Below are 142,089 nucleotides of genomic sequence, written 5' to 3' on the forward strand. Positions count from 1 at the left end.
ATGTGACCTTGACACTTAACGTGTTGTACTGAAACATCTTCGAGTAAACATTAAAATTAGTGCAATGGGGTCGCTTATCTGCAAATACTCCCACATGGAGGGTAACATCGGGCAAGCAGTGGAGTAATCGTAACATCATGAAGCACAAACGGTTTGACGTTTGTGAAGACATAATTGAAATTAAAGTTAATTTAATGAATGAACTAATTAAAATGGCAAATTATAAAAGTAACGCAAAACAAACAAGACTAGAAATTGGTTCAAGAAAGGAACAGATGGGCACCACTCTTTACACTCGATGCAGTCTTCTGTTGTCTGCTTCTTCTCACTTTCCTGGAGCACTTTCTTGTTTGCATTCCTTCTCCCTCCTTTCTCTAATAAACATTTTCTTAGAAGTTAACATCAAAATTTCAGAGTGTTGTTTTTTACTTATTTACTCATTTGTCTCGGAGGTTTTGTAGTAGAAGATATTTTACTTAAAAACAAACTGGTAAGTATTTTGTCGCTTCTCCCAGTGATGACAGGATTCTTTATTTCAAGATTGGTTGCTCACAAATGTTCTGACTTATTCCTGCTAAAAATAAATGGACGGACAGTTTTGCAGGAACGCTTTGCTAGGGTGCTAGAAGAGCTCCTGCCTGTTTTGTGTTTGTGCTACCTATAAGGTAAAATCATTGCAAGTTTCCTTATAAAGGAACTATTTCCGCAATCTTAGCCATTTACAGCTATGGTGATTGGAGTCACTCTTTGATAGACTTTGTTAAAGTGTTCCACCACAATGAACCGTGTAACGCAAATCACATTAGACACTATAAACTGTTTTAACGGATTGAACACTGTGAGATCGAGGGGTTGGAATTCGGTCTCTGTTTCATTGATAGGTCGGTCTTGTTTTTGTTTTCGAAGAGAAAAATGAGGAGGAAACAATGGTCTCTACTGCTGTAGGACAAAATACAATTGAAAAAAGATCGCCTTCTCTATAATTTTTCCGGCTTGTTTGTTTACTAAATCTAGCAAGTTGTCAAAAAATATGTTCACTTCTTGGTTCAAGGATGAAAATTTGCGTATCGCTGCAGATAATTGTACATACTTCCAATCATTCCCTTCCGTTTTGTTGTCTTTGTTGAAAAAGTTGCTGCAAATAATCGTTTTGTTTACGAACAAAACGGAGAGCTTCCTTGGAGGAACAGGAGTGATAGAGCCCAATTTTTAGCGATTTGGGATAAAGCTGTCATTCCACTTTTGCTAACTCAACTTAGTATTCAAATATGTATGTTAGTTTTCCAAACTCTAGTAGAAAAATGTTTTGTTCAGTTTTGGAGAATAAAATGACAATAATAAATGCATCCCTTTTTTCATTTTTTTCAATTTTTGTTTCTTCATTAAAGAAAGAAGAAAGGACATTGTGCCGTCATCCTAAATAGATAAAAATTGACTACATTGAAAAAATGTAGTAATGTTTCAAAGCATGCTACCTGAAATACAGTTTGCTCAGCTTTTCCTTTCATTTAATTAATTAATTTTTACAACGTTTTGATCTTTTTATTTTATTTTCTTCAAACTGTATTTGAATCGTTTAACTTATCATCAATAAGTAAGTACTTGACAATGATTAAAATAATTAGATAATAAATATCAAAAAATGTTGGTACTTTTAGATTATAGACGGCATTTTTCCTGAGAACCCTGACCCTGTAATCCCTGACCCTGTCGGAAAAAGATAAACTTTCCAGAGAAGTTGTCAAAAAAATTGCAAATTGTTATTAAATCAGTTTCAGTTATATCGGGTGTGTCAAAAAGGACGGACAGGCATTTTAGCAGCATCGCATAGCACAACATAGACCCCGATTTTATATCAAAAACTGTTCTGCAGCTTTCATTTAAAGAAAAAACTCTCAGAAAGTGAAAATGTAAATGGCAGCAACGCAATAGGTAACTAAAAATACCGTACGTAGTTGTCATGGTTATATTTTTTTTCTCTCAGTCCTTGGTCAAAATGCCTAATAACATTCACACTAGGATGTCTTCCGTTACGAAAACGCATGGCGTATGTATGTGCAGCTAAATGCCGCGTCATTTTCTACCGCACCAATAGCTAAATACATACATCATACATTATATGTATTACAATATTCATCTGCGGTAAAACTCATTTTGAAAATAATTTCAAAACTGTCACAATTTCATTGACATTTATTTTATAAAGGTGATTTGCTATGGTATGTTAGCAATGTTCCCGCGTTTGAAAACTACTCTCTCACACCAAATTTCACCATATTTAACACTGACGAAGAAACGGATTTCGAACGTATTCGTGAAAGGAATTTTTGGACATCTGTTGAGGGCACCTTTGAGAGTTGATACATACAATTAGGTTTCCACATCAATAACAGGATCATTTAGTTTTACAGAGGGTTTAGTTCTAACTTCCAAAAGCTCTTGCGCGTTAACGAAAGGCCAAAAGCAAAAAAAAAGTATTCTTCTACTAGAGATTGGAAAACCAACATAGGTATTTGAATACTAATTCGAGTTAGGAAAAGTGAAATATTTCCTAACAAGGACGGAAATAATATTTCAACACTAAAAGTTCAATTTTGATCGTTTCCTGAGATACCTACGTAACTTGAAAACTGCCAAAGATAACCTCAAAATTTACAACTGATTAATGTTTTTTTTAAGACTTTGCTTAAACTAACACGAAAAACATTGTTCCATTTTCGTGCGTTGAGTCACTTTTCAGGTATTCGGAATTCGGCCTGTTTTGCATATCAATATCAAACGATTCACTTGTATCAGACATTTTAATAGAATTTCGGTAAATTTACTCGAGGGAACAACTTAAACGCGTTCACAATTTTTCATAAACAAAATATTTTTTTGTTCGACACTATCAGAATTTGAGAATTTTCTCCTATGTGAACGGATTTTGATAAATGTCACAACTTGTCAAAACGAAACGTCAATCTAATTTTAAAGGTTTTTAGCAATTTGGAGCCTTTAAGGGGCTCGTCGAACAAAAAAACGTTGTATTCAACTCGTTCGTGTGTAAATTGGGCCTTTTTTGGCACTCGTGGGCCTTTAAAACGCTCGTTTCACTTGCGTTTTAAAATGGCCCAGGCGTGCCAAAAAAAGGCCCAATTTACACACAAACTCGTCAAATAAACTACTATTCTCTATCTCTATGATGGTAACGAAAGCAGAACAATTTTTATTCCGTTTTTTAATTTAGAAATAATTAATAGAATATTAAAAATATCGAAATTTTATTTATTTTCCAAACTCCAGTAGAAAAAATCGTGTGTGCAATACGTAGGAAATCCTTTTTTTTTTCGTACACGGCATGTTTTTGATCACGGCTATCGCCTCGATAAAAAATCCCATGCCTTATACGGAAAAAAATACATTTCCTAACTGACCCATTACACAAATAGCTGTTATTTTTGTATAAGAACGTGTAAGTGCCTGCTAAATATTTTTAATTAATATCATTTGGATTGTTTTTATAAAAACCAATTCACGTTTAGTAAATTAAAATTGTAATTTATGTATGTGTATTTGAGATTTTTATATGTATTTTACACGTATAATTTAAAGTTTAAGTGCTAAGTAATTATAATTATTACTATTATTATTATTACAAAACCAAATGTCAGAGACAAAATGTCGGAATATATTTTTGGTCTCTAAGTAAGTAATGAATGAATTAATTATTTATACTGTAATAAAAAAAGACCTAATTAATATAAAACACATTAAAAAACCATGATTCATTATTAAAATCATAAAATTAACATACAAAATGCTGTGCGCATCATCTATGGATAGAAATTAGAAAGTGTTTTACCAACAGCATATAAATTTCAGTGCCATCTAACATTAGCATAAATAACTAAAGAAGAAATTGACCATAAGGCCCATAATGGGCTCATACTTTAAATATTTTGTTTATAGTTACAAACTAGACAATAAAGGGGTGAATTTTAAACATTTTATTCATACAATTATTTTTGCTTTAAAGTATAGCATTTAGCTGCAGCATTAAAATAAAAGTTAAAACACAAACATTAAGCTTAACCTTAACCTTGCATACATGTTGCATAGGTACCTATTGGATTTTTTTATTCCACACTGTCAGAATTTGAGAATTTTCTTCTGTGTGAACGGATTTTGATAAATGTCACAACTTGTCAAAACAAAACGTCAAACTAATTTTAAGCGATTTGAAGCCTTTAAGGGGCTCGTCGAACAAAAAAACGTTGTATTCAACTCGTTCGTGTGTAAATTGTAGTTTTTTTGGTATGAGTGAGCCAGTTTAACGGCCCACGAGTGCCAAAAAAAGGCCAATTTACACACAAACTCGTTAAATAAACTACTATTACCTAACATTCGTCAATCTCATTTTAATGAATTACCTTCAATGTCAAAAACACAGTATTTTTCAAGGTATATTTAAAATAATAGCTATTTATATAATCCGTTAGGAAATGCCTCATTTTGTGTAATGAGTGGGATGTTTGTAGGATGAGCGAAGCGGCTTTCCGCAAAATCACACAAAATGGCATTTCCTAATGTGTTCCCATACAAGATTTTTTTCTAATTTCAAAAGGTTCTTTAAACTGACGAAGTTATTGATTTCACAATTTGTATTGAAAAACAAATATGTAGGTAATTCCGTTTATTTCGCTTGTCAGTTTCAAGTTTCGTTTACACAATCGTACCTATTATCTGCAGGATTAAAAAAAAAACGGGAACTGTCAGAAAAAGTTCTGTCAGGTTTTGTTTTATTAAATTTTTATAGTTTGAAACGGCCTTTTAGAATTTAGGTTAAAAAATTGCACTTATGTGTCAGAAATAGTACTGTCAAATAGACACAAACTGACAAATTAAATTTCCAATTCACATTAGGTCAAATTTCATTTCTCGTTTTTTTTGAAGCCAACTGTACTTACCTATACGAAAAATGTTTCATTTACCTAAAAAAAGACGCACGGTGATACTCTTTTTGGTGGAGCACTCCTCACTGCGTTCGTCGTGCCCCAACGTCATTATTTTATCTTGTGGTGCCACATAAAAAAATACCAAACAATTTTTTAGCACAGGTGGTTTCAAAGTTGCAGACAAAACTTATAAAACTTAAAAGTATTTTATTAACTTGTACAAGTTTGAACACAAGTATTTATACAATGCTATACATTTAGTTATCTCCAGGAATGTATTTCATTTGTTCATAGTGGCTTCAAGTGCGTTTCCATTTGATAGAAATTCTGTAAGATCCACAACACACCTAATGTTTGTCAATTCACTATACATACTTCTGTAATAATACTCCTGTATTGTCTTACATATACACACAGAATACAGGACTGGCAGAAAAATTATGAGGCTAGTAAAAAATAATATATTCTACAATAAGATAATGCTTTAAATAAAATAATAAAAATTATTCAAGTGAATTTAACATCAGCAGTTGCTTGAGTACTTTGGTTTGGGATGTCTCCCTGATTTCTCCTGCCAAAAACATTTCATCAACAACAGTATAGACTTTATAAAAATTAAAAACGAGATCTAATTCACAAACATTGTGGAAATATTCGTTGAGTACTTCAACAAAATTATGTATTGCTTCCAGATAACACAAGTTATTGTCATTCACGTCGACACATATACAAAAGTAGAGTCCCGCATATCGACGGTAGACAATTTTGAAGTTGCGAAACTGTAAAAAAAAATTAAACTTACAACTGACTTGGCAAGGGCACAGCTTAAATACCTCAACAAAGTTCGTATGCTTCGCGTCACGAACGGTGACCACCGCGTGGACTTCTTCAATGAGTTTTTGCTTTTCGTCGTCATCAAAGTTCATATACCATTTAGCTAGACGTGTTTTGCCAGCGCGATTTTGGATTAATATGAAGCGAATCTGCGGACAAACGTACGTTGTTAGGTTAGATCACATTTATTTACCAGAAAAATATGCTGCAACATTTTGGTGTATAAATTGCCACAAGATCTCACCATTTTTAAGGAAAATCTGAAAAATCCGGCAGGTTTTGTTATTTAATAGAACAAAACCTCCGCCTCCGGCCAAGTGTCAGATCAAATATTTTCTGTCAGCTGTCATCCGCAACGTTGGCAGTACTGATTAAGTGACAGTTGTGAGTTGTGACGTATGTTCTGTTTTTGTTGCCACATGACAGATGAAAATAACCTTTGGCATTTACACAAATTTTCCTAAAAATGTCTCGAAATAAAGGTAGAATTTAGGACGTTTTTTCCAATCATGACATTGACGGTTTTTGTAGGTGCAAGACATGGGAAGGCTAAATTAGCTGTGGGGGACAAAGGACGCCAAGTGCTAGAAAATATTGATGAAAACAATCGCGTCATTAGAATGTTTTTAGAATTTAGAAAGGAACTCGACGATAAACACGATCGTTATGAAAAAATTGTGAAAACAAGCAGAGACATTACCATAGAAAATAAGCGAATCATTTTTTTGCTCCATTCAACCAACACAGACATGCAAGGATTATCATTTTTTTAAGTTTTTTGTTGATTGCTGATGTGATTTTAGTGAAAGTAAGAAGGAAGGAGTGCTTGAGGAAGCTAATTCAAGATTAATACAAATATTCGAAAAGAATTTTAAGTCCATTGCCACAATATTGAAAGGATTTGATCCTTATCAGTATCAAAGAGCGTACACAAATGGCTTGCAAGAATTTATTGAAGCACTCATATTTTACCAATTTTTAACCACTGACACCATAAAAACTTGGGAATTTATCAATAAGTCATTCCAATATGAAGAGGATGGTGAACACTTTAGCCTCTTGTTTCCTCAAATTGATTTCATTTTGGGAATTGCTGATTTCACAGGAGAGTTAATGAGGCGCTGTATAAATAATTTGGGAGTTGGAAATATTAATGATTGTTTTAAAACTTGTAATTTTGTCAAACATATCTACACAGGCTTTCTTGGTAATTTTTTTATTTCCATTGTAAACAATAAAATAATGTTTGTTTTAAGGTATAATTAATCCAGGTAACAAAGAGTTTGGGCGCAAAATGTATGTCCTAAAACAGAGTCTTTCTAAAATGGAACTTGTCTGTTACAACATTCAAATAAGAGGTTCCGAGGTACCAAAACACATGTTGGCCAGTGTCATGGAGTCGAATGATGTCAATACTGAAGAAGATGAAGGATTTTACTGAATTTGTGAAGTTATAACTGCACCATACCAGTATTTTTGTGTAGTACAATTTTACGTTAATTTTTTTATAAATTTATCACAGCTCTTAAAACACAGCTAAAATTTAATTTTTAATAAATGACTTGGTATTTTCTAGAAATGTGTAATCCTTTACCTGAATGTCACATTTCATGTAGACTTGTTCCTTGTCTGGAAATTTGAAAGAAGTCAAGTCTGTGTACATGAAACATCTTAAACTGCTGCCTTGGGGATTGTCAATTTTATACCATTTATCAATCAATTTCCGTTTTCTAAAAGCAAACATTTACTACATTCTCGCATATCTGACCACTCTCACCGTTTGCTGTGTTCTTCCGTCAAATGCAGCTTATTGTTTGCCTTTTCAAAGTCTTGGTCATCGTAGGCCCAGCAGTCCGTCACCATAATGTCATACAGATTACTGGGATCCTTCAAGTAGATGAAGATGGTGATTGGCTCCCCAACTTCAAGAGTCGATCCTATGTACGAAGTCTGCAAACGTTCACGGATTATTCGGAGTAGCAATTTCTGCCGAGATTTACATTCGGAAAAACTCCCTTCTGGATGTCCATCCAAGTGACGACGGGCTCATCTGATGTCGGCAGCGCGAAATATTTCACATCCGTGTGCGGTTTTATTAACACCACTTCTTTTGTGCAGTTCTGACAAACCATGACCTTAAAGCACAGTTATCAACAAGAAATTTGAACCTCGTGAATCAGTGTTTTTTCCCGGATATGTGGTCGTTTAGTCAAAAAATTTCCGCGATCGGCTATCACTGACAAAGTGGTTAAAATAATCGTTCAAGTATCAGCGGGAAACGTTTCGTCTTATTTTCCTTAATTCCACTCGAAGCAAATAATTTTTAAAATGTTCGTAACATTTGAAAACTGATTATTTTCTTCTTTTGGGCGGCAAATTTTGTCATATGTGAGAGCGCGCAATAACGTAACGCGGTTCCAAAACGAAAGAAAAAAAAATCGTAATAAAATTAATAGGTAGGTACAATGATTTTTAGTAAAAAGAGACTCACCATTAAATTTGTGAGAATTATCGCCGCGTGAACGAATGACGATCGCACGGGGTCCATCCTCTCCGTGTCCAAAAACAAATGAAGATCGCACACGATGGTACATGCGGTGTTGGTCATGCGGCCTACTTTAATGAAATGGGAACTATGGGTTTTATTGTTTATAAATTAGATAGAAATTTCTATCCAATTAATTATGTGAGATCCTTGGATTAACCGAGAGATAAATAGTGTTATATAAAATGTGTTCGTTACCAACTATTATTGCACACCGTGTGTGTAAAAAGTCGCCAAATGTTTGTTTATTTCTATTTATAAAAAATATCAGTCTTTAGAATTAGAAGTCAAATTAATAACTAATAAGATGCTACAACTGCAACTGTTGGAAATGATTGTATTAATTTGCACACGGCATCGCTGTGCATAGATTTTGCTACAAGAAAATTTGTCATAAATTAATTTATGGCCCGTTGTAAATTTTGGAGTGAAAGGGAATTACAATGACAACCGTTTGTCGAGAGAAAACTTTTCCTTTGCTACATACTCAACTGTTCCGTTAGAATTTGTGTCGTACACAAATTGAAAAGCAAATATTGTAAAAAAGAATCACTGAATGTGTTCCACGCAACGTGAAAATTTTGCTCTTAAGAGACGTATTTTGCTAAATATTTGCATTTTTGTTTTACGTCAGCTGGTACTACCGCCTGATAATTTTTGTATCTCTTCTATTATCACTTTCCTGTATGAGTGCATGTTGTGAAGTTGTGATTCACCACCAGAGTGAATCTTGAGTCGTTTCAGAGTTAACGCTAAAATGTTGAAGCCGCTGATATTAATAAATGTTTGTGTGACTTTATCATCTGCTTCTTTTATAATAAATTATACGGCAACTCGAATGATTGCCCTGAACGAGACAGATTCGTATTTCGGGTATTCCGTTCTTCTTCAGAAAGGAAATCCTCCACAGTGAGTACGATCCCAGCGTAAACAATTAAGTGCTAAAGTTTTTAATCAGGGTAATCGTTGGTGCTCCGAGAACAAGACAAGGGAAGCAATTTGCAGGGTCCGTGTACAAGTGTAATTTATCCACCTTCAGCTGTGGGAAGTACAACGGCATTTTACGGGATAGAAGTAAGTACAAAACAAGTTACGAATTAAATTATTTATACCACGACAGGCGTCTACGCTCCAAACAAGAACGGAGATTTTTTGGGTTCAGTGCTGGACGGAGATAATAACACAGGTGGATGTTTTTTTGTATGAAAAAGTGAAACATCTCGTGATTTTAACAACAATTAAATATGTTTTTAGACTTGTGCTCCAAGATTTATTTCACAATTCCCTCCAGACAATTACTTTCTTAACGGAAGATGTTTCCGTGTCAGAGATTCTACTAATCTTTTTGAAAACGCTCAGCTAATATTGCCTCTTCGTTCAGAGTGTAAGTCGCTTTCAGACAATTTTGTTTCTACAAAACCTGCTGTCACTCCAAATTTTATTTAAAATGTTTTAGCGCAAATTGGCACTTACAAAATCAAATCTTATTATGACGCTGCTTTTGGAGAATCCGGATTTAACCTTCTTTATTCTAAAGTATATAAATAATGGAATAAAGTGATACAATCGGATTCAAAATATTTTTATTTTAGGGCCTAAATGAATTGTTGTCTGGCGCTCCTGGCAAGTCAAACTGGGGCGGTAACTAAATACGAAACGAAAATAATTATTTTTTGTACGAGTTTTTGTAGGAGCTCTCGTTAGAACAAATCTCGGTAATGTCAAGAGCAACGTGTTTCCTTCAAAACCAGATCTGTCGTACTACCACGAAAGTTATCTTGGTAAGATGTAATCTATTAGACATCTACTGGAAAAAGTGCAACTGTAAATAATTATTTTAGGATATGCCGTTGCATGGGGTAGATTTATCAGGCGTTCGAATGCTGTTTGGTATATATCTGGTGCACCTCGAGGTGACAATTTGAAAGGAAAAGTAATTTTTGGATCAAAAATGTTTCGCGTTTAATGCAACAGAATTTTTAGGTGATCTTCTTTGGTCAGGATGGTACCGTCAGACTAACGCTCAGCGGAGAACAATTTGGTTCCTATTTTGGATCATCGTTGCTAGTCATTCACAAGTCTGATGGAGGCGACGACGTTTTGGTAGGTGCTCCCATGTATTCCGGAACAACTTTTGACGAGGGATGCGTGTATTATTATAAAAACAAAAATGATGTAAGTTGACAGAACACTTAAAAACTCAACACCAGATTTGCTTCATTACTCTTTTTCCAGGGAACTTTAGCTCAACCAATCAAACTGTCAAACAAGAAATCTCTCTCGAGATTTGGCACTGTTATAGCAGATCTGGGTGACATTGATCTTGATTCCTTTCCAGGTGTGTACAAGCTTTTGAACGAAGCTGCAATAAAAACGTATCGAAGGAGAATACAGGGAGTTAATTTTTATCTTTTCCTGTAGACTGCACTATTTCTGCACCATACGAAGACGATGGAGTTGGAGCAGTTTACATTTATTTTGGCACAAAAGACGGATTCTCAAATGGTAATGTTCATCGGATTGCTCCCTCAAAATTCGCGACTGTTTATCCCAAAATTGTTGTCAGAGGGTTTGGATTGGGTGTATCCAAAGGTGTTGACATTTACAACAAAAAGCACAACGGTGCAGTTCGCCTTAAATGAAAATTACGCCAGTAATAACTTCAGATTGTTTCAGATATCGTCATTGGAGCGTATCAAAGTGCACAAATCTTTGTCATGAGGTCACATGAAATTACTGACCTCGACGCCGCTCTTGCTACGGACGTGAAAAGATTATACACTTCTACGTCAAACTTTTCGGTAAAATATTGCCTAAAATTTTCTTTTAGAAACGGGCGATTCCAAAAACAATCGTTCTTTACCAGTTTGTTGCTAGTAGATAGTAGAGTCTTAAACGAACAAAACAAAACACAAGTTGTTACAATCGAGCCGAACAAACTCATTTGCAAGATTCATGAAGTCAAGTTAAAAGTAAGTGTCCAGTTTAGTTTGAAAAAATTTAAATGCGGACTGGTATCACACATTTCTTACAACTACAAATTCTAGGCGAATCATTTAAATGTCGACCCTTTCATTATTCGGTATCAGTATTTTCCTGTTGATAGTGTGAATCGGACTGAAGAAAAAATTTTGGAGATTCCGGTGACTTACGAGTGCGGAACGGACAACATTTGTCACACGAATATGACTATCAAGGCAGTAATTGTAGGAAGGTACGAAGAAAAATGTGTGTCGTTGAGATTCACTACTTTGCACATTTTTAGAGAAGTTTTGGTGGTGGGTAGAGACCGTGAACTGAAAGTCGAGGTTACAATTCAAAATTCGGGAGAGGCGGCGTACCAGCTAAAACTTTACATTGACGTCGCACCGGAAATAAGCTTGATTAATCTGAGAGAATGCGATTTGGAAAACGGAAGTTACTTTTGTGCGCTCGGTCAGATATTCAATGGGACCGTGAAGAAGAGTTTTCTGTTGGATTTGGCTAATCTACGGCCTAATCGTACACGGTTACCAGTTAGCTTTAGAGTGGAAAGCATCGGACAGGATGTCAATCCTTCCGATGACAAACTCACCTTATACGTACCAGTTACCTTACAGAGTAATCTTCATGTGAGCAGGTAATTCATCAAAAACTCATTTATTTTATTATTTTCATTGTCTTCTCTTTGGTACCAAAATGCAGGTCTTCCATTTTTATAATAAAATTTGTCATAAAGTATATAGGACAAATGCATGTCAAAAAAAAAACGGTAGTTGGTGACGACGAATAGAAGTTAAATATAAATGTTTTTTCTAGTAAGTCTTTTTGTTTTTGAGATGAAAATTTGCTCGAAATTTCCAGTATCTTTTTTCTTTTTTCTCAATGACATCAACTCAGTAGCGTCCTGGAAATTTCGAGTAAATTTTCAATGCTTTATATCTCAAAAACAAAAAAACTTACTGCATTTTTTTTTAATAAACAATTGTCAGTGTCAAAATTAAGTAAAAAACCACTCTGTACCACCCTAAAATGTGCGCATATGGAGCAGCTGTATAACAATTTGACACCAAATCATAGTTAAGGTTATGTTCACTTCACTTCCCGTACCTTTCTTCCGCGAATTCATTTTCAAAACAAATCGAATGAGAAATCAGCAGAAATCTTTTTCGAATTTGAAATAAACTCTCGCTTTTCAGGGCGCAGGCTCAGTTACATTAAAAAAATGTTGACACTCAGTGTGACTAACCGTATTATCATAAAAATCACTGTTTGGCTCATACCAACATGACAACGTTTTGACAATTGTTTATTACGTATAATCTGTTTCAAAATCAAAAATCCACCACCTGTTATGTTGGCAGAAAAAAAGAAATCCCTAGAAAAAGTTTAATTTCTTTGGGTTGGCTCAACCTCCCGCCAAAATTTGACATTGAACTGTTGAGTTTATTTACGAAACACAAAATAATATTATTATGTACAAAAAGGTTTTAGCTACTATATCATACTTTTTGAGTGAAATAATAAAATGAGAATAAAAAAAAACACGATGAACTACGACCAAAACGACTGTCCAACAGTTTTCTCCCACTTTTTTCTGACACTTACAGGAACACTAAAAACAAAAGTCGGCGACGTTGTCGGATGTATTTTCGAGGTAGAATGCACTGTTGGTGGAGTTTTGATTTTGAAACAGATTATAGGTGTATTAAAAAATTTCAATTATAGGTACCGATTTTTTTTTGACATGCATTTCGAGGACACCTGTATAAATGAATTTAGATATACACATTTACATCCCGTGTCCAATTGTCTAGACAATTTTTATCGACAATTCTTAATTATTTTGAAGAAAATAGTGTGCTCGCAAATTTTCAAAAAGAAACTTTAATATGTACCTGATAAATAACTCACCCCATACAGGGTTATTATAAATGTTGCTGATATCGTGGTGTGCTGTAAAAATTTGACACCTTCCATACATAGTGTACCGATACTATTAAAGAAATTAAGTGATTAATTGGTTGCCTATGTATTGTAAATAATACAATGGATACTTAAAAATATTATCAGAAATTTTTACCGTCTCAACTAATTTAACTCGGCGTAATTTACATTTTGAAAAATGATATCTAATCAATGAAAACTATAATATTAAAAGGGAGAGCTGTCAAATGCCAAATTTACAAATCAATCTCGAAGAGGCGGCAAATCTGTACGTATACGTTTAAATCAATCAGTCATGTTAAAAGAAATTATAATGACGTGGAAAATTTATAAAGAAAAATAGGACATTATTGTTGTGTGAACTGTGACCTTTCAGATTTTCTAATAGTTGTAACACATTCTTTCATTTGTATCTCTTTGTTTCGTAGTCAGTCAGTGCCTGATAGCGTTTTGCTAAATAAATCTGAAACCACGACGACAATGACTCACTATTTCCTAGTTGGGAACCAAGGGCCCAGTCCGTACGACCTTAAGGTCACTATATTCGTCCCACAATTGGAGGGCAACGGAAGCAATATTTTAGAAATAGAAAGTCTAGAAGTAAACCATTTCACTACTGCGTTCACTTAAAGATTTTAACAATAATTCTCTAGGGCTCTGTGAATGGAATCGTCACACAATGCAGACATTCTAACAAGAATCCGAGAGGTATGGTGAAGTTATCGCAAAATAACGTCAATACAACTGCTTTGAGTTGTTCCGAATCTGAAGTAAATTGTACCGCTTTGGCATGTGACGGAGGGTACTTTTCAAAGTCCAGCGAAAACGCCATTTTTGTTTTGAAGTTGGTCATCCGTAACGAACCTTTGGGTTAGTTTTTTTTGGGCAAAAGTGAAAAATAACAGTTTTCGTTTAAATATTTTTCAGCCAGGTTTATGGAAAAGAAAAACCAGATACTTATCCAGTCGACTATTCTCTTGAAAAACGGCACCAAAGAGTAAATTACAAAATGGCGTCTGCTTGTTCCAAGTTTTATTGTTTTCTTTTTAGGTTTTTCACAACTGCATCCGCTTTGATTTACAGAATTCCAGACAACACGATTCCTTTATGGATTCTTTTAGTCTCTTTCGTTTCTGGAATTGTTTTAATGTCAATAGTAATCCTTGTACTGTACAAGGTGAGTACTTGTCCGCTGATATTTTTCTGACAATCTTATCCACTTTATATTTAATGCAGTGCAATTTCTTCAAACGCGCTTATAAGGAAAAACTGGAAAATGAACAGTCAGATGACGAAGCAGTTCCGAATCAGGTGAGTCTTACATAAAAAAGTTAATTTTTATCCACATGGTTGCAAGTTTTCCTCGAGCAAAATTGTCCAAAAAGTGCTGCTTTAACAAATTATATTCCGTATTAAAAGATGTAAAAAAACAAGGAAACGAACAAATTCATAAATGTTGTTGTCGGACAACTATAAACAGATTTTGCATTTTTAAGAAGATGATTGAAGGTTTACGTATAACTGAATATTTATTTGAAAATCTTGCCTGAAATAATCTTCCCGGCTGAAAAATATTTATGCAACCGTTTTAAATGATAAACGTATGAAACTTTTCAAAATTTCTCTTACTTGTCAGCTTTAATTGCGTCTGCGTCATTTACCCCGAATTTCAAACTGATTCTAATTGATGCATTTTCTTCTCGTTTCAAATGAGGTGACCTGTAGTAAAATATACATCGCCAAGAAGTCACAATTCTATTGCTATTTAAAATAATATATCGATTTCCAGGGACCAAGCTCGGACGAATCAACGAATCGTGACGGAATATTTGATTAAGTGTTAGTAAGCGTTTTTATTACCTAACAAAATAAAATTACAAAGCTTAAATATGTTGATGACTATGGGGTAGATTGGTAACGGGAGTTCCTAAACTACTTTTAACCCTCCTCAGCTTAATTTTGTCCCTAATTTGCAACAGTCTCGACGACCTCTCGGATTCCTTGCGGTGCACCGGGACCTGGTCCATGTTCTGCACTCGCTCCCTTTCCATCTGGACCACCGAGTACAAATCGTAAACGAAGGCAGAAGACTTGGGCACGGGGCTCGTCAGAGCAACACTGGGCGTCCTAAACATGGAAGTGGTGGCTTGATCGTCCGGCGTGTCCAAATAGAACTTGGGCATCGACTGTTGCCTTATTATCGGTATTTCCTTCGGCTGGTCGATCTTCAGGTAAAGACTCTTCGACAGTCTCCTCTCTTTCAAGGACTTCCTCCGGATTTCCACTTCCGGCTCGAGATTCTCCGGCTTCAAGGTTGCCAGTTTGGGCTTGTCGTCCTTAGCTACCGCACAATCCACCTCATCTGAAGGTCTGACCTATTCGAAAAACGAAAATCAAAACCACAACTGCTGCTCAGCACGGAACCATACCTCTTCTTCCGTTTTGGTCTCTTTGTCTTCTTCCGTGGTCATTTCGCAAATTGCAGGAACGCTTTTCGAGATGCTCTCGTGTTTCTCCTCTTCCGGTTGGTAGTTTTGCCAACGCAGCTTCCTGGTTGGCTGTTGTACTATCGGTTTCTCCTCCGGTAACGGATCTATAGTCACAATGGCCCGTCCAGCTATCACAGACACGCTATCGTAGAACGCCATGTTGTCGAAGAAGTTGTTGTTTTTTTCTTCTTTTTCGGGGACTTCGTACAGAGCTATGCTTTCGTCGTAGCAAAAGCGCTTTTCTATGAGGTGCCAGTAGCATGTTTCGAAGCAACTGCAACAACGGAAAAATGTGTTTCACTTGACCCGCATCGAAATCAAATTAAATAGAGCAGCCTCATAAACGCGAAGGTAAAAGCACAAGTGATGACCTCAAGCTACACCTAGCGGTGTGCGTGAATTATGTGGAGCAGAGAACACTGTTGTAGCATTGGACGAAAATTTATTAAAAAGGTTCTCGGTCCATCGAGGCTGCGGACAAGTTGCTGCTTATCTTCACCTTCTCATCGCAATTATTGAAATTATTATTGCGTCACGCGGGAAATACGTAATTGGAAAATTGTGGGGTAATTAGTAGTCATCAAGAAATTGTTAGATAAGCATGTGGTCGCTTAGTCCAGAAATGGCTGTCGAGAAGTTATAATTGTTATCTGGAGGAAGTATTGTTTGCGTTTGCAAGTCTAAAGGTATAATATTGAAGGCAACAGTTAATTACACAGAGGAAGTTGACTTGATGATGAATTTTTCCCAAGGTTACATCTAAAAAAATTCGCATGATAAAAGAATAATGACTACAAGCGTGTAATGATTTTTCAATTCAGTGAAGCTGACTAATGGTAGTGTAATACGTTTCAAATTAAATAAATAACATGTTGCTTTATTTCCCTGTTTCACGTCTTTAAATCCTCCTTTGAAAATTTTCGTTTCGGTTTCAAATGAGCATTATCTAGGTCGGTACTGTAAAAATTATATTAACACATCAATAAAATCGAACCGTTGGAAACTTAAAATAATTCTTGTGTCCATCTACAATTAACTATTCCTAATTGGACGGTCAATGTTTATTGTAATAACTGACTTCAAAGAAATTCTAAACGTTTGCCGTGCTATTATGGTAACGTAAATGATGATTCTTCAAGCATTGTTGTAGCTCGTGTGTCTAAGTGGCGCCTTCCCATACACGTATAAAAATAATCTTTGATGCAAACATACCTTGTATTTGGCAGCGTTTAAAATACTGATATTGAATTTCAAATGCTTCCGCTGAACAACTCGACCATTCATGTTTGAGGAACTGTTCTTGATGATTTGTAATGTATTAGATAAATGTTTTTTTGACCCACTTGCAAATTTTAACGTCAGTTTGTTAATTTCCATTTGGCGCTTATTTTAGCAAGCTTCCGTCTTAAAATAAGATTTATTCTTTTTCACTGGACTTACAGGCTTTACCTGTTTAAAAAAATTGTACTTGGTTGCGTAACGGCCAAGTTGTTATGAACCAAGAACTCGAGAATATGAAACAAGGACTTTAGTGTTTTTTCTTTATGTGACAAAGTATGCAAAGTCCAGGTGATATATTTTTTTTTAATTGTTGTGAGTTATGTTATTACGGAGTTTACCTTCAACTACTTTAACTGTGAACGAAATGAAATCTAACGTTTCTTCAAAATTTTTCCAGTTTTTCTCCTAATGAATGCTTCACTTACATGTCGCTAAAAAAACGTCGAAGCAATCGATCCATGAGTAACAATAATTTGTCAGTTCATTGTTAATAATAGTGGTAATTAAATTTGTATTTTAACATTTAGGTATTAGTTGTTAAGAAAAATAAAACTGCAGTTTATACACCGCACAAAATAAACAATGTTATTTTAAGACAGATTAACAAATGCGTCTGGTCGGATTTTAATAGGAAATGAATACGAGTATATAAAAAATAATAAATACAATAATTATTTGCTTACTGATTTTTGCATTGTAGTTTGTTTTACACATCCTATGACGTTGCAAAACGTTAAATAGTATATGAATTATGTTGGCAGAAAAAAGAAATCCCTAGAATAAGTTTCATTTTTTTGGGTTGACCCAACCTCCTGCCAAAATTTGACATTGAACTGTTGAGTTTATTTACGTAACACAAAAGAATTATTATGTACAAAAAGTGGTAGCTACCATATCATAACTTTTGAGTGATATAATAAAATGAGAAAAAAAAACACGATGAATTACGACCTAAATGACTGTGAATAGTTTTCTTTCATAACCCCACTTTTTTCTGACGCTTGCAAAAACACTAAAAACAAAAATTGGCAACGTTGTCGGTTGTATTTTCGAGGTAGAATGCAGTGCTGGTGGATTTTTGATTTTGAAACAGATTATAGTTTATTTAACGAGTTCATGTATGAATTGGCCTTTTTTTTTAGCATGAGTGGGCCAGTTTAAAGGCCCACGAGTGCCAAAAAAAGACCAATTTACACAAGAACGAGTAGAATATAACGTTTTTTGTTCGACGACCCCCTTAAAGGCTCTAAATCGCATAAAAAAAATTTAAATTAGCTTGACGTTTCGTTTTGACAAGTTGTCAAATTTATCAAAATCCGTTCACACAGGAGAAAATTCTCAAATTCTGACCGTGTCGAACAAAAAAATAAATTATTGTTATTAATTAGAAAAACCAGGCTTTTTATAAATTTTAAAAACTAATTCGGTGTTTTTTTTTTACAATTTTTAGTTTATTTATCAACAAATATATAAATTGAAATATTTACTAGCCTGATCGGTATGTGTTGCTATAAATGTTCACAAAACCTTATATAGTACAGCAGATGACTCGATAAAAGCTTAAAAAGACAACAATTAACACTAGAAACCACGCCAGCTATGTTCGACACCACATTCAGTTATTTAACGTTTTAGTTAAATAAAATGCATCTCAAACCAACAGAATGGGCCTCTAAGTAAGTAAGAAAAACATTTTTTGGCTAATTTACTTCAACTGTGCATCACTTCGTTGGTAGTTAATTGTCCCTATTAAAGTAAAATTTATTTTACTTTGTAGAATAAGAATACATAACTTCGAGTTCTTACCGATCAACGATGTGAGAATGCAAAATAAGGACTTCAATTTTCTTTATGTAACGAGGTGTCAGCCGTTCAAATGATATTTTCCATCAGATTTTTTTCGTTTCTAACAAGTTGTTAAGATCATGCAGTCCACCTTCAATTTAACTGAGAAAAATAATTATCAAAGAAAATTTTAACGAGTTTTTGGTAAAGATGTACAGTAGTTATTACAATTAAGAACAGTTTTAATTTAATTAAAAAATGTATTTTAATTCACTGAAATTTTATTTATTTTTTTCATACAAGGAATCATTCTTATTCAAATGTATTTTTTGAATTATTCTTTAGGATTTGAATAATAAGAGTAAAAATAAGGAAGTGAGCATCACAACTTCCTCGTGAGCATCCCATTTATAACCGAAAAATAAATAATAATTTCAAGTGTTATCGATAGGCAGCGCTGTCAATCGCCCCAAATTCAAATATACCGGGAGTTGATTTAATTTCTTGTCAAAGTTGGCGTTGAAGAGTTGATTGTGAACCCACCACGACTTACAGATCACGGATAAGCTGTTAAATCTAACCTCACTTTTTGTGTTATTTGTGTTTTTTAGTTTTTACTCTGCAGATTGACGAGTGGTGCGTTCACAATCGACTCTTCAATGCCAACTTTGAGGAAAAATTTAAATGAATGCCCCATATTTTGAATGTTAAGAGTGGTCAAAAACGTGGTTAATTAACGTATCCTGTACCTAAATATTCCGTTTGATTTTTTTTAATTTTCATTTTTATTTTAACGAGCATAGGTAAATACGCCGTAAATCTGGTAATGAAAAACCGTAATTTTCAGAAACCCCAGGGTACTGCTTGTTATTGCTTTTATTTTTATATTAAAATATTTGCTGTGGAAAAAATATTGTTCTGTAAATAACGACGTAATAATTGAAAATAATGATAGAAAATTGCAAATGAGTAATCCTCCCTAATGTGGATTACATAAAAGAAAACGAGACACAAGGGAAACATGGCAACAATAACGTTATTATTAATCCATTTAAAACTCATTTATAGCTAGACAAACACAAACATAAAGAAAATCCTTTTGAAAATAAGGTGATTATAAAATAATCCTGCGTAATACATATACGAGAGCAATAAACTTACATCGCACTTTTATATAAATTATACTTGATTTAAGGTATCACAAATCAAACATGTAATTCATCATTTGGACTAGAAGTAATCGAAAGTAGTTTTGTAGGTGTAGATTGTTAATAAATAATAATTAATCGCTTTAGGTGTTAAAGGAAAGTGGTTTGAATAGGAGGAAATACCGAATGGAAAGGAACGAAACCGTTCAATGTCAGCAAAAAAATTAACAAACAAATAAAATAAAATAATAAAATAATGGACGTAAACTGCAGCTAATGTAAGTGGTGTTCCCGACAGGACGAAACCCGAAGATGATGTAAGATGTAAAGAAAGAAAAACAAATAATGGACAATACTAATTAACAACGTCGACCTTTCATTACATGTCGCATGATGATGAGCCATTACCGTTTTACACACAACAAAATAAACGACACAGTTTTTAAACAAAACAATTTTTGTACAAATCCGTGATTAAAAATTCGTAGTAAATAATGTCAGTCTTTGGAAGTGACATGTTCGGTGAAAATATTTGACGAAAGTAGCTTATCTGATGTTTCTCAAGGCTGCAATAATGACTTATTTACAATTAACCGAATACGAACGACTCAAATAGTTTTCGACAACTGCATAAGACACAATAAGACACTTACTACTGGAGGCATTTGCACATTTCTGCTTAACCAGACACCACTTCAAGTCACCAAGACACCATAATTCCTATTATTTTCAACGATATCACTTCAAAATAATAAAGTAGGTGATTAACAGATATGACGATAATGTTGATAGAGCACCGTTATTGTCCATTTTACAACAGACGTGCTCCTATGAACACTATTCGCATTTCATTTGAAAATAATGTCCAGAAACGAGTCTACAACACACCATTACATCACCTTGAACGGAGAATTTTTAATTGTGGTCTTATCGGTTTTTTACTGGCAGTACGTACCGCAGTAGGAATTTAATTTGTTGCTATTAGCGGTAATTTTACAATAAATGCTAAATAGTTACGGTTTCGGTAAACAGAACTTTGTTGACGCGACCCATTATTTATAAACGTCTTAAACTGTCTTAAATTATCTTTAAAATCATTTATCATTACTTTATTATTATATGGTCCTACTTTAAGTAAATCGTGATATGACACTGATGAACATGTGAAAAGTGCGCACTTGACTTTTGAACGTCACCAAAATTTTCAAAACAGGAATTTATTGTGGCATTTTGTTTTTTACATATGATGCATGCTGGCAGAGTAAATGTATGCACAAAACTTTAAACTAATGTTTGCCTAGTTAAAATTAATACTAATAAAGATCTCGTGGCGTTCGGAACTGCAATGATTTATTTCTATTAATAAAACGGTCGTGTACAACATTGTTTTAACGTCGTCTATAAACTTCAGGCTAGAAATAATTAATTACAATCTATTTTATTTTATAGGCAAATCAGCTGTAAGGATTTACATTGGTGAAAACAGTTTATTCCCTCCTGATTTTTGATCCCACCAAATTTTATTTGAGATTAGACAAACACCGAAAAGTTCACGACGTGATTGGTTGACTTTGGACAGCAAACTTATTTATTATTTCATAATACCGGTAAAATTTATCATTCGATCAACTCTATTGTTATTATATTATTGAAAAATTTTTTAGAGTACCGGATGTAATAATGATGTTTTTTGTTAATTCATCACACAGTTTTTACCTTCTCATGTTTGTTCGAACCGGTTATACACTTAATATTGTTAGATTATTTACAAATGTCTTCACAAGAGTTCACGTTCTTAAACTAAAACAACAATCATTAATTCACTACTGCACACAAATCATCACCACAATTTTTTTTAGCACGTAATTTCCGTAAAACGGTGTAAAACAAATGATAAGACAATTGTTTTAGTAAATCTAAAGAATTAATTAGTAGATATCTCGGGTAACAGTCGATAATATCTGAAATATTTTATCTATGAACCTGAATTGGGGGCACATAGTAGCTCCTTAGATGACGTGATCAGCCCATTGAATTGTGTTATTGTAGTTTTTTATTGTTTTTCTTTTTTACAATTTTTCCCAGCTACAATGATTGAAACTAACTTTATTTAAATTTGTATTAAATTAGTTTTATGCCTTCAAATCCTTATGTACTGGGTGGAAATGTGAATGATTGTTATCAATATAAGCTTGGAAAGATATAAATGTCGTTATTAGTTTGACATATTTACTAGTTATTTCTGGACTAATTCTCACTGTCATTGTGTAATAAATTATTAAACGTGTTCCTACGGAAAAAACGAATCTAATTTTATGTTGTAACAAAAGCGAGCCGACATAGACAATTTACTAAATAACAAAGAGTTATCTGCCGACAAAAGTTATATCAGGTGTTCATTTAAGTTTTCGGTCAAAGTTGGCGTTGAAGAGTCGGTTGTGAACGCACCAAGGACTACGGATCGCGGATCAGCTATTTAAATCTTACCCCGGTTTGTGTTTTTACACGAGTGGTGTCTCCACAATCAACCCTTCAACGCCAACTTTGACCGGAAATTTAAATGAACATCAATATTTCAATGTCAAAGAGAAAGAGTAAAAGTGACAAACGGAAAATTAATGGTTTTAAGTTATTTGTAAATAAGGATGTTTATCGAGGCTACATTTAGCATATTTCGCAAAAAATTAATCTCAATATTAAAATAGAAACAAAAATCGCACTGCTCGAAAAATTTATGACAGAATCAAAGCGATTTCAAATTTGAAGCAGTTTCCAAAATCATAGAACAAGAGAAGATAACAGGAAATTACTAAAGAAAAATATTTCGATAATGATAGATGTCTACAAATGTTACTAAATAGTACTTCAGAAACAAATGTGATGTACCGGAGACTTTGACAAAAATATAAGTGATTATTTTAGTTTCAGGAGTAGTGATAAAAAATTCTTCAGATGTGTCATGCTTTTTTATGAAAATTTATATTGTATCTGATTTATTATTAAAATTGTTTAAGGTCTGCTACACAACATAAGTAATGTTTATTTTTAAAATAATCTGCGTTTCAAGCTTGCTTTGTTGTTGTTGATTATTGCGCTATTGAGTGTAAAGTGTACTGCAAAGGATAATACAGCAGAAAAAATACAGACAAATTGCAAAAAATATAAATATAAAATAATAAAAAATAAAATATAAATTTATCAGTGTTTTACACTGCACATATAAATCTTCTGATGATTTTAGTATATTTACGTCTTAATAACGCAAATTTTTCAACTAAACAAATTTAATTAAGATTATTTCTGTAATTTGTTTAATGTGGGAATTTTTGAGTAGTTGCGTAATGTTTTGTGATATAATATTTTTCATAAACTCAGATCTCACGCACGACTTTTATAAAACGCAGTTGTTTGTTTTTGACTTATTTTAATTTCAGCAAACGAAATTCTACGATGTCTCTACTAGTTTTAATGAGGTAAGAATAATACACCTACATTATTATTTCTTACTACAAAGTTTTGGAACGTCCCAGGATCAGGTCCTTCCCCTTAAAAATTGCGATTCACTGATGGACTTTTACTATGTTGTACTCATTTATCATAACAACTTTTGCACCTTAAAAGTAGTAATTTACAATTTAAATGTCTGTAATTTATCGTTATTAAAGTAAACATTTCCGGATTTCATAAATTTATTAATTGAAGGAAACTGTAAAAAAATTTGGTAACAAATAGTAATTTGACTGGGATTTCGGTGAGATTTTTGCCAGTTTACTTAAATTACCAATTTGTATACAGAGGATGTGGGAACACAGTAATCAAAATCAAATCAAATCAAAATGTTTTATACAGTTAAATTATTTTGGGTCACTTTTAGTTCTGCACTTTAATAGTTACGTCTTCTGAATGCCCAAAGATATTATCATAAAGATTTAAAACTTTCACTAAATAGCTATGTCAAATAATATTGCGGTCTGTCCTATATAACTTGAATAACTCAAAAGTATTTTATTGAAAACGTATTAGCAATGATTAATAATAGAGGACAATATAAATATAAAATATAAAAAAGAAACATTAATTTGAAAGGAATGTTAAATTCTTTGTGGTTCTCAAGGTGTGCAATAAAACAAAATTTTAAATAACAAAACACAATTTATCTCTAAAATGGGAAAGTTTCCTGTCGTAGTGTTTCAAAGAAATGTCGTGACATAACTTGGGGAAAAACCAAATTTAAATAAAACTTGAATATATTTATTTCAAAGTGAGGAGGCGGAATACGACAATAACCTCTCCCCGGCCTGATAACCCAGTTTCTCATTGGCTACCATCACCGATTTTCTGTAATTGCTGTACCCTCAAAAAAATTACATAACATAGCGTGTTCCGCACATTTCATAGAATTAACACTTCTCTTTTAATTGCGTCGAAATGTCACTGAAATTTCCTAATTATACCATTCGATGAATCACTGTGTTAACTATAACTGTCACAAAGTTTGTATCCATCGAAAGAAAATTCTCAAAATGTTGTAATGGTGTGTCATTTGAAAATAGGAAAACTCACTTTATCTTGTAAATCATACAGCTACACAATTAAAAACCACCGATTTTCCACAGTTAGGTACGCGATACCAATCCGTCAGATTTCCCAGGACATTTTTAAACGTGAACTGATCGCGCCAAAGTCCAACACCAACTGATTCAACCAACAAACCACTATAACTCATGCTCTGACTTAATTGCAATGTTCCTACATAATTCTGACATTGAACTTATTCCTTTCACTGGTTGAGGTTTGCCTTGTTTTGTTGTAATGGCAGTTTCACTACAAACTTGTGTTATTCACCTGGTCCGTGGTGGTATTAAAAATTTGAACGGTGCGCTCCGGGGCTTCCGTTTAGATTCGAAGCTCTTGATAAGTTAACGAGAGCGAAAACGGTGGCGTGCTTGCGAATTATATTTTCTTGTTAAATAAACAAGTTTTTTTAAAAAAAAGAACTTTATTTACAGACACAACGGCGGTACAACGACTAATAACAACTGATTACAACTGATTGTCAATCTTGCTCTTACAGACATATATATAGGTTTTTCTTGTTTTGAAACTAATTGAAAACAGTGTTAATGTGACAGGGTTAAATATCTATAATTTGATAAGAATATGAATGATGGGCTCACAAATCTAGTTATGATATTTGGAAATAGTGGATAACATTGTATTCTTACTATAATTCGGTTAAAGAACTCTAACTGTAATGAGTAAGTGACATTATAATTGCTTAAATAGCGGGGTCAGATATCTAACTGAAATTATATTTTTACTATTTATGAAATAATGCGGTTAAAGAACTTATTCTGGAATAAACAAGTACATTATATAAAATTGGTGAGGTCAGATATCTAACTCCTCCCTCCTTAAGTTCGAAAATAAAATTGGTTTATTTTCGATTTTTTCTTCTGGACTTGGGTTCTCCGGGGTTGAATTTGTGGTTTTCTTGTAGCAGCGATTTTTCAATTTCCAGAGTAGTAAACAGCACACGGCAAGGGTCAGGACAACAAGTATGCTGATGTAGACGGGGTGGCTTTGGTGATACTCTACAATTCGAGGGGTGTGGATTGATGAGGCTTCCTTTTTCAGTTGGGAAATGTCGTCTAAATCGATGTGACGTAGGTTCAGGTGTTCGATAGTAGGGTGGTTTTCAACTTCTTCTGTTCTAACTTCCGGGAGTATGAAGGGTTCACCTAGTATGGAGTTTTCCTCATTGATGTAGGTGGATTCCTTGTTTTTGATTTTACAGTGGTGAGGGATTTTGATAACACTGGGTTTTTCTATGATGAAGTAGCCGTTACTTTCACAAGATTTTTCAAGTTTGGATATAGTTGTTCCTGGGATGACTAAAACACAGTTATGACTCAGTCTTTTAGTGATCGTATGAGGTGTGTGGATTGGTGTTAGGGAACATTTCTTCTTCTTCACGTTCAGGATTAGTGATATGACGCAATCTTCTCCGTTGGGGTTTAGTTTGTCTGGACAGATGTAGAGGTCTTCTATGGCACCACATGGCTCGTCTTCATATTGATGGTTTAGCGAGCTGAGCATTAGGAATGGTTGTTCGGGTATTATGGTTAGGTTGTTTTGAGGAATTGGGTATAGGTGGTAATAGTCGAAGTTGTCGGAATTGAAGATAGGCATGATTATTGCGAAAATAATTTTATCTTTAATAAAGGAAGCTCTTAGATCAATCAATTGGTAGTATGAAAGGATGTTTTGGAAAAATGGTATTTTATCGATTTTATAGAGGTTGGTTAATGTATTTAAAATATGTTTTATGTCAGAGACGGAAATGATGGAATTGTGTACAGTATTTAATTTTGCAAATGTAACAGCATTTTCTAAGTTGTCCAATAGTGTTATTAAATTTTGTGAGTTTAAAATGATCTGATCTAGGGTATTCTGTGCTCTGAGAAAACTTGAAATATCATCAAAAGATTTAATGAGATTATGTTCGAAGTAATTCAGTCTGGATTCTATTAATTTTTGATTATTGTTGAGTGTGGTAATTGTATGATTGTAATGATCGATTAAGTGTTGAGTCAAAGAAATTTGCATTTGCATTTGTTCATTTATAGATTTTTGATTACGTGAAAGGGTATCGATTGCTTTTTCGAAATTGGTTGCGTCTTCCGAATCTAATGTACCAAAAAGAAATTTTGACGTTTTTCCTACGAAGTCTATTAGTCCTCTTTTAGTTCTAATATGTGGGGCGAGATTTTTTAATTTATTGTCCGCTTGTTTAATTAGAAAATGAGCGTGTGTCAGTAAGTTGTTTAATATATTTCGATAGGTGACTCTAGAACTAAACGTTGTGTAATTACTTAAAGTATTATTGATTATGTTATAATATGTAATCGTATTATCTAATAGTTTAACTAAGGGGGCTAATTCTACATAGTGGATGAAGGTGTGTTTAGATTCTATTATTTTTCCTTTTCCTAAGTGGAATGGGAGGATTTGCGAAGGGATCGGGGTTACTTGGATGTCTTCTGCTTGTACCACTAGGTACGCAAGCGAGATGATGAAAATGTGTTTAGCGATCATCCTGTAAAAGAGAACCAGTGCTAAATTTTCTTGGTTCTTTGACTGTTGCTTTATGATAGGTACCTTGACGAGTTTTTAATTTTTTATCATTATTAGCAAGAATTTTACTGGAAATGAATTTAGGTTTAGCTTTGTTTCTTTCTTTAGTGCTAATATAAGCTGAATGTCCGGGTATAAATGTTTTAGGTTCTTCTCTAGTTGCGTTTAGTTTATCGACTATTTGTTCCTTTTTTGTTTGTGTTTTCTCTTTTATGTCAGCGTATAATGTTTGAACTTTTTCCTTATGTTGTTGGATATAATTACTGATGATTTTGGTATCTGTCATTTCAAAAGGGTCGTCTGAGTTAATGTGTCCTTTAACTATTTCGAAAGGGGTGTAGTTTGTTACTGAGTGAATCGCGTTATTGTATCCGATGATGGCATAACTGATTAAGGTTTCGATACTATCGCGAGGTTTTTCTAATTTGAGACATCTGATTTCTTCGGCGAGTGTCGAATGGAATCTTTCTACGGGAGAATTACTGTTTGAGTTCTTTGGGGTTGTATAATGAAGTTCTATTTTGTGAAGTTTACAAAAGTCGCTTAGAACATTATTTTTAAATTCTCCACCGCAATCTGTGGTAATTTTTTGGGGTAGACCATGGTGTGAAATGAAGGTTAATAGACTATTTAATATGTTAATTGGATTCAGCGAAGTGATACAATATGCTTGTCCATATCTCGAAAATGAGTCGAGGATGGTCAAAAATGAATGATTGAGGATTTTAAATGTGTCCATGTGTATGTGTTCGAATGGCTTGCTAGATGTCGGTGTTAAATTGAATTTTATTACAGGTGGGTTTCTTTCATATTTAGCGGTTTGGCATATTTCACAATTATTAACGTACGCTGTTATATCTTTTATCATGTTTGGCCAATAGTAGTTTCTCTGAAGGGAATTGGTCATTTCGTTAATACCTTTGTGACATGTCTTGCTTTCATGATGATATTTTAATTTTTCTTTTTGATCTTCCAGGTTTACGAGGTCTTGTAAGATGATGTTACTCTTGATGAATTTAAAGGCTGTATTTTTGAAATACATTTGGACTGTTTTTATAAATCTTGGCTCAATTTCAGGATTTTTGAAGAATAAACAATGGGTTTGTTTGGGATCGAGGTTAGTTTTTAGTATGTTCACGGTGTTGGTTTCAAAATTTGTTAGAGGTATTGAAGCAATTATTTTGGTTTTATCAAAAGCTTTTGTGATTTTAATGTTTGGTTTTAGTGCGTCTTTATTACAGTGGATTATAATTTGGCTTTTAAAGTAATTTACAGGTTTATTTGTTATTGGGATTTCAAGAACGGGGTTTTCAATGGAGGTGTGTATTGTTTCGTTATCATCATAATCGGGTGGTTTAATTTGGATATCGGATATGATATTAATTTTTTGTTTGCTTTTTAATTTAGAGGTTAGTTCTTTTAGTGAGGGGCAATCGAGAGTGGGTTTCGGATCAGGATTAGTTAAATATTTGTCAATGGTTTCTGAAATGTCGCCTTCATTTCCGATTGTGGAAAATCTATCATCGTCCTTTTCTAATGCATGTATTTCTATTCGCGACAAGGCATCAGCGTTGGTATTTTGTTTTCCTTTTTTATAAACGATGTTATAATTAAATTCTTCTAATTTGAGTCTCCATCTCACGAGTCGTGAACTAGGTTCTTTCAAGTTGAAAAGCCACTGCAGGGGTTTATGATCAGTCACTATCGTAAACTTATTGCCAAATAGGTATGGTCTGAAATATTTGGTACTCCATACAATCGCTAAAAGTTCTTTTTCGATTGTACTGTAATTGCATTCAGCTGTGTTTAGGGTTCTGGATGCGTATGCAATTGGTAAATCTTTGCCAATTTCTCCTTGACTTAGAATTGCACCTATCGCGAACTGGGAAGCGTCTGTAGTCAGTATGAATGGTTTGGAAAAATCTGGATATTGCAATATTGGTTCATTGCTTAAAATGTTTTTACAATATTCGAAGGCGCGGCAAAATTCTGTTGTATGTAAAATTTTCTCACCTTTTTTCAGGCATTTTGTAAATGGTTTTGTAATTTTCGCAAAGTTTTTGATAAATCGTCTGTAATATCCGAGTAAGCCTAGAAAGGACTTTATGTCTTTTACGGTTTTTGGTATGGGAAATTTCTTGATGGCTTCTATCTTTTTTGGGTTAGGTTTTATTCCGTCAGGTGTTATGACATGTCCTAAAAATTCTACTTCTTTACGAAGAAATTCTGACTTATCAAGCTGGATTTTAAATCTGCATTTGCGAAGTTTTTCAAAAACTAATCGTAGATTCGATGTGTGCTCTTGAAGAGAGGTCGAGAAAATGATTATGTCGTCCATGTATACGAAACAGACTTTGCCTTGCAAATCTTTTAAAACATTGTCCATGACGCGTTGAAATGTGGCTGGGGCGTTTTTTAATCCAAAGGGCATTCTAACGTATTCGTAGTGTCCATTTTCGACATTAAAGGCAGTTTTGGGTATGGACTCAGGATCCATTTCAATTTGGTGAAATCCTGACGCAAGGTCGAGTGTTGTAAAATATTGGCATTTGCCTAGTTTATCTAGTATATCGTTGATGTTCGGTAGAGGGTAACGGTCGTCTATTGTCTTTTCATTAATTTTCCTATAATCAACAACGATACGCCATTTTGTCTTGCCGCTAGCATCCATTTTTTTTGGGACGATCCATATTGGGGAGCTCCATGGACTTTGTGAAGGTCTAATTATACCGTTTTCTAGCATTTGCTCTATTTGTTTTGCAACTTCTGCTTTATGGACGAATGGGTATCTATATGATTTTGTGTGGACTGGAATTTCGTCTGTCGTTTTGATTGTGTGTTTAACTTGATTAGTAAAAGTCAATGTTTTATCGTCGCTGTGGAATATATCTTTGAATTCGTGGCATAGGGACAAAATTGCTTTTTTTTCTTCGTCATTTAAATGATCTGTTCTTATGAGATTTTGTATGTCTGGGCTATGTTTGATGTTCTTTGATTTCGTTAAAAAGGAATCAAGGTGAAAAAAGTCGAAATGTTGTTGTTGTGATGTCGGAAAACTTATGACATTTATCGGTGATTCTAATGTTAAGGTAATTCTATTGTTTGTGTTGTTGTGTACTTCCGTATTGGCAAAACCGTTGTCGGCTGTTGTTAATGTTTCTGGTACGTATAAGGCTTTTATTTTTTGTTCGGGAATTATGACGTCTCCTTTTAGGCAATTCACCGGTAGTTTAATTTTCATTACTTCGTGTGCATCGACACTAAAGGTAAACGATTTTTCGTGCGTTTGTCGAAAGAAAAGGGGTATGATTAAAGAATCGCTGATTAGTCGGTTATGTGTTAAATCTATTGATAATTTTAATTTTAATAGGTCTCGGAGGCCAATAATACCGTCGAAAAAATCGTGAAAGTCGTAAAGGAGGAATTTAAAGTTGTCATCTGAACAAAATTCTGAAAATGCGGGGATGTCGGCTTTATATTTAAGTTCCTTTTCACCTGTTGCCGTTTTAATTTTGGAATTTTCGTGGTAAATTGAAGAAGGGAAATAAGTTTCTGCGACAGATGGTCTTATTATTGAAATGAAACAGCCTGTGTCTATTAGTAATTTTAATGGTGGGTTTTGAATTTTGATATACGGTAGTGAGTTGCAAGTGGACACGTTGTTAATTTCGCATGTTATGTTGTTTGGTAAAATGGGCTGGCGTTTGGAAAATTTTGCTCATCGTGTATTTGTTGTTCGTAATGATAAGGTGGTTCGGGAATTTGTTGATCTTCGGTATTAATGTTTTCTTCGTAAATTGTGTGTTCGGGGTAATTATTGAGATTTGAATTGTCCTGGTAGTCGTCTTGGAAATCGTCACCGTCAAATTCAAAAGGATGTGGACTCTGTTGGGCTTGGTCGTTTTCGATGTTATGGAGTTCTTCTGATACGAAATTTTTGGGTCCATTATTAGGTCGGAAATAATTGTTATTCGGATTATATGGGTATGAATGTTTAACCGTGGGATTTCGAGAGGTAGTGGACATCGGTTCAGGTTTACCGGTTGGTTGTTGGCCTGTAGGACGAAATACATTTTTTGGCTTACCGAAAACTTGATTATTAGTGAAAAATTTCTGTTGTGGGGGGTTGCGAGAAGGTGTTATGTTAATTGTTTGCCTAGGGAATTGCGGTTGAGTGAATTGTGCAGGTTGTCTATGAAATTGTCGTGAATTCAGGTATGATTCGTTGTTAGTTGCGTGAGGTGAAAATGATGTTGGGTACGATGTATGTATGTTCGATGGTATGGTCGTTTGTTTTTGATGTGTTTTTGTTGAAAATGAGGTGGGTGGTCGTTGATGGTGTAAAAATGATGCGAAATTTTGCGTATATCTGAAGTTTTCCTCTTCAGTCACGTACGCCATTGCTTGTTCTAGGGTGTCGGGATTTCGTAATCGGATAATATTTTGTAGTTGTGGCTGTAGTCCGCGAATAAATGTTTTGAGAGCTAATTTGTTGTATTGGTTGCTGTAAACTCTCTTTGTATTGATACACATTTCGGTTACACTGACGCTACCTAATTTCGACTCAAGTTTACTTCTAACGATTTGAATACGTTTTCCGAATTCTAAAGGTGGTTCGTTTTTAAACGGAAATAAGGTAAGTAAGTCTTGTTCCAGGCAATCCAAATTTCTTTGGTCACCAAAACTCAGGCGTAATGCATTTTTTAATAAATCCCAAGTATTTAAATCTGTTTTAGTGCCGATCAAGATTAGAGCTCGACCAGTCAGTTTACTAATTACTACTCTCAACAAATAAGCGTTAACGTCGTTTGCCAAAGTGCCAAAAGTTGTGAATAAGTAGTCGCATGAGTTAATGAAGACTTCTAATGTATTAACGTTTCCATCATATGTGGGAATCGTGTCTACGTATAATTTTAATAAGCTGAGGTTGGTTGAATTGTTTACAACTTGATTAGGATCAATATTTTGAGGTGTGGGAGTCATTTTGATTTGTTTTTTTTTTCTTGAATTTGTCGATTAATTGATCTAAGTTAATACTACGAAAATGTAGTTCGTGAAATTATTATTTTAATTATATTTTTCTTTTGAAGAAAATTAAAAATTCAAAATGTTCATTCAACTCCGATGCAGAGAGTTAAAGGAAGGAAAAGAAAAATTGGAGCTCAGACTCACCTAGTGCAGGGTTGCGTCTGTTTCTGGAGGTTGTCTCTCGATGGATTCTCCGGAAGTTGACTCCAACTTGTCGCCGATTAATCGTTGAACCTCGAAATCTTGGTACGATACAGGATTTGCGTTGTGGGTCTGCTGTAGGTTCTTCGAGATAACACTTAAGGAATTGAAATTCCAAATCGCGGAAACTTGCACGATGCAGGATTTTATTAGCGATCGCGTTATCCTACCGACTGCGCCAATTATATTTTCTTGTTAAATAAACAAGTTTTTTTAAAAAAAAGAACTTTATTTACAGACACAACGGCGGTACAACGACTAATAACAACTGATTACAACTGATTGTCAATCTTGCTCTTACAGACATATATATAGGTTTTTCTTGTTTTGAAACTAATTGAAAACAGTGTTAATGTGACAGGGTTAAATATCTATAATTTGATAAGAATATGAATGATGGGCTCACAAATCTAGTTATGATATTTGGAAATAGTGGATAACATTGTATTCTTACTATAATTCGGTTAAAGAACTCTAACTGTAATGAGTAAGTGACATTATAATTGCTTAAATAGCGGGGTCAGATATCTAACTGAAATTATATTTTTACTATTTATGAAATAATGCGGTTAAAGAACTTATTCTGGAATAAACAAGTACATTATATAAAATTGGTGAGGTCAGATATCTAACTTGCGGCGCACCATTAAATTGATGGATGAAAGAAGCGGCATAATTGACTTGTTTACCAAATAAATTCTGTGAATTTTATCGAATTATCCGAGGATAACCGGATAAACAACGTTAAAGTTTCAAGCTTTTGGAAGTGATATCATTCGAATTGTGTTCACGATAGATCATCGGCGAGGATGTGCTCCCTAATACTTTCCTGTAATGGAAACAAGTTACTTTACACACTTTGAGAGACGTTTATGGTGTCAGTATTAAATAAATATTTTTTCTTTCAATAATGAAAAACTAAGAGTGGTTTTTTCCTTCCTTAAAAAATTATTCGAAAATTTCCGCGACCATAATTAAATAAACATATAGAGTTTGGCAAAAATAAAATTGTTTGATGCTGATACAATACTAACATGGTTTCTTGGAAAAATATTTGTTCATATGAATTATTATTAACACATGTTATTAATTATACAGGGAGGCTCAATAAAATGTATCAACTCGGATTATTTGGAAAAGTACAGACTTATTTGAAAAACGCCGAAACATGTCAATTCTGTCACCCTCATTTTAGGAAACAAGAGTTGAATGACAGATAAATAATTTTCAAACATTTTCAAACTCTTTACCACTTACTACAATCCCCTAATTTTATTACGGTTTATGTGACATTAGTTAACATTGAAAATTCAAACATTTTACAGCACTCAGCAGAAGTAGCTCAGTTGAGCGGCCCCCAAGATCATCAGATCTGAATCCTTTAAATTATTTCTTAACCTTAAAAAGTTATGCCACATTTCATTGAATTGATCAAATTGCTAAATTTCGTTAAAGTACTGCGAAATGCTAAGAATGTTTATATTAAAATGTTATAAAGTTGTTTTCTATGTTTTTACAACTTAGATGTTTAATAGCCGAGCAATTAATTTTGGTGGTCAATGTCATTTTAAAATTTCGTTCTATTGTCACAAATTAAAATTTTTCCAGATTTGATTATGTCAACTAAATGTCAATGATTCATTGAATTCTTAATGATTTTTTAAAATTGTTGAAAATCATGCCCCCAATATCATATTTTAATAAAGTGACGTTCATTTCATGAAATAAGTCATTTTATCCCAATACATTTTGCTTTTTCTTTTATCACTAAAATTTGACAAAGACAACTTAGACAATGAATGTCATATAACATGTTATAGGTTATGCCCGTTTCACACTAGACCACTTTCCATTGGGTTAAAGAATGACATTGACGCCACTAAAGTTAAACATTTAAATTTAAACAATTGCTAGTTGTTAAGAAAATGAACTGTAGCTTATGTTTATTTTATTTACTAATTATTTCGGTCACATCTGTTAAATTTGCATTTTTAACCAATCATGAATTAAAATAATTGAAATTATATCGAGAAACGCTCTCTTCCTGCAATTAGTGCTCGCTCCCTGTTTTACATAATTTTATTTTTAAAATCGTAATAGTCAGGCTGATCAGGCAAGTTTCATCGATTATAAATGAACTTAATTTTGCGCCCCTTGCGTTTCGCGTTTTTTTATTTGATTAAGAAAATAATCTATTCAAATACTACGCGACCTTCTGATTCCTTTTCGTTTATCTAGCTTTGCTACAACAAGGAACAACACGCGAACTAACCGACATGAGGTAAAATCCTACCAACAATAAGAACTCGAGACCATTTACCATTTTCTGAATAAGAATATTGATTGACACAATATCCGATGTTTTGTTAAAAATAGTTAATTAATAAAACTAAAGTTTAATTTATATGAGAATCGCCCTCAAATGTCACATGATTTATGTTGACAAATCACAACTCCGAATTGTTTGAATAGCAACCAATCACAATTTAATTAAGCGGAAATTTTCCCTATGGAAAATTTCCGATATAATTGACCTAGGGAAAAAAAATTTCGGGCGATTCTCTTCCGAATATACCTCGGGACAGATATATATCGCCAGAAATTTTTTCTTGCAGTCCAACACTCGTGTTTGTCGCTCAAAATTTTCTTGCTACAAACACTCGTGTGTGAGGACTGCTCGAAAAAATTTCCGGCAATATATCTGTCCCTTGGTATATTATATATGATAATTAAAGTTTCATATTTTCTGCCCTATTAGGTTAATGTGTTACTATAAACTTTTACAAAAAGGTTTACTACTACTTTATGTAGTAGAGTGGGTTAGTCAATAAAAGCTAAAAAAAGATTGCAATTAACATCACAAAGCTCAATCTTGGGCACTGCTTTCTTTTTACATTTTAGCTAAAGAAAAATGTACCCACCAGTTTGTTAATTTCCATTTGGTTTTAAAATAAAATGTATGCTTTTTTGTAGCACATGCATGTGTCGCCATTTTTAAAATATTTTATTTGAACTTGGAGCAGTCGATTATAGTCGCCTACCAATTTTCATATTAATACGATTTTGGGAAATCAGAAAGTTTCTAACGAACGGGCTACGTGAATCACCCTGTATATGAAAATAAAAATATAGATATACAGAGTGATTCATATAATATCATACAAACTTTAACCGGTGGTAGATTCCAATCCCTAGACACTCTTACAAAAATGTCTAGGTTCTGAGGTTAAAATTGTTCAAGATAAAGCATGTTGAAGAGTGTAGAGTACTACCATTTTTTAAAAACTGCAGATAAATGAAAATATTTTACGTTAAAACAAACTGTCAGGCATTGTTGTCAAAATAAAGCGAACTTTATAATACCAATATTTTCTTTACAGCAACAATTGTTTGCTTCTATTATGACATTCATGACATTTGTTGTACATACGTAAAGTGGAATAATTTAGTGAAGAATGCCATTTACTAATAGGTATGTATGTATCTAGTGAAAAAACCGATATGGTAATTTTTGTCAATTTTTGATGTATGACTCAAAATTTTATTGTCAAGAGCCTTTTGAGACCGGAATCTGCCACTGGTTAAAATATTTATGAAACTATATGAATCACCCTGGATAATATTATTTATACAGGGTATTTCACGAGTGATAATGAGTCCGACGCAATTGAAAATGCAACCCATAATACATTTGCAAAGTTAACTTGGGTATTTGTTTTTTGATTTAAAAAACATAAAATATAGTTAGCTGTGCAGTTTCGTAAATTTTGACATAAACCTCATTCGCTTGGTTAAATAAAATTGTCAAAAAAACGAAGAGTTTTTGGGAGAATGTTTGTTGTCTACACTCTACGTAATGGCGTAACGGCAGAAGCATTTTTATTAAATTCACCATAAATCAGGATCATGTCTGTTTTCTCATCGTTTGAATACATTTTAACCGTATTTTAACTTTTTCGTTGTGACAAATAAAATTATTGGACGCAAAGCCATCCTGGATCCATAATTTCATTTTAAAACAATACGATATTTAAAATAGCCACGTTAACTTTGGAAATATATTGTGGGTTGCATTTTCAATTCCGCTGGGCTCATTCGTTCGTGAAATACCCTGTATAAATACATAAATAAATACATAAAGAATAAATTAAAATTACAAATTAAAAAATTGTAGGCTTCATTGCCTCGATAATGTATGTACATAAAATTTCAATACATACATAATCTGATTTGGAGGAGATAGAATGAAGATCAAGAAAGTCTAGTAGAAAACACAATTTCTTTTTGAGAAGATATTTTAAACGCAGCTTGTTTAAGCAATTGTGTTTTCAATATTTATGCAGATAAACATACATGGTTTCCAGGTTAAACGTCTTTTTTGCTAAATTCAGTATTATGCAGTAATTGCTGCTATACTGTCAAGTATTACTTTATTAAATAATTTTGAAATTAGCAGTATAGTCCATTATTGTATAAAATACGATTTTTTTATAAAAACGAATTTTGGGGCACTCAGTATAATTTAACGAACAAGATATTTTGTTTTGAAGTATAACATCCAGACTATACAATGCCCTTCACGCCGATGATATTTTATAATCTTTACCTGGACAATTTTTTGTGGTTAGTGATGGCCATGACTCTTGATTTTTTTTACTTAATAACAGGTTTCCTACTTACACAGATTAATTGTTGAGGAAGTGTAAAGCTTGGTAAAAAATTTCTTAACTTTGTGTTGCCAACACGGTTAAATTTATGTGAAAATATTCTGCTGCTGTTAATTGTAAATGTTAAATGTCTGTATCATATTCGAGCATAATCAAATAATTCTGTTGAATACAAGAAGACGTTAATTAGATTTACATACGGTGAAATTGATTTAACAGTTACCTATGTCTTGTTTTTGAAGAGACATTTTTTTAGATCAATAAAAATTCTTCTTTATGGACAGACTTCTTTATTTTTCCAATGACTGTAAAAAATATAAAACGGAGAGATACAATTTCGCCGTTTCCGCGAAAATTTCGTACCTACTGTAACATCTTGTTGGTGTTTTGATGAAGTGCTTTTAATTGATTGCATGATACTTGGGCAAAGAGTAACAAAAGATTTTATTAAGTGAACACTATACAAATGTTTTACGAGTTCGAAGAGTCGAAGTCACAATTTGCTTTTGAGGTGAATATCAAAATGTAATTTGCAGCATCACTAAAATCAGTCCTTTGGTTGTTGATTTCGAGTATTCTTGAAGTCTTGAGAAAATATGTGATTTTCTCTAATTTTTACAAACGCAGATTTTCTTTCTAGTTGGTGTACCTACTTTAACATTCCTTCAGATACATAATCTCACTTTGACCATCATTTTGTTGTAATTGTAACACTAAAAAAAAAACAGAAAAGCTCTCATTGGTAAGTTCTAAAATTATTTGTTTTTTTGCAAAGAAATTACTTTTCACAGCTAATACGTGAACGGAAACAAAGCAATCAGGCCACTTGACCACAAATTCATTTGAACACTCTTTACACAAACAGTATTCTAAGTCAGGATTATTAAAACTGAATTACAATTGATTTGTACGTTTCAAATGCTGGTGGACGTGAATTTTATTTTAACAAAATGGTTTTAACTCGAGAAGACAACATTCATGAAAGAATTCTATTTCCGAAATAAGAATGAAGACAATGGTGACTAGGGTTATTAATATCTATGATACACAACATTATTTGTTGAAGTTTCGGCAAAATCTCTCTTCGCCACCGCTGCTAGTGCCTACAACTGAAGTTTCGCCAACTGTTTTCAGAAGTTTTGTTTTCCATAGCCGCCCCATATCTCCGTTTTTTAATCAAGCTAAATTATAAAGTGCATTTTTATTAAATATTAATAACTACAATCACTTATACACTGTTAGTTACATTATCATTATTATTACTACGACTAATTTCAAATAAGTTCTACGCATAAATATACAAAGCCTATTATCTTATTTAATCACAGTGGAGATACCGAGAAGAGACATTGCAGAAAGTAATTTGAAGGATAAAATTGTTATAATATCATATGAGTGAGATAATTAGTTAATTGTTTAGGTTCAAACATTTTTAACAATACTTAGGGAAGATATCAGAGAAGAATTGTTATTGCAACGTGTCATATTGAAAACAATAGAAAAAAACTTTTTAAATAAAATAAATAAAAAATATAATCGTGTTAAAAGCCATTACAACATAGAGATATTTTCGAAAAACACTGATAAAAGAGCAAAGATAAGGTGTAGTGTAAAATTGTTAGTTTTGAAACAAAGTCTTATCAGTGAAAGAACATTGAAATGTTACAAACTAAACATAAACATTTTGATGACTTAATTTTGAGAATCCTGATCAAATTCGTTTTAGTGGCGAGATAAATTTTTATAAACAGAAATCACAACGGGGTCATTCATTCTCCACTTACAGAAGCACTCTAAAGAAAGAGATGAAATTTTTGACAGCGCTTTTGTTTCATCTTTCCATGTCCCAACTTGGTGTTATTTCAGTTGGTACTCTCCTGGACAGGCGAAGGTGGCGGCCTGAAGTTTTCACTTTTTACAATATCTTCATATTTTGGCGGCGGCTCACAATACGTTTCTAAAAGAACTCATCAGAAACCAAGCAAAAAACGCTCTAACCTTACCTGTGTAAGGAGGAGGCGCGCAAGGAAACACCCCTTGACTGTTGTTGTTCCCCCCATTTTCATTTTCAGATGTGAACGTCGGATTTATGTAGATTTCTGTGAGGGAGAGCTGCTGCGACGAAACACTGGTGACCCTTTCTGCACAAAATGGAGATTATTTGTTATCGGTCGTGACTGTCATATTTGCAACTCACCTGTAAGTTCTCTGTCGTTCTCGTACGTTTTTCGAATTTTTTGCAACAGTGCACAGAAAGAGATGACGAATATAACGATCAACGCGGCTAGAAGTACCAATTCGACTTCCATGCTGGGGGTTTTAATCGGTTTTTTTGTTTTTGTTGAGATAATTGTGTGAAAATACGTACCCCATTGCGTATTGTCTTTCTCTAAATGTTATCAAAATAATCATTGATTTATTTTCCAATTTAACAGATTAGATAAGAGGAGTTTATAGGACGCTGATTGGTTATTAGCAAACAGAAAAGGCTTCGTACATTTATGCTTATTACAAATCACATTTAATGTGAACACCATCTGAAAAAACAACAATTTCATGCCAATGTGTATATTTGATCTACAAATTTCCTCTGTGTTATCATAAGATAATCAACAGATGTAAAATATGAATTGTTTTCTATTCACTCACTTACCCCAAATTGTTACATCTTTAACTACTGTATTAAACAAGTTTTAGAAACAATTCCGAAAAAAGGCAAATCAGTGTTTCTTTAGCCCATACTTTGTTAGACTGAAGCAACTGTTCGTTAAACAATTAGACAGTTTCTCTTGAACGTTGTAAATTATTAGGATAAAACAACCATTGTTTTTTTCAAGTGTAACTTTGTTTGATTAATGATAATTTTTGTTTTGTTCGATTTTAATTCATTACCATAAGCTCCCATCGTAATCTGCTATTATACGTTACATTCTCTTTTAAATGTTATCTCTTAATTATTGTCTCAGGCTCAGGCTCATCCACTTATCAAACAAGTCTGAAACGTTACAGAGAAATATTTTTTTATTTCGTTTGACGTCATCAAATTCCTTTTTATTTTTGTTTTACTTTTCATCCTTACAGATCCAACTTTGTAAAACTCTTCTAAAGAAGGAAGACGCAGTATTGAATATGTCAACCACACCAGAGGTGTGAAGAAATAGTGCAAAGTGAGGGAGAAAACATTTCAGTCAAAAAAACGATGGAGAGTTGAAAGCCATTTTGTTGATGTATGTTCTTGTATCTAAACTCGCTTTCTAATACATAGAAGTCTGATGAACACACTTTTGAACTCCAGTGGAAGAGAGTTTGATTTCTATGTTAGACAAAAACTTCAATTCCAAACAACGTTTATCTTCATTTCTTCATTTTTTGTCCTTTGAAAAAATAGGTCGGGATTGTCAGATACTTTTGTAACTTGTGGTCATTATTAAGAAAAGTTGTTTGGGTATGGTCAATTTCTTTTTGAAGATAGGAAATTTGCAAATTGGCCACTCCACGATGAACTAGTGAACTACTGATCATTTGTGTTTAAAGATGATGCTTTGTATGGCATGAAGATAACGATCAGTGTAATGATTTTACAATACTGATGATTAAGAGTTTTTGCTAAACAAAGGATCTAAAATAGTGTGTATCACTTCAGACATGACATAGAAGGATAGTTTGTATTGGATTGTTGAAATTTCTTTTTGGAAGATGGGACTCGAATTTCTAAATTTGTTTCGTGTAGGTAATTCAATTTGGAAGACACCCATGATTCTGGGTTAGATTGTTGGGTAGAAACAGGTGAAGATGGAAGAAGTTTTGAAATATAAAATGTAGGTTAGGTTTTGTTGCGTGCATTCGTTCACGTAGAAAGGTGGACTGGTTTGCAAAAGAATTCTATGTGAAGAAGGTGTCGAGGTGTACTGTTTAATTTGTAATCATGACAGTAGGTTATGAAGGTAACGGTGGAGAGAAGAAAATTTCTAACATAGTTTGGAGAAATAAAATGTTTTACTGGAGGATCTGGTGGAATTGGTTTCAAAAATTTTAAAAGTATCAGATGAAGACGATATGATGAATATCTAGATATTCTTCAAGTACAGCTCTTTCAGATACCATTCATTTTTTTTTTCTTCTACAGGTACCTATCTAAATCTTTTTTTTAATCTCTTAATACATTTTTCCATATTTTTTAGTTTATTGTATAATAATCAAATAAAATTATTTGTAACAAAAATTAAAGTTAAATAAAAACCACTTGAATTTCTTTCGATAAATTTAATATATTTTTTCATTTACCTACATAAGATTCAGAGGACTGAAACAATTAAGTTTCAACCTTTAGAAAGAATTTTTTCATAATTTTTAGTGACTCATAATTATCTACTAATACATAGTAGACCAAAAATTTCTCGCTTAAATCATCATCTTAAATTTTTTAAAATTATTTTTCAGCTCCTTTAAATATGTTTTCTTCAAACGTCAGTAATATGACATTATACTGCTGGATTGATAATGCTAAAGTGTCACATCATTGCCATGGCATCTGAGGAGCTGACGAGCGGCAGATAAACTTATTATCTCCGCAAACGAGCGGCAGATAAAGTAAACTAGCTCAATCATTTGAAAATCATAACTCAAATTTTAACAAATTCATTTCTGAATCTGACATATTGAACGCTGAAGTGAATAAATAAGATTTAATCAAGAAACTTGTACATAATTGCAAAACATACTACAAAATGTATCCAAATTAAAGCGGGCTGACAGATGAACAATTATTGAAAAAATGTTCGGATTTTGTTCACAGCGTTAATTAGGTATAGTGTTTATTCTAGTCATACGGTGTGATCAAGAATGACTGAGTCTGTTGGTAACAATGAAATTTGTCAATTTTGAAATTTACCATCAAAGGTTCATTTTCGTATACTAAGGACAACGTAACATTTTATCTGCCCCGCCCATTTCATTTTCTTAGTTACCAATCAAATAGGTTGTTAAGACGATCTGATTTACACAGTAAAAATTTCTGACATTCAAATTGTCTTAATGACATTTTATTTTTTAGAACCTAAAACAATAATTGTGGACTTGACAGGAAAATTCTAACCTTAACTTTTTTACGTGGCAAATGTGATGAAAAAGTATACAGATTGAATCTGGCTTTGATTCTGATTGGTCAATTTTAGTGGGCGGAGCAGATAAAAAGTTATAACGGCAATACTATAACAGCATAAATTTAGCCGGCATAACCAAAAATGTTTTTAATGTCGTCTCAAGTTAAAAAATCCGGTCAGTTCCAATTACGAGACAAAAAACACCAGTACTTTTCAATTGTTTCATTGCCAACAGACTCAGTCATTGTTGATCACGCTGTAGTAACGCTTTCCAAAACGAGCTACATTAATCAGTCTACCCAATCTTCTACCTAAAAATAATTCCTGGTTTTTTAACATTTCATAAATAATTTGTTATGAACGTTTGAAAACAAAAAAGTACATATATGTTACCCGGAGCAAAAATGATTTTATGTACATTGGCTCACTCTCTGGACAGCCAAACTACCAGTCTCAGCAAATAAAACTTCATTTTTGCTCCTAATAACATAATATACTATTATTAGAGCGCAGTTACATAGGAAAATACGTACGAAAATAGGAATTTAAGTGTTTTTCTGAGATAAAATTAAGTTTTTTTTTTTAAAAGCAGACGTTACGTCGATTATCTTTAAGGAGCTAGTCCCCAACGTTTTATTTTGGGCCCCCTACACATACATTATCAAGGATATGCATTTTTATCTCAATATTTAACCTATAAAAAACTTTGATGTATAATAAAATAGTCACTTTGGCAATAAATATAAAATACATAAGAGATTATCCATTCAAGGTAAAATTTTTGATAAGGCATGTCTACTTCAAGATATGACACTTTAGATTATTTAGACTTTTTCATATGATTTTAGTAATAGAATACATTATCACTTTATTAAAATTAAATTTGTGAGGAAAATTAAATTTTGTATTATGTTTACTCTTGTTTATTTTCATTTGTTCAGTATAATACATAATGCACTTTAAAGATCATTTTCCATAAGTAGGTAATCCATAATTTAATCTTTTGTAACCTGATGGTTTTGGTCCAAGAATTGAAGTACAAAATACAAATTGTTACGGAATGGCAAATTTTACATGTGATTGAAACTTTATCATTACAATTTAATAACAATAATTTGTGTCAATCAAAAATCTTTGTTCAGATAATACGACATAAAAACAACATTGTTAGAACGCGGTCGTCTTACAGATTAAAATCAATATCGAAATAATTTTGCCAAACAGCTGATTAAAATTAACGATAATTAAAATTTAAATCTAAATTGCACTCAAGATTTTTGTACGTTCCATCGCACATTAACTGTCTTAATCTAATAGTAACAAAATAAGAACTAGATTCATTTTCAAGTCCTATATTAAAAAATCTGTTGAGATTTTACACTTAAATTAGTCCTCACGTGACATACCTACATACAAGGATCATTCACACTCACGACTTATTCAAGTTATCACAATTTTTCGATTGGAAATATACATTATATACAGATTGAGTCGAAATCTCATTACTTAGTTCGATGTACTAGTAGCGGTGGTACTAGTAGGAGTAATAGTTGTCTTTGGTACAACTGCAGGTACTACAGTATTGTTATTGATCGAGGTGGCAATGCTCATTGCTTCTTCGTACGTGGGGGGATCTGCAACAAATTCAGGTCAGACAACGCGAAACGAAGAGGAGGACGCAGACGTACCATCGTTATACTTGTTCAGTTCGTTCGTGATGGCGAAATTGTCCAAAGATACGTGTGCGTCGTGGGTCGGCCATTGTCCTTGTCCCTGGACTCGGCTGCTTATGTTATAAATATCTTCCTGTTGATTTGCTGCAACAAAAGTCAAAGTTGAGGGCATATGCCGAAAGCAGGTGAAAGGGCGAGCCGTGCGACTCACTCAGCACGCAGATGTTTTGCGACACCAAACGGTACGGTCTGTGGTACTTTCCGATTTTCCATTGCAACAACACGTACAAAAGGAACAACAGAACCATGAAAATCAGAAAGAGAACAGTGGGAAGCGATACATCGAACATTGGTGTTATGTTGTTTACGCTACACTGACGGTACTACTGGCGAACCCGTGATCTTCAAAGTTTATTTGTTTTTAATGGAGATAAATAAATATTTACGGAGGACGTATAATTATTTGACTAAATTGTCTGGTTTTTTTAAGTCACAAGGTCGGACACTTTCTATAAATATTCAAAATTTTAATCAACGCGACACGGTCTTCTTACCTCCTTCGGTTTTATCTTTGTTACAGAATTTTAGACATGCAGCCCAAACAAAACAGCTTACACACGCCGCACCGACGATTATGGCAGCAATCAGAGTTGTTGTCATTTTCGAAAGCGTTAATCAGAGAACGAACTCTGAATCGGATTAAATTGTTTCTTAGATTTTTCGATATTTTATCTGCGATACGCAAAATCACTAGGTACTCAACGAAGATGATAAATACCTACGTCAATGCGTTAAGGACAGATAAGTGTTTTTCACTCAGAAGTGTTTACCGAGTGGCCCAAAACTGCGCTCCCAAAATTTTAGCCCAACAAGAAAAAAATCGGAAAGGGGACAGTTCGAGGAACAAGACGATTCTGTTGTTGCGCCAAGACGTGGTCAAGTACTGATAGCGGCGCTATTATTAGCACTATTAATAGCAAATTTGAATCATGCCTTTGGAAACGTACGCAGACGGATGTAGACTATTGTGCGATTGGGAATTACAAGCGTTAACAACGTTTTCTCTACTTTTCACAAAACTCTTCGTTTATTACCCATTGTTAGCAGTTTGCGTCACGCACGTTTACATTCAATTCTTCTATTCTTATATTTATTAAGTTTTCATGAATACTTACGGAACATGATTTCGTTTCTTATTCTAGATCTTATTTGATTCTTCCGCCGTCTTTTCATACATCTGGATCGGCAGCATAATCGCGTAAAAAACATGCACAAAATACAGATGACTAATACTGAGAAAGCGTATAGGATATCTTCTATTGAAGACATGCTTTATCAAATGAATTACTGTTTCATTTGAACAGATTTATTTTCCTTATTAATCTTATCAGATCACGAGGGATATTTTTGGTGGTGTAATTATCTGTGATTCTACTTGAACAAAAATAGATCGTTGTTACTCCTTAAAAAATTACGTGCAAAAGAGTGGTGTACAATGGCCAGATTAAATAAAGAATGTATTGTTTCGTCAATAATTTCATATTGAAATTTGTGTCAAATTTGTGTTATCGCCATGAGTTTGAGTTTTCTAATTTGTTAAGTACTAGTTTACTAAACTCTTACTAGGTACAATAGAATAATGGCAACATACAGACTGATTCACATGCAGAGTGTTTCACGTAAGAGTACGAGCCTGACGAAGTCTAAACGCAACACAAAATACATTTCACAATGGGAACTAGATTCATTAAAAATTATAAATTGTGGTTTTGGACACCCCTAACTAACACAATCGCTGGAGAGCTTTGGCACAAATCTGTGAAAAAGGGGAAATTTTGAAAAATTCAAAGATGTCCAAAATACTTTTTGTCAAAATATGATTTTTTTCACCTAGTTACTCATGAAAATCGAATGTTGGGTTGCATTTGCAACGTCGTAGGCTCGTACTCTTACGTGAAACACGTATATAACTTTCCGACCCTTACGAAATTTAAATGCAGCCAGTAATACGTTATTAAGTGATAACTTGATACCTTTTTTACTATGAAATCTGGACACTCCTGGCATTATTGACAATCACTTGACAGTTCCTTTTTGTATAATTCTGAAATAATTTTTGTTAATTAAATTGTGCTTCAATGACGAAAGGATAGATATGATATTGATACATGATGAGTCAGTTTTTTAAATAAAACAAAAATATTGTCGACTTTTGTGAGGGATGTCCAAACCATACAAAACCTTAAAATAATTCATGTTTTTAGATCGAGTTATGAATGAAAAACGTATTGGTGGCTGCATTTAAATTTCGTTAGGGTCGGAAAGTTATGTGAATCAGTCTGTATAGCATAAAAATGATAAGTTTTCTGAAATATTTTTGAAAAATATTGTATTTGTAAATCTATTACTTTTTCATTTTATAAACATATACAGTGCGTTCATAAAGATACTTTGGTGTATAGATAATTAAAAGCCTCCCATAAATAAGGGAACTATGGACTCATCTTCTTGTTTGGGGACACCTGTATAAGGTACCAATTTTTTTCATTAATCGTTTAGCTAGTACGAAGATTTATCAGAAAGAGAAGAAAAAGTTGGCGTTGTCATTTTAAAAAAATATTGATTGTTGTGAAGAATATGCACTTTTTAAAAACAAAGTTGACCTCTTCGAGGATTTTTCTCAGAAATTAATACTTACAGTTTTATCGAATTTATTCCAAACTTTATTAACGCATTGTATAAAAATGTTAACCCTATAAGTATTATTATTATTACATATGTATAATTTTAATATTTTTTGTTTTTTTAACGTCGGTCAAAAAAAGTGCAAGTTTTTTCATTCGTTTGCGTTCATAAAATATGTGATTTTTGAATCGGTCAAGAAGCGTTAAAAAAAGTGCCATAGCGGTTCATTTTTGCACGCATTTTCCGTTAAAAAAAATGCCGTAGCGTGTCATTTTTTAACGCAATTATAACATTTTTCATTCATAATTAGTAGTTTTTTAACGAGTTCGTATGTAAATTGGGATTTTTTTGGCATGAGTGGGCCAATTAAAACGCGAGTAAAACGAGCGTTTTAAAGGTCCACGGGTTCACACAGGAGAAAATTTTCAAATTTTGAGAGTGTCAAAAAAATTGTTATCTAAACTTATGGACGCCAAAAAATTTTTGTATGCAACTCGTTAGTAAAGTATCTTTTTTTACTCGGCGGATTTGCACACTCGCTGCGCTCGGGCGGCAAATTTTCCTTTTCGTAAAAAAAGTATTACTTTACTCACTTGTTGCATAAATAACTATTTTTGTATTAGAAATAATTTTTAATAAAGCTAAACTAAGTAAGTATTTTCAGTTATACAGATGTGCCAAATATTTGAAAATAATTGCACTAGGTATAGCGTGTGTTCCATAATTTTGTTGACAAAAATGTTTTGATTCTCTTTCTAAAAATATCAAGTTTAAAAACCTTTATATCAATTATTAATAAATTGTTATTAAATAAAAAAGAATTAAACATTCGGAAAAATCAACAAGACGAATTTGTTAAATATGTACAATACAATTATTATTATTAAGTGGATTCTTTCTCAACCCAGATGTGGCGTTGATAATAATGTACCATACGTTTTGTACGAGGGTAGTTTATGATTTATTGTTCCTGGGGTCAAAGGTGAATAAATAAGCATTTATCTTATTGCGAAATTTGATTAGTATTTCATTTTGCGTTTCATAATCAATCCGTTAATAATTCAATAAAGTTTTATTACTAGATGAAATGGCGATTCGAGCTTAATAAAATATCCAGTAAAAAGCTTTGTCATCGCAAAAGGTCGATGACAATATAAATGGAGCATTAGGCTTACAAGAATTATTGATCTCGAGATTTTTTAATATGGCAAAGAATCTAGTGAACATGCTATGCTGGACACTTCAAGAATGTTGCGAATTTGATAGATCTCCACGATAGACGAGTGATAGTGAAATTGATAGCAGATACCTACTTGTGGCTTTCTATGTATAGGGAGAGTAGAAACATTTTGCCCAATGAATTTGGTTTAAAAAGGGTGGCTGGATTATAAGTTATAAAAAAGGCTTAATGAAATCTGCATTCGTTAATTGACTACTGAAGCAAATTTATCTGTCATTAATGCAACATCGGATGAGCTTCTTGAAAGATTTCTTAAAGTCGATGAAACTTGAGTTCATCACTTTGATGCATGAAAATTTCAATAGGTAGAACGACGAACAGATATAGTAATAAAACCGCCCCTAGTGCCTGCGTATTTTAAACAGAAGCTTCCAATTGGCTTATTCAAAACGTGCGCATATTTTTGAAAGCCTGATGTATATCCACAAAAATTACTTGACGGCATTTCATTAGTTTTAACCTCGCTTTAGCAGTTCGACCACATGTTCATGTTTGGAGATGTGCACGTCAATGAATGCAACATTTTTCTCAGTCTATCAACTATATCACATTCTTATCTTATAAGAATGACAAATGGCATTGTGAAACAGATTTCGGCGTATATCGTTCTGCGCAACTAACGCCACATCCCCTTTTTTATTACTTTATCTGTTCGTCATCTCGGGTATAGAGTAGCAAAATATTTTACTTTTGTGGTAGGTAGGTACTCATTTTATGAACGTGGTGACACGGGCAAGAATTATGTCTTCTAAGAGGGCCAATCAGTTACACCAAATGTATCTATGTTAATTAATAAAATTATTTCCTTCTATAGTTGACTCAACTTGCAAAAAAACACTTTGCCTTTGCAACAGCACTTTTATGGCGTTAGTCATTTGAAATTACTTGAATATTGAAAAAATGCTGTTGCAAATGACAAGTGGTTTTTTGCTTGAGTCAATAATATATCTTGGAACTTGGATCATAAATGATGTTACCAATCTCGCACATAAAAATGAGTTGGTCTGTTGCACAAGTTACACAAATGATAACAAATTTATAAAGAGATAATCCGATAGATTAGGTATATGTTTACTTATTTGTGGCAGATTAAAATCAGATAAAATGTTAAAAAAACACGTTCACCTCAGTCCAAAAATTTAAAAACTTAGGTTATTAAATAATACGAGTAAATCCCGTCTTGGCGCACTGAAATTTGCTGAATTTCTCAACGATGAAGAGACAAGAGTTGCAAAATTGAACTTACGATGTCTGCGGACTCTTGTCGTAACAGTCGTAACTGTGGCACTGGTCTCCGTTTCCGAGGATTTTCGTTGTGCATATGCTTTACAACAACTAACCATGAAGAACAAACAAAATACGGCAACTCCAATTATAATAATAGTAGTATCATCCATTTTTCACAAGACTAATTTTGAAACTGAAAGTTAAATTGAACATTTAGGAATCTTATCTATTAAGCCAGTTATCTTATTGATAATTTAACAAATTCGAAGTAAATATATTATTGCATCAAGACACAAGTAAGTCTTTTACGCACCTTTTAATTGTAGCCCTTCTAAGAAGCAGCATAAATTTCATCTGTTCACTCTTAACGACGATCAAAAATGTATACTTAAGTAATTTTAGCTGTTCACAGAGAAGCAAATTTTCTATTTGAATTGACGCACAAATCTTAACTGGAGCAGGATATCGATTTTTAGTGATAAGGTGTTACCGAATGACGTAGCCGAATGATAGCAAATAATATTTAATCAACCGTAGAAATTGTCAACAATTTAGCTAAATGCACTGTTAGCCGTGAACTCCACAAGTCAAGATCCAAGTTTCTTCTTCTTTGTTACTTTTTTAGCACTTGCTTAACAAACCAGTTAGAAAGTTTTCACTACGACCACACGATTGATGTGATCAACTGATCAATTATGTTGCCAGAACTGATATGACTAAGAGGAAAAGGAAACGGTTTGTTCGGATTGTCCAGTGTTGCACCATGGAAATTTGTAGGCCGTTGTAATATATACTTACAAGTGGTGTTGTTTGTATTTTTCGGCGATTTTGTACAAAGCTGTACAATTTTGTAAATCGCAAAAAAACAAATAAACCAACCGAGACAGGCACAGGCAGCCCCAATTCCAATAACCACTCCAAAATGAAGCATTGTATGTATTATTGTCTATAAAAAATAACAAAAAGTAACAGACAAGTTATAGAAACAAACACTTCAAAAACTAAAAAGCTCCCGTCAACGAGACGTCTTGTTGGAGTCGTTTTGCCCCGACTTTTTTCATATTTATCGATCTATCAGATAATACTAAAAATAAAATGTGTTCCCCAGTGTCAGATTCACACCAGTGGGTTATATAAAAAAATATAAATCTTGATATATTTTAATATATGCAACCAGGAAAACAACCTTAATCATCCTGTCTTTTGCGTAGATAAATATAGTATAATATATAGTATAGTATAGTATAGTATAATATATATATATATACATATACAGGATATTTCACGAGTGATAACTGATAATGAGTCCGGGGGAATTGAAAATGCAACCCACAACACATTTCCAAAGTTAACGCGACTATTTTAAATATCGTATTGTTTTAAAATGAAATGATGAATCCATGATGGCTTTGCTTCCAATAATTTTATTTGTCGCAACTCACATTTATGAATAAGTTAAAATACGACGGTTAAAATGTATTCGAACGATGAAAAACAGACATGATACTGATTTATGCCGAATATAATAAAAAAGGTTCTGTCGCTGTGCGGTTATGTGGACAATAAGCATTTTCTCAAAAACTCATCGTTTTTTTACAATTTCATTTAACCAGGCGAATGACGTTTATGTCAAAATTTACGAAACTGCACAGCTATGTTTTTTAAATCAAAAACAAATATCCAGGTTAACTTTGCAAATGTATTGTGAGTTGCATTTTCAATTCCGCCGGGCTCATTATCACTCGTAAAATATCCTGCATAAAATACAAATTGAAATATGTATAAGCTTTGGAAAGATTCAGTAACATCAGCAGTAAGCATATAGGTAGCAATGTAAACTTAACTATGTAGTTAACGAAAATGAAATGATTTTTAAAAGTAAGGTATAGTAAAATGTTGGCGAAATGATAACATAATCTGCGACAGAAAAAAAAACACAAATGTGAGAATGAATTTTTTGTGTTAGATCGAAAAGTGAATTGTATGTATTAAATTACATAAATGTAGATTTTTAAAAACTGTATTTTATTTTATCTCACCTCAGTGTGCACCATTTATCCGATAAACAAAATATGTATATAAAATATGACCTTGTAATTATTGAAAAGCAACCAAACCTTCTAAATAGTAAAAGCCTACTTGCAGATTAATAAATACACCCCTTTGGTAGTCTTCAATCAGTCAACAAGAAATGTGTAATGATTTTAATAGTGTAATATTTTAATTCATCAATAAAATTTTTCTCTAAAATTAAAACAACCGAAAGATGTCTTTCAAATTAAATAATTTTCAAGAAAAAAATCATTTTTTGATGGGGCAATTTATGAATACTTATAAATATTTCTTATTTGTATTATATCTCATAGATCGTTCCAGGTTTAGGTTTGCATAGAATGTTTGTCATAATTTTTCAAAAAAATATGTAGGTACAGTGGCGGCCATTAATTTGGAAACACCAAGATTTTTCTATTGTAAATTGTTTGTCACTTTGACTCTTTGACAATGTTATTGACATATCAATTTCGGCTGCGACAGTCTGTTGAATGCGCTCAACGATGACATGTTTCAATTCTAAATTTCCACCACATGTTGAATTATGTTGGCAAAATAAAAATATTTCTAAACTGGGGATTGTTATAACTAAAGTTGGCAATATAATTATTTTATAAACATGATTCGAAAACAACGTAATTTACTTGAGGCTAAAATGAAAAATGGTCTAGTAAAATGTTTCGAAGAGATAAAAAGGTTAGCACGATCTTTTCCTTTATTCTAAAATCTTGAGTAGTAAAAACGGACACGGAGAATGATAACCTCACAACATGACGCATTTTTCACCAAACAGTTTTGCCGGTTGTATTTCTAACGTAGAATGCAGTGTTGATGGAAATTAAATTTAGAATTGAGGCAGATTATAAGTATTTTATAGCTAGTGATGTAGTGATAAAACATGTGCCGACACTTTTGCACGTAGATAGTGACGCACCAACGTACAAAACAGAGAAGGACAAATCTATTTATGTCATCAATTTTGTTACCCTAAATCGCGAAAAACATTTTGGACTTTGAATTATCAAAGACCCTTCATCACTCAAGAAATTACACCATTAATCTCTCGGTCCCAGAAATTTTGATAAGAAGTGATTGTACAAATGATCAAACATTGCCAAACAAGTAAAGTCACAAGACAAACAATAAAATTTGAAGAAAAAAGTTTATTCAGTCAAATTTATACCTAATCGTTGATCGAGATATTACCTACTAGTGTGAGAACAAAAGTCCAGATCATTTATCAAATGATTATTCACCAAGGAGACATTACAATGATTTTTATAAGATCTTTTATTACACTTACCTACTCCAAAACATTGTAGATTAAAAATGTAATTATAGATTGGATGTTTATTTTAATCACTTATCAAAACGGATATGCAGCCTTAACTTAGCAAAGGACGTTGTCAGATAATCAATTTCTCCTAATTTACCTCAACAAATACTGTTGTCTAATAATATTTTCTTCGACAAGTGCATAAAGTAGTACATTTTTTGACGCGAGTGAATCCCATGGGTGAAAAAAGACAATGCAAATGCATGAGTTCCATACAATATTTTTTCTACAATTCTGCAATTAGAAAAACGATCAACATCAAAAACAAATTCAATATTTGATATTTCTAAAGCCAAGATGGAGACACAATTTTAATTGTTTTCAATGCACTCTGATGATTCCGCTATTTCGGTATTCGTATTTGAAAAATGCTTTTTCCTTTTTTCGCCTTTGCCATAAACAATTCTTTTACGCATTAAAAATTAATTATTATAGTACAGTTTTTAAATAATTTCAGATAAAGACAATTTAGAATAACACAAAGACTTAAGTCGAACCATTCAAGTAAGTAAGTAAGTTGGTGTTGAAATACGAATATTTTTGTGTTTACTGTGGTGAAATATTTTCTCACAAACACATATAATAGACTATAATAGCGAACTAGCTAGTAACAATACTAAGCTATTTAAGTCTTGTTCTACTAAGTCATGGAAAAATACAATTTACAATAAGAGAATGAATTAAATGGAAGGTGTAAGTTGTTTTTGAAATATTTTTGTGTTCTTTATTGTGGTAAAATGTTTTCTTACAAGTAAAATAGACTACAATAATGAATAATGAACTGGCTAGTAACAATACTCTTTAAGTCTCTTCTAACAAGTTGTAGAAAAAAAAAACAATTTAGAATAAAAGGAGTAATTAGGTCGAGACATTCAAGTGAAATGTAAGTTGCTTTTTAAATATTTTTGTGTTTGTTGTGGTCGTAAAATGTTTTCTGACAAATAAATAAATAGACTAGAATAGCGAAGTGGCTAGTAACAATACTAAGCTCTTTATTCTGTTAAGTCAGAAAAATTATTCGCTGTTTATGCTTATTATTACGTTCGTAAAAATAAAACCTTTATCTGTTTTATCTGCAGAATGATGTCTCGCGATTATTTGAATAATACACGTACTTAGGCAAAATTTTCGGGACTCACTCAAGACAATCCGTCCGCCTCTGTTAATGTAGCGCCTGTGTCTTGTCCTCTCCTCCGGCCTTGATCTGTTCGTATTTTGTGACTCTTTCTGCCGAAAACACGTCACTATAAGCACAGCTAACACAATCAAAACCAAAACCACAGCAATGATAGAAATGACGAACTCCGGTGCCATTTCTTTCACTTAACATCGCATGTGTTTCTACTAGTGTTGGTTTGCAAGGATTATAGACCGACTCATAAATTTTCTAAAATTGTAGGTATTATAGATAAGATAAAATATACCTATAAAGATTATAATTATGAGACATTTATGGCTATATTTATAAAGTTGGAGTCCAAAATACTTAAAAGCTTACGCACGAGGCCCTTCCACTAATCAATAAATCAATTTTTGACGTCAAATGATTGAACCGAAAAGGGTACAGTGATTTTGAAACACGTCAGTAGTTCTTTGTGCTTACTGGATCGGTTTTCTTCGGCCAGGATTGTCCCCTGGATTTGGCCGAGTTTCACTTTTTCGGTGTAACACCAAAATATGAAGGCAGACATAGCACAAAGCACGATACCCACACACAAAAGAGTAAACATATTCACCACACTGGCAATTCTTGGCGACTACTCCACGAGTCAGACAATAAGTTAAAAAAGATCGTGATAAGATAGGGAGCCAAAAAATTATTGTGAATAATAAACATCAACAAATTAAAGTTTATTGTACAGTTTTGAAAAATGAACGCGTAATTTCTAGTTAATTCCTTATGGCGTTTTGTGTTAAAACAATGGGATAAAGATTATGTATTTATCTTTTAATTTCATCGTGCTTAGTGTCTGTTATAAAATAACACAAAAGTTAACTGAGCAAAACTTCCAGAACTTAAAGATTAGAACTTTTTGAAAAATAATTTTATAATTTATGAAAATTGAAACCAACAATACGTCCAGTTTTTTGAAAAATCACTTGTTTTTCTTATCTGATATGATGTCAATCAATTTTTCTCACAGATGAGTTCTGTTTATCTTTACAAAATACAAAATCAAGAAAAAGTGATTTTTTTTCGGAATTTCACATCTACTGACGTTTACTGTTATCATATGATAATGTTGTCGCAAGCAGATACGTTACTTCTACTTTCACAAGAAAATGAAAAACCGCCAGAAACTGGAATTTTATTACTTATATTAGAAAAATAAAACTGAAAAGAGGCTAACCTATTAGGTACTCACCTGATTTAACAAATTTAAACTTGAACCAATATTAAATGTTGATAACTGACACAACTGATCAATTGATGCTACGTATTTAACGTGCAATTACGGCAAAAACAAATTTGATCATTTATGATAAGATAAAATATTGTTTAGATATCATTTTACGCAGGTAAATTAAATAAAAATGAAAGGTAGAAGAATTTATATAGAAACGATCTGAATCTTTTTTATCTTCAAGGTTGTTAAATACTTGCCTGCATGCCGCTCTTGTAGATTCATCTTGAACAGGTTCTTCTTAAACTGCAAATACTTCCTAATACCAAGTATCAAAACCACCAAAATAACAATAACAATAAGAAAACCAATTTGATCTTCGTGATCGACCATTTTTCTTGAAAAGGATCAAAATCATTTCAAATTTGCCTACACACTAAACTTGCAAGTAAGGAGCGAAATTGTTAATTACACTATATTTATTCAGGAGGCTTTATTGTAAATAACTGCGATGATAAGATAACATTTAACAATATCCAAGAACAACCTATGGTACGTACGTGGTTATTACGTCGGCAAGCATTGTCTTTGTTGACTATGCAATAAAAAATACTCTTGCACGAGTATTAAAATCTCTCCGACTCTGTGATGTGAGAAATTGGTAAGTACAATTAAATAAACAGGTGTTTTCAATAGTTTTTCAAAAACAAAAATACGGAAAAATTCCAGAAATGTCTGAAATAAATTATGGAAGTAGAGTGCGGCAACACATAATACACAGATACACTCACATAAATAATGTTCAATGTTAAATGCCACTTCAGCAGGATGATGCAAGGTATGACACATAAAACAAAATATCATTATCTATGTAAAGATATACACTGTGAAATACCGATAAAGTGTGTGATTTAGGTTTTTCATATCATAAATTTTAATGACAGAATTGATAGAATCTCCGACATACCTATTTGCTACAAAATTTTCAGTGTTGAGCCTACCTTCTAGATTGCATTTCATTCTTGTTAGAATAATTATTATCTTTAATTATTATAAGGGTATTTCACGAGTGATAATAAGCCCGGCGGAATTGAAAATGCAGCCCAGAATACATTTCCAAAGTTAACGTGGCTAATTTAAACATCGTAGTGTTTTAAAATGAAATTATGAACTATGAGGAAAAAAAATAGCAAAAGTGAAACTTATCTTTACTTTTTTAGTCATAAACATTTACCATAAATCATAGTTATAAAAGATTATCATAAATATTATGGGCAAATAAATTTCACTGTATACAAAGACCTACTAAACACTTTAGCACAATTGATTAACGGAAGTATTAATGAATTGATTGAATGAATTGTTCAATGAAAGTATTATATATTATACAGGGTGCGTCCTAAAAAACGCCGCAAGCCATATCTCCATTATTTATGGTTCGATTTAAATAAAACAAAAACTGAAATAAATCATCCTCAAAACACTATGGGCCGTATGATTGTATGATTTCCCATTCGTTAAGCCTTTCATTAGCTAAATAATTGATTAGACAAAGTGAGAGTATATGCCAAGCACTATGTTAGACAGAGACAAAACAATTTAACGACGTTCTTTAACTTTAATGAAAAGGAAATCATACGGCCCTATAAGTACAACATAGATTTATTTTTTTTAAGTAATTCAAGGTCAGATGATAGTCAACTTTGTTTTTTCAAATGACTTGGTATATTTTTTTATTCCAATTTTGAAAGAGATTATTTTTCTGAATCCAACGATATGCCACATGTTAGAAATGCATTTAACAGTAACCGCGAAAATAAATAAATAAAATAGCAATATTGGAAATTTTTTCTTCGGAAAAAATCTGGTATACTACGGAAAACAATCCTAAACGCAATAACAATTCTTTCTAAAGATTTAAAAAAAAATTATATGACGTAACGTGTAATAAATATTGCGTTTAAGATTGATTTCCATAGAATACCTGATTTTTTTGGAAGAACAAATTTCCAATCAAGCTATTTTATTTATTTATTTTCGCGGTTACTATTAAATGAATTCTAACATGTAGCATATCGTTGGATTCAGAAAAATAATCTCTTTCAAAATCAGAATAAAAAAATATACCAAGCCATTTGAAAAAACAAGGTTGACTATCATCTGAGCTTGAATTACTTTTTGAAAAAAATTAATCTATGGTGTGCTTATGGTGCTTTTAAAGTGATTTATTTCAGTTTTTGTGTTATTTAAATCGAGCCATAAATAACGGAGATAAGGCTTGCGGCGTATTTTAGGACGGACCTGTGTATCATTGGTCGAATTTGTGCAAATCAAAACATTAAAAAACACTTGTAAATGAGAATAAGTAAATATGCAATTATATCAAGCATGTGAATTGTTCCACAGCTTTATCAAGAAAAAGAATCACAATTTCTAAATACATACTTTAACATCGTTAATAACTCATAATTAGAGATACCTACATTTTAATTCAGGACTATGTATAGGAAGCCTTTATTTTGGAAGGGATGGTAAACTGAGAAACACATTTAAAAAGATGGATTTAATAAGTTGATTTCTTTTATTTCTGGACTTGTCTATTTTCTTTTAATCAAAAATATGTGACCTCACATTTTGAGAGGAACTTGCGAAGCAAACAATTTCCCAAATAGCAAATATATCTACACTAAATCAGACCTATTAAATGACATTGGGCCTTCGTTAAAATCGCATTAAAGAGAAAAACAAGAACTCTTTTGCAAAAATTTGGAACGCACTCCTCAAAATTGTTACCGCAATTCTCAAATTAAATGATAGAAACGTGGCAAAGGAATCCTTGACGATAAACTGAAGTTAAATGTTAGGTATTTAATTACGGACAGAGCGTTGAATTGCAACTGGAAACATTGCAGTTTTCAAAATAAAGCACACTTCACGTTTTTATAAAAAAAGGTATAAGTAATGCGATGGAAAATGGCTCTATCTATAAAAAAGTCCCAATTAAATCAAAAAATTTAGAAAGTTGACCTATACAGGTATTCCAAAATTCGTGGAACGCTCGCTATTAACCGATCTCCTTTAGTTTCGACGTTATAAGGGCTTAAATCTTACACTTTGGACCTCATTTTATTTTAATTATTGGAAAAGATGATTTACTTTTAATAGGCTAATGGAATATCAATTTTGAAGGATTTGTAATTGCAATTATGTACTGTATCATTTGCCACATTTGCAAGAATTGCTTTGCTGTTGATTTTACTTTAAAACACACATGGCAATATTGCATCTGAACTCACTCATAAATTATTTCAAATTAAAAGAATAAAAATCAAAATTGCTTATAACGTTCAACGTTCTGTGCGTTCAACGTCACTGTAATTATCAAAAACTTACTGTCAATATCCTCCAGTTCATTTCAAGATTTACCTAGATTTCTGTTAGCTTTTGCATTTTATGTTCTTTTGTGTGATTCGTATTTATTATTTCTAGTCGTGATTTTTTTAGAGTTGTGTGGTTCTGGGTTCTTTTGTTTCTTGTTTACATTAAATTGTTCTCAATAAGAGAAACTGGAAGTGTGGTTATACCTGGATAGAGGACGTCCAATTTATTAGTGAACAGGACTTTTGAAGCAATTTATTCTTGTTCTCTTTGTAACATCTCTGGAGTTGATAACATACAGTGTCGTTAGCTTTCTTGGTGTGACTTTAGACCCGAAATTGTACTGGGATGAACATGTCAATGAGGTTCTCAAAAATTATTTTCCTTATAAAAATATTAAAAGTTGGTCATCCGGTACTTATGACATATTATTCTTTGTTTCAAAATATTTTCAGTCACGTATTTTGTAACCTGGGGCCGCAGTGGTCATCTTAAATCTGCATTTAAGTTACAATGTCTGTACTTAGCTGATGTAAGACATTATTAACATTATTTTGTCAAGCAACGTATTCTCATGGTCCCTTCACTTTATATTTCTCGTTGCTTAACATATGTGTATAAAAACTAATAAGACTTTGTTTGTAAAATGTTTAATAAATTGCCCACTCGTATTGCACAACTAGGAACTCTTTCACAATTTTCACGCACCATTAAGGAGTTTTTATTAAAAGTTGCATTTTATTCTGTAGACTAATTGTTTCATTACAAATTTTGAGATATGTAATTTTCACTCTACATTGTATTAACGTGATGTTTTGCATTTTGTATTCCTTTTAACCTCTAATATAAAGACTTCTCCACCCCTAATGTTTACCAAAAAAACTTACACTTACTTTTTATTTACTTCTGTAGAAGAGTTCAGATTTGCAGACATCACCTTCGACAAAATTATGAACACTAACTTTTTGTTTAATTAATTTTGTAAAAAATTTTGACACTTCTGTATTGTAATTTTGCTATTGACATTTAGATAATAATTTTGCTTAATTATTTCCGCACATATAAAAAAGCAAACACCTACACATTGTTGAAATAAATCCAACATGTTGCCAAACTTTCAGAAAAAAGCCAATATCTTCGAGAATAAAGGCGTCACTTTTTTCCAGAGTTTTCTAATGCGTTTTTATCTTTACTTAACAACATATTGATGAGTCTTTCTTTGAATTTTGGGACACTATGTATAAGAAATTTTTACTAAAGTTTTGCATGATGGTAGATTCCATGTTGTATTTTTAGACACTGAGATAAAATGTGTTTTTCTTCTAAATAAACTTCACACTACATAAACAAAATAACACAACTTTTTATTCTAATTTTATTCTGCCGAAACTAAGGTCTACAATGATTTGATGACATTTTCACACCTCTTGGACAAAATATGTATGTCTAGTAAACTACTTCATAACAATTCCATTATATCCTAATCCGAATATCTAGCCACACAAGAATTTTTTTATTAACAGGGTATTATGAAAAACGTAAATACTCAGTCGCGATTTTATTGTCGCCCACTTCACCAATTTTTCCACTGTAAATGAAATTTTTCTTTAGTTTTATGCTGTTCGTGGTGCAAATTTTCCCCTAAGGAATGCCTGCGAAAATGCCTGTGACCTTTAAATCTTTACAAAATAGTTATCTCCCAAACAATATCTGTTTGTTCTTTTAACAATAAGATGCTTATCTTATCTATAAAGGATTGACGTAAAAGGAATCGAACAAAGTTGCATTTGACCCGCGGTGATATTTTTTAAAACTAATCTTACCTTCCTTCTGACCGTTTCGCTGGTAATAATATTTGCAAGAACACAGAATGTGTATGAAGAATAAAGCAATGCACAATCCAAAGAAAACAGCTTCGAACAACATCTTCCCAATTCACTGGAGTGTAATTTTCATGTGTTGTTACCTCGAAGTTGTTCTAACAATTAATAAACGTGCTATAAATGTTAAACGTTTTTTGCGAAAAGTAAGCAAACTCAAGCGATATCTGTTAATTGTGTTCTTTTTTTATTAAAAATATCACATCACATGTACCAGCGAATATCGTTAGGAACAACTAAATGGAGAGACGTATGCGAAGGTTTTACAGCTTATTCAATTTTAAATAATGTTTACCCTGTGATGCGAGCAACTGGTACTGTTTGCATAAATTATATTGTACCCCAGGAGGTTTTTTATTTCACTTCTATTACACTAGTTTAATTCATCATTGGTGAGGACGTGAGACGGTGATTGTAAAACAATAGAACGGACATGATAAAATTGACAAATAACCATAGAAAAATATTTTTGATAATAAAAGATATGTAATTTAATTACTGCTGGTATTAACAGATTACAATGTTATAATATTATCGGGCCATTTTGATAAAAAATCATAACAATAATACAAATCAGTGAGCTGTTTCATTCGAAATATGTTATAATTCTGAGCAGGATGGAGTACTGGGGATTTTGTGTAATTTTAATCGTTGTACTTAGTTTGATTGTGAAGCTTACACAAGTCTGTCGAGATGGTAAGAGTAATACGAATTATTATTTATAATCAGAATTAAGTTTTTGATTTAAATTTCAGTCGGTTCAAAAGACGAACACCCCGAAGTAACGGAACAAAATTTGACCAATATTTACCTAATCGAAGAAGACTTTTTTGTCGTTGGTAATTCACATTTATTGAGAGATCATCAGTCAACTAATTTACTTTTTATAGATAATGAAAATGCAATACACGTGTCGAATTCTGCACTTCCATCTTATTTGGAGGCTTGCATTTCAGCACCTCCACCGCCGTACGATCCTCCTCCTGCATATACTCAAGTTGAAATTAAGGAATCTCCACAACAGTAGAGTAGAAGTAGACTACAACCGACAAGAAAATGTTTTTCTTGGATTACTTTATTATTTCACTTCGTGCAACGAAGCGACAATTCCTCACTCTAAACAGAACAGTTTACAGTTTTATTGTAAACTTGATTGTCTGTAAACTTTTTAAATTGATTTGTTTGTATTACTTTGTGAGTATTACATTTAAGAAACAATATATATTTTTTTTAATACTTAAGAATTGGGTCCTTAAAAAATATAACGCTAAATATTTATTTGTATTCAAAGTGATTACCCAACTACGCTTATCCAAGCATGTTTTTTTAATTAATTAGATTAAAATCCACTTTGGAAAAACGAAAGTAGTGACAATGAGGACTAACCAGACTAACCAGATTACAGATAAGCCTAAAAAATAATAAGTACTTTTTTAATACACTAGGTATATGAGATAGACGAGACAGATTCTATCGACACGTCGCCTAGTATTATCATCTATTCCATTATTATAATATTAAAAAACGGTAACTAAGGAGTAAAGTGTTAAAAATTTAAGATAAGCTCATACTGATAAGCTAAATAGCACGAGGAGTCAAATTTAATATTGTTGAAAAACGTATTTTATTATGAATTCAGTGATGCCTAGATCGCCGCCATTTTGAACATCTTTTTAGCAAAAAATTATGTATTTCGCGTTTAAACTTTTTTTTTATTAAAATGTATTCTGTTTCAGTTGAATGTCTCATTTTTATAGTTATTAGGTATTAACTTTTATTTATTTTTTGGTCAAAGTACAGGCGACAGCTAAAGACAACATTTCCAATGCCAAGGTTTTTTAAAATTTTATTTGTCTCTTCAAAATAAATGATGTTAGAAAATTGAAAAAAATCTCAGATGATAGAATTTAAACGCTACAAACTGTGTGCCAAATTTCAACAAGCTCGGCTAAACCGTTCTGAAAATATTTAGCTGTATCCATAAGTACTATTGGGGACAAAATGCTTTGGTCGTCATTTTTCTGTCACTTCAAAACAAATTAATGTAAACCAACCATTAACGTCAAGTCAATAGTGATGACAATTTCAAATTATTGACTTTTCTTTTGTCAAAAATATGGCACCTTCCACCATTCAAAAATTTAGAATCATCTCCCTTGTTTCTGGGGGATTGTCCATGGGCCAAATTGCCTTGTGGAAACCTTTTCAATTTTTCCTCCTAGGAATATCTCCTTCAGTTGTCCATTTTTCGGTATTTAACATTTTGCAATGATGAGTTTGACAGTGACAGTGGTTGACTGTAGTAAAAAATAAGGTTAACCGTCCTATGGTTGCTTTACAACTTTATGTCAGTCAACTGACTTTGACGACCAAAGTAATTTGTCCCCAATAGTACATAGAATAAATTTAATTCAAAATAGAAATCCCCATTTTCCATTATAAAGAAACCTACCTGTAGATATTTTTACCAAAATGTACGTTTAACATTAATGTGTTTTATTTTGGTTATTACAAAACTAAATTTTGTCATCATTCTCATTACGTCTTGGTTGTCATAAATACGAGAAACGGAAACATGTATTTCAGTTTGACAAACTTTAAGCTGAGAAAATGTCATTTGTCGAGGATACTAAGTTGAGATTCAATCCACATTATGATTTTTTACTTTTAAAGCAGGTTCAACGCTGTGAAGTGTAAATGATTTGAGGATTACCACCACTGAATGTAACTAAATAAATAAATAAACAAATCTTTGGATAAATTTAATTAACAGTTAACGTTTTACCATCTACAGAATTGAAATGCTACAAGTACGAGTATATTTATTTTAACACCGTATGTTAAAGGCATCATGACAAAATTAACGTTGACGTTTTCCTTTAACGTAATACATAAAAAGTTTTGCTAAAACTATCTAATCGAAATATGAAAAAACTTGAGATTTTTATCCAGCCTACTATAGCTAATTCCTGTTTAAGAACCCTTCCCGGCACAGGTTTGAGAGATTTCACTCTCTCACCCGGTTTTAAAATTTATTTTAACTTTTATGTATCCTGTACATCATGTAATTGGTCTTTTGTCGTTCTTATCACATTTAACTTACTGTATATTGTTGCATTTACATTCATAGTTTTATCTTGTGAGTGCGTATTTATTTTTTTAACAGACGTAATTGATTTATCAATTCTTCGTTGTAGACTGAAGATGGCCGTAACATTGTTTATTTTGTTTTTACCTATTTGGAAATCCTTACAAGAAGTGCCGAAATAAATTTACAAATTATATGTTAATAATAACACTGAGTTATCTAATAGTAATAAATAAATGTTATTTTGTATTTTTGAGCACGAAGTTATATTAAAAAAACGTATAAATTAAATTTAGTCAACCAATTCTTAACTGTTCTGTTAATTCTTTCCATCCAAAATTTCCATAAACAAAAGTCATTACAGGGATGAATATAATATAAACTAAGCTCCGTAACACAATATTTAAATTCTTATCGTACTATATTCAACAGTTAACCAAATAGTCTTTCTCATAATGTAGACTATTGTCGCTATTTTTAAACCAAGAAGTTTATTTCAGCTTAAGTATAATCCGAAGTTTAATTTGTCGTAAGAAACAAATATAAATGTTAACAAAAGATTCTTTCAAGGTTAAAGTTTTTGTATAATGACGTCACAGTTTCTTTATTTAATTTAAAATAGGTACATGCAAATTATTAGTGCTTAAGAGCCGGTGGCAATTGTTTTCAAATTTTAAGTGCTCCATCAAGTTAATTAGCGAAGAAGAGCGTTTACCCCTCGTGTTGCACAACCCACCCATCAACCGTGAACCATGCTGAGTAACTCTACGTCCTTGAAATTCGTTTGTGTTCGGCTTTTGACAGGTGACTGTTGAGTTTACCAGAGGCTTGCGCAGCGAAGTGTAAACATTGTGTAGGAAAGTTTGATTTTAAATTAAATTTTTTTATGGTTCTTGTTTCCAGATCAATTGTTCTGTTTTCATGTGTGATACAAACTTGTTGTACATTTCGGAACTGAATATCTTACTGGAAAAAATGTAGTTTTGCTAATAGAACAAAAATACCTATTAGTGATTGTGTTAAAGCTTGTGTATGTTTTAAGGTTATTCAGGTACGTCAAGTTTTACATTTTATTCGAAATATTATGAAAATATTGATTACATCATTGTTTCGATTCTGAATTTAATACTGTTTAACACCTCGTTTGTTACTTTGTGTGTATGCATAAATTGCCATAATGAAAAATAACAATGCACCATAAAATACGTGTGTTTACTCTTGTTAAATTATTTTCTCTTTGCTTATTCTACAATACTTTGTAGGGCGATGCCCATAGCAGTTTCAGACTGTGGAAGAGCGATAGGGTAAAATTTGCCGAGAAATTAACAAAATTTAGCTAAACTTAAATAATCATATTCAAAACTTGGACAGGTGGTTCTTGGGACCAACCAGGTGTTTCATGAAAGAGTAGTTTCCACAGCACCACATCACGAAAAAGCCGACCAACTTTCTTTTTTCAGCTATTTTTAAAAAATATTTACTTTAAATATAAATTTCAATTATTAATTATGAACTTACGTTACAAGTACCTACATATGTACCGGGTGATCAAAAAGGACTGTTTAAGTTGGCAGTACAATTAAGAAAATTTTATATTTCGGTTATTTATAACACTGCAACCGGGTATGTTTTGTTGGTTTATTTGACAAATATCTGATGTAGGTATAGCATTAACAACGACAAGCCATCAACAACCGAAAGTTACTCCTGTTATACAATTTAAAATACAATTCAGTGTTACCAACTTAAACAGTCCTATTTGATCACCCCGTATAATGAAGTGCCATAACTACAACATTTACGTTTAGTAAACCATCACATTCATCACTTTATTTAGAGTATTGAATAACTTAAGTGGCTGTTATGTACGTACGATGTTTTCTGATATGCTTTGGAGAAAATTTAATTACTTGACCATGTTTCGCTAAGGAAAAACAGTAGGTATCTACATACCTACTTAAAGAGTTTACCAATACTATAAAAGTGTTGCGGTAAGGAAAAAGTTTGCGACATTTCAAATAAAGGATTACGCTGTGTGTACCTAATAGTTAGTAACAAATATAAATGACCATATTAAAAAATATTAGGTCAATAAAAAAAAGAATATCTTGATTAAGAATGAAATCTCATCAATTTTTGTTTATTAACAACGCTCTATTAAATCACCTTCAAACACTTTTTAATTAAATTCTTTTCGATGTTTTACTAACCACGCAATATACACATCTAAGTAATTATTTAACTTTGACAAACTACATAAATTTTATTGGGTACTGAAACTCACAAATTAGCTCAAGATTTATAGGATTAAGATTCTTAGATAACCAAAATCTTTTATCATTTGCTTTCCTTAGAATAATTGTATATTTCACTTCTCGCAATTATCTTTAACAAATCTTTGCACTGAAACTAAAGTAAATACTTATTCAGTAATGCTTTTTTATCAACCTTTAGAACTTTGAATAGTTATTTGTATCACTAGGCCAGAAACTGCACGTTTGCGAGCATGAGTACGGTTTGCAGTACGAGTCGATAGACGAGTACGAATGCTCGCAAAACAGTTTCTGGACATGTGATACATAAAATTTTTCATGCCGACTTCTGCGGATTTTTGTTAAATGGAAGTTAAAGCACTTGTTTTAATAATTGGTATTAGGGACTTTTTTTGTGTTGGCAACACTTACATTTAAACATTTAAATTTTAAAATCAACATCGCTCTTGTTCCCTGACATTTATTAAATTTAATTAATTTGTTTTGTTTTTGACATTTTCCTGAAACATTTGTTGTAATAAATACACCAGCCCATATTCAAGAAGTGGCTCGAAACGTAATTTTAATTAATTAATTTTAGTTAAATATTGCTTCTTTGTAGTTTGTACGTTGTTATAAATATGTAGAAAAACATTTTTAACGAGCCATCCACAAAACAAACATTGACGTTTGATAGAATTCTGATAACAAATGCCAACCGAAACCGATGACAACTCGAAATCCCTACTTTTAGCCGGACTAGGCCCGCAATGCATGTGTTTCTGGACGATTTCGAGATCTGTATTGTAATTTCAATTTGGTTGTAGGTCGTAAAATTTTATGGTACTTTAAGTTAAAGATCTTGCGGGGCTTATAAATCCTAGTTTACCACTAGCAGGTAATATTTTAAGCAGGGTTGTATTGTACATTTGGTATATTTGCATTGTACGGCAAACGGCACGCGCCGCATCCCAACCTTTTCAGACCCAACCATTGTGCCCGTTAATCGCTCATAATATCCAATAAAATTTTACGACCTACAACCAAATTGAAACTACAGTAATTTACCAAATTCCGGCCGGAGGCACGAAAATTATAGTGTTGTATCTGTTCCCGTTATTGATAAGTTAGATGTAAATACCTTCAAGAGCTCTAAATTTTCACAAAAATTAAATCTGTTGCCTTTATTGGTAATTTGGATGTACGAGTAAATAATTTACAGAGTTCCGCATTTCTTTCTGTCAAGTTTTTAATGGTCCTTTTAAAATACTAAATAAGACAAAATTAAAAGACAGTTACATTTATTACAATACACCCGGGGTCCGCTCGAAAAATTCTAACGGGTTTATTTCTGGCTTCTTTAATGTTATAAATTTAAAAGTTTAGGATGAGTCAACACCTAAGGGAACGTAACTCAATACTGTAGTTTCAATTTGGTTGTAGGTCGTAAAATTTTATTGGATATTATGAGCGATTAACGGGCACAATGGTTGGGTTTGAAAAGGTTGGGAAGCGGCGTGTGCCGTTTGCCGTACAATGCAGATATACCAAATGTACAATACAACCCTGCTTAAAATATTACCTGCTAGTGGTAAACTAGGATTTATAAGCCCCGCAAGATCTTTAACTTAAAGTACCATAAAATTTTACGACCTACAACCAAATTGAAATTACAATATAACTCCCACGTCGTTACTTCATCCCCGGCCCCTCTCACTTCAAAAATTTAAATGACACCCTACATTTTTAATGACGAAAGAGGACATCTTTTATAACACGTGTAAAAAGTATCGATTCGTTACCTCTTACCTCTTATCCTCATTCATCGATCATCGTGAACAGACAATGCAGCCGATTCTCACATTTTAGAATATTACGTTTTTTAAATCGTAGTATGTATTTAAGGATTTAAGTCACAAGAAGAGTTTTGAAAAGTCATCACCAGATATGGCGTTAAGAGTTATAATGCATCTTCTCGTTAGCAAAAAACATAATAGTCCTACATAGGTAGGCTTATAATATGTAGTTGTTTTGCAAAAAGTAATCTTATCAATTAAATAAATTACGTGTTACTTCATAATTGTATTTTCCATTAGATGTAATTATGTATTGCCATTAAATTTTTACTCGTTACTTAACATTAGGTAGGTACGTCTTATAAAAAAAATGCAGATCGACGTTTAATTTGCTCAAATTTATTCATAAAATATAAAAATTTCGTGTTGGTAAACGCTTCATAAAAAATGATAACATTTGCAAATTATAGGGACATGAAAATAATGTTGAATAATGTAGGTAATCTGTGATATCCCCCTGATAAAAACAAACATTTAAAATATTGCGTTTATTGATAGGACTGTAAACCAGTAGAAATTGTTGAATTCAATTCAATAATCATTTCAGCTCAATTGCTACTTTTTAATAACACTTGAAAATATGCAATATTCTTAATAAATAAACTGTGAAATGAGGCTATTCGGTTGCGATAAAAAGATATCATTCTCTAACGAAGTAACAGTTCTGGATAAATCACCATGCGAATTATGCACTTATCGCTATTCAGTCACGAGCAACTATTATTCCGTTTAATTAAACACAGCAATATTATATTTTCCGACAATATTATAATCGATTACAAAGAAACTTATTGGTTACTTTCGACAACAGAGTCACCGTTCATGACTTAAACCAAAACGTTTGTGTTTAACTTTATTGTACTTTGATACTTTTATCACATTATTCGTCTTGACATAATTATTGATAACATAACATCACAACAACTCCTCCATATGCGATTACCACAATAAACTTATACCGAGCGTGTATCGTAACATATGTATGTGTGTACCGAGTGAATGTGACTACTTTTTGTACAAAAAGAGATTAATAGATAAGATTTTATTGTTCCATTTGGCGATGCAAAACGATAAGAGTCTCAAGTGGGTTCTGCTTACAGGTTGAAAATGATTCATAAAGCCCAACAAAAATAATGGAATTCGACGCTGTGCTATTATCGGCATTAGTGCCAGCGATAGTAGCGCTGATTATGATGTGTCTCCTGTCATGTTTGCGATGTGGTCGGCGTAAGTGAAAATGAATTTGCCGATATTGGACAACAATGTTAAATCGTGAAATTTGCAGGACAACCAAGTATCTCACGTGGCCTACCAACCACCACCTCAACCATATACACAGTTCCAACCAACTACAGCGCGGTGTCTTCCAACCCTCCACCCGTCCCTGTGCACTCCGGTAAATCAACACAATTTATGTTGGACAAATTATCTGAATTTCTAAAGTTGCAGCACCACCCGCTAGCTTCGCGCACAATAGAATCTCCAGTCTAGGAGATAGATGGGCAGTACCGATAGAGCTACTACCACCGACTTTTGGTACTCAATTTATCTTAACGTTGTTGCAACTGTACTCATGTTGTCGTTTTTAGATTATACCTCTCCCGGTGTAGAACACAAAGGCAACTACGTTTTAGTCAAAGATCTGAATTTAATAGAAAGTATTTCTAAAGATGAATACCAAAAGCAGTCACCGTATAATCCTAATTATACATAACTTATATCCTGATTTAATTTATTGAAAATTTTATAAGGTAGAAATAGGGTAAATCGTATTTTGTAAGGTATTCTTAAGATTGATTGCACTGTGTTAATATGATATTCGACAATTAAAAAAAAACGAACGTTTTATTGCGTGCAATTGAAGTACTCCGTACACTGCACTGATAGATTGCACGTTTTTTGACAAAAAACAAGTGTGGCGGGAATTAATCTGCAAGGCTACAACGGTTTTCTACATAACGTGAAACAATTGAGATGGAGAGTTTAGTACTTTTCACTGCGTTGTTTTGGAACTAGAATTTAAAATCGTGCAATCTATCAGCGTACGGAGTATACATATTTCGATAGTTCACATTAATTTACGATAAATCACCGACTGATGCAACAAACGACCGATACACTGATAAAATATGTAAAACGATTTATCAATCTCAATATCTCGATTTCTCAATCACTTTTGTTTGACACAAAGTTATTCCCTCAAAAAAACTCCTGTTACGTTAGCTAAATTCCACGTTTAAATAACTTTGATTTGATGTCCCTCAAATTTCTAAACTATAAAAAAAATATGTATAACAAAAATGTTTCACATTATACAACTTTGAATTAATATCTTGTGCCAGTTCTACTTTTAAATTTGATCCAATCAATATTTACACAACAGTTTTGATCATTACAAGCATCATTCAAATACCCAATCAACATTATAACATAAAGCACTTAAAGTTTTTACTATTCATTTTAGAATTAAATAAAAATGATCTTCTATAAAATGATTGTTACATTTTTGAATTTTTCGAGAAAATCTGTCTCAAAAAAAAATTAATGTAATCATGTCATCCAGTGGAAAATTTCTGCAAAATCTGAAAGATAAAAGTTGGTCAATTATTCAACGTATGATTCACAGTTAGATAAAATATATTTATTGTAACACATTTTCATCACTGAACTTAATTATAACCATATGTACATTGTGAAAGTGGAAAATAAAATATTTAAGTGAGGAAAACTGTATTTCATAAAAATAAAAAAAAGATTCGAATGTATCTACATACACTTACTATATATAAGCACTTTTATCACATATAGAAATGACAAACGAGAATTGTAGAGCCCCTTTAATAATTAACTCTTGGACGATATTAAAAAGGAATATTTTTCACAATTTTCCGATTTGTTGATAATAATAAGGATGAAATTGGTACTTCCTGAAAGTTCTTAAATTGTATCAAGATAGTGGAACACACAAATCTAACGTTGTAATTGTAAAATAATAACATAAATTAGAAAACACTTGAAATCTCAAACTCTCCATGTGAGTAAACAGTGAAACTAGTAGTTGGGGTTATAAGGGGCTTGTTTGGAATAGCCTTCCTTTCCTAGTGGAGGTTGAACAGGAGGTTGTGAAATGGCCTCAGAATATGATGGCGGTTGCGCTGAGTAATCGGGGTATGGAGCGGTACCCCCGACTACCGGCGGATATGGTGCGTGTCCTGTTGGACCAACAGGTGGGTAGGGTGCAGCAGATGGGTAAGGTGTAGGAGCTGCTCCTGAAATAAATCATTCTTACTAATCACGAAAAGAAAAACGGAAAAACAAAAACTACAACAAAACACAAAATCGTTAAAAACTTTCACATACCCACTGGCGGCGGACAGAAAACAGGAACTATGAAAAACATAAGTAGATGTAATTATGTGAATAATTTTTTGTGATGCGTGGAGGAAGTGACAAAAATTTACCTGGCATTGGATGAGGAGTGTGCGTCGGGTATGGCGGATGGTTTGTCGCGAACCCGGGACCAGGGGGACCTCCGTGAGGTGTTGGATGTCGAGGTTCCACCGGATAAGGCGGCACAACAACTGGGGAGGCTGAAATTGGTTGAGTAGATACAGTTACATGGGGACCAGCTACTGCAAATTTAATTACTCGTTAATGTAATCAGTCTATTGACTACGTAAAACACTTACGTCCGTAAACAGTTCCTTCGCGTTTTCTTTTGCAGCAAAAACCGCAAATCGAGAATATTAAAAAAAGTAAAACGAAAATTATAATGGGTACAAATACATCCATGACTTTTGACTTCTGTACCACGAGAACCACTAATTGGAGAAAATTATAGTAACACTTCTGCTAGTGGAATTAACACTCGGTGATTCATTGCGTTACGTTGGGAAACCACACAATGAGCGCAATTTGGTTGGGTCAATTTATATTACAATACGTTATGTTGCACATTGAGCCGTTTTACTATTTTACTTGTTTAAATTTTACTACACCTAAGAACTACGCTAAATCCTGGTCCAAAATTAAAGCCTTTCACGACATTTGCAAGAACTAATATGTCAAACTTGTATTTACGTCGCGCAAGTTACCAACCGATAACACTAAAAATACCTATCTCTTCAGTTAAAACTTTGCGATTAAACGCCACAACCGGAAATGTTGATTTATACATTTACTTCTACCAGTTACTAATAACTCTATTACTTTAATTTTAAATATATAATTTATGTAAATTAATGAAAATGAAAACAATTATGTTACATTTCATTTCATAATGTTGCCAGTCAACTGTCAACAACAGCTGATCGAATGAAAACAAAAACATGGTGATTAAAATTCGAAGAAAGATGATCGACAACCACTAATTTGCTTTGTTAATGTTACGAAATTTTCGAAGATTCTTTTCGAAACTTGTTCCAGACGATCCGCTCAAAAGAAGAATGGCGCCGACACGATATTTTCCCAACACGATGCCGGATTACGAAGGTCAGGACATTGACAGCCAACTGCCTCAGGGCTTCCTAACAAAATTTGTGGAAAGGATAATAAAAGACATTGAGCTGGCAATCAAACCAATAGACCGCCATGGAAATGACGGCCTTTACCTGGGTACAGCTGGAATTTCATACATGTACTACCATTTGAGCAAAATTCCCTCTTTAAATGAACACAAACAGACACTCTTGATGAAATCAGTGGAATACCTCACCCCGGCCTTCAGCGCAATGAAAAATAGTTCTCGAAGAGATGTTCCTTCATTTATTTTGGGAAAGTCAGGTGTTTACGCTGTTGCCTCTGCTATTTATAAAGCTATAGGTGATACAAAACAAAGTGACAACTTTAGAAAAATGTACCAAGAAGCTGGCAACATATGCAAAGACATACACTTTTTGACGTGTGGTTCTGACGAATTATTTGTAGGAAGAGCTGGTATTAACACCACTAATTCAAAATTTGTTTTATTTATTAAAAAATAATTTTTATAGGTTACGTGTTGGGCGCATTGTGGTTGTCAAAAGAAACAAACACAGAGCTACCACAGAGTGATATTTACACGTTGTGCGACATTATGGTGGAATCCGGTCGCAAATACGCTGAAAGACAACGCTGTCCGTGTCCCCTCATGTATTCCTACTACAAAGTTGAATATCTGGGGGCAGCCCACGGGCTGTGCACAATTCTGCAAGCGCTGCTAAGCGTGCCCGGCTATCTAGCCACAAACCCCGCCCACGCTCGCGATATTAAAACCAGCGTAGATTATCTATTGTCGTTGCAAGACCACCAGGGGAATTTCCCTTGTGCTAGCGACGAAATTGGGGAACAGAGTGAATTGGTTCACTGGTGTCACGGCGCCGCAGGTATGATTTACCTCATGGCCAAAGCGTATCTAGTGTGGCACGAACGCAAATATCTAAACTCCTGCGAAAAAATGGGGGAGCTGATTTGGGCCAGGGGGCTGCTGAAAAAAGGACCCGGAATTTGCCACGGGGTGGCTGGAAATGGCTACGCGTTTTTGTTGCTGTACAGACTTACCGAAAATCCCAAGTATTTGTACAGAGCTGTAAGCTTTGCAAAATTTTTGCAAACCCCTCAATTTGCGAATGACGCTAGAACGCCAGATTATCCCTTCAGCTTGTATGAAGGGATTGCTGGAACGGCGTGTTTTTTGGGGGATTTAATGTGTCCACAACAGGCGGTTTTTCCTTTTTCAGATGTATTTTAATCGGGTGGAAGTGAAATCGATCGTGTAGTAAATTAACAAGGTCAGTCGAATCTTTTCCCCAAATTTTCTCGTGTCAGTCCAGTCGTTCCAATAAAATACAACAAAAGTTACACTATTATGCAAACTTTTTTTAACCCAGTTATCTCTTCACTAATATTTATTATTAGCACGGACCTAACACCACGGAAGCTTTACTTCACATGAGATTTCAATACGCAGATGAAGCGCGTTACAAATTATTCATGTTTCCCGCCTTTTGTGGTATTTTAACAGTTGCTCAATTCAATGGCTTCTTCACAGCGCCTATGGCAAACTCAAGAACTAATGAAATGAACAGAGTAGGCTGCATTGCACTTTTGTTTTCAAAAGATAAATATCATATTGACTATCTCTTTCAACAAATTCTATTTTGATACAATATAATGTACACTTTAAATAAACAGAATCGTTCAGATGTTGAAAAATGTATTGATGTTTCCACAGTATGTGTGCTGCTGATTTAGAAATACAGTTCTTTAAATGACTTTCCATTCTCTCGTTTCACCATCATATATGTACTAATGATTATTGATTATTCTTCAAAAGTTACAAACCGGGGAATCGTTAATCAACTCTGTTTGGGGCAAGCTGAGTCATACATTTACTTAGATACTGCAATTAGCACATATTGGTCATGACCCCTGATGTCTGCCCAACCAGACGTAGTTGAGGGCCAATTAAAAGTTACTGCAGTTTAACATAACTTTCGACAATGTAGCAGACTGGGTCAATTTTACATCAATCAAAAGGTGAAAAATATCCAACGAAGTGAAGCCTAACATCTTGACCATCAAGAGTGTCGTTTTGTCGATGTTGTAATCAACAGGCGGTTTGTACTTCATTTTAAACAAAGCTTAACCTTTAACATTTGAACGGAAATATCAACGCTTCCGCAACTGTAGATTTGAGTATACGTTTCCTATCACAGAACACTATCCCGCATACAAATTATGCATGCAGTTGTGAAGTATCCAACCTTGAACAATATGGGCTAATCCATCTGATCATCAAAATCATTCCGCTGACCCTGGTTTCCGTTCATATTTCCGAATTCCACAAGTATATTAAAAATTAATTAAAAGCAATTAATTCAAAGTCACAATACTTGGTTTGATAATTGCGCTGAAAGTGTAAGCAAGATTTGAAAAAAAATCAGCTGTATAACGTGATGCGCAGATTTATATCAAAATTAAATTTTGCTTTGTGGTAAGTATGTTACGTTTGCAGCGAACGTGTTTCCTCAGAAGGAATAACCATGCACCCTTTTGGTTGTTTAAGAGGCAATCGCTGATCACACCGTACAATGACCAAATCGTTAGGAAAACTTTAAACTTTAACAAACCTTCCCCTGGTTCTGGTACCACAACAATGCCGTCGATATCTGTTATATCCTCGACTGAGGTTGGCGCCGGTCGATGTTGTGTCGTAGGAACGGAAGTCCGCGGAAGATTTTCGTAACTGCTCCTCAGACGGCGTCTGCGTGTAACTTTAGGTCGTCTGTCTTCTTCAAGTTGAACAGATTTACAATTTGTTTAAGTGATCAATGAGATAAAACATACCAGTGCAACACTTGAGTATTAAGATTATAATGAAGAGGAAGAAGATCACCCCAAAAACGCCCGCTACAGCGGGAAAAGTATTATACACAACCATTTCAAATGGTCCTTGGTAATTGGTGTTAGCGCCGTTGGCTGGTTGGCGGTACACCACTAAACATGCGGCCTCTTTGGTTAGGTTTAGGCGTCACAACACGAAACAGTAATGCATGGGCTGGGTCGGATGATGCGAAATCGGCGACGGCGAGTTATTTTTGTAATACAGTGTTGTCAAACAGCTTGTGCCGACGAATGGGGATTGGTGAGGGCAAGGTTGGCTGAAAAGCCGCTGTTCATTGGCACCGGACTACAGTTGTAATTAATGTGTTGCGTACAAGTTTACTATGTTCATTCATATTTTCACGATGCGCACGTGTAATCCAGCATCCAGGGATGTGATATGTTAACGTGGTTTTGTTTTACGATACTATTTGAGTTGTAGATGGTTGAGGGTCGTTTAAATGCTTGAAATATACAGAGTGAGTCTGGCAAATGTAATCTTCCTCTTGGCGTTCGAAATACAAAAATATTTTTACAGAGGCTTTGCATTTGTTGAAATTATAAATTACACTTCGTGAAATTTTATTTTCGAATGGGGTACAAATGAACTTCAGCGTGTTGTTCGATTTTTATAAAATTGACAGGTGTATTATAAAACATTAATTATTGTACCAATTGTAAAAAAGTTGAAAAATAAAGTTTAGATCTACGTTGCTATAGTTTTTAGTCATTCATAACGGCCGCTCCCGCTCATAACGAACACCGTTAACTGACTCCGGCCGTTATGAGGTTGTTTACATGGTGACAAACAGTCCGGAAAGCCACCTTTAACAACTAGATATTATATTTTTGGACGACGAAATCCGGGCGTGGAGTCTGACGCCGCACTCAGGCGTTTGGTTCTCCGCGAACCTTCCGTAAATCCGCTCCTCGGCGTCTGGACTCTCCTTCCACCCTCACCAGTTTCGGACCCTCGACGTCTCCACACCCTTTCCTCGCCGCTCAACCACTCCTTTTCCGCCCTCTTGACAGTCCGACACCGATCTGACCCCCAACCAAGACAAAAGCCCAAAGACCTCTCCCCAGAGACAAGGGAAGATATTTTCCCTTGTCTCTGCCTCTCTCCAAGATCCGTACTGGTCCCTCTACCTCTATTTTATAGTTTCGCCCCTGTCAATTCGGATTTTTGTCATTTTTGGCGGAAAACGGACTCGCCGCGGGTCATGCGCACGGTGATCGAGAAATATTTGCATTTTTAAAATGTAACAGTACCCCATACATGAAAAATATTTCCACTCTCTCATCGTTGAGTCATTATATCTAGTTCATAACCAAGTTTTAGCAAAACTGTCGAGACAAAGTTGATAAATTGATACTTTAATTTTTTTTAAATTACGGATCTAGTAGAATAAATGCTGGAATTAGTATTTTTGGTTGCATCAAACATCATTTCAGAAATAAGTCACAATTCACAATTGACTCATACTGTACAGGGTGCATTCGAAATACGTCACAATCTTCAGGATCTTCAGGAAGTGAATAAACCGAAAATATGGTTAAACATTTTAAATTCATTAAGTCCAATTTAACTTAATTCCATTCCGAACGAGACGCTTCTGAAAGTTCTAATAAATCAAAACATGAATATCCGCAAAAACGATTTAAAAACAAGAGTGACAAAAGCTGGCTTTGAATGAAATAACCGAAAAACACTTTAAACACACAGCCACAAAAACGTGAAAACCAAGTGAAAGGAAAAGTCAAAGCAAAAACCACAACTACCGTACTCACAATAATTATTAGACACAATGTTCAAAATGTCGGTAGCAGAGACCGGCGGAAAAAGGTTTTCGCCTCCCATCACTCTAGTGCAGTGGCTTGGTAGCTTTGAGTTCGCCAAATGAATTGTTTGCGTGTCAATTGCGAATTCGAAAATTATATCTCGGACGAGTAAAACCAATTTTTGATTTTGTCAACACAGAATTGAACAATGTTTCTTGTTTATATAAGAATGAGGATGACGAAGAAAACATTTAAAATAGGTAAATTTTAGCAAAAATACAAAGTTCCGGGTTATTTCTGCTCGTCGAATAAAAAAATATTTTCTCAAAAAGTACTTGGGCTATCAACTTAATTCTTTTTAAAAACTTTTCCAATATCTTAGTTACATTTGACTCGCTGCATGTGTATGGAAATTTTCAATATTTCACATAGGTCCCAGCAGAGTGAAGTTTACGATGCCCATTTTTGATTAATCGAAATTCATTAATTATTTTTTTCAAAACTATCGATATTTGCGAAATTTTCAATTCACTGTTGGAAGCGCTCTACTTTTTAGTATAAATATACAGAAAATCAAAATTATAGCTTCAGTAGTTGAATTAATACAGCGTTAAATGTTACGAAAAACGTAGTTTTTCGGACTACACCTCAACTACGTAGTTATAAAAGCCGTTTTCAAAGTTCGGTCCTATTAAAAAAAGTTGTAGATGACCATTCCTTATGCCTCAAAATGTCCTCTACAAGATAGGATATGTCTCACTAATTCATAATTGCAGTCCGATTTTACTCCACTAATAGAGCGCGCCGACACTGAGGGTATTGTGGTGGGAGTTATTCGCTAGCGTTTGACCATTTTTCGCCGGTCTCTGGTCGGTAGTGATTTCTAATACACGCCTGTGCCTTTCGATGTAGATTGTCCCGAACCCTTGCAAAACTTGTTGCATCGTCCGGGATTTGCGCTGATGAATATGGGTTAAAAACTCCGTTAACAACACTATTCGCATAAAATCAGGTTGATCGACCCACATTCGAATCACTCACAAAACTCAACAGCCAGAAATGTTTGCGAATGCGGAACACGACGCACCGGAAACTTTTCGCGATACAAAGCTTGTGCCCTTAAGCCAACACCATCTGGACTTCCGTAACAAAGTTGTATACCATATGGGTCATTTCACTATTGGTATAATTTTCCATGATAATGACACACTGAGACATAAAATTCCAACCAAACAATAGCCAAAGGTCGCACTGAAAACAACTAACCTACTAGCACCCGGGTAACAAACTTTTTGCACCTTTTTTGCGTTGCACTCGATAACTTTTTAAATCTCACTATCCGTCCTAACGTGATATCACTGGAGTACTCAACTTTTGTGGTTGAAGTTTACATGGCTTTTCTGCCCTTATGCGGATCTATAGCCCAAAACTGAATGCACGGGGTTTTTACAATTGGTTTGAAGATCCTGAGGTTTCAAGATTGTGACGTATTTCGAATTCACGCTGTATATTGAAAATAGATGGACTTTTCTAAAATCCATTCTACACCTGGTGTACCTACTTACAAATGTTATTTTCTAATATTACAGGCGCTGTTCTTTTTTAATATTTTTATTCAATAATAACAACACGAAATAGTAAAATATCTTACGAACACTGAAATAAAATGGATGTTGTCGAGTTCATTACAAGTACGAAGTCTTAGAGTTATCTTAGAATCATGCAATAAATTTAATTCCATCCTAAGATCTATTTGTTTCCGAGAGGGGTAATTAGCAAATCAGCATGATAAGAAAATTCTCGCTTGAAGCAAAACGTAAATATCGAATCAATCATCTAAGAAAAACGAACAATGTTAAATATTGTTTGGTAACTCCGTTAGACAAAATTTTTAAAATGTATAAAAGCATTATTTATCATTAGATGTACAACAAAAGAATAATTCTATAATATGCACAGCATTTATTTCTCTTGGCATTAATTAAGGTTTGACTGGTAAAAATAATAAGTTTATAACATTTTTTGCAGATAAAACCTATCTGATATACTGTACCTATTTATTAATAAAAATTTAACATTTTGGTTTTTTCGCTTTTTATTTCTCTTTCCCATTTGTAATGTAATGATAAATTTTCCTAATAGTGAATTAAATCCAAAGACAAATGTCCGCTTGTTGAACTCTCACTTAAATTTCTAGGTTATTGTGAATACGTATTAATGTAAAAGTACAGTAAAATGTTATGTTATATAGCACAAAATTAAATGTTACAAATATACCACAAAAGTAGTTTTGCTTACAATATGAACAACAATAAAACTACAAACTACGAGTATAAAAAATTACTTACTTCCATTCTGCACTCTCTTTGCACATTTTCTCGAAAGCTTATACCGCGAATGCGCTTTATAACAGCCAAATAAAACACATAAACAAAATATGCTAGCTCCAACTGTATATAAAGTAACAAGATTATTCATTTTGTCGAATTAAAAAAGTAACAGGTTTAGAACGATGTTAAAACAATATTTTGTAGATTTTGTGTGATTGTCACTTAATAAATTGCGATGAATTATAAATGTAGCTAAGGATAATATTTTACAAACTTCGTTATCAGCACTGATAAACAAAACGTTGTGTATGTTAATGGCCATGTTTTGTTCAAATTCAAAGCTTTTCTAATCTGAAAACACGAAAAATAACTCGATCTGCAGTGTAGTATTGTCATAGTAATGGAAAATTTAAGTGGCCTAATTTTTTCCAACAATATTTGTCATTTAAGACATGAGTAGCTTTTGCAACGAAAATTATTATTTATATTATTTATTATAATTTTCCAAAAGCAAAAGCTACGAATGTCTTAAATGACAAATTTTGTAGAAAAAATTAGACCACTCACTGTCCAATAGCAAATTTTAATGCAATGATATCAAGTATACAAAGTAATAAAATAAATAAATGGGTATTACTCGCTCATTGAATAATATACTATTACATATGCGCTAACTGTTAGGTAATGCTATTCATTACCCACAGCCGTGAGTGATTTACTGTATTCACTTTTCCATTAAATAGAAGTAATAAATGAATTTAGATAGTCAAGTCGTAGAAAAAATGTCATATTCTTCTTTCGTGTAATGGTGATTACTGACTCGGATAATTATTATAACATTTGCTGATCCAACCTTCACTTCATAGATGAGTAATAGCCGTCATTATACACTCAGATTGCTTCACTATCGTAATACCAAATACATTAAAGTCTTAGGTGACTACGTTGAGAAATAAAATTATTGCAATTTTCCTGGTCTTTTGCTTCGATATAAACAACACTCTTCGTATTTCCATTACATTTTTCCAAAAAAACAAATCATAGAAATAGATAATTATCATGTAGATAGAATTGTTAAAAGAGTAAAACATTTAAGCGAGTGTAGACTGTAGAAACACACCTAAACGTATCTACTGAGGTCAAGACGTATAGTTTGTCCAGCGAGAGATTGGTTGACATAAAAATCACTAAATTCTACGCAAAGAAAATACTTACTGCCTAGCGTAAATTATTATATTTATTGCTTTCAACTGTCATAAATTCTCATTTTTCTCCTTTGTAAACTGCCTCCTAACTGCTCTAAAGCAAAAAATAGCAGATAACCAACCGTTGCCCTAGGCAATACATTCAAAGTGACATTTCTTGAAAAATTTGTCAAAACTATCAAAAGCAAATGCGAAATTATTTTTAAAAGATTTAGAAGCTTTAGGGACGTCGTTTCAAACAATAAAAGTTTGTGTGCAACTCGTTTCTGTGCAAATTGGGCTTTTCTAATTGCCCTCGAGGCCTTAAAATCCTCGCTACGCTCGTATTTCAATCTGGCTTCTCGGGCAATTAGAAAAGCCCAATTTACACAGAACCTCGTTGCATAAATAAAAATAACTATTATTTACCTTCAAGCAGTAACATTTTTTGCCCTGAAATTATGCTCTAATTAAGGTATTCTAGTGCATTTTGTAGTGTTGGGTTACAAGTCTAATATTTAAAATTTCCCAATCTCTCGCTGGACGGAGTATGTATAGTAGAATAGCAATCGTGAGAATCATATACAGTCAGAAACCGTGACTCCTGATGTAAATATTTTAGTCTGATGCCATTGTCACGTACAGATATGTCACATTAAAATTAATGTTTTGATTCTATGAATTAAAAAATTAAAGAGACGCCTTCTTTAAGAATAATTTATTTTTTGTACATATAAATAATGCAACAAACTCTTCCAACCCTTGATGTTCATGCAAACCATGATTGATGTTCACTTTACAACATGAATCCATCAAGTTTAATTGTGTTCCTGACAATACAAATAACAATTTCTCAAGTAAACTGTTTAATTGACTTCAATTTAATTGAAAATTATTTCAGCGAAAAAGGTATCAAATCGGCTACCATATTTGGTTGTTTCAGCAAGGCTGGTCAGTAGGTTGATTCTTTTTAATTAACAAAAGACGTAATTTTTTTCAATAGAGCGAATTAATTTGGCTAAAATTTTAATGTCTAAAACTCGACCTGTATCCATATTAAACATTAACCGTAAAGGAGGTCATGAAAGTATAAAATCCAATCACCAACAAATTGGGGTAGTAGTGGATGGAGATTGTCCAAGCAGTGAACAGTTCTTGATCACTGTAAGTCACTGGATTCACTGGAATTAAAATGGACAGTGGTAACATTAGGTGTTTTTATAGTCTGGCCACTTAAAACTTTTCGATGAGAAACATCACTGGCTGATCACGTCTCTGTCCTCAACTGTTGTCAACAAATTTGAAAAAGTTGCTTTGAGTATCAATGCGGATATTCAAATTGCCGTTAAAAACAGTACAACGCAAAACTGGACGATTACAGATATTTATAATCCTGCGTCCGAATATGGAGGTAGCTTGAGTTTTACTAAAATAGGAGATTATAGCGAAGGACGTGGTTACAATGCTAGAAAGAAAGAGGCTACTTATTGGACTAGAAAAAACATGACTGGAGTTACGTTCAAAACAATGGTGGTGGTAATGATTTGCTTTAGAAAAGGAAAATCTCTTTTAGTAGAACATTTTAGCTCTTGGCGCCTTTTGAGGGGACACTCGACGAATATTTGCACAATGAGGACAACAGGAACGTCAACACTTTCAACAGATTCCAACACAAATTGTTGTGCTTTTGTAGAGATTATTATAACTTCACGTAACATTTGCTTTTTCTGTCGTGTTATTCCATAACATTCAGTTTTAGGATGGAAACTGAACTGGGGAAGTCGTGGGGTTACCCCTACCCCAACGGTTCTTTCGATGGAATGGTCGGAGCCATGGAACGCAAGCTGATAGAATTTGGAAGTTCTCCAATTTTTGTACGGGAGGACCGTGCCAAAAAAATAGATTACGGCCGGAATACGTGGAGTTGGAAGTTGGTACAACTCCCAACACTCAAATAATTTCACGAACTGCTTCAATTGCAGAGCTGGGTTTTTATTCAGATCTCCAAAATCGCGAACTTCCATCGAAATATTTTTGAAGCCTCTTGCGACGTCTATTTGGTTGATAACAGCATTGTTCGCCATACTGTCGATAATTATTCTAAAAGTTGTGACAACTTTCGAAAGAAAAGAGTTCCACGAGAGTGTCGAAACTTCGTGGAGTTTGTCCGCTGTATTCACTTTGGGGGCATTTTGCCAACAAGGTAGGAATTTACACTTTAGAAATTTGTGTTAATTTGAATCTTAGGCTCACCATCCGTCCCAAGAATGGTATGTGGTAGGATCACCGCGATCTTTATATTTCTTCTTTCGGTAATTATTTACCAGTTTTATTCAGCCAGTATTGTCTCTAATTTGTTGATTAAACCTACCTACAAAATTGGAAGTATCAAGGATCTCGTGGATTCGCCCTTGAAAGTTGGATGCGAGGATATTATATACAACAAGGACTTATTCGAGGTTGTGACAATTTTCCGAAGCAAAAATAACATCTAAGACGATTTATTGCAGCATACCAGTGACAAAATCCTCAAAGAGTTGTATTACAAGAAAATTTATGGTAAAGGGAATACATCTCATTTTCTGTTACCACAAGATGGTGTAAATTTGGTACGTGATGGAGGATATGCATTTCACATTGAAGTTGCAAGAGCTTATCCAATCATAGAATATACTTTCTCCGATGAAGCAATTTGCGAACTTCAAGAATTAAAATTGTTTAAAAATACAGATTTGTACACTACTTATCAAAAGGGCTCTTCGTTTCGTAACATGTTAGAGACTTGGTATAATTTATCAGAAATAAAAATTGTTTTTACTAAAAATTAACTAGTTTTCAGCGCATTGCCGAACACGGGATACTGTACAGGGAAATAAAATATTGGCATCCTCGAAAGCCGGAATGTATTCAGTCGTCGAAATCTTTTCTCACTTTCCATGTAGGTTTGGATGAGTTCTATCCCGCTCTGTTGATACTCTTGTTCGGAATTCTTCTTAGTTTGGTTGTACTTGCTGTTGAAAAACATGTTAAAATGGTTAAAAGCAGGTCTAAACAGACGTTCCTAAAACTACGGGAAAATATTATTCCGTTCACAGAATAATAAATAACTATTAACAATAATATGACTTAAACTCTTATACTCGTATTTTCATGATGTTTCACTTGCACCATTTAGTAGGTAATTAGTTTGTAGTAAACTTCCCAACTAGGCAGGTTGGTAAAAAATCTCAGTAAAAATTTTGGTAACATGAATGTATAAATTAGACCGGGTGCCCCAAAATTCGCGGAACAACTCAATGGGGCAATGTCAACTTATGACAGAAAATAATGAGAAAAATAATTCATAAATTTTATATCTTTTAGATTTGAAGATAAGGGGTCTGAAAAGGTTTGATCTCATTTATTTTAAATATTAAGAAAGATTTTGACTATTGGTCTTTTACTAGCCAGTGTCATATTAATTCTGAATCATTGTGATCAGGTTTGCAATTATTTTTTTTCATTATTTCCAACATTTCCAAAAAGTGATTTTGTGTCGGTTTTACCTCAAATAACGTATAGCAACCTGGCTTTGATTTTTCTTTCTTATTTCCACGGATACAACAAAAATGAAATATTTGCAGACTAGTGGGATACATTAGAATGTTTTCAGATGTTGGCACATTTAGTGTACCTAACAAATAGGTCTATACCTTCTACAAAAAAGAAGATTGATTTTGTTAAACATTTTTGCCTGATATTTTAATGATTACTTAACAACGTACTTCTAAGCTGTTCCGTGAATTTTGGGGCACCCGGTATATGTAAAGCAAAGCTTATGACGACCAGTGTTGTTATGAATAAATAATATCAAATAGTATGTAGAAAGTATGTACCAGTAGTATTAAGTTATTAACTAATTGCATTAATAATAAAGTTATAGACACAAAAAAATAGTCTGATTTATTTTGTACTCTTGTGATATTAGTCATCCATACAGTGAATACAAACAAACAAAAATCTAATAATAATCGAAAGTATTTCATTTTTCTCCTTTTTTAGTAATAATTTCAGAAGCATTTACTTTATTAATGAAATACACTGTCGAACTGTTGCATTGACGTCTTCATCAAGACTGATATAACCATATAACGAGTGTTCAAAATGTCTGGTCAAGCCGGTCGTGGATTCCTCTCTTTTCCGTAGATCGTATTTTTAGTTGACAAATCCTTTTTGATCATACCTTCCTTTGCAGTGATAAAATTCGGCTGTTTCTGAACTTGATATTAATGGTCGTTTGTATTTACATCATGCATTGTTACTTGGACGCCAGAAAAATTGTTGTTACTAACTGTGATGATCTCACCGATGTCCTAAAACATGGTAAAAGAAGTCTAAAGAAGAATACAATATTATATGAGACAACGAATTCTGGAAATACATACTAGTATGTATATTCAGATATGCATATATCTGTTACAGCAAGGGTGCAAAAAGGGTCAATGTGCACATCCACCAGCTTATGTGTACATTGATCAGCAGAACCGGTCAATGTGCGTAAATTATCTCTTATATGCACCTTGACCGGTAAAGGTGTACAGTGTCCTAGTACTTCTGGGAAATATTTATTCCACTATTTAGTGAACTAGAGAAGGCTTCAGCAGGTTAATTAATTTCTAGTACCTACTAAAAAATGCAATTTATACTGATGTTATAGGTTTATACAATGTATGTAATAATTAGATATACTCGTAAAACATGGTTTCTTAAAAAACAACAAAATAAACACAAGGAACACATTTTTTTTGAAGAAAATCAATTGCTATTTAGTCCTTACTGCAACAGGAATTACTACTGTGGCATTTAGAATTACATAGTACCAGTGAAGCTTTACACTGGCACTTCTTTGTTACGCATTTTACCCTGTAACTGCTGTAACTTCAGTTGTATCCACTTTTACCATCCGCCTGTGGTAAATATGCACACAATCCATGCTTGAAAGGTGAATGTGTGAAACCGATGACTGAAAAAGATTGCTATGCACATTTACCAACGAAACCGGTCGTTATGAACGTTTACCGGTGAACGTGTACATTCGCCCCCCTACACATTAATCCCGCAACACAGCATCCAGGGAAGTGTACGTGGTTTTACAATACTATTTGAGTTGTAAATGGGTGAGGGTCGTTTAAAATGCCTGAAATATACAGAGTGAGTCTGGCAAGTTTCAAGTTGGTACAACTCCCAACACTCAAATAATTTCACAATTGTTTCAATTGCAGAGCTGGGTTTTTATTCAGATCTCCAAAATCGCGAACTCCTATCGAAATATTTTTGAAGCCTTTTACGACGTCGATTTGGTTGATAACAGCATTGTTCGCCCTCCTTTCGATAGTTATTCTAAAAGTTGTGACAACTTTCGAAAGAAAAGAGTTCCATGAGAGTGTCGAAACTTCGTGGAGTTTGTCCGCTGTATTCACTTTGGGCGCATTTTGCCAACAAGGTACATACGAATTTACACTTTAGAAATTTGTGTTAATCTTAATCTTAGGCTCACCATCCGTTCCAAGAATGGTATGTGGTAGGATCACCGCGATCTTTATATTTCTCCTTTCGATAATTATTTACCAGTTTTATTCAGCCAGTATTGTCTCTAACTTGTTGATTAAACCTGCTTACAAAATTGGAAGTATCAAGGATCTCGTGGATTCGCCTTTAAAAGTTGGATGCGAGGATATTATATACACCAAGGACTTATTCGGGGTTGTGAAAATTTTCCTAAGCAAAAATAACATCTAACACGATTTATTGCAGCATACCAGTGACAAAATCCTCAAAGAGTTGTATTACAAGAAAATGTATGGTAAAGGGAATACATCGCATTTTCTGTCAGCACAAGATGGTGTAAATTTGGTACGTGATGGAGGATATGCATTTCACATTGAATTTGCAAGAGCTTATCCAATCATAGAATATACTTTCTCCGATGAAGCAATTTGCGAACTTCAAGAATTAAAACTTTTTAAAAATACAGATTTATACACTGGTTATCAAAAAGGCTCTTCTTTTCGTAATATGTTAGAGACTTGGTATAGTTTATCACAAATAAAAATTGTTTTTACTAAAAAGTAATTAGTTTTCAGCGTATTGCCGAACATGGGATACTGTACAGAGAAATAAAATATTGGCATCCTCGAAAGCCGGAATGTATTTTGTCATCGAAATCTCTTCTCACTTTCCATTTAGGTTTGGATGAGTTTTATCCCGCTCTGTTGATACTCTTGTTCGGAGTTCTTCTTAGTTTGGTTGTACTTGCTGTTGAAAAACATATTAAAATGGTTAAAAGCAGGTCTAAACAGACGTTCCTAAAACTACGGGAAAATATTACTCCGTTCACAGAATAATAAAATCATTTTAATTACTGTAATATCTAATATGTCTTAAACTGTTATATTTTCATGATGTTTCACTTGCACTCTTAAGTAATTATGTATGTAGTTTGCAGTAAACTTCAACTAGGCAGGTTGGTAAAAAAAATCTCTGTAAAAGTTTTGATAACATGAATGTATAATGTAAAGCTGATGACCAGTATTATTATCAATAAATAATATCGAAAAATACTAAGTAGAATGTAGCGATAGTATTAACTACTTCATAGATCAATCTAAACGAGCATTGATAATAAAGTTATAATGACAAAATATATTCTGATTCATTCTGTACTTTTGCGATATTCGTCATGCATATTGTGGATACGAAATAGTACCTAGTTTATTTAATGAGTTCGTGTGTAAATTGGGCCTTTTTTTGCACAAGTGGGCGATTTTAAAACGCGAGTGAAACGAGCGTTTTAAAGGCCCATGAGTGCCAAAAAAGGCCAAATTTACACAAGAACGAATTGAATATGGTTGAATACAACGTTTTTTTGTTCGACGAGCCCCTTAAAGGCTCCAAATCGCTTAAAATCTGTAAAATTAGCTTGACGTTTCGTTTTGACAATTTATCAAAATCCGTTCACACAGGAGAAAATTCTCAAATTCTGACAATGTCGAACAAAAAAAAAGATAAATCCAATAATAACCAAAAGTATTTCTTTTCATTCCTTTCTAAGAATGAAATACACTGTTGAAATGTTGCACTGACTCTTTTATCAAGACTGATATAACGAGTGTTCAAAATAAATGTGTGGTCAAGCGGGTCGTGGATTTCTCTCTTTTCCATAGATCGTATTTTTAGTTGACAAATGTTTCAGGCGTACCTACTTCTCATTTTGATCACACCTTCCTTTAACGCGTTCGGCTGTTACTGAACTATTATCAGATAAGGGTTGTTTCACATTAAAAGTCAAGACAATGACGTTGATGTCCCACTTTTTTGCCCTCAATAGTACGTAAAACAGTTTACCCGGCGCATCCGCCATTTACATTATAACAATGAAATAATTAAAAACAACAATATATTGATTCCCTTTTGAATGTTGTAACTATACTCAAATAAAAATAATTAACAGCAAACTTACTAACCATCCAAACGAAAGACTATTCTTCAGTTGTAATTAATTTATTTTTCTATTTTAAAAATAAAACATGTCATTAGTGTTTTGTTTAGCTTTTTAAGTGCTTCCTTTCAGTTTTAAGATTGAAACACGTTTCTTCGCATGTGCGTTAACAGTCGATTATTAAAAGTCGTTCTATAATTATCACAACATTCTGACTAGATACTCAGAAGTTGATCGAGCTGATTTTTGGAGGTAGATATTAATTCCCTTACACAAACAAACCTGCAATAACTAAATACATATATTTGAAATTTTAGACTGTAGACCTTTTCGACTCGTTCGACTTGTCACAAATTACGTGTCACAAAGTGACATAACAATTACTTTTTTGTACACCTTATTTTATTGCTACAATTTACAAATATCTGGACAGTAATTTGAGCAAGTCACAAACAGGGTCACGAATCCTCTATTGGAATGTATTATTCCCCAATGAATAATCCAACAACTCTTATCTTTATGAATCTTACTGCTATCAAAAAATATCCTTTGGAAACATTGACTAGATGATGGCGAACCTGACACTTCTTATTATCTTCACCCAAATGGTATTTTACACAAACTGTTTAAACAACGATGTGAATTTAATTAAAAATTATATGAAAGAGAAATCGATCAAGCATGCCACCATTTTTGGTTGTTTTAACAAAGCTGGTTTGTAAGAGTGAAATTTCTACTCCAACTTTTACATATTAGACATTTTAGAAGAAATAATTTTGGCGAAAACATTAATGTCGCAAACTCAACAAATGTCTGTCTTTAATCTAGACCGACAAGAATCTTTTAAACACCTGAAAAAGCTGTACCACCACGTGGGAATAATCCTAGACGGGGACTGTCCCAAAAGCGAAGAATTTTTAGTCAAAGTGAGGCGTCAAGTTCTGTTAAGACAATCTAATTAATTAATTTGTTCCAGTGCGGTCAGTTAAAACTTTTTGATGCAAAGCACCACTGGCTAATTGTAGCGTCGTCAATAAATGTAACGGAAAAATTCAATAACGTTGTCTTAAATATCAACGCTGACATACATCTAGCCGTTCCATCAACACCACTTAATTGGACCATTATCGACATTTACAACCCCGCGTCCAAACACGGAGGCGTCTTAAATTGCACCGAAATTGGTCTTTACAACGAAAAAGAGGGATATAAATTTAGAAATAATGAGGCAATATACTGGGCGAGGAAAAATATGACAGGAACCACCTTTAAGTCTCTAGTGGTGGTAATAGTATTTTCTTAGAACTTTAGTAAACTCTCCACACATTTATACTCTACAGCTTCCAGTACCATTTCAAGGGACGCTACAAGATTACCTCAGAAATGACGATAACAGAGATATTAACACCTTCAACCGGTTCCACAGCAGACTTGTTAGTTTTTGTAGGGACTACTACAATTTTTCGTAATCAAATTAGCTCCAAACGATGCAAATACTACAATTTGTTCATTTCAGTTTGGACATTAAAGTGGTAAAATCTTGGGGCTACACAAATCCCGACGGTACTTTCGACGGAATGGTTGGCGCCTTGGAACGAAAATCAATAGATTTCGGAAGCTCCCCTTTGTTCCTTCGCGTGGATCGCGCACAAGTGATAGACTACGGCAGAAACACCTGGATCTTGAGGTTTTTGAATCTCTCTATTCCGTTCCGCGTCCCAATGTTCTTCTTGCAGAGCGGCTTTCATATTCAGAAACCCAAAATCACGAACTTCTATCGAAATATTTTTGCATCCTCTGTCCACCTCAATCTGGTTAATCACAGGTTTGCTAGCAGTTATTTCAATTCTCATTTTGAAAGTGGTCACGACTTTCGAAAGAAAGCAGCACCACTTCAATGTCGAGACCTCTTGGAGTGTCTCTGTTGTTTTTACTTTGGGAGCGTTCTGCCAACAAGGTACCACTTTCGAGATTTTGACAGTTGTACAGCGTAGGTTGTAGGTTCGCCATCGGTTCCCAAAATGGCATGCGGACGGATCACCACGATTTCGATATTTCTACTCTCTATTATGATCTACCAATTCTATTCTGCTAGTTTAGTCTCTCATTTACTCATGAAACCGGTTACCAAAATCACCACGATTAAAAGTCTCCTGGAGTCGTCTCTGAAAACTGGATGCCAAGATATTCTCTACGACCGCGACTACTTTCAGGTTTTGGATCTCTTTGTTGTTAATTTAGTCCCACGATTAGTATCATTTCAGCACACCACCGACGAAGACGCTCGACAGTTGTACCAAAGAAAAATTCTAGGCAAAAACAACAACTCCAATTTTTTGAATCCCGAACAAGGCTTGAAGCTGGTAGAACAAGGCGGCTACGCCTTTCACGTCGAAACCGCAACAGCGTACCCCATAATTGAAGAGTCTTTTGCAGAAAAAGCAATCTGCGATCTTAGCGAAGTCCAGCTGTTTAGGACTCAACCCATGCACGCGAACTTCCAGAAACATTCACCTTTCCGAGACATGTTCGACACTTGGTAACTATTTTAGTACGAAGAGACTTGTGGAAATGTTTTGTAGTTTACAGCGTCTCGCCGAGAATGGGATGTTGTTTAGGGAAAGGAAACACTGGCATCCTCGCAAACCTGAGTGCATTCAGTCCTCCAGGTCTATGAGTTTCCACGTGGGGATAGAGGAGTTTTATCCCGCTCTGGTTATATTTCTGGTTGGGGTTTTGTGCAGTTTAATCATTTTAATTGGGGAGAAAAGGATTAAAATGATTCAAGAAAAACAACTGTTCTCAAAAAAGAAGCAAATGGTTTTTCCTTTTGTCGAGTAATTGGAAAGCACATTAGAAAATATCTTTAAAAAATCCAGTCCAGTGGATGAATTTATTATCAATAAATAGTTACAAAGTGTGCTGGTGATAACAATAAATTTGAGTTGGTACTCGTTAGTTTACGTAGGGTTTAATTACTTTTGGCTTGAAGACTACATTTGTGATGAACTCCCTTCTTGAGGTAATAATTTCACCTGCAAGAATAACTAGTGATGAGCAAACGCCATAGAAGAGGACTATCAATCCAGCAGAAAACTCCTTTAGTCCAACGTGAATGGTGATTTTTTTTGCGGATTCTATACAAACAGGAGTGCGAGCATCCCAGTACTTCCGTAGACGATCCATAAGTCCATCTTCGACCAAGTGTAACATACTAGAAACAATTTTTAGTGACATGAATCCTTCGTTGGAAATTTTTTCACCAATAATTCATCATCTCGCGAAATGGTGAGTTCTTTTGGAGGTTGGTGTGCATCGGTTGAGTCCTGTACATCTGCACCTCCTCCAATTCACAAATTTCTTGATTTGTGAAAGTTTCCTCGATGATGGGATAAGCTGTGCTGGTTTCCACATGAAACGCGAATCCTCCTCGCCTGACCAACTCCAGTCCATCTCTGGGCTCATAAAATCCAGAATCGTTAGAAATCCCTTTTATTTTCGTGTTGTAGAGTTCAATAGCCGCAGGATCTGTGGTTTGCTGCAATCACAAGAGCGATGAATTAAATAAGAGCGACAAATCAGGTTGCGTTACCACAAAGTAATTTCTGTCAATCAAAATATCCTCTATTCCAGCCTTCAAATTACTGTCACTCAAGTCTTTTAAATTATTAATCCTGCGTGGGGGGTCCATCAATAAATAAGAGACGATGCTGGCGGAGTAAAACTGGTAAATCAATATACAAAAGAGGAAAACAAAGACGGATAAAGTCCTGCTGCTCAATAACTGGGGGTGGCAGGTGGCGCCCTGTTGGCAAAATGCCCCCAAAGTGAACAGGAACAAGAAGCTCCAACTGCTGTCAACTTCGTTTAAGTCGGCTAAAATTCGCGTTTCTCTGCTGAAGATTATTTTCAAAAATCCTATTAAGACCGCCATCATCAGAGCGATGCAAATCCAGACTGTTGTAGAAAGGGGTCTCATGAAAATCTTGTGCGAGGCCTCTACGATTTTTGGGCGTCTGTAGATAAATGTAGATCTTAGAATCCAGTTTCCGTAGCTGTAATCCACAACTGGCATCCGGTCCAGTTTGTAAATCAGAGGCGAGCTGCCAAAATCTACGAGGCGTCGTTCGAGAAGGCCCACAAGGCCGTCGAAATGTCCGTTGGGGGTCAGATAACCCCACGAGTTAGTTCTTTGCACGTGCAGAGTAAAATTGTACATTTCTTTACAATAGTTTACGGTAACGCTCTGGAATCTGTGCATCGAATTCAGCTGTCGATTGTCCTCGCTGGCGAGATAATCTGTCAATTTTACGTGATGGTCGGGTGCAACAACAGCCGATTTGAACTGGACCCCAGTCATGTTTTTCCTTGTCCAGAATTTATTGCTCTGAGTTTGGATTTTAAAACCATTCTTTCTGTTGTAGTGTCCTAAATGTGTTGTCCTGAACTGTCCTTGATGATTTGAGGCAGGATTATATGCATCGAAAACTGTCCATTCGTCCGTTTCGTTGCTTAAAACCACCAAATTTACGTCGGAGTTGATATTCAAAGGCGCAACTTTCAAAAAATTTAAACTGTCGTCTTGTGCAGTTGACGAGCTTAGTACTAACCAGTGGTATGTTTCATAAAAATATTTCTTGTCCTATGAAATAACGATAAGGAAATAGATTGGAGCACATAATGCAGAATGAAGTTATACCTGGACGATTGATTTTGCAGAATTTACACAATCGCCGTCCAAGATTACAATTAAATGGTAATACTTGCGGTTTAACACATTGTGAGTGTTAAAGTTATCACTGCGGATGTCGACATTTAAAAATCTAAGTCCTTTTTTGGCGAAGTTAATTATTTTATTTGAGATTTCTACAAAAAAATCAAGTAGGTAAATCAAACAGTCAAATGTTACTGTCAATTTCATTCGTATTTATGTGTTATTTGTTTTACAAACGTTTTCGAAAATGACTCATTTAACAGAAACACAACGTATAGAAATTTTAATTTTGATTGGGTGCGGGGATAAAACTAAAACAGGGGGAATTTCTTCATAAACTTGCTTATTGTGAACAAGCTGGGGGATGGCAATTCAAACATTTAATTCCATTATTTTAAGTACTATGGCGGACAAAAAATTTAGGCCAGCAAATTTTTGACAATTCAGAAAAGTCAATGCAAGCGACCCTTTACTGTCATTATGACTGATGTGCCAATTAAATTTGATTTTTTTTTCAATTTGACACATTATTACATATTTACAATGCCAGCCGTTTCTAACTTTAACAAAGTGAGAATTGTAACTCTTGCCCACAGTGGCATGCCTGGTAGACAAATTGCGGCACATTTGGGTATTTCAAAAACCGGCGTACAAGCAATTCTTCGCAATTGGACGCAATTTGGTACTCTGGATCGGCGTCCAGGTTCTGGAAGGCCCCGAATATCTTCCGGTGAACAGGACGAAGCAGTTATAAATGTAGTTCGGGATAGTCCCTTCACTAACGCCGTTGAAGCCGTCGGAGTTACAAATTTTCCAGGGTCCGTTAGAACTGCTCGGCGACGAATAAAGACGAGTGACTTGCGTAATCATGTGGCAGCAAGAAAAACTAAATTAACGCCTCGGCACCGAGAAGCAAGGGTTTTCTTCACCCTTTTCGTAATTTACAGATCATGACGCACCACCATAACTGATTTGTGGTAGCACATCTCTCTGGTGCACGCTTCTTTCCCCAGTTTTAATTTTGATGATGGCTGTCACGATGACAAGAATGACATAAATCAAAAATGGGGTTAGTTGGACATAAGGTCAGCTTCACATTTTGATGTCAAGCGAATGACAGGCCGGCCTAAATTTATTGTCCGCCATAGTACTTACTAACACAGTTTTTGACTTGTTTTTGTTCGTTATAAAATTTATTTTTTCCAACTATTATTTTTTTCTCAAAAATTTCCTTATGTAAGGTAACAAAATTTGTATATTGGCGTTTAGACAATTAAAAGGGCTATCAGAATCAAGAAAAAAAATTGCGGGTTTCCATTTAAAAAAAGTATCGATGACGTCATAACTCGAAAACAAATGACTGCTTGGAATTTTATTTTGTACTAAAATATGTATTTTTATAAACTAAAATTGACCTGTCCAAAGATTTTTTTGAAAGAAATTTTGTTTAATTTTTAAGAAATTTATTCCATACTTTTGCCGCTCACTGTACACAGATTTTATTTTCCGTGAGTGAATTTTACATTGTCAGGGGTTAGACATTGGGTTAGACCATGGAGGTAGTATTATATCTGTGGCGGTCGTAAAAAAGTAGGTAAGTCAAATAATTTCAAAAATGAGTTAACGATGTTTACACCTTAATAATAAATCATGGAATTAAATAATTCAGATTTTCACAGTTTAAAATTTACTTATATTGAAAGCAGGTAGAAAGAAGTTTCTATTTAATTACAGGATTTTAGGAATGATGTGGAATTTTGAATCGTTGCCCTGAAAAATTAACATTTTCGACTTACCTACTTTTTCACGACCGCCACAGATATATTTATATTATATTATAATACTACCTCCATGGGTTAGACGTTTGCTACCTTTAGTACCTGAAACGACCCTCACGGGGCGTCACTATCTACATCTTCCCTGTGTTTGGGGTGCGTTTCGTGCATAAAGCTTTCTATTGAAAGCGGACAAGTTATCGCTTCTCGGCCTTATGGCTAAGATCAAAGTGTAGTATCTGTTCTTATCAGCTTAATATCTGATACGCCCCGCATGCGGGGCCAGTATATTAAACTGATTTTTGGAAATTGACGGAGGTTAGGGGCTTGCTCCACCTCCGTCGCGGGTTGGCCCGGTATTGCAGTACCGCCGGGATCGGCCCACCTAACATACTTAAAAGAGAGATGAAATGCATTTTTCCAATTTTCTATTATATCATATCTTGCTTCTTCCTTCCGTAAATGACTACTTAGAGTTCTTCTTTTACTTCTTCTATCTAAAGAATAGAATAGTCCGAGTTCCAAGTTAAGTGGTTAGTTAACATGGGTCGGTATTTAATATTTATAGTTAGTTGGCAACTTAAGTCCAACTTGGGTGAGTTGTACTCGAGTCCTGAGTTTTGCTCAAGTCTAGATCTTTATTATACTTCAGTTTTGTTTGAGTCGTATTGCAATGGTTAATTGGTTATTATTAGGGCCCGGATCTTAGGCAATTAAAAAGTCGAAAATAGGTGCCTAAAATAGTCCCTTAAACTACTGCAAATAGTCCCTTAAAAACTGAAAATAAGCCACATTAGGTCCTTAAAGTTGTGGTTAATTAAATTAAAAAATGGGTTTTTAAAGTTTTAAGTACACCCAACAAGATATTTACTAATTATTCCTTATTAATTTAATTAATATATCTACCTACAAGTTTGTTAGTTATATACTTGTATTTACATACATTGCATACAATATATTGCTCTAAATTTTCTATTTTAAAACATTGTCCGTTATCCACCAAAATGGACTTATATTTTGAGAAACTTCTTTCTACCTCGCAAGAGGTAATAGGCGCAAATTTGTAATTAATTTCTTCCATTTTGGTTTCATGTTCCGGCACATCTTCATCTCTAAATCTCTAATTTTCGTTTTTATGGCAGAGACCATTGTATAAACGTTAAAGCTTCTAGCCAGCCAGGTTATTGTTCTTCACCGTCTTCTTTTTTATGTCATACAACTCGACTTCTAATCCCGGTTGTGAAAATCTGATCTTTTCTGTGTTGTGAAACTAAAAACAAAAATAAAACTGGACTACGCCAATGCACTCGATTTTGGGTCGTCCTTCCCCTACATCTAACGCATCTCGGTAGCCACGCCTGTGTACCTCTCGTTGAAATGCACTCTAACAATACCTACGTATCACAGACCATTAGACTGTGTATACCTGCACCCCTTCGAACAGAGGCAAACAGATAAACTCTGTAATTTATGCCAGTCTAATGGTTTGTGGTACTTTTGTATTGTCGGAGTATTTACCGCTGACACCATGGTCCCAACCGTAAAAGCGAAAAAGTAATTCCTTTATTGTACTGTACTTTGTACATTTCAATAAATACATCTCCCTAAATTTCAAAATCATAAAGCATTGTAAATTTTATTGAGGTACCACTTGTACATTTTTAATACCGTAAACTTCCCAGAATTCGAATATTGGGAAAAAATCGCGAAAATGAAATTGATTTTTGGTCATTTTAGGCATGTTCAGGCAGTTAAAAAGTAAAATAGGTATCTAAAGGGCATTTTAGGCCGAATAGGCAGAATCAAATATGGCTCTAATCACTCTAATTAAGCCAGAAATCATTTATAGACAAGTTTCATATATGTGCCTTAAAAAATAAAAATAGTCCATTTTGCCTAAAATCCGGGCCCTAGTTATTATAGTGTTATACGGTGCGATCAATTAAAAAATAAATCGAGTCGGCGTGTTACCTATGGCAACCCATGCTATAGCATAGGCTCCAAAGCAAACTCGATTTATTTTTTAAATGATCGCTCGGTACCATACACCTTGTTTTGAATTCTCTTGCAAAATGGAAACCGCGTACGGTTTAAAGGAGAAAATTCTGGTGGCTTCTCTCATACGCGATATGGGAAAGGCAATAGAAAATTAAAAAAACAAATGCAGTTTCGGTTGAACGAAAAAATAATGCTTAGAAAAGGATTACCACCCAGTCCAAAAAGCCCAACCAGAGAGTACCACAGTATGCACGGCCCAGCAATTGAAAAAATTGTGGTCCAATATATAAAATACGTTGTTGACGTATATTTGGAACTTCTTCTTCTCCTACTTCGTCAACAGTCATAAACATTATTCTTAAGAATTTTAGCCTAAATCTTCTTAGTAAAATGTTTGTATTAACGGAGATAATTGATTGTATATTTTATTGTTTTCTAAAATTTTGAGTCCAGTCCTGTCTATTTCTCCGCTGTATCAGATTAATAACTGACGTGGCCCAGGATGGACTAATTAGATGATAACTCTGACACTATTTTTGATTAATGTCCATGCTCATTTGATTTTTTTTTGTCAGTTCCAATTTCTAACAAATCAGCCCAAATTTGAGCAGGACCGGTTTCAGAAATTTTTTTACCATTTCACTTTCGTTTCCTCTTCATTAGCGTCGACCACGGGCCGGAATGAGGTAAATTTTCAAATACGCAATTTCAGCCATCACAAATCATCTTCAAATGTCTTGGTGCTTTCCGGCTTAAAATATTTCCGCCTATTTTGATTACACCCTGTATATCTTCTCTTTGCGCATGATCTAACAATTTTTAAATTACTATTTACAATTTATGGATTATTTTGTTACTTATAAATCCTTACGTGATAAGACAACGGAATTTATTTTCGAATTCAACTCACCAAAATTAGAAAATCTATTGGAAGTGTAAAAAGGCGAATTACAATTTTTGAATCTGTTCGAATAAGTTACTTAAAAAACGAGTAACAAATTGTAATTCTTTTGCTAATTCTACGATATCGCTCTTACACAAACCTTTTTTGTTTTGGCACGAAAAAATTGTTCCCACTCTAACATTTTTCGTCTCACAATATTGAATAATGAGTCTTTCGTCAATTAGTGACTCAACATTTACCAACGTTCCATACAACAGTATTAGAAAAAAAAATTGATTCACATTTGCCATGTCGATAAATGCAAACTGAACTTCGATTAAGCTGACATTCTGTGATTTGCGTAATTTAGAAACAATCAGGATTATTACTGACATAAAACTGTTATTTAATTGATTTATTAAAGACGTAATTGTATTCTGAAATAAATATTACATGAATATTTTACAAATATCTGAAGCTCTTAGGCAATTATGTATTACATTGTCATACAAAAACTACAATACTAATTGTTTCACAGTATTTGATAAAGTTTATTAAAATTAGTAAATAAATAAATTAAAGACAAATTACAAGTACTAATAATAACAGCAATTTATATACACAGTGTCTTAGATCTAGATCAAGAAGTTTATTCGTGATATTAACTATGAATAGCGAGTGATGTTTGTATTAGTAAAAGAATCAGCCCGATTTTCTTTATCACATTATCTATTTTTTTTTATTTTACAGGAATAGAAGTGCTACCATTCCCAAACAAACAGTAATAAAGGGTAAAATTGTATTTGGTGTACTACACGGCGACGTTATAACTTCTTTCTTATTCACTAATACTCACCATTGTATTCTTTAATAAAGTAAAACGGGGCAAAAACTTGTTCGTTATTGCCACCACAGAGACCAATGATCAGAATCAACACAATAATAAAACTGTCGCTAAAAATAGTTGTAATTCTATACATACAAATCAAACAAAACGTGAAATGAATGTATTGTTCTTGTTTAATCGTCGTAAATCGTAACTTCAACATAAATAATAAATGCTGCTACAGAACTAAGCCCTTTGTAGGGAATGTGACTGAATTTACCGTTCTTCTAATATCACAGTTTCTTGGGGACACAATTTTAATTCCTTGAGTGTATTGTTCATGTCTAACAGAGTCAGCTGGAAACAAAGAAGAATCAATAAAAAAAACAACAAGTACACGTCTCCACTCACATCTCTTCTAGGCCAGCTAGAAATTACTTTGTATTCATCTCGAGGGTAACCCTTGACGGTTAAAAAGTCAAACAGAACTTTGAGAGGTGTATTCGCTTGAAATCTTCGCTCTATGCTTTCACCGTTGGGTAATCTGAACCGGATTTTGGCAATACCATCTCCTTGACTTAGAGGTGGTTCTGAGGGCAAACTAGCTTCGACTTTCTTGCGGTACGCTTCTTTTCTTGCCAACTCTTGGGCTTTCTCGTTTTCTATCCTCTGTCGGGCCTCCGACTCGGCCTGAGCTTGCTGTCTTTTGGCCTCTTCCTTTGCTCTACAATAACCAACCCGTTAACGCAATTCTCTGGACGGCCGTTTGGCGTTAACTCCCGCCACCCACAAAATTTTCACATCAACATTTACAAAATTAACCGAGATGTTCTTTATTTTCATATTAGAAAAAAATATTTAAAAATTATTAAACACATCATGTTCGTCTGTTTCCTTACTGTACCGGGTGTCCCATCACTTGTGTCCCGTAGGAAAATGACTTTAAAACTAAATTATATTTATATGAAGGTATTATAGATGCATAAATACTGTTCACCGCCACAAAAATTGGGTATTACTTTTTTGTTAAAATTAATTACCTAGGTACAGCAGGCAAAAAACTATCACTTTAAAAATTAAATTTTGTTCAATGCAGTTCAAATTTAGTATACGTTTTGAAAAAATGGTAGAGCAATAAAATCCGTGATTAGAATTTAATTAAAATGTTTTGATGTAAAGATATTTGGTTAAATTAATTTGGGCCGTTCTACTTTATGAAAATTTATTGCAGACGAAGATTTATGAGGGGTTCCAGTGTGTTTGACGCCATAACACAGGCAGGTACCGCTGGAACCCTCTTGAATGGTCTTCGTACCATAAATTGCGGACAAGAATAATACCCACAAACTTAACTTTGTCTTCCATAAATTTTTATAAAGTAGAAGGACCCAAATTAAATTAACCAAATATCTTTACATCAAAACATTTTAATTAAATTCTAATTACGGATTTTATTTCTCTATAACTATTTCATAACGTATACTAAATTTGAACTGCATCGAACAAAATTTAATTTTTAAAGTGATAGTTTTTTGCTTGCTGTACCTAGGTAATTAATTAATTTTAACAAAAAAGTAATATCCAATTTTTGTGGCGGTGAACACTATTTATGCATCTATAATACCTTCATATAAATATAATTTAGTTTTAAAGTCATTTTCCTACGGGACACAAGTGATGGGACACCCGGTATTTTGTTTGCGGTTGCTCGGGCATTACCTTATCGAAATAGTAACACCATTATGATTTTTTAATAAAATATGAATTAAAATGGCTACTTTGTAATATATCGGGTGTAGAATTGGTTTACGAGACATAGGATTTTACTTGTAAAAATAAAGAGTTTCAATTATTGGCTCCCCTAACAATTTTATGGCAAAATTGTTAAAATGTTAATTGTTAAAATGAAAGTTGGAGAGAATTAAAATTACGGTCTAATTTCAATCTTAGTTTTATTCTACCATCTTGTGGTACTGAAAGAAAAGCAAGAAAGGAGTTAAGACAAAAATACTATTACTACTACACTATTATTTAATTTTCTTTTGATCTGCCCTTCAAATGAACTCGTACAGGACTACAGGACGAATGAAAAGGTATCTTCCATTAAATGTTCAAACTCCTTATTTTTACATGTAAAATCCTATGTCTCGTAAACCAATTCTACACCCGGTATAAATACGAAGGAGATAAAAAACAAAAAAATTATAACGGCAAATTCCATGAAGAACTGATGGAACTCCATGCTACCTACAATAAATACTACTTGTCCCATGCTTAAAATCAGCTAGTTTATTTTCTATTAGCGGACATCTTTCCAAAGATATTACTTTGTCTCCACTCTTTTTTACGGTATTGGGAGAAACAAATAAGTTCTACAGTCTCATTGACAGGAGTATCCTACGCAAGGTTATTGGGATAGTCTGATGATCAAGCGGACTAAAGTAAAACGTTGAAAAAGGTTTTTTCCAAGAACTACTTTTGTGACACCTTAACATTTTATTACATAGATAATAGAAAAAGCCTTGAAAAAAAGGAGGTAAGTGTTCACAGTGCCTCTAATAAAAACTAAGGACAACTCATTATCAAACTTGGTTATCTCCCAAATTAGAACCTACTGAATGTTGTTGCGGGCAAAAACCAAATTTCGTTTTTCCTAAAAGTCTTATCCGTCCCATTCATGTGTTCACACACAAAACCAAGATTTATCGTAACTCATTACCGTTGTAATAATAGAGAGATATTGCAGTGTCATATAACGGTTAGCAGTATTTAGAAAGACGTTAGAAAGACGTAGACGGTAATAACGATTGCGCTTTACGTAAATTGCGAACGTATACCGCAAAACGTTAACGTTATTTTTGACATTTTTCATATGTCAACAGTTTGACAATTCAAAAAAGTTTGAGTGTGATTTGACCGAAATAAGATGATGAACTGATTCTTCAATATCATCGTCATTTGCACCACCTAAAATTGCAGCTTCTACCATTTCGTTCCTTTTTGACACTACTTGTCAAGTTTGCATTGTCTTTTAATAACGTTAACGCCTAGATAAATTGCAATAACTTTAAATCACTATGCCGTTACAGCATAGCGTTATTTCAGAGCGCAATCATTTATTAACCTATTACTTAAATAAAGGTTGAATGCAATATCTCTCTATTAACTAATAACGCTTAGTTTTCGAGATACCAGACCAGTCTTGCTTTTTCATGAATTCTAATGAGAAGTCACAAATATTGACGAATGCACAAGTCTGAATAAAATTACCCATATATGGTTTTCGTAACAGCTTGTATCCAGTTTGTTATATTTGGATTTTTCTAAAATAACGGTGTTTCTGTTTTCTTTAGGATCATCTGTGAGAACACCTCAGAATGGTAACGTATTCTTTCTTTCGCGTAAGCTGTCAGTCATTTTTATTTTCTTTGACGTCCTGACACGAAGAGCAAGACTGATGTTTTAATTTTTGAAACAAATTATTTAACGACATACTTTATAGCCATAATAGGAAACTGTGCTTGTTACTAGTTCGTTAGAACTAACTTTTCTCGAGGATTCAACAGTATGATATTTAATAAATCGTATTACCCGGGCGCCGTTGCGTCACGGTTTTATTCTGGGCACTCTGCTCTCTCATTGGCCGGCCAATGAGCAGGCTCCGTTCGTGCCGCGTTCGGTCCCAACTTTCCGATAAATAGCTAACGCCGGCCGAAATTCGTTCATTTTCATTCACGCTCTAAACGTGTTCCTTTCCTTCAGTCCTCTCTTCTCCCTCTACAAAAAAGACTGCGGCTCCGTAAAAACGAGCTGGACAAAAAGACGATGCTCGACAAGCGGGAAGAGGTATCAGTCCACAAATCGACACCGGCCCCGAAGATGGATTCGACAGTTCGACCCAGGTAGTAAGAATTGAAATGCAGAATTTTTATTGCGCTTCGTCTATTTTCTGGAACTTCTGTCATTTTGTTTTTATTATACGCTTTAACTACCTCGTACACTTTAGTAATTGAACTCTGCTCAAACGTCTTCAATCGGGCGAGTCTTGACAACATTAGGATTCATAAAATCGATTTTCTTTCAAAGTATAAACTTATTTGGGGGCTAACCTCTTGTCTTTTTCTAAGTCGCGATAACAGCTTTTGGTACGTTTTCCTTCTTCGTAACATTTTATTATCGAATTGTTCCGACTCTTTCATTGCAGATTAATTACAAAATACTAACAACTTAAGACAACACATCAAACCTGTTCTTTCAATAAACCATAAACCATCATGGTTCTTTTGGGAACGTTAGTATTTTAACGGTAGATTATTGCAAAGTACAGAGAATTTTGATTCAATTTATCCCAATTGTTGTTGTTGATGTCCCAATTAATAATACGAGTATGGCACAAGGATCAGATACCTAAACAGGTTTGAAATAATCTGCATTCACTGTATATCAAAACAAAGCGCAATAAACAGGTTATTTCATTTCAAATGTAAAGGAAGTAATGTTCCTAGAGTTTAGGCGGACCTTCAAGACCTTTTAAACGGAATTATATATGTAATTCCAAAAAAAAAAATCAAGTACCGTTGATCTTGTCATTTGCTGTAAAAAACATTAACTTACAATTACATAATTGTTATAAAACGTAACTGGGTAATTTCATTTGATCCAGGTGTCGGTCAATGTTAAACCACAACAAAAAAGAGAGTAGACCCTCACCTGTCAGCTTCGAGACTTTCACGATACGCTTCGTCTTGTTCCCACTTGACCAACTCTCTCTCCGCCCTTTCCTTTTCTTCGACGATCTCGACTCGCTGATGTTCGGTGAACACTTCCACTGCTTCGATTAAACTTGACAATAATTCATTGACCCCCACGTTACCTACGAACCGTCGAACAAATCGAAATGTCAAATTTTCAAATTGAATTTTTTACCATGTATGACGCTAAAAATGTCCGTCGACGACCGAATTCTCATTATCAGGACCAAAGCCGGCAATCTGTCGACCGGGATGTTGCGTAGACTCATGGCCGCGGTCGCCCCTAAAGCGTTGTTGACGTAAGTTTGTAACCGGGAACGATTTGATTCGAACGTGAGATCCCAACCCCACAGTATAAAATTCGTTTCGAACATTTGCATGACGCTTTCGTAACCCAGAAGTTGAGTACAAAAGACATTTGTTAAAACGCTGGAATCATGATGAAGGTATATCGCCAGGATTTTCCTCTGCAATTAAGTACGAACAGTTACAGTCGAAACCGAGTTAATTGACATACTTCCGCCGCCGGCTTGGAACAAGCCTCTTTAATCGCTTCCTCCAGAGTGCTCTGATAAAAAGCGGGGTGAACCGGACCGTATCTGTTTGTGAACTGCTCTGAGAAGCTTATACTACCCACGATCTCGTCTTCTATGTGGTCTGGAACTGTCACACAAATTAGAAATACCGGAGATCTGCACCGCAGACGGTGCTTACTCAACGGTTCGGTGCGTTTCGATGGGATGTTATCGACGAAATATTCATCGTCGACGTTGAAACTTTCCGAAGCGTCCTCGAACTCGTCGTCGTCGCTGTCGATCTGAACGATGTTGCTGTTGTTCTGCTTCTTCTCTTTGTTGTGGTTGACAGGACACGAACGTTTCACTGTTAGATCGTGCTCGGGATAGCTGGAAAGTCGCATTAGCTTCGACAAGGTGGAAGAATCTTCGACTTACTTGATTCCAGACAGAGCCAGCATCGTCTGGTCGTCTATGTTGGGGGGCCAACCACTCCAAATTTGATTGCGAACGTGAATGCTTGTGAGTGTGTAGACGTCTCCTTTTACTTTCAGTATGCTCTGCGTGCCTGGATATTTGAGATTGTAGGTTGCTTCCTCACACTTTATGTTCAAAGTGTATTTGCCGGTCAATTTCTCTTGTACTTCTAAGCTGCAAAAATAGATGTTTATGGCGATGCGACAGGGAACTTCCAAAATACGTCAAAAAATATTCATAGTTCAGTTAGCACAATTTCTACGTAATAAAGAGAATACCAAATAATGAAATATATATTCCCTTGTGACCATTACAGCAAAAGTGAATATTTCCATCTCGGCTTAGTGGATTTTTTTTTAAATATACCTATTCATGATTTAAAAAACTATAATCTAATAAAACAAACAAAAAACGATACATAAAATAATTTATAATTACGTTAAAAATTAAAAATAAAAGTGAACACGTGATCCCTAGATAAGTTAATTTATTATTTGCACACTATAAAGAGCCGTTTCCCTATCACCCACTCTATTAACATGTCAGAATTATTCTATAATTAGCAACATTTTTGTTATCGGTGAAAATTGGTCATGCATTTAACATATTTATCAATGGAAAAACACTATATTCACATAACATAAGTATGTACATAAACTTCGATAAATATTTAACAGGGTAATGGACCAGTAACACATTTTTTTAATTTTTTTTTAGAAAATACTAAATTTATTATGGTCTATAGGAAATAAAAACACTATAAAGGTTAACCTGAATTATACCAAGCAGTTAAAGCGGTTAACTTAATTAATTAGCTGATGGTTAAACATTACAACAAAATTATCCGGTTAACCGGTTAAATGAATTTATGAATCAATTAAATAGGTAGGTGAATATATTTAAAGAATTTCATGGTGTCTGTATTGTTGTTGAACTAAACTGACCAATAGCCAGTTAACTACATAACCAGTGCGATTCTGTTTCCAAATAGTTATAATATCGGTCGTTACATTGAAAATTGGTTGTTTTAAATATTTTTTTAAAAATTAGAAAATCACTTCCGAATCAAAATTTAAAAAAATCAAGTTAATTTAGCAAATATATACTTGTAGAGATCATCAACTTCCTTTAAGAAATCAACAAGCTCTTTAAAAATCATTTTAAAAAATCGATCGTTAAAATAACGATCGCTAAATCATAACAATGTGTAAATGGAATCGCAGATTATAATATAACGGACTTAACCATCAAATAATTAACTAACCAGTTAAGCCATGTAGCTCTATTATATTATCGTACATTTCATTTATTTCTACCTAACTTTAGTAAATAATTATCGTTTTCTTAAAAAGAGAAAAATATGCAGCAACTATCGTATTAAACATCTGATATTTTTTATCATCTCTTCAAGGAGCGTTGACATTCGTGCGCAAATACTTCAAAATTTTAAAGTACTAAGCAGTAACTCCAGAAAATAAAATCGCTTTGTAGTAAATATTCTATTGAACTAAATGTATCATTTACTTGATAAAATCTAGTTATAATCAGGTCGGTTAATTCAGAAATTTTCAAAATCTCTTCATAACGGACAATTTTTCTATTAAGAACAAAACTTTTGGTCCATAAAGTATTCGTCTTATATAGGCTCCATCTTATGTACAAAATTAAAAACATATCCTTTTGTTCCTTAAAAAAATGTTACAGGTTACAATTTTTTTTTGTATATACAGATATGTAATTGGAGATACCACTACTCGTAGAAGTTATTGTAAATGTTCAAAATCCAATTTTAATCCCTGGTGCCGATCTTCACAGCAAAATTCGTATTTTGATATTGTTCGTGATTGTCAGTAGTTTATTGTTTCAATATCATTTGTGTTTTATTATGTTCTAAATTTTGCTGAATTAAAAATAAATAAATTATTGCTTTTTCCACTTGTTTTTAACAAGTTCTTTCATTTCCACGACACTTTATTTAAGACTTCAAATTTTGCGTTAAAACTCGGAACATAAAGTCAAAATCGTATTCTGAACTACTTTTTCTAATAACTTCTTTTGACATTTCCACTGTGAAGCAAAATATCAAAGATTAGATCTATGTATTTGCGAGACGCGAGATGTACCTCGATAAAATTCTACCATTTTCTACGATTTGTGAAAAATTTAAAAATACGAAATAATATCAAACTGTATTCATCTTAAGTGTTACACTCTATAAATTGGACCGTTGGAATATTTTTTGTTATAAATTTAACCGAACGTGAACATAAAATGATTTTCCTTGATTAAATTATTTGAAGAGAACCAAAAAAAAAAGTGCCCATATTATGATTTGACTACAGTCAGATAATTCCTCATATGTCAGATTTATCAAATATGTACAATACAAAAATAATTATTCTGTTACTTTCAAAAGGACGCTTAATTAATACTTATGGACTTTCAACCAACATGTTGATTAATAAGCAAATTAATAGTTTTCAATTTCTTTCAAGTTTACTTCAGATTTATAAAACATATAATTATCTGACTTATTAATAGTTCAAGTCTAAGTGACGTCAGCAAAATAGCGAGAAGACTATATATAGTAAAGCATCTCCCCATGACAAAGCATATTTTGACTAGTATTATTTTTTCATTAACAAAAAATCAATATTGTTTTAACCCAGCAAGAAATTTGTTTTTCATGCACATAAAAATAAACAAATAAAAAAACTTACTCATCCTCTGCTGTAAATCCTCCCTCCGATGGCTTGAGTGTTAAATGCAATGAACTTTCTTGTGGCAGTTGCAATGCAGAAAATGGAGTATTCTCATACTGACTCATCCTTGCCCATCCAGACAAAAGCTGGCGACAAGGTGACACCTTCAGTTCTTTGAATAATCTCAATTTTAGATCAGCTGTAAAGAAATATTTTATAAAAACTTGTGACTCATTATTCCTCAGTAACTCACAAACTGTTGCCGATTCTGGTAGTTCTATCGTAATAATTCTATCACAATATTGTATAGTAAATTTGAGCATCTTGGTTAAATTATTTCTTACAGTAGAAGTAGATGGTTGGTCGTTGGTTTGATTGTTGGGTACTGGCGGATGCCCAACATTATTGCCAACTTCCATCATATCAGTGGCTGTTTCGATGGGACTTGATGGTACATTTATGTAATCGTCGACTACCATAACGTCGGGGTCAGACCGAGGTTGGAACGACTGACTGTCAGGTGGCATAACACGACTGACTGCACGCTTTTCACACAAAACCATGTAGTCTTTAAAGAATTCGATTTTTGTAAAATACTTACTAGTAAATCCCAGTTTGTTTCATCGAGATGGTAAATTGCTTCGGCAACATCTTCGATTCCAGTGCAAGCCTAAAACAATGGAAAATTGTGCAAGAAAAATACTGATTGTCATTCTTCTAACCTGACTCAATTTTCAATTGATTTTTATCATTGATTTTATAAATACTAATGTTAAAAGAGTTACCTGGAAATCTGCGAGAATTTCTTCTCTATTTTCAGACATAATCACAACAACGTAAAATATTTATTTCACGAGGGACAATTGGACAATACGTTTCTAATATTAGGGAAAAACACTACCTGTCAATTCCCAAGACGTCTACAAAACATCAAACACTACGCATGCGCCGCGCTAAATTCAAACACAAACCACCTAACGATTTTTCTCTAACAAGAAGACTAGAATTCTAGTCTTCTTGTTCTCAAGTTATAAAATGTAATATAGTGGAACGTTCGTAAATATAAATACATACTACAAAGTAACTCTCTTTTACGCATTTATATATTTTTATAAATATACATTGTTTGGGCTAATTGACAACTTCGTTTATTCTTACATTCAGTTTGTTTTATTAAAAACATCTTGAATTTTGTGTATAAATACTCATTGCAGTTATACAATTCTTGCTATATTTTGTAAATTATAAATTTTTATAAGATTTAAGGAAGATTTATAAGAGTTAAGATATGCAACACACCTTCTCATTCTATGCAAGTGACAACATCCGTAGAATGTATAGTACTTCAGACTTCAGAGACAGAATGACAGACATTCTGTGATTTTTGAGGTTTGTGTTCTGTGATTTTTAGTTCTATTCATCTATTCTGGGTTCTATTGTTCTATTGCTGTCTGTAATTCTGTGATTTGTGCGTATTAGATTAGTAAATTAGTAATCCGTGTTTGTGCGTGTAATGGAAACACGATAAGAATAAGTGGATTGTAAAATATAAACGTAAATGTTATTCAACATTTCTTCATTTTTACAATAATTAACAAGTTTCAAAAAATATAACTTTATTGTGAACTATTTTGTTGTGTACAGTTTTGACACTAATTAAGAACAGTAAATAAACTGATGGTGCGAAATTTGATTAAAATAAATTTTTCAGCTAGAACAATTTGTAGAATTGTCAGTGTGTTCGACTACATTAAATGTTTTTGTTACCATTGAGTGTGATTTTAGATTCTGATCACGCTGGTCTTCATCTGCTGGTATCACGCCATCATTTTAGACAGACACTTTCGAGAGTTCCAAGATTTACACATTTGTGACTGAATTTCGCATGGAAAATGCCGTTCAGTGCTGACACAATTGCTGCACAGAAAGTGCAAGAACATCTAAAATCACTTTATCAAATGGTTCACGAAGTAGAGAAAAAACGCCAACAAAGTGATCAAGGTATAAATAACATTATCAAGTTTCAAACTGGCCAAGATGAAAAGTCTAGTCAACATTATCAGGTAAATAACACAGTTACAGTTATTGCCCTGCAAATGCATGACATTCACAAAAAATGTAGTAACATGTTCCAAAAAAATAGCAGTAATTAGGGGGTATCAACATTTTTCGGTCTGGTGTTGGCGTTAGAGATTCATCTATAGGTGTAGAGGTTTCAGCAAGTGTTAACTGAAAGATATCAGTATGTCTCATGTGATTTTGACAACTCTGCTTACCATAATGACTGCAAGAGAATGTATTAAAAAAAGAATGTCATAACCTTTTATCATGACGGATGTTTATGTTCCACTATTAGTTCAAATTCAGTTACACTTTTTTATTGTCTTCAAAAGAAACAAAATTATAAGATGAAAATTAAACATTGACAGCGTCAGTGCAATATCAATTTGGCATTTTTACGATAACGGTGATCTTCATCTGCCAGCACTACACCATCATTTTCAAAATGATTTTATAAAATCACTTTATCTAATGGTTCATGAAGTAGAGAAAAAACTTCAGCAAAGTGAACAAGATATACGTAACAAATATCAAACAAGAAGGACGAATGATATAACATCAAGTAAATCGGATAGTTACAGTTAGCGCCCATAAATTCTATCACATTCACAAAAAAAATTGTAACATGTTCCAAAAAAGAGGCAGTAACTGGGGGGCCCCTTCGATCTGCGTTGCTGTGGCGGTGGCTTTGGCGATATGTCTGTAGGTGCAGGAGTTTCAGCAAATGTTGACTAAAAAGATATCGATGGGTCTCGTGTGATTTTGTCAAGTCTACTTACCATAACGACTGCAAAAGTGCATATTACAAAAAGGATGTTATATCTTTTTGTCATGACGGATGTTTATGTTGCACTATTAGTTGAAATTCAATTTCGCTATATTATTATAAAGAAAGAAAAACAAAATTGTATTTCATTGGCACAATGAAAATTAAAAAATGACAGCGTCAGTCCAATATCAAACTGACATTTTTATTAGTCTTCGTCTGCTGGTACTTTTAGACATTTTCGAGGGTTCCGAGGATCACACATTTGTGATTGATTCTCGCTTTGAAAATGTGTATCAGTGCTGACACAATTGTTGCACAGAAAGTGCAAGAACGTCTAAAATCACTTTATCAATCAAACGGTTCACGAAGTAAAGAAAAACTCCAACAAAGTGATCAAGGTATAAATAACATTATCAAGTTTCAAACTGGCCATGATGATTATCAGGTAAATCACACAGTTACAGTTATTCGTCTTCATATCTAATACATTCGCAAAAAATCTGGTAACATTTTCCAAAAAAATAGCAAAAATTGGGGGGGTTGATTATTTGTCGGTCTGGTGTTGGCGTTAGAGATTCATCTATGGGTGCAGGGGTTTCAGCAAGTGTTAACTGAAAGATATTGGTGTGTCTCATGTGATTTTGACAAGTCTGCTTACCATAATCACTGCAAAAGTGTGTATTAAAAAAATAATGGCATATCCTTTTATCATGATGAATGTTTATGTTCCACTATTAGTTCAAATTCAGTTTCACTTTTTTATTGCCTTCAAAAGAAACAAAATTATAAGATGAAAATTAAACATTGACAGGGTGAGTGCAATATCGAATTGACATTTTTGTGATAACTGTGATCTTCATCTGCCAGCACTACACCATCATTTTCAAAATGATTTGATAAAATCACTTTATCTAATGAAGTTCATGAAGTAGAGAAAAAAATTCAGCAAAGTGGACAAGATATACATAACAAATATCAAACAGGGTAGGACGAATGATATAACATCAGGTAAATCGGATAGTTACAGTTGGTGTCGCGAATTCTATCACATTCACAAAAAAATAGTAACATGTTCCAAAAAAGAAGCAGTAACTGTGGGCCCCCGATGTGCGTCGCTTTGCCGGTGGCCCTGGCGATACGTCTGTAGGTGCAGGAGTTTCAGCAAATGTTGACTAAAAAGATATCGATGAGTCTCGTGTTATTTTGTCAAGTCTGCTTACCATAGCGACTGCAAACCTGCATATTACAAAAAGGATATTATATCGAGCGATAATTTAAAAAATAAATCGAGTTTGCTTTGGAGCCTATGCTATAGCATGGGTTGCCATAGGTAACACGCCGACTCGATTTATTTTTTAATTGATCGCACCGTATCTTTTTGTCATGACGGATCTTTATGTTCCACTATTAGTTGAAATTCAGTTTCGCTATATTATAATGAAACACAAAATTGTATTTCATTGGTACAATATGACAGCGTCAGTCCAATATCAAACTGACATTTTTACTAGTCTTTATCTGCTGATACCTACTACGCCTTTATTTTAGACATTTTAGAGGGTTCCGAGGATCACACTTTGTGATTGATTCTCACTTTGAAAATGTGTATCAGTGCTGGCACAACTGTTGCACAGAAAGTGCAAGAACATCTAAAAGCACTTAATGAAATGGTTCACAAAATAGAGTAAAAACCCCAACAAAGTGAACAGTATAAATAACATTGTCAAGTTTTAATTGGTGTAGTCAACATTATCATTATCAGGTACGTCACAGAGTTAGAAATATTAGGTATCTTGAAATTTAAGATGTGGGCAAAAATGCGATACACATCTGTGAGTGCGGGAGCAAATAATGTTACCTAAAAAGATACCAGTATGTCTCATGTTAACGTCTGCTTACCATAATGACTGCAAAAATATATTTAAAAAAAAGAACAACTCACTACGTTGAACATTTATGTTCCACTATTCTTTTAAATTTAATTTCGCTTTTTTATAGCTTGGGAAAGAAACAATTTTTTTTTGACTGCTGAAATAAAAATTGAACAATGCAATATCAGATTTGCATTTTCAATAAGGAATTTCAAAAATATAAACAAAAGTTTCAATTTTATGGGGCAATTAGGAAAGTGTAATTTATGTATATTTTTAAATAAAGTAAATAAACAATTATACAGTGAACAAAATTCAAAATAGGGTTATGTAATTTTTTTAAGAAAACCGCTCGGGCAGGTGGATTTTATTTCGAAAAATGCCATCCTGTGACGAAATTTGTTTAAATGACGTCATTGGTTTTTGTTCAGTGACGTCATCACCTATTTTTTTAAATGACAACCCCCACCTTTTTCTTCTTTTTCTGATAGACCTTTCTACTACCTAAATGACTAATTTAAAAAAACGGTAACTTACATAACAATTTTTTTGAGAAAATGATAAATTTTATTTCAAAAATTTAATTGAATTTTTAATGTAAAAACAAAATGTTAATTGACCTCAAACAAAAATAAATAAACAAACATCTAAGGTTAACAATAAAATTTAATGCAAATTTTGAAATTGCGGGAGGACAACCATTTGGCACTCATCGACACATTGTACACAGCGCTCAGTAATGTCACGGCTTATTTGTTCCATTTCAGCCAGAATTATCCGCCGTAAATCTTCAAAATTGTTTGATCTATTAAAATAAAGCTTCGATTTTAAATATGTAACGCCCTAGAAAAAAAGATTACATTAAAAATTAAATTACATTTTTGAAATAAAATTTGTCATTTTCTCAAAAAAAATTATGTAAGGTACCAATTTTTTTTCATGCATCGTTTAGATAGTAGGAAGGACTATTATGTAGAAAGAGAAGAAAAAAGTGGAAGTTGTCATTTAAAAAAGTTGGTGATGACGTCATTGCGCAAAAACCAATCCAATGACGTCATTTAAACCAATTAATACTAAAGCCCGGTTTATTCACCTTCAAGTAACTTTAATTGGACGGTAATTACCATGGATCTACCAATAGCAGATTCTAAATCATAGCAACTACTGGTCAGATAAATTTACTCGAAGGTGAATAAACCGGGCCTAAATCTTTTAATTATTTCCCTAAAATATTAAAGTGTTTACAATCCCCAATTATACTGATACGCCAAATTTGGTCGGCTTTATTATTTCGCAAAAAATTAACTTTTGTCAGGGTGGAAAATTATTTCTCCACTGAATTTTTCCTTTCTAATCTTTAACGTGTATTGCACAGTTTTTACATTTCCTAAAGCAGTAATTCATTTTTTTCACGTCCGTTAAAAAAGTTTATAAAGGACACGTTTGTTTCATCGCGCTGGAAGCGTGAAAAAAAGTGTCATAGCGTTTCATTTTTTCACGCATTTGAATGAAAAAGTGTCGTAGCGTGTCATTTTTTAACACAAAACATAGAAGACTGACTTTGCTATGACACTTGACATTTGTCAGAAATTAGAACGCATTAATTTTGCAATTTAGTTCTTACTTGAGTTCTTTGTATTAAGTATTAGTTTTTTTTCGTAGAGGGATCCCTCTACGGTTTTTTTTGGTATTTGTGTGCTCGCATAATAGAATCTGACAGTATCTGAAGTAGATAGTTCTTGATTTTTATTACGGGCGTGAAAAAAATGTATGCAATATGCAACTTGTTTCGCTCGTGCGGAAAATTTTCCTTCTGGTAAAAAAAAAGATTTACTTTACTAACTTGTTACATAAATAACTACGGTGTGATCAAGAATGACTGAGTCTGTTGGTAACAATGAAATTTGTCAAATTTGAAATTTACCATCAAAGGTTCATTCTTGTAACAGCATAAATATAGCCGGCATAACCAAAAATGTTTTTTTTTCACGATCGGGAGTAGAAATCAACTTTTCGGATGTCAACATCGTGACAGAAGTTGAGCATTTTCATTTCATATTTGCTCCCTAGGGAGTTTTTATTTTTTTGACAGTTGTGACAAAAATCTAATGGGAGTTTTCATTTTTTTGACTGTTGTGACAAAAATCTAATTGTGTTGTCAAGGCAACTACTAATTCCATTAAATTCATCGAAAGATGACAACTCATTTGTCATCATTTTTGTATTCTTAAAATTTGAGATTTTTGTGCTGTTTCTACTCCCTACCGTGAAAAAAATAGTATATATACTTCTGGAGAGAATGCTCATTTTTCCCTCGGTGCTTTGTAGCCCTCGGGCTACAAACTGCACCTTAGGAAAAATCATGCATTTCTCTCCCTCAATATATAATATACTATTAATGTCGTCTCAAGTTAAAAAATCCGGTCAGTGCCAATTACGAGACAAAAAACACCAGTACTTTTCAATTGTTTCATTGCCAACAGATTCAGTCATTGTTGATCCCATTGTACCTATCGGGTGTTTTTTAAATTTCACCTCATAGTAGGCGTTGAAGAGTCGATTGGGAACGCACCATACGGGTTACGGATCACGGATCAGCTGTTTAACTCTTACGTTTTACACGCGTGTTGCGTTCACACCCTTGAACGCCAACTTTGAGGATAAATTTAAATGAACGCACGATATGTGTATTCCGACGCTGATTCTTGACAGTCATTGTTAAAACTAAGAATTCCTTTAACAAATTAACCCTTTGTTTATTACACGAACTGATACACATAAAATGAAGTTTTCACAAAATTTTAATGTTCATTGCTTTTTTTTAAGAGAGAAAGGAGCACAACATTAACTGTTTATTAATAACTTTTATTGGATAAAGAACATGCACGTAAACACTTTTTTTAAATAAAATTTAGAAAGTAGGTAATGGTAATAGAGACGATGATCACCCAACGAAAATTACTGAACAGGATTGGCGGAAAAGCATTTAAACGATTTCGAATTGGCAGACGGGGATAAAAACATAATGAAACTAATTTTTTTGACTAGATGAAACTGAAAAGTTTGTACAAAACGTCGATATCGCAAGCCGAACAGGAAGAGGATTTATTACGACAGGCGCTCCAGAAAATCGCAGAAATCCGCAACATCAAGAACGAGCGAAGAATCCAGGCGAGAAATGCGGGAAACAAAGAGTCCATCCGCAGGGGCACTTGGATGAAGATGCTGCTGAGTTCGGCACAAACTTTGCCCCTTTTCGTGGGCAAAATTGATGAGAAACCGCCTCCTTTGTGCGGGGCCATTCCAGCCGATCCCGGTTACGTGGCGAAAGTGGGCGACATGGTTGCCGCTTTGGTCAAAATCCCGGATGGGGACGGTGAAAACTGGATTCTAGCGGAAGTCTTTAGTTACAATCACACCACGAATAAGTACGAAGTCGACGACATTTTGGCGGAACAGAATCAAAAAGGGAGGCATACGCTCAGCAAGAAAGGAGTGGTGCCGTTGCCCTTGATGCGAGCGAATCCTGAAACAGACCCTTCAGCTTTGTTCGCACAAGGGACTGTTGGTGAGTTACATGCGGGGCGGCAACAGAAAATTATTCATAATTAGAATTTTTTTTTCCAGTAATGGCTCTTTATCCCACTACCAGTTGTTTTTACAAAGGCATTGTTAACAAGCCTCCTGCTACCCATACAGATGAATATGAGATTTTGTTCGAGGATGCGACTTACCCGGAAGGTTACAGCCCTCCATTGTACGTGGCTCAGCGTTATGTCATAGCCATTAAACAAAAGTCCAAGCAGACTTGACATTATCTTTCAGACAACATGTCTGACTCTGAAACTTCAGCTTTTATGGAATAAATTATGGTTAAACAATAAAGTACGATGTAGGAACGCAAGGATAGTTTTTTTACAAGACCCAACTTCTCTCTTTATGCTTTACCAATTTATTATTCATTTTTACATTTACATGAACTTTTTTACATTTTTGTTATTTTCTAATCTAACTTTTAAAAAAATGGAACTCCTGAAAAAAACAGGCTGAAGGTACCTGTAATGTTGCAACATTAAAGATCAATATAAAAGAAAAATTCACACCCTAACAAGATGGCCCTTTTTGTCATAATAAACTCAATACAATTACCAGTTGCTCACACAACTAGAGAAAATCATAATTAGCTTTATTATGACTTTCTCTACTGCTGTTTGAGTATATAATTTTTTTTTTATGAAAATGACTTCACACATCCACACGAAAATTTTGACACCCACTCAAAGAATTCATACATGTTAGCTTATCTAAATTTTATGGGGAAATAAAATAATTAACTTTTTTTTGTTAAAAATTTACAGGTTTTTTTTTTATACGCGTCACTTCTTTTTTTCTTGTTTCTTTTGTAACTATTTTTCTTTGTCCAAAATATCAGAGTGATAGAATAATGAGAGGTGTTACTTAAACAAAAATGTAATAATGATGTTCCTTATATTTACCAGGCCCGTCAGTATGGTGAAAAATATCCACCTCGTCTGTAACTCCTAAAAATGTAGACATCAGTTCATTAAGAAACTTCAGTAATTACTTTACAATTAATAAAACAGAAACAATACTGCAAAAGAAAAAGAAAAATTATATTGTTTCATGTTTTTTTTTTGTTTAATGGAGACTAGAAAACAGTACCTTGGCCTACGCATGGGCCTGTACCCAGCGTAATATCCCCGGCCGACTCCTCGAGCCCCGCGAAATGTCCCTCTGCCTCTCGGCGGTCGATTCGTGGTCGAAAGTCCAGGTCTGTTAGTCCTCTTGGGCATCACCTAAGTAAGAGGCGGATAATAACGACATACTCAACGTGTATCCCAATTAATAAGTCAAGATAAAAAAAAAATCAATTCCATCATAAATCAAACTCCCATATTAATTCTAACGCCAATTACTAAAATGTGTGTCCTGAAAGCAAAGTCTCACTTTAATTTGTCTTCCTCTGAACAAAGACTCGTCCATCGCCATTGCTGTCTGCACAGAATCTCTGTCCCCAAATTCAATATACGCGAAACCTTTTGGATGGCCATCATACTTGTTACAAAGGATTGTAACGCGGTTTATCGAACCACAGCCATGGAAGTGTTGCTCTAGTTCTTCAGCCGTCGCACCGTAGTCTACATTACCGACGTAAATACTGCGGTTGTCGACTTCCATCTTTTCTTCCAGAGACATGTTTAGAGGACTGGCTAATAAAAATAATGATTTATTTTGAAATAGGGCGATCTGCGTTTGTGGTACATACTGAGTCCAGGAGGACTTCCCATATTCATTTGTTTGTCAACTTCACTCTGGAGCTGTTTCAGTTTTTCAGCTTCCTCTTCCATCTCTCTGACTCGAGCCTTGATCGCTTCGAGCTCGGGGTCGTCGCCGCCAGTACCGTCTAAGTCTGTGTCGTTCAAAAGGGCGTCGTCGTGCATACCATTTGTTTCATCTAAAGAGTCTAAGTGATCCTCTGGACCTATTCCTAGATCTTCATTGTCTGCCATAGCTGAAAAAATTATTAACATAACCACATATTAAAACACCACCTTGATAACTTTTCCGTTGCAATAATAACAGCTTTTGCTTTGATGAATTGGATAGGTCATAAGTGCACACCTAGAGATTATACGTAGGTAACTGTTCTGCGTGGTTTTGTGCAGCGGAACTTTCTCAAAATGTTCCGATTCCCAATTGAACTTGGATTAAGGAAAGTCTGTACTTACTTCATGTAATCTGTTATATGTGAAGAATATTATTTCGAGTATATTTTTTGACAAAAACGCCACTAAAACACACCATCCAAAAGCCTTTTTGATAACCGGCAAATAGAAGAGTCGGCTTGTCTAAAAAAAAAATGGCGTCGCAAATTGTGGCCAACACTTATGGCATCAGAATTGCCAACAACGGCAAGAAATTACACTATGAAAAGCTACCCAAATTCAAAATAAATAAATAAACACATAACATAAACAAATAAACAATCCTTTAGCCGCAAGCGCAATAGTAATTCAAGAAAAATTTTCATACAGTTCTATAAATCTAAACAAATAATGCGTTTTATCATTTATAATTTAATATTAACTGAGATCAGCAAAATCAGGAAAAATTCAAGGCGAATTCGTACCTGCGCTAATTGTCAGCCAAATGTTGATTATTTGAAAATCTTCTGCACAATATAAAGAAAAAAAAACTCTTATTACTGGTATTATTACTGACAAAGTTTACAAACATATCAAACTGCAAGGACTGAATAAACCTAGAAATACCAATGAAAGCACTAACGCCAAACTTAAAATAAATATGTATTTTCTGGTTGATTGATTGATTGATAACTTCATTAAAATTCAAATATTATTACTCTTACTCTAGTGTCTAGTATTTTTTTTCTTCAGCTGAATTTATTCTTGGGAAATACTCTTCTAAGTAAACTGACGAAACGCCAATTTTGTTTAAAGCGAATCGATGTGTCCGTCTGTCTTACGTCATTTATTACCAATAAATAAATCAATCTGCTCTAGTTTTTGTTAGAAAATAAAAAACACCGGGAAAAACGTTTTCTTGCAAATGCAAAAATGGCTCATCGACAGATATAATCTTGTCAAAAATAAATTACTCCCTATGATTCAGGGATATTCGTTACTACTAGTACGGTTGGCTTCAAAAAAAACGGGAACCGTCAGAAAAAGTTCTGTCAGATATGATTAAATTTTTATAGTTTGAAACGGCCTTTTAGAGTTTAGGTTAAAAAACTGCACGCACTAATGTGTCAGAATTACTACTGTCAAACGGACACAAATTGACATAAATTGATAAATTAAATTTCCAATTCACATTAGGTCAGATTTCAATTCCCGTTTTTTTTTGAAGCCAACTGTACAGGGTATTTCACGAGTACACGAGTGATAATGAGCCCGGCGGAATAGAAAATGCAACCCACAATACATTAGGAGGAAAAGCCGGATATTTATCGCCCCTTATTTTTTTTGTGTTTTTCATTTTGCGCAATATGTTTACATTTTTAAATTACAGTAAAATATTTATTTATTATTTTATAAAGATTTTTACCCAATTTAAGTAAAAATCTTTACCACAACATAGATTACAATTTACATTGGATGCATCTGTAATAATTACCGCATCCTAATGCTATCACAAGAACGAACGAGATGAACCGAAAACGAAAAATGAGCCGGCGAACTCGTAATTAATAAATTCAATAAAATTATACAGGGTGTTTGAAAATTGCTAGTACAAAAAAATACTGGTAATTGGTGATGGTGAGTTAGTCATCGGCAAAAAATTTTTTTAATAAAAGTCCTCTAGTTTTCGAGATAAAAATTACTAAAAATTGGATTAAAATTGTTAGTACCATTGTTAGTTGCCAAAATCTTGCAAAAAAATATTTATTTTTCATATTGTTGTATAGTCCTTCATTATCACGCTTGGTTACCAAGGTTTAAAAAATACTGCCCCGCCTGAGGCCTAAAATATGCTGGGATAGGGTTACTTTATCCCTTTGTTTAAAAAAATTAAAAATTGGTTTTTTGGATTTCTTAGGGCTTCTAGATGCCACAGTTTTTTTTTTGTACTAGCAATTTTCAAACACCCTGTACAGATATGCAGATTGTTGCAAACTGGAGAAAAAAATTTACGAGACAATCCTTCACGCATTTTAAATAATTTTCTAATGAGATGATACAAATAACAATTTTTTATTAGGATATTGTTTGTAATTTTTTGTTTCCAAATAAGAACTTTACAACTTTATATTAAAAAAAATGGGTTCTCTGACATACTTTAACTCATTTATATTTTTGAATCGTCTGTAGACTTGTACGTCTACAAAAAAATCCTATTGTAATAACTGTGACAAGGTGAATTAACAACTTGTCGCAGCACCTCCGGTCGTATATTATGTAGTTTTTTTGATCAAATGGTATTTTACCAAATCGTTCGATAAAAAAGACACGTCTGAGTCGCCGCCCTTTGAATATTTATAATTGGATGCACTTGACACATATGTATTGTTAATAATAAATAACAATAAAATGGCGCGAGATGCCGGATATAGCCTCGTCGATTATTCCACTCCTCACCATTTCTAGAGGAAATTTCCTTGATTTTGTTTGTCAAGAATCCTTATTAAAATCCTGCTGTAACTTGACTTAGGTTATGGTGGAATATGTTAAATTAAATCTGATGGCATTGATTCGAGGGTCACTCACTAACCTTTTATACCCACACGAAAGGTGGCCGCCGGATATCCTTCCTGAAGATTGACAAGACAAGTACGAGCTCTAATGATATGCGATTCAGATAAAAAAAAATGTTTACTCTCAATTCCTTTTACCGCCTGTGTTGTATTCAATTTATTACTTTTGGTATCGATTAATTTATAGATAGGCCCGTCGAGTAAACAACAAATAATTCTCAGAAGACCAAATGTAACCTATCTGAGATCCCTGAAGGACACAACAGATCCGGATTTTCACTTGTAAACACTTCCTAATCCTCCAGTTTCGTTGGCATTGTTCGTCGAAGATTTTATCGAGCGATCGTAAATGAATATAACATTTGGTTCTTTGAAAATGAAGCAAGATGCCAATAAAAAAACAATAAACGACGTTATTGCCTTTTCAACAGACAATCTTCAACAGAGAACAACAACTCGTACTGTGGAGCGGTTAACAAAAATCGTGACAAGTATTACACGCTCAGGTCATTTCTATAAATCTTCTGTTTCTCAGCGGTCATTTTACGGTAATGACATTTCCCACTAATAATAAAAATTAGACAATGCCAGAGAACTAAAAGCCTTCAGCTGGACTGAATTCTTGCTCGTATCTCGTCGTAAGGCTGTGATTTGGTGCCCCAATTTTTAACGCGACTGTAATCTACTTCCGGAAACCTTCCGGTACAGTCGGCGAGGTTAAAAATGATACGGACATTTCCAAAATAACAATGTTAAGTCCTGGAAATCCTTGTAACCACTCGACTGGAATAAACAATGCTGATAGGAAATAAACGTTATTCAAGTTACAATGTCAAGTTATATGTCTTGTATAGTAATTAATGTCATTATGTAATGTAATAGCTGCACACAAGTACAATAAATACATTTTATTTATTTATTTATGCTCGCGTTTTGTAGTTGTGGGTGAGCTCAATTTGGTATGTGGCCTAGGATTTTTTAGAATTGTTGACTTGAAAAAAATTAACAGGGACGAGTGTACTTTCTCTGCCACAAGAATTCAGCTGTCTTCTTTGACAAAAATTTTAGTCACGAAGCGTCTACACCGCTGCGAGAAATAGTGCGTGACTGAAGAATTTTCACTGTTTCAGGAAACACATATTTTTGTCTTATTTATGCGGTATGAAAAATATGTTTCTGCGTCAGAGCGATTAATTATTGCGTGAAGCAAAAAAACAAACTTATTTTGTTTTTGGGTGTACATTAAGATAAACAAATTAATTTATTTTTTTTTTTGTCTATGTTGAGAGATTTGGAGGATTAATTCATACGATTGTTTACACAAAATAGAAAAATAGAAAAACAGCGTAAATATAATTGTTCTTAATTTCACAATAGATATATTAAATAAATATGAATCATAGATTTTGTAATGACAATAAATTTTAAAGAATGTCAATAAAAATAATAGCAATTTGTCATAATGCTAAAAATATAAAAATCAATAAAACAAATCCGGTTGTAAAAATTCAATTAAGTATAAAAATAAACGTAAATTAAAGAAAAGTAGAATTTCGCTGTTGAAAGTAAGTATAAATTATTCATGTCCCTCTTAGGCAAGTACCTGTTCAGGATGAGCAAAGCGCCATTATTTCTAACAACGTTTTACATCTAAACATGTTAAGTAATTAGCTCTTTCTAAAGAACCACCGGGAATGGCGATATTTGCAATAAAAATAAATCTTAGAATGTAGAAGCAAAACAGAAGGATACAGCATTTAATTAGTTTTGCTCGTACAATCAATATTTTTGTTGTTAAGATGTTAATCTTTCAAGTTAACTCAACAATTTTCGTAGCCATTAATGGAGTTGTTCTAAGTTAATTAAAAATTGTTACGACAGTAAATCGGCTTAAAAAATTGTTTACCTTTAAATTTGATGTTAATAGGACTTGATAAGAAAAATCGAGTTCTGAAACCAAAACCTCAAACAAAGTCATTACTCAAGACTGAAATGGATATCTGAGGATTAAATTTTACAAATTATGATAAAACTGCGCCTTTTCAAGTATGATTCAAAACGATTCGCATCGATTTAAGGTTGTTTCAGGAATCTTGTCATTACTTGTCTTAAGCTAGTTTCTGATGATTTTTAATGGAGCAAGTAAAAGGCACACTAAATGGCGTAAGAGTATTCAAATGTACTTATTAATCATTTGTCAACTGTTCAGAAATTTTGCTTGTGTGCAAGACTTGCAAATTTATTGAGTATTTTATATGTTCATAAATTACCATTACATCTGACACTTTACTTAATTTCCACATTTTCATTTTTATTTTATTTTGTAAAGTGGAACAAAACTAGTGAAAAGTTGCTGAAAAAGTGTTGCATCATTTTCTGCGTTGGTCATGCAGAAGTTCACAATGATAGCTAAATCTTAATTGTCAAAAAAAAAATACAACACTGCTGAACAATTATCCTTTCATTGATCGTTATTAGGGGAAGACTTTTTTTCGTGTAAATTAAATGAATCGGAGGCACCGATCTCATCGATCTCACCGATCTCATCTAACAAGACTTTTCCAACTGTCTGACACGCTCTACATTATTTCATGAACTATTCCAGCATTTCAGGCAGTTCGGTAACATTCTGTAACAACTTCAAACTAAAACAGACAATTACACAAGACCGTGTAAACTTCCGGAAAAATTAAAACTACCGGAAACCTGTTAATATCCCTTATTGCTGAAAAGCTTAATTTTCAGCATGCTTTCTCCCCTGGAATCTTGTACAAAGTGTGTCTAAAAGAACGTATATCAAAAGTCCTGTGGAATTCTGCGACTCTATAATTTTATTGTATCGAACTATGTCAAGCTGTCAAATCAGATGCCACCAGTCAAATGTCAAATTATTAAATCTTAGGGTCAGTTGTGAGTTCGACGTCTTAGTTGTTCTGCTTGTGATTTTCTTCAGTTTTTCTATATTTTAATTACTTTTTATAATACAACAGTCTTTATTAAAAACCTGTCATTAATGGACTTACATAACCTCTGTTTTTCTATTTGGTACCACAATACGCTACAGAGTGGCAAAAATCAAACAAGTATATTCGAATTCCACAGGACTCTTGATATACGTTCTTTTAGATACATTTTGTACATTGTGAAGAGGTCTTTTGAAAAAAAAAATGAAAATTCTGTAGAAAAACTTACCTACTTCATCATAGTTTAGAGAACTAGAAAAAATATCTTATTACTTCTCAAGAGTAACTATTTTAAAAGCTCTTGGTGTAATATGTACTTTAAGAATAAAATTAGATGGAAATAAGGTTATCTCTAGATAATAAAAAGTGAACTGAATAATTTATAACAAATGTTTAAAAAAATACACATTCTTTCCTTCTAAAAGTGAAAAATACTCCCACCGATAAAAAAACAATTAATTAGTCAATAGGATGATAAGAACGAGCATCCAAGAGGTAATAAGCTAATCCGTTATAACAATTAAATGAGAAAATTCTGGAGAAACACTACAATTAACTAAAAAAAATGTAGTCTTTCACCAAGATAATGCTCTAGTTCCCACAGCCGCAATTAAAGTGGTCAGAATTTATCATTTGCATTTTGCACATTAGTTTGTTTGGTTATGTTGGACTTCTTATTTCCAAATGTTAACAAAGTTCCTACATGGGAAGAAAATTTTAATTAATAAAAAATTATTGTGAGTTTACAACACTGTTGAACCAGACACGTTGGTAATCGAGTTCAAAGAGCTCAAATACAATCCGAATGAAAATTGGCATTCTTAAAAAAAAATCAAAAAATTTGAATTTGTTGTCATGTTCCAAGTTTGCACTATTGAATGACGAATCTGTTACAAAACTAGTTATACCACGTACGTCTGATACACCTGATGCGCGTCTTATTGAATTTTGAGGAAAACTGCATTGACAAATGCAGAGACATCGCAAAACCTGGTCGCACTTGACCTAATAAAACAGCACGTGTGTTATATAACGTACAAATGGATTATTCGCCACATTATTAAAGACCTTGCGAGAAATCACAGATCACATCACATTCTCAATATCAAATTAATTAAATGGCGGTCATTTATTACCCTAGTAAGGATTTTTATTTATTACAAAGTACAAGACTTGTACTTAGTGCATGCAGCAATTAAAACAAATCAAATGTGTAGCTTGATGGCTGTCGCAGAAAAAGTACCAGTTTTTTGTAATTGCAGGTAATTGTTAAAAAATAGCGAAGGTTCCACGGACAAGACGTATACACCTTAAACTGTACTTATATCATGTCCAGGATTATTGAAGTGACGGCCACTCTATTTTAATGTTAATAAATTGGCAACCTTGTTCGATTTCCGGAGGCCACCAACTCTATTTCCGATTTAATTAAAATAAAAAAGTGCCGCAGAACCATATGTGTGGGGCTTATAAATCAAAATCTTAACGCTCCAGTTGACCACGTTAAATTAGCTACGATTTTTCTAGAATAAAAAGAACGTTGCTTCGAACTCCTCGAAATACAAATCAAAAATTAGACGAAATCTTATCTGTGAAACATAATTTTTGCACTTCTCGGTTGCATTGCGTATGCAAACAACTCCGAAAATTACTGTGAAGATTTTATCTGCCATCATTATGATGGAACCGCGACGATTTGCATTTTTGCATCAAGGAAAACCGTAAAAGGAGTGAAACTGCGACCGAGCGTGTTAATTGTTAATTACGTAAAGCTGAAAATTTCCAAAGTGCAATGAAATTTGGGTAAACCCGGCCGTCACTCTATCCACAGAAGACAAATAACCTTTCGTCGAGTGTTTGAAGAGCAGTATAGGTCTAGCAAACGTATTACTGAACAGCATCCCAATTAAATTTTTGCCAGAAATAGGGTCAAGATTATCCACTTTGTTTGATTCGTTTCATATTTATCATTACATTTTTTTTTCATTCTTACGTCCGAGTTTTACACACGTCCACTATTTCTCTTGCGCAACGCGTACAGACATAATGAGCTGAAACCGATCGTGGAATTAAATAAATTTATTAAAAAGTTTCATATCGCGGAGCGTAATTATTGCAATTATATATTCAATTAAGTGCCCACTCTTTGGGTAAATACAGGTGTACATGTAAATATTTATGTTTTCGCAATATTTGCGATATTCCTTTCAGCCAACAATAATAATTTCCAGTCCGTCACTTGTGCCTATTAGTTTTAATTAAGCCAGACCAATTAAACTTGCCACAATTTTCATAAATTTTTCATTATACAAAGTATAACGAACTAAAACCTAAAGTGCACGATAATGTACGGAATAAATTTCATAGTTGGTGCCCGTAGACGTTCAATCCGGTTCATTTTTTGTACAGCACACTTTAAAAGTAATGACCGTCAAATTGAACGCTTCGAATTATTCTAGACGAAAAGTTTAATGAAGAGTCTTACTAGACCACAGATATCCTTGAAAGGGTCACCCATCGCCAAACAAACTAGGCCAGACGAACCTTGTCGATTGTTTAGATTTACATATTTTTCATAAATTCAACAAGTACAATAAGATCCTCGTTTAAATGACTTTATGTTGCCCATTAATCGATTAATCAACGTCGCTTGCATTACTTGTTATTGGTCACGTTGCTTTCACTTTTATTCTTATTGGTTTAATTTTGCAGTCAGACGTTTCAGATATATTAATATTACAATATGTCCATTTTTCAAAAATCTTAAATCTGTGTCAAAGTAGCTAACGATTTATTATTGACGTCAAACAAGTATTACCAGCCTAACAATAATTGGTTTTCTTATCGACTGAACTGGGACAAAAAATGAAAATGTTTCAAAGTAATTTTCAACTTTACAGTTATTAAACTAAATTAATTAATACTGTTGGTAAAAGCTAAAAATTAATATGTAATGACTATATCTAATAACAAACTGAAATGGGTTTAGTTTCAATTTTTTATTGTCCATAGATTTCTAAAACATACTCGTAGAAGAAAATTAGTAACGCGACTCCCGCTGAAAAGCATGAATTTCACTTTCTATTTTCTTTACAGTGTGTACTGAGTAATACCTAAATGGGATTACATTTTGTCTGACGCGTTTTATGTTATTGCAAATATTTGTCTACCTACTTTGTTGTCACCATTTCAAGAGTGAAGTTACAAACAATTGGCTAATGATTTACTTTTCTTTTAGGAAAAGGTATTCAAATAAAAAAAAATACATAATGCGAAAAAAAGAAATTTAATAAGTGAAGAAAATTTAAATGAAAGTACGTACATATAAACTAGAATAATTTTTCTACCGAAGAACATATGGTATTTAAGTTTAGTCCAAATGGCAGATAGCAAATCTTCGACGGAAAAGCTTAAGAATAATCTACATTGATGTTTCCGTTCCTAAATATAATAAACTCGTTATAATGTTAGGGGATAATAGGGATGCTTCTTCGATTTTTTACCTTTTGTGAACATGTTTTAAATATTTTACTTAAATACTTTGGCCTAATTGCGATTTCTTAAATTTAATTTTCTAAATAGAATGATGCAAAGTCTTGCAATCAGTGAATTGAAAAAATGTTATAAAATCTAGGATATTTGTCACAAATCTGGTTTATCGGAAGCAATACAAGACGTTAACAAAACAAAGTGAAAGAATCTGATAAGAAAAATGATGCACAATCTCCACAGACAAACAGATCATTGGGAACTAAATTAATGAAACCGTATTGTTGTGGTTTAAACGACAAAAAAATTTTGGACAATCTGGTTAGCGGTCTGATGTTGAAAGTTTTTGGAAAATCATTTTTTGTTAGGCATTTTTGATCTGGTTAACGATTTTACGGTCAAATTCCATAATGCAGTATTGTTGGAAATATTGGCTAGCATAATGCTAGATTGACTATTGGTCTGGAACAACATTTTTTTTGTCCGCTGGAATTCTCTGGAAATAAATAATTCCAATCGTATTGTCGATAGGGTAAAGTCTTAAAGCACAGAATCACTATTCTTGTTTTTGTTGGTATGAATAACAACAAAATAAGAAAACAAACAACTAAAATGTGGAATGTATGCTTAAGGTTAATTACAACTGGAACAACAAATTGCAAATGGCATGGGAGGTTTTCAAGAAGCTTTGTAATTGGGAGTATCAATTGAAAAATTGGAATAATAAGTACAACCACAAAGAAGTGATTTGCAGGTTGCAGGTAAAAAAAAAATACAAAAGCGAAAATTAATTGTTACCTAATTAGCCATACTGTTAACTATTAATAACAATTTTAACAAATAGACATAATTACTAAGTGAAATACGAGTACATAGAAGAGAAGAAGGTATCAGATTTGATTGTGCTAGTTATTTAATTACTCTAAAGATACTTTCACAACTATACCTACTGAAAAATATTGTTTCTCGTGAAACCTGATTTCAAAATTGATTCATTTATTTTTCAATGATATTTACACATTTTTGAATTTCGTAGTAATTATCGTGCCAACAAAACAGAAAAAAAAATCATTGGTTTTTTCGCAATTTCTTTTTTTGTCTGGTAAATGACATATAATTCGATGTTAGTCAACAGAAATGTTTATTCTTTGTTCGAATGTGTAGAATAATTTTGTATAAATAATGAAATAACTAAGAGAAAGTAAATTTCAGTTCACTGTTAAGGATGTAATTTAGTTAAAGCAGTTAACATTCATGTTTATGACAAAATACAGCTGCACCTAGTGAGCAAATTAAAAATTATTTCAATGATTATTCTAACAAAAAGTCAAGTAGACGATCAGCACATTTCATTTCCAAATTTGTATGGTTATCCAACACGTTAGCGATGTTATCTCTGTATTTTTTTAGATGATTTATTTATTTATTATAAACTACAATAATATTGTTTATTTTTAGTCAATTGTTATTAAAATCCTTATTTGATTATATTGGAATACTGTCTAATCATGTAGGAGAGAATAACACTTTCACTAATAAACATCTGAAATGTTTTGATTTTACTCATTTATCGTCCAATTATGATTCAATCAGCCACTTAATAGTTCACTAGCAATAGTCTTCCTGCGAAATTCTACGATAGTTCAAACGGATTCCTAAAACAACAAGAATTAAAAAATACATTTCTGCTTTTCAGGGATAATTTTGTTATCCCCATGAGATAAGAGAAAGTGGTTCTAGTATTACATTAAATGTTTTTTTTTTATTCTCATGTGAAGGTACCTTTTTTATGAAACTCCCATTACTTAACTTAACTGTACAACATTATTAAAACTGATTCGACTGAAAAATAAGGCAAAATACATCTTTCATAATGCTTTCTATATGTTTTTCCGGTACCCAATTTTGAAATAAATCATGTCTTCTCATGTTTTTTCCTACAGTTTTTTGATAGTAAATCCAATTCTACCACTTGAAAAACGTTTTATTCAGAACAAGCGAAAATAAAATAAACTATCTGTAAAACAGAATGTTAACAGAAGCAAGTGTGCTTACACTTTGATGCTTTGATTTCGAGGAAAAATGTGAGGTTTTTTTCAATAAAAAGGAGGTAGCAGATAAAAATATTAGTATACTTTGAGCAACGTGTAATGTCCTCCTTTCGGTGATTGCCGTTTATTCAAGTTCACCCCCACTTACTTCCTTTGCCATACATACAGGGTGTATTTGAAATACGTGTGTTAATTTCAACCACTGGAAGAACTCGCCAAGTTATGAAACTTTTCTCTATAAATTTTACCAAACGAGTCGTTTTGTGTCATTAACTAGTCTCTATTTTTTTTTTGTAACCATGAAAATTTTAATTTCAATTATTTAATTTTTTCTATAACAATGTATGTAACTTTTTTGACAAGGCTCTGTTTCTGCCACAACAGAAAATTTTGGCGGGTATATTTTGATGGCAAATTTATTTCAAATTTTAAATCAATTTGTAACGCTTTTTCGAAAAAAAATCAAATTGAAAAAACGTTTCATTTAAGAAGCTCTGCTAAGTATTAAAATTAACACAAGCATTTTAGATACAGCCTGTATAATTCTTATTTATACCAACTAATTGTATTTTTTGTTTCCTTCTTGGCATTTTTTCAACCTTTTCGGTGCCTTTGATTTAGTGAAAATCTTTCTTTCCCTTCTTTTCTTGTTTTAGCTTCGGTCATTGCCTTTTTAACACTTCTTTTACTGTTTGTAATTTGTATCAGTCTTGTCCTTATGTAAACATGAAGATTTGATTCTTACCAGAAAGCTGATTTTATTCTACGTCAGTACTACTACAGGGTCATTATAAATTATTGTCCCATCGTAGGTGACTGTGCGCTATGCTTTAGGTGCGCCGCTATACGCCCACTAGTTGTTACAAACATTTATAATGACCCCGTACAATAGCAATAAATTTCGTTCATCACTTAACATACATTTTTTGTCATCATTTGCAGATTCAGGAAATTTGGCGAAATTCAAATGAAATAAATTTCTTGTAAAAGTCGATTGTACATATATGTATTTTTCAAATTAAGGGATTCGAATTTTAAAATATATTTTTTTAAATTTGCTACATAAGTGCTTAATACACAATCTCAATAATTTATTCTAATCATTTTTCTTCGGTGTAAAAACGGTTTCATTTGAAGGTTGGGTCAAATGAGTAATATTATGTAAAATGAACACCATTCTGACGGCCAATGTCACCAAAATACAGCTCAGATGCAAAAATTATCATCAAATCATAAAATAAAGAAAACAATAATATTTTAAACAGTTAGTTATATAAAATATCATTATGTATTAAATGTATTATTATTTAATTATACCGGGTAAACAAAAATAACTGTTTCAATTAGCAATAAAAAAATTTACCTGAAATTTTCGAGACTTAATTGTACCAATTTCGGTTTGTTTTATTGACATTATAGACAGCTGGCATACATTTCAAATTTAAACGTCTTGGTTTCTGTAATCTTTTTTTAATAAAATGGTTTTGTCGTTCGAACATGACATAAAAGTCACCAGATTTTATTGCCAATTCAAATAGTAATTTTTGCTCACACGGTATAATAAATCATTGCATCTATACAGTTGGTTGCAAAAAAAACGGGAAACGAAAATTTTCCTAATGTAAATTTGGTTTTGGCCATTTGTCAATTAATTGTCTACTTGATAATACCTATCAAATAATTTTTTTAAATGTCATTGAATTTTGACGTTAATTCTAACCTATCTCTCGTAAAAAGGTTTCACACTATGGAAAAATTGTAAAACAGTTCCCGTTTTTTTTTGCAACCAACTGTACATTAGTGTTTTTCTTTTGATTTTTCTCTTTTGTCAATTCTATTTCACTATTTTTCAAAACTATTTCATATTTACGTCACTTTAACATTTAATAGAGATAGGAAATAGTTTTGAGAAATAGTGAAATACAATTGACAAAAGAGGAAAACCAAAAGGAAAACAGTGTAAAGCGCAATCAATTAATTTAAATTTAACTATTTTATTTTACTGTTTTCAATAACAATGCATTATAAAATATTTCTTTAAACAGAAAACAGTGGTGATTAACCGTTCTGGATATATGTAGGTCTACAAACAAAGACTCACGTGCTGCTTTCTCATCAGCTGTTTGAAGTGTGGCAAGGATGGAACAAATTGTTATTGTGACATTAAAACATCTCTGCTTATGGTTATCACTGTGTTATCGAAGTCGAGAGTAGAGCATCTGCTTAATACATATATTTCCTGAACACTGTTTCTTTAAACAGGAGAAAATTTGCCACCTACATACGACTATCTAACCCAAAATCATTTTGAAAACATAAAAATACATATTTATATCTATATCAAAAAGATACGCTCGAAAATAAAACATTTTGTTCACGGTAGAGAAGTTTGATTATTTCTTTTTTTAAATTCAATGAAATTATTTTTTTTAATTAAAGACCCAAGTCCAAAGAAACATCTACAAGACGATTTGAATCGAATTACTGGTTTCATAATATGCAAATCTAAAGAAATCCTTGAATAATTTTTATTAGTTCTAAGCTGGAGGATTATTGTTTCAACACCTAAGAAAATGTCTTTTAATTGAATAAATAAAAGTGATAATTTTTTCCTCCTCTTCTGTACAGTAGTGTAATACATAAAAATAAGAATCATAATGAGGTTCTTACATTGAACATATTTTTTATTGGTCTTAGTGAAATGTTAAAAAACACAAACAAAATTGTACAAAATGTGGCTTTTAAAGTGTGCCAAATCGAGGTCGCAGCATTCATACGATCACATCGTAAATCACGAAGGCGTCTTCTTTTGGGTCATTACGAATGTTTACAACATAAATCACAGCCTTTTCGTACGGTATAAATATTTATTTTAATACCTGTTCGATAATATTATTCAAGCTATTGAATTGGCAAAAAAAAAAAATCTGCCAAGGCCGGCGAACAATATGCCATCACCCTACACACTCGAGTATGGGCATAATGTTAATTGAGACGCAACTTCTGCACGAGTGTCAATGACTTGGTTTGAGGTGTGGGTCTAATTTGAGAGCGAGGTTGAAATCGACAAGAGCCCAACCCAAGACGGGTCAGTAACAGCGATTGTGGCTGGTAAAACAACCACTACCACGCTGTCTACGGGGCCAACCGGATCAAGGAGACCGAGAAGGGACCGGCACCTCCGCCAAGGATGACACACCGCAATGTCATCATCGTTCGCACCAGCAACATCCAACGCATTGCGTGCAAGTTTTAGCCGGAGTCACATCTTCGGCTTCTAAAAGTGTGAGCGACCGGAAGTTTTTAACACATGTACATTGTACATTAAGAAAATAATAATACATAATTCAAGAAATATTTTCTTCACATATGAAAGATCTACCTCCTGTTGACTAATGTTGGATAAACAATAAATATCCCTACAATACAAATTAGTAACTGAAAATTATACAAGTTGGCGGAACTGAGACAACAGCTTTGTGCTTGAGAAAAATCTTAATTTAAAACAATCCCGTGAAATGAAAGAAATTTGTTTAACAAAAAATAAAAAAATTGCCTTCATACGGTGTTTGGAAGAATTAAAAAAATTAACCGAACTTTTAATTTTCCTATGAATCAAAATTCAATAGTGTTCGGTATATGTTTTCGATGTAAATTCCGGTGTTAGTGGATCTGTAATATGTGAACCGGTTATATTTAGATACTAATGTTTATTTTTCACAAAGATATTAAATATTTCTTTGGTGTTTTTATTATACATTTATTGACATAAACATTGAATTCTATGAATTGGATAAAACAAAATAGACATTTCCTGTCGACGTTTCGAGGATAAGATCCCGCACTACACTACACATGACATCCAAGCCGCTGGCAAGTGTCAAATATCATTTCTGTCATCCATTGCCTGTTGTCAATTTTCAAAAATTCACAAGGAAGTGAAATGATGCCTTGGGTGTACCCAACGAACAATAGTCAAAACATATCACATTCTAAGGAGTTGCAATTGATTTAGAACCATTACAAACTAATTTAGTTAATATTGTTTGATTGATAAATCTAACCTCTCTTATACCTGTCACTTTGGCGGTTCATGATATAGTCCATTTTTTATTATGGTCCGATGAGCTTAGTCCGAATCAAGAAGTCGACATGATCTGTGTCTGCTTTCGACATTTGACAGCAATGCATGGTGCTACCAATATTTGATAACTATTTATCAACTAATAGGTAAAATATATTAAAAGTTCTTGAAAACGACACTAAACAACTAGGTTTGGACTGTCTTTAGTGTCTTTCTTTCTTCCTAGATTTTGTTTCGGCAATGCCACGTAAGGTCAATACCCTTACACGCGAATAAGAAATTTTTTAATGTATTTTGCACGGGAACGAGATAATAATGATCCGCTTTTGTCAATGGGTGCTGTTCAAGAAAGAGTTGCGTAGCTTTTCCTTGGCATCATACAGCGGAAATTTCAAGCAAAATTAAACAAAATTTTCACAAATGTAGTTATGACCTAACCTAAAAATTTGACGTCGCTAGTGGAATAAACGTACAATTCACGTCTTGCTCTAATCGCATATGTCAAAGCGTGATGCATAGTCGGACGGAATTAATAAAATACGTACAAAAATCCAATAGCTTGTTTTACATTATGTTGAAAAGAGACAGCAATATAACAGTTGCTCTGCTTATTAATTGATCCATCGGACTATAATTAAAAAATGGACTATAGTTGGTATCACTTTTCTAGTATACGTCAAAATTCAAAACATCAAATTATCAAAACCTGCTACGATACTACAATCATTTTGGAACATTTCGTATGATTTAAGTAGGTAAAAATATTTAAAGTCAGTTCAACCCATGTAACCTTCATAACCTTTGTTATCTTTCAAGACTTAGGCCATACGTCAAATTTTATCATTTTAAGTCCGATAACTCAGGTGTCGGATATTTAATTTGCACACATACGAGTACGCTGTTGTTTTGGTTTCCACTGTATTAGTTGTTATAACTGCTATAAGCTATTAATTTCTTTTCTCCATTATTACCTACATGTTTTCACTTTATTTTGACGGCTTTTTAGGAACATTCAAAACATTTACTTCAGAGGTTTACACATATTTTTTTACCATCTTCTTTTATCAAAAAAAGTCTCGTTGTTATGAATTTTTGAAGAATGAATTCTGGTAGTGATTCTCAGGAAATCGTGCCCCATGATGTCCGCGAAAAGGCTACAAAAGTATAATTGAATTTATTACCAAAAGTATACAATAGAATATGATTGATGGAGAAAATGGTGACGAAAATAAATGCAAAACATTTTGATATTATTTTTGTTTATTTTTCAAGCAAGTCGAAAATAAATAAATGAATCGCTAGGGAAAGCGTACTATGTACTTTGAAATAGAGAATATAAATTAAGCTTCATATCACAATATTAGGTACATGAAGGGTGTGTTTTTTTAAATTTGGCTTCGAAGTTGGCGTTGAATAGTCGATTGTGAATGAACCTCTCGTCTTACAAACACTAATTTTTTAAATTGCAGATTAAAAACACAAAGAACACAAAAAGTGAGGTTAGATTCAAACAGCTGATCCGGTGGTGCGTGCATAATCGAATCTTCAACGCCAACTTCGACGCCAAATTTAAAAAATCACCCGTTACTTACATATATTGATAATAATAATAATTAATTCCGTCGGGGAGACCGCGTCCCGTTATGTACTTCATAGCTTCGTTAATTTTTAATTTAATATGAACTTAGATCGAATGAGAGGTGTAATTATATTGTGATTTTTATGAAGATGTCTTGAATGTAATTAACTTTATGAGTCTCTAATGCAGGTAATTATTCTTGTGGACTTAGAAAATATATTTATTTTTTTAACTATTAGTAACAGAGATATAAAACTTACCTTTTCAGTGTTAATTATTATCTACTTGTTTTCAATAAGGTTTTACATAAGTCTTTAAATGTTTACTTAAATCCTGATTCGTCAGTACATTAACAATAATTTAAATCTTTACATAAAATGGGAAAACCCATCGATACGGGATATTTCATGAAAAGTAACCGAATTGTTCTTAATTTGGAATCATCGAATGAATTACGTATTGAAAACAGTCTCAGGTTTTGCCGCTGAAATGGCTTGCAAACGCAAACATAACAAATATCGTTCAATTATTTCGTCAAACTACATATTTAAAGGTTTAGCCTTTGAAACCTTAGGCCCTTAGTGCAAAGAAACAATAGATTTTATTAATGTCATCGGAGACCGACTTATCGCGGAATCGGGGGATTCAAAATCTAAGAAATTCCTTTTTGAGAGGATTTCCCTTACCATTCAACGTGGAAACGCTCCAAGCATTCGGGGCACTTTTCCAGATTCCGCATTATTATCGGAAATTTTCGCATTGTAAATTAAAAATGTTATTTTATGTTAAATTTTAATAAATCTTAAATTACTGATAATATTATGATCTATGGTTTCATGAACTTGCGAAAAATAAAATTTTTAAATAAAACTGACAAACTAAATATGGTCATAATGCTAACTATCTCACCAAAATATGTCCATCTCTAGTGGAATTTTCTCCAACTACTTTTATAATAAATTGTGCGTTTTAGATGTTGTAATATTCAAAATATGTATCAGTGTTCATTTAAACTTCCGGTCAAAGTTGGCGTTGAAGAGTTGATTATGAACGCACTACGAATTACGAATCACGGATCAGCTGTTCAAATCTTACGTTTTTACAGAAATAGTGCATTCACAATCGACTCTTCAACGCCAATATGATCGGAAATTTAATATGTAAAATTCTTAACAAGACGGACATTTTTAAACATAACATAAACTAGAACCTTAGATTTAGTGGAAAAGAAATTATGTATCGTCAAAAGTGATTTTACAGCTTAAAGAAATATCTCAAGATAATTATCACGCCACTGACTCTTATGTCTTATCAAATAAGTCCTTTGGTTGGAATATAAAAATGGTTTTACTTAAATATCTATCTCGAGGCCAGACATGTTCCTTTATCATTAAACTTATTGAAACCCAAGAAAATGTCATTACTTAGACTTAGAAGGAAGGTTATCTTGCTGCGCCTCCAGAATCGAATCACAAGAAATTAGCTGCTGAGATGCATAATATTGAAATTAAACCCTGCAAATCGGTTTCTTTTTCGTTTATTTCTTGAAAACTAAAAGAAACAGAAAATATTCCAATGGGAATTCCGTCACACTGTATAAGAATGTTTAAAGCTAGTTTGACACGATGCTAAATTTTGTAGAAAATTTGTTAGAAAATGAGAGAGGACCAATGAACGATCAGGATCTGACAAAGACAGACTATGATCCTGATCGTTCATTGGTCCTGATCGAGGGTCTCTCTCATTTTCTAACAAATTTTCTACAAGCATCGTGTCAAACTAGCTTAAGTGAAGAATAAAAAAATAAAATTTTAAATTCCCCTCGACTTTCTGAGGATGATTTCGCTTCTAAATGTGCATCTCAGCAGTTTATTTTTGTGAGGTTTTATGCTTTAAAGTGGACTATAAAATACAAAAAAAATCAACGTAGGTTTTGGGGGTACCTGCAATAAAGTAACCTTCTTTGTTGATAGATTTAATTAAAAAAAAAAACGAATAAAACAGTTGTTAGAACTTCTGTCATTAATAAAAATTAAGTACGAAAAGGCTTCCCTGGATTTAAGATGTAATTAATGAAAACTGAAACAACAAAAAGAAGGGTGCAGCCTCACCCCCTGCCACTCCCATCTATTGTCCGCTTTGCAAAAGTTTATCTAAGAGAAAAGCACAAAAAGTAATTGTTGCAAGTAATGCCTCGCAGAAAAATTCAAGGCTCGCGTTCCAAATTGTTCCAAATTGCATAACTCAACCAGGTTCACCAACAGTGATTGACATTAGAGGCTAATTGGGTCCGCTCCACGCACCGATCTACCCAAAAATTGCATCAGAGGGATTCTTCGAAGCCTTTATAATCCAATAAGAGCCGGATACGTGAATGTTTCAGTTCACGGGGTGTCTTCATTCGGTAATTATTGTCTAAGTCTTATTAGATGCGGCCGAGTAACGACCGACTGTGGTCAGTTTAGCGAGACGCATAATTAAATCTTCAAGTGCAATGCATCCAAGCGAGGAATCAAGTTCGAGGCAAAATTCCACGCTAACACCTCTGTCATATTTCTTACCCGGTTTCCGTAAATATCACTCTTGCACTTGACATTGCTTTGTTCTTAGTCTTTATGTAATAATTAAATAATTAAGGAGTGTAGCCGATCGGGACACTCTTGCACAACGGCCCCGTGCCTTACTTAATTCGATTATCTCATTACGGATGACACAACATTCGGAAGCTCAGTCCATTTGATCGGCGATTATTGAACCGACTTAAGCTGCGGCTTACGAGGCCATAGTATCCGCCGAAACGTCGCCGCTCTTCTATTGGATTACTTTCGGTGCAAAACGAGGAAAAGTCGGCGAGGTGTGCTGCCGAAACAAGAGCAATTGGAGGTGGAGGTGACCTGAGAGGCGTCTGCTAGCGGAAATTATTGCTGCAATCTATCTGTTTTCAGACCTCGTTTTGAACGAAACTGCTGAGGTGTAATTAAAAATGTTACAAAGTATAACGAAGCAGACTCGAATTGTTGCCGCATTTATAATTTTTCCAGGAATGAGGCAGCGGACTTGATGCATGGAGATATTTCCGCATGCGAGACTTTTTATTGCATGATTTTCAAAAAATAAAATAAAATCTCGCTGCCTTGCACATACACTTGTCTTATTTTCGATTTTGTACAATTTTCCTTCCTTTTCAATTCCGCCTCTTTTTCTTTCCGCAGGTTGTTGTTTTAACCTTTCTCTTTGACTTTCTTTTCCCTTTGTTTTAGTAATTTGCAACCGGCGTCCGCAATTTCATCTCCACGCTCTTGTACACATGTCGGTTTTTCTGTCGGTACTTCATCATTCATGTTAATTTTATTGAACGATTAATACTAAAATCATAATTGAAGCATCGTCTTTGTTTGCTTTTATGCAATAATGACCGCTTCAATTAATAAGCTAAATTGTCATTTCTTTGCAAACACAATCAAAAACATAAATCCACATTTTGTACCAATAAATGCATGTTAAGTCCGTCCTATCAAATCCTAACAAAATGGTACATTTTTTCAATTTTTCTTACATGCAACGGCTACTTTCTTCTTTAATACGCCAGCTATCGACTTTCCATTTTTTAAGGGAGAGTTTAATTAAACTTCTCTTATTACATCAGTCTGCATCAGATTCTCACAATATCACAAATATTCCGAGCACTTTCTGTTACAATTGTTTGAAATTCCTTTGTACTTTAACGTTGACAGTTACTCTATAGCATTTCTAAATATTTAAACAAAATGAATAATGTACCACTCTAAAAATATATATTTCGTATTTAGTTAATTTAACGTTCAATAGTCTGCTTGTTGAACAATTAATTAAATTTTTTTTTCAAAGTAAGTAAGTGGGGAAGTCATGTAATTAATTATTTAATTTCGAGTCGCTCACTTTCTAATAGGCACCCAAAAAAGACAAAATCTAGTTTGGTTTTGCCTCGTTTTCAAAAATAATCACTTTTAAATGTTAATCATTGTATCTGTAGAAAAAGAAAGTATATTTAATGAGTGACCCCATAAAATATTCAAAATTCATGCTTGATGATTAGTTCAAGGTGTTTTATTAAATTATGAGTTTAAACGTCTCAGCGACAATTTCTGTTTTACCATATTTGAATAAATCTTTCATAATCGCGTTTATTGAAGTTTTTTTTTTTTCATTGAAATTTTGTAAAAACTAGTTTCTGTTTAAAAATAAAATCAAAGTAACAAATAGAAATATGTTATTGAACAAAATTTGTGTTAAAACATTCTTGATCGAAATATAATCCGGGTCTATAAATTAATAAATAACAATATATAGTTAAAAAAAATATTTCTTAGACCTTGGTAACAAATAAGATTTGGCTAGACTTATCATACCTTGTCAGAGGCACTGATACCTATTGTTTTGCACTAACTAAATCCAACCTGTAAATCATTAATCCTTATTGTGATCGTCCTAGAATTTAAAGATTGTCAATCAATAACGTAACTTGATGTTTTCAATATTTTGCAACAATATTAAGCTTTTTATTATTATTGCATTGAAAAATAGGACAATATAATAATAATAATAGTCATAAACATTAAAAATAGACAAAATTTAAGAAGAACTTTATCCAAAATATGCAAAAATGAACGAGATAATCGTACTCGTGTACGTAATTACGAGATGTGTAATTTTTACATCGTTAAGTTATATTTGCAAAAGAATTAAATTTTTCCGCTACGTATTTAGTTTGTACTGAAGACAATAAAGAAATTTGTTTTGTATTAACAACAGTCAGAAACCAATTACAGGACAAGTTAAATATAAAATAAATGTTAAACAAGTGAAGAAAAAAATTTATAATAACTAAAAACTAGACCTAAAAGTACGACGAATAATAAATACATAGATATGTAAATATACAGTGCATTTTTTTTAACTGTTGCCATAGGGAATTGCATGGTAAAACTTGTACCCCCTGTTAACTTTTGTTCTGATCAAAATATTCAAACCATTTTTGGAACAAAGTTGGAAGATTTTTTAAACTATCGGATAGATTACAATTCAATATCCTAAACTGTCGAAAAAGTTGTGAAAAAATATTTCTAGCGCGCCGGAATAATAGTACGTCGAGCGGTCGCCAGAATAGCGTTCCTGTCGGCTCAACAAGCACCTGAGACCTGACTATCTCCACTTTTGACTTTTGTCACTTTCATTTAAAAAATAAATAACGAGATCTCCTCGAGGCTATGATTAAAATAAATAATAAATAAAAATATAAAACCTAATTTTTGTTCCCATATCGCCTACTACGTGTTTTGTCAAATTATTTACGTTCATTAATTTCAACTTTGAAGAGTAAAATTAGTAAAATAAAACTGCTTGTCGTTCGTTGTTCAAACAGTATGCATTACATAGTCTTATTAATGATTTATTAAAAAAAAATAAAAATTCGCACCAAATCTGCAGTGGATCATAAGTTAACAGAGGGTATAATTTTTACCATGCAATTCCCAACAGCAACAGTTAAAAAAACGCATAAGAGGTCAACCAGAAACTGGGGAGGAATTAAGGGCAAGATTAACACGCGAAGAAACTTTCAAGATCGCTTGGGACATTGTCTAGCAGTCGAAGGAAAACACTTTGAACATTTCTTTTAATAATTTCTGTTAATTTGTTGAGTTATTTGTGCGTTAACGTTTTATTTTTTTTAATAAATAAATGTTTACATGTTCTGCCTTCCAAAAGCTAATTAATTTAATCATAGCCTCCAGGAGATCTCGCTATTTTTTAAATGAAAGTGACAAAAGTCAAAACTGGAGATGGTCAGGTGCTGGTTGAGCCGACACGGACGCTATTCTGGCGGCCGCTCGACGTACTATTATTCCGGCGCGCTAGAAAATATTTTTTTCTAATTTTGACATATAAAGTGACACTTTTCAAAATTAATTGACGTTTGGAAACGTCACACTTTTCGTAACTGGTTACGAAAAGTAAAATCTTTCCTAACTGGTTAGGAAAAATTTATTGTATCACCAGTTGACACTGTCATATTTTTTGTTTTTAAGCAAAATAACCGTGCCTACTTACCTACTTGATATTTTAACACAATAATAATTTATTATTAATGAAATTCATTACTTCGTTTAACGTTTGAAGAAACTTTTTTTTTGTCAAAATTAGAAAAAATCTTGTATGTAACACGTTAGGAAATGCAATTTTGTGTAACTCGTGTGATTTTGCGGGATCTCGCTGCGCTCGTCCCGCAAATATTCCACTCGTTACACAAAATAACGCATTTCCTAACTGATTACATAAATAGCTATTTTCACAACTTTTTCGACAGTTTAGGATATTGAATTGTAATCTATCCGATAGTTTAAAAAATCTTCAAACTTTGTTCCAAAAATGGTTTGAATATTTTCATCAGAACAAAAGTTAACAGGGGGTATAAGTTTTACCATGCAATTCCCTATGGCAACAGTTAAAAAAAAATGCACTGTATAAATAAATATAATAATAGACCTACTAGAGACGCAGATTCTAAAAAATAGTATAAAAGATTCGTTGCAGAAGGTCCTTCAAGCACTCGTTTGTTCCTCAAATTCGTTTTGCCTTCTGCAACTTATATTTTAATATACTATTACGTAAAACGCAAATAACTAAAAAGCAGTTAAATGTCCCTGTTGCCAACCAATAAAGTACATATGTAGGAAGTACTAGAAGGTAACTCTGCCACCTTATTTTTTATTTACTGGACGGATAGTAATGAACTCGACGTTATACAGGGTGTTAGGGAATGGTCTCCCAAGAATTTCAGGGTGAGTTTATCAGGGAAAATGTGGTCGAAAACCTTTATACCGTTTTTGGATAAATTAAACCGTTTTCTGAAAATAAAATTGTTCCTTGCTGTTTTGGGACTGCTGAAATATTGCTTTGTGCACGAAATTAGTCAATTTTCATTTTGGACAGTAATCTGTTAGTTCACTTATTCAATAATAATAATAATAATAATAGCAAATATAAAACAGAAGTCTTTACATCGGAGATATTTTAAAGAACTAGAACAACCAGAAATTAATATTCAGGCTTTTCATGCATGGCTTAAAAAATCAAATATTCATCCTGAGACTGAGAGTTTTATATTTGCAATACAAGATCGTGTTATAGATACAAGAAATTATAAAAAACACATATGCGGTTTGCAATCGATCATTGATAAATGTAGGATTTGCGGAACTGAAGGGGAAACCATTGAACACATCATTTCTTCTTGCACCGTTTTGACTGAAAGCGAATATAAGAAACGTCATGATATATTCGCTAAAATTATACACATGAATTTAGCAGTTAAATTCAACTTATTAAAGGATACACAACCACATTACATTTATAAACCAGAAAATTGTTTGGAAAATGACAATTACAAATTATATTTTGATCATACAGTTTTAACTGACATTCATATTCATATATAATATACCAAGGGACAGATATATTGCCGGAAATTTTTTCGAGCAGTCCTGACAGACGAGTGTTTGTCGCAAGAAAATTACACGAGGGCTTCAGCTCGAGGGTAATTTTGAGCGACAAACACGAGTGTTGGACTGCAAGAAAAAATTTCTGGCGATATATATCTGTCCCGAGGTATATTCGGAAGAGAATCGCCCGAAAAAATTTTTCCCTAGGGCAATTACATCGGAAATTTTCCCTAGGGAAAATTTCCGCTTAATTAAATTGTGATTGGTTGCTATTCAAACAATTCGGAGTTGTGATTTGCCAATATAAATCATGTGACATTTGAGGGCGATTCTCAGCATAACAGACCAGACATTATTATTTTAAATAAACAACAAAAGCAAGCATATCTTTTAGATATAGCTGTTCCAAATTCACACAATATAACACAGACATATAACACAAAAATTAATAAATATTTAACTCTCTGTTGCTATGAGAAATCTTTGGTGTTTAGAAAAAATTTCGATTTTACCACTTATAATTTCAGCAACGGGAATAGTACCGCAATCTCTTTTTAAAAATTTAAAAATTTTGGAAATTCAAAAAGGTATATTATTATACTCATGTCATATCGTGAGGAAATTCCTTAACATTGACACAGAACATAAAACACAAAAAAGTTAAAATGTGGAGGCGAGACGCCGGTAATTATGTTGATAAGCACTGCACTATTACTTGATAGTATTATCCGTAATAGTGTATGTACTCCGGCAAAATTGCCGTGCCGCCGGGTGGTGAAGGGTTAAAATCGATCAAAATCTTATGTAGTATTAGGTGGTTAGTGCTCGATTTCAAATCCCTTTAGAGGTTGATCGAGATGTGTCACAAATAAAGCTGCAGAAATAATTTCAGTTTATTGCAGCAATAAAAGGGGATTTACTACAAGGTTGCGGTGAACCTAGATAAATATTTCGAATGAATTATTGATTTTGACTTTAAAAAAATGCAATCTTGATGAGATATTCAAAACCGAAACGTCATTGTGACAGTAGGTACTCGATAAAATCTGACATAAAGGCATTGTTGTCTTTTAGTTCCTAAGCAATTAACTTTCATTTCAGAACTTTAACTATTTATTTAATTATTACAACAATAAAATGGTGCAAAAGATCCCAAACAGTGGGGCACTATTTTAAATTTTTATCTTTGACAATCCAACTCGAAAATTTTTAACCGATCAAATTGCAGCATTTTTCAAATTTGGACCAATCAAATCGATTTATAGTGAGAAAACCATTCACGTTGGGAAAAAATGTTATTAAGGTTTTCGACCATATTTTCCCTCAGAAACTCACCCTGACATTCTTGGAAGACCATTCCCTAACACCCTGTATAGGTGTCGTTCATTTAAATTTATTCTCAAAATAGGCGTTGAAGAGTCTGTTGTGAATGCACCACGGATTACAGATCACGGATCAGCTGTTTAAATCTAGCCTTACTTTTTACGTTGTTTGTGTTTTTACTCTGCAGAGGGACGAGTGGTGCGTTCACAATCGACTCTTCAACACCAACTTTAAGGATAAATTTAAATGAACACCCGATATAAATAAAATGTTAAGTTAATCCACAAAAGGGTCATTTATTGGCATTGTTATTA

At 33.4% G+C, this 142,089-nt stretch overlaps 15 protein-coding genes and 1 non-coding gene across 46 annotated transcripts; 7 read left to right on the forward strand and 9 right to left on the reverse strand.

Annotated features, from left to right (window-relative positions):
* Positions 1-5,124: 5,124 nt before the first annotated feature.
* Positions 5,125-6,147, reverse strand: AP-2sigma (adaptor protein complex 2, sigma subunit). Its single transcript, XM_069040046.1, has 3 exons — positions 6,016-6,147; positions 5,771-5,920; positions 5,125-5,716 (listed from the first exon to the last, which is right to left on the reverse strand). The coding sequence occupies exons 1-3, from the start codon at positions 6,016-6,018 to the stop codon at positions 5,441-5,443; spliced, it is 429 nt and encodes a 142-aa protein (XP_068896147.1). The 5' UTR covers positions 6,019-6,147; the 3' UTR covers positions 5,125-5,440.
* Trax (Translin associated factor X) lies at positions 6,122-7,350 on the forward strand. Its single transcript, XM_069040044.1, has 4 exons — positions 6,122-6,253; positions 6,303-6,522; positions 6,575-6,978; positions 7,028-7,350. The coding sequence occupies exons 1-4, from the start codon at positions 6,238-6,240 to the stop codon at positions 7,210-7,212; spliced, it is 825 nt and encodes a 274-aa protein (XP_068896145.1). The 5' UTR covers positions 6,122-6,237; the 3' UTR covers positions 7,213-7,350.
* Positions 7,027-8,521, reverse strand: LOC138124862 (uncharacterized). Its single transcript, XM_069040045.1, has 5 exons — positions 8,263-8,521; positions 7,772-7,906; positions 7,549-7,721; positions 7,366-7,501; positions 7,027-7,307 (listed from the first exon to the last, which is right to left on the reverse strand). The coding sequence occupies exons 1-5, from the start codon at positions 8,377-8,379 to the stop codon at positions 7,263-7,265; spliced, it is 606 nt and encodes a 201-aa protein (XP_068896146.1). The 5' UTR covers positions 8,380-8,521; the 3' UTR covers positions 7,027-7,262.
* Positions 8,522-8,939: 418 nt separating this feature from the next.
* Positions 8,940-15,130, forward strand: LOC138124859 (integrin alpha-PS4-like). The gene is made up of 20 exons (XM_069040036.1): positions 8,940-9,225; positions 9,275-9,390; positions 9,437-9,516; positions 9,571-9,700; positions 9,773-9,852; positions 9,909-9,957; positions 10,008-10,097; positions 10,158-10,249; positions 10,300-10,491; positions 10,552-10,654; positions 10,738-10,938; positions 10,993-11,288; positions 11,364-11,530; positions 11,582-11,935; positions 13,671-13,842; positions 13,896-14,112; positions 14,170-14,239; positions 14,293-14,419; positions 14,479-14,553; positions 15,032-15,130. The coding sequence occupies exons 1-20, from the start codon at positions 9,074-9,076 to the stop codon at positions 15,077-15,079; spliced, it is 2,811 nt and encodes a 936-aa protein (XP_068896137.1). The 5' UTR covers positions 8,940-9,073; the 3' UTR covers positions 15,080-15,130.
* LOC138124860 (uncharacterized) lies at positions 15,071-24,675 on the reverse strand. 6 transcript variants are annotated; one of them, XM_069040039.1, is made up of 4 exons: positions 24,509-24,669; positions 20,599-20,665; positions 15,672-16,005; positions 15,071-15,617 (listed from the first exon to the last, which is right to left on the reverse strand). In XM_069040039.1, exons 2-4 carry the CDS (start codon positions 20,616-20,618, stop codon positions 15,126-15,128), a joined length of 846 nt encoding a protein of 281 aa, XP_068896140.1. In that variant the 5' UTR covers positions 20,619-20,665; positions 24,509-24,669; the 3' UTR covers positions 15,071-15,125. The 6 variants fall into 6 exon arrangements, with proteins under 6 accessions (XP_068896140.1, XP_068896138.1, XP_068896144.1 ...); XM_069040037.1 differs by having other exon boundaries at positions 20,599-20,686; XM_069040043.1 differs by lacking the exon at positions 24,509-24,669 and adding an exon at positions 18,819-18,959 and having other exon boundaries at positions 20,599-20,765.
* Positions 24,676-38,160: 13,485 nt separating this feature from the next.
* LOC138124688 (uncharacterized) lies at positions 38,161-39,791 on the reverse strand. The gene is made up of 5 exons (XM_069039832.1): positions 39,632-39,791; positions 39,347-39,515; positions 39,176-39,288; positions 38,982-39,119; positions 38,161-38,935 (listed from the first exon to the last, which is right to left on the reverse strand). The coding sequence occupies exons 2-5, from the start codon at positions 39,388-39,390 to the stop codon at positions 38,841-38,843; spliced, it is 390 nt and encodes a 129-aa protein (XP_068895933.1). The 5' UTR covers positions 39,391-39,515; positions 39,632-39,791; the 3' UTR covers positions 38,161-38,840.
* A 3,625-nt stretch (positions 39,792-43,416) lies between these two features.
* Positions 43,417-59,998, reverse strand: LOC138124685 (uncharacterized). 10 transcript variants are annotated; one of them, XM_069039824.1, is made up of 4 exons: positions 54,660-54,799; positions 49,704-49,851; positions 43,769-43,897; positions 43,417-43,714 (listed from the first exon to the last, which is right to left on the reverse strand). In XM_069039824.1, exons 2-4 carry the CDS (start codon positions 49,834-49,836, stop codon positions 43,587-43,589), a joined length of 390 nt encoding a protein of 129 aa, XP_068895925.1. In that variant the 5' UTR covers positions 49,837-49,851; positions 54,660-54,799; the 3' UTR covers positions 43,417-43,586. The 10 variants fall into 10 exon arrangements, with proteins under 10 accessions (XP_068895925.1, XP_068895921.1, XP_068895928.1 ...); XM_069039820.1 differs by lacking the exons at positions 49,704-49,851; positions 54,660-54,799 and adding exons at positions 48,925-49,098; positions 49,219-49,619; XM_069039827.1 differs by lacking the exons at positions 49,704-49,851; positions 54,660-54,799 and adding an exon at positions 59,840-59,998.
* LOC138124687 (uncharacterized) lies at positions 55,156-68,946 on the forward strand. Of its 4 annotated transcripts, none has more exons than XM_069039828.1 (6): positions 63,645-63,837; positions 63,888-64,035; positions 68,193-68,319; positions 68,378-68,488; positions 68,536-68,628; positions 68,682-68,946. In XM_069039828.1, exons 3-6 carry the CDS (start codon positions 68,226-68,228, stop codon positions 68,804-68,806), a joined length of 423 nt encoding a protein of 140 aa, XP_068895929.1. In that variant the 5' UTR covers positions 63,645-63,837; positions 63,888-64,035; positions 68,193-68,225; the 3' UTR covers positions 68,807-68,946. The 4 variants fall into 4 exon arrangements, with proteins under 4 accessions (XP_068895931.1, XP_068895929.1, XP_068895930.1 ...); XM_069039829.1 differs by having other exon boundaries at positions 63,645-63,826; XM_069039830.1 differs by lacking the exons at positions 63,645-63,837; positions 63,888-64,035 and adding an exon at positions 55,156-55,299.
* A 765-nt stretch (positions 68,947-69,711) lies between these two features.
* On the reverse strand, positions 69,712-78,794 carry LOC138124684 (uncharacterized). 8 transcript variants are annotated; one of them, XM_069039809.1, is made up of 5 exons: positions 74,419-75,027; positions 74,202-74,363; positions 70,554-70,682; positions 70,453-70,479; positions 69,712-70,361 (listed from the first exon to the last, which is right to left on the reverse strand). In XM_069039809.1, exons 1-5 carry the CDS (start codon positions 74,510-74,512, stop codon positions 70,144-70,146), a joined length of 630 nt encoding a protein of 209 aa, XP_068895910.1. In that variant the 5' UTR covers positions 74,513-75,027; the 3' UTR covers positions 69,712-70,143. The 8 variants fall into 8 exon arrangements, with proteins under 8 accessions (XP_068895910.1, XP_068895913.1, XP_068895911.1 ...); XM_069039812.1 differs by lacking the exons at positions 74,202-74,363; positions 74,419-75,027 and adding an exon at positions 78,585-78,794; XM_069039810.1 differs by lacking the exon at positions 70,453-70,479 and having other exon boundaries at positions 74,419-74,853.
* Positions 71,386-72,938, forward strand: LOC138124683 (lanC-like protein 3 homolog). Its single transcript, XM_069039807.1, has 2 exons — positions 71,386-72,027; positions 72,084-72,938. Exons 1-2 carry the CDS (start codon positions 71,475-71,477, stop codon positions 72,818-72,820), a joined length of 1,290 nt encoding a protein of 429 aa, XP_068895908.1. The 5' UTR covers positions 71,386-71,474; the 3' UTR covers positions 72,821-72,938.
* A 1,381-nt stretch (positions 78,795-80,175) lies between the features above and the next one.
* Positions 80,176-90,068, forward strand: LOC138125090 (ionotropic receptor 75a-like). Its single transcript, XM_069040366.1, has 12 exons — positions 80,176-80,914; positions 80,975-81,286; positions 81,337-81,461; positions 81,510-81,680; positions 81,733-81,953; positions 81,998-82,209; positions 82,261-82,535; positions 82,583-82,837; positions 85,012-85,232; positions 85,281-85,492; positions 89,492-89,766; positions 89,810-90,068. Exons 1-12 carry the CDS (start codon positions 80,780-80,782, stop codon positions 90,066-90,068), a joined length of 2,673 nt encoding a protein of 890 aa, XP_068896467.1. The 5' UTR covers positions 80,176-80,779.
* An 85-nt stretch (positions 90,069-90,153) lies between these two features.
* Positions 90,154-92,471, reverse strand: LOC138124460 (ionotropic receptor 75a-like). Its single transcript, XM_069039504.1, has 4 exons — positions 91,927-92,471; positions 90,820-91,869; positions 90,491-90,765; positions 90,154-90,441 (listed from the first exon to the last, which is right to left on the reverse strand). The coding sequence occupies exons 1-4, from the start codon at positions 92,146-92,148 to the stop codon at positions 90,183-90,185; spliced, it is 1,806 nt and encodes a 601-aa protein (XP_068895605.1). The 5' UTR covers positions 92,149-92,471; the 3' UTR covers positions 90,154-90,182.
* Positions 92,472-93,915: 1,444 nt separating this feature from the next.
* Positions 93,916-94,106, forward strand: LOC138125145 (U2 spliceosomal RNA). The gene has a single exon (XR_011157359.1). It is a non-coding gene; the product is annotated as a U2 spliceosomal RNA (small nuclear RNA).
* A 3,440-nt stretch (positions 94,107-97,546) lies between these two features.
* On the reverse strand, positions 97,547-106,813 carry casp (Fas associated factor casp). The gene is made up of 11 exons (XM_069040347.1): positions 106,654-106,813; positions 106,470-106,538; positions 106,122-106,413; positions 105,887-106,067; positions 103,128-103,340; positions 102,889-103,079; positions 102,692-102,837; positions 102,350-102,641; positions 102,134-102,296; positions 97,835-98,147; positions 97,547-97,780 (listed from the first exon to the last, which is right to left on the reverse strand). The coding sequence occupies exons 1-11, from the start codon at positions 106,690-106,692 to the stop codon at positions 97,700-97,702; spliced, it is 1,980 nt and encodes a 659-aa protein (XP_068896448.1). The 5' UTR covers positions 106,693-106,813; the 3' UTR covers positions 97,547-97,699.
* A 425-nt stretch (positions 106,814-107,238) lies between these two features.
* Sgf29 (SAGA-associated factor 29) lies at positions 107,239-114,473 on the forward strand. 5 transcript variants are annotated; one of them, XM_069040350.1, is made up of 4 exons: positions 107,239-107,257; positions 107,654-107,931; positions 113,618-114,137; positions 114,182-114,473. In XM_069040350.1, exons 2-4 carry the CDS (start codon positions 107,761-107,763, stop codon positions 114,379-114,381), a joined length of 891 nt encoding a protein of 296 aa, XP_068896451.1. In that variant the 5' UTR covers positions 107,239-107,257; positions 107,654-107,760; the 3' UTR covers positions 114,382-114,473. The 5 variants fall into 5 exon arrangements, with proteins under 5 accessions (XP_068896451.1, XP_068896449.1, XP_068896450.1 ...); XM_069040348.1 differs by lacking the exon at positions 107,239-107,257 and adding an exon at positions 107,267-107,599; XM_069040349.1 differs by lacking the exon at positions 107,239-107,257 and adding an exon at positions 107,267-107,422.
* Positions 114,474-114,498: 25 nt separating this feature from the next.
* Positions 114,499-116,482, reverse strand: Pabp2 (poly(A) binding protein nuclear 1). Of its 3 annotated transcripts, none has more exons than XM_069040356.1 (5): positions 116,320-116,482; positions 115,857-116,102; positions 115,538-115,800; positions 115,253-115,386; positions 114,499-115,101 (listed from the first exon to the last, which is right to left on the reverse strand). In XM_069040356.1, exons 2-5 carry the CDS (start codon positions 116,098-116,100, stop codon positions 115,074-115,076), a joined length of 669 nt encoding a protein of 222 aa, XP_068896457.1. In that variant the 5' UTR covers positions 116,101-116,102; positions 116,320-116,482; the 3' UTR covers positions 114,499-115,073. The 3 variants fall into 3 exon arrangements, with proteins under 3 accessions (XP_068896457.1, XP_068896454.1, XP_068896456.1); XM_069040353.1 differs by having other exon boundaries at positions 114,499-115,110; XM_069040355.1 differs by having other exon boundaries at positions 114,499-115,181.
* Between the last annotated feature and the right edge of the window lie 25,607 nt (positions 116,483-142,089).

The sequence above is a fragment of the Tenebrio molitor genome, chromosome 2 (genome assembly GCF_963966145.1).
Source record: "Tenebrio molitor chromosome 2, icTenMoli1.1, whole genome shotgun sequence".
Lineage (NCBI taxonomy): Eukaryota > Metazoa > Arthropoda > Insecta > Coleoptera > Tenebrionidae > Tenebrio > Tenebrio molitor.

Coding starts and splice junctions, on each gene's coding strand:
- Pabp2 (XM_069040353.1), bottom strand. CDS start 116,100: ATGGCAGACAATGAAGATCTAGGAATAGGTCCAGAGGATCACTTAGAC. Junction 115,801..115,856: donor GGGAAGTCCTCCTGGACTCA/GTATGTACCACA, acceptor TATTTTTATTAG/CCAGTCCTCTAAACATGTCT. Junction 115,387..115,537: donor TCAGAGGAAGACAAATTAAA/GTGAGACTTTGC, acceptor CCTCTTACTTAG/GTGATGCCCAAGAGGACTAA.
- LOC138124688 (XM_069039832.1), bottom strand. CDS start 39,390: ATGATTATTTTGATAACATTTAGAGAAAGACAATACGCAATGGG. Junction 39,289..39,346: donor GAAAGACAATACGCAATGGG/GTACGTATTTTC, acceptor TAAAACCCCCAG/CATGGAAGTCGAATTGGTAC. Junction 39,120..39,175: donor GAACGACAGAGAACTTACAG/GTGAGTTGCAAA, acceptor CATTTTGTGCAG/AAAGGGTCACCAGTGTTTCG.
- LOC138125090 (XM_069040366.1), top strand. CDS start 80,780: ATGTCTAAAACTCGACCTGTATCCATATTAAACATTAACCGTAAAGGA. Junction 81,462..81,509: donor AGAGATTATTATAACTTCAC/GTAACATTTGCT, acceptor ATTCAGTTTTAG/GATGGAAACTGAACTGGGGA. Junction 81,681..81,732: donor CGGAATACGTGGAGTTGGAA/GTTGGTACAACT, acceptor CTTCAATTGCAG/AGCTGGGTTTTTATTCAGAT.
- Sgf29 (XM_069040350.1), top strand. CDS start 107,761: ATGCCGTTCAGTGCTGACACAATTGCTGCACAGAAAGTGCAAGAACAT. Junction 107,932..113,617: donor AGTCTAGTCAACATTATCAG/GTAAATAACACA, acceptor TTTTTTGACTAG/ATGAAACTGAAAAGTTTGTA. Junction 114,138..114,181: donor GTTCGCACAAGGGACTGTTG/GTGAGTTACATG, acceptor ATTCATAATTAG/AATTTTTTTTTCCAGTAATG.
- LOC138124684 (XM_069039809.1), bottom strand. CDS start 74,512: ATGGTTGTGTATAATACTTTTCCCGCTGTAGCGGGCGTTTTTGGGGTG. Junction 74,364..74,418: donor AATACTCAAGTGTTGCACTG/GTATGTTTTATC, acceptor TTCAACTTGAAG/AAGACAGACGACCTAAAGTT. Junction 70,683..74,201: donor GGTACCAGAACCAGGGGAAG/GTTTGTTAAAGT, acceptor AACCAATTTCAG/CCTCCCCAGTTGTTGTGCCG.
- LOC138124862 (XM_069040045.1), bottom strand. CDS start 8,379: ATGACCAACACCGCATGTACCATCGTGTGCGATCTTCATTTGTTTTTG. Junction 7,722..7,771: donor AGAAGGGAGTTTTTCCGAAT/GTAAATCTCGGC, acceptor GAACGTTTGCAG/ACTTCGTACATAGGATCGAC. Junction 7,308..7,365: donor ACATGAAATGTGACATTCAG/GTAAAGGATTAC, acceptor ATTAAATTTTAG/CTGTGTTTTAAGAGCTGTGA.
- AP-2sigma (XM_069040046.1), bottom strand. Junction 5,717..5,770: donor AGCATACGAACTTTGTTGAG/GTATTTAAGCTG, acceptor TTTTTTTTACAG/TTTCGCAACTTCAAAATTGT.
- LOC138124687 (XM_069039830.1), top strand. CDS start 68,226: ATGGAATTCGACGCTGTGCTATTATCGGCATTAGTGCCAGCGATAGTA. Junction 68,489..68,535: donor ACCCGTCCCTGTGCACTCCG/GTAAATCAACAC, acceptor GAATTTCTAAAG/TTGCAGCACCACCCGCTAGC. Junction 68,629..68,681: donor GCTACTACCACCGACTTTTG/GTACTCAATTTA, acceptor TGTCGTTTTTAG/ATTATACCTCTCCCGGTGTA.
- LOC138124859 (XM_069040036.1), top strand. CDS start 9,074: ATGTTGAAGCCGCTGATATTAATAAATGTTTGTGTGACTTTATCATCT. Junction 9,391..9,436: donor CGGCATTTTACGGGATAGAA/GTAAGTACAAAA, acceptor ATACCACGACAG/GCGTCTACGCTCCAAACAAG. Junction 13,843..13,895: donor TAGAAATAGAAAGTCTAGAA/GTAAACCATTTC, acceptor ATAATTCTCTAG/GGCTCTGTGAATGGAATCGT.
- LOC138124860 (XM_069040039.1), bottom strand. CDS start 20,618: ATGTGCAAATGCCTCCAGTA. Junction 16,006..20,598: donor ATGTGCAAATGCCTCCAGTA/GTAAGTGTCTTA, acceptor CCGTTGTTGCAG/TTGCTTCGAAACATGCTACT. Junction 15,618..15,671: donor AGACCAAAACGGAAGAAGAG/GTATGGTTCCGT, acceptor TTTTTCGAATAG/GTCAGACCTTCAGATGAGGT.
- LOC138124683 (XM_069039807.1), top strand. CDS start 71,475: ATGTTACGAAATTTTCGAAGATTCTTTTCGAAACTTGTTCCAGACGAT. Junction 72,028..72,083: donor ATTATTTGTAGGAAGAGCTG/GTATTAACACCA, acceptor TAATTTTTATAG/GTTACGTGTTGGGCGCATTG.
- casp (XM_069040347.1), bottom strand. CDS start 106,692: ATGTCTGAAAATAGAGAAGAAATTCTCGCAGATTTCCAG. Junction 103,341..105,886: donor GGATTTACAGCAGAGGATGA/GTAAGTTTTTTT, acceptor CTATTTTTGCAG/CTTAGAAGTACAAGAGAAAT. Junction 102,642..102,691: donor GTTCCAAGCCGGCGGCGGAA/GTATGTCAATTA, acceptor ACTTAATTGCAG/AGGAAAATCCTGGCGATATA.
- LOC138124460 (XM_069039504.1), bottom strand. CDS start 92,148: ATGAAATTGACAGTAACATTTGACTGTTTGATTTACCTACTTGATTTT. Junction 90,766..90,819: donor TTGACAGAAATTACTTTGTG/GTAACGCAACCT, acceptor TTGTGATTGCAG/CAAACCACAGATCCTGCGGC. Junction 90,442..90,490: donor CGCGAGATGATGAATTATTG/GTGAAAAAATTT, acceptor AATTGTTTCTAG/TATGTTACACTTGGTCGAAG.
- Trax (XM_069040044.1), top strand. Junction 6,523..6,574: donor CATTCAACCAACACAGACAT/GCAAGGATTATC, acceptor ATGTGATTTTAG/TGAAAGTAAGAAGGAAGGAG. Junction 6,979..7,027: donor TATCTACACAGGCTTTCTTG/GTAATTTTTTTA, acceptor GTTTGTTTTAAG/GTATAATTAATCCAGGTAAC.
- LOC138124685 (XM_069039817.1), bottom strand. CDS start 53,607: ATGGCACCGGAGTTCGTCATTTCTATCATTGCTGTGGTTTTGGTTTTG. Junction 43,898..53,408: donor GTCCCGAAAATTTTGCCTAA/GTACGTGTATTA, acceptor CTTTTGTTGCAG/CAAATCAACAGGAAGATATT. Junction 43,715..43,768: donor ACTGAACAAGTATAACGATG/GTACGTCTGCGT, acceptor AATTTGTTGCAG/ATCCCCCCACGTACGAAGAA.